Consider the following 144,179-nt stretch of genomic DNA (forward strand, 5'->3'; position numbering starts at 1 on the left):
GTGCAGCAAGTACTTGTAATCTGTTTAGAAATAAACGTCTCTTAGATGTTTCACCCGATCTACTTCAATTACAAGTAGAGTACATGTTTGTTTCGTTTCAATTTGATATCAATACCAAGTACACATAACACGTACATAATTATATGCATATACCGTACTCAATGTATTTCTCTATGGAGTGGAGCTGTACAGATGCATAAAACAGTGTTCTGTCTTTAGCTGATTTGCTTAGTGCGCTACCTTTAGCCGAACCAAGAAACTAGTTATACCGATAATGCAGTTCTTAAAGTTATAATCTCAGGAGAGAAAAGGATTATTGTCTTTACAGATTTCTTTAAAAGTAACATTAAATTATTACAATTTTAAAACATAATCCACTAAACATAATATCTCCTTGAATATTTCCATCACTTTTGCGTGAGAACCAATGCAAATCACACCTTCCCAGTGTGATGAAAGCTTGTGTTAGTTAGAATATATACACAGGCCGTAGGTAGTATGAATGGGTGGACCGATGCTTCTAGGTGTCGAACGTGGCAACACAAACAAATCTGGTAAATATGTGCATATTAATAGTGTGCATATTTACCCCCTTCCGATCATTAATCTCCCGATCAATAAGAAATCATTGTTAAAGATCGCGATCGGCAAGATCGCACCCTTACACCTCAGGAGCGGACTTTGTTCACCTTTTTGCTTCTTTGTGTATTATTATAATTATCAGGTATGTGTTTTATAAGGTTATGTTTTCTGTCACAGACTAAGAGACGTTTAAATTATTATTCTATTGTATATTGAACTGGTTTTTATTTATTGTGTTACTCAGTCAACCATTATATTATTTCTTGTTGCTATAAGGTGATTACAACTTTTTATTGGAATGGTTATTGTGCACAAAACTCCAAAATTTCTCCTCAATAATTTAAGCATAAATACTAAATTAGTTGTTTATATAAATGTAGGTAATGATTTTAGATCAATAAACATAAAGAACTAACACCTTGAAACATGAGTTGATCATTTTTGTATGATCATCAACTTTAGTCATCCACCCAATCAATGCAGCAAGGAAACTGATTTGCTGATATAGCCTACAGCAGTGTGTAACTAGGAGGACTTGGCTTAGGGAGGATGACTCTGATTAAAGAGCAAATCACGTCAGGAGTTTAATACAATCAATCTAAAGGATTAACATCATTTGGGAGTTTAACATCTAAATATAAATTAATTAAGTAGGCCTAATTCAAAGTAAAACATTAAATTATGTATTTTAAACAATTTGGATTGTTATACTTAGTAGAATTCTTACACTATTTATGGTTGAAAATCTGTCCACAGGATATATCATTTCTTTGGTCACTTGCATATATCACTATGCCAACGCTTCATTTGAATGTGTATTTTTGTCCACTAACCTTTTTATTATTTGCTTTTTTATACCTTGCTAAGTTGGCATGCAATATTTCAAATGTACGCCTATGTATGCGATTCTCTAGATGTCCTACGGATAGATAGTTATACAATGAAATAGAAAAATGTTTACATACCCCCGACAGAAAAAAGAGAAATTGTGTCAGTCTATTGAGTGAGCTTCAATGATGCTCAGCCAAGTTCCATGCTTGGCCATACACCATTATATAACTCATTCTTGGCTATGTAGTAATGAAGTTTCATGCAACATTCAAAGTGTACCGTACATATGAAATACTGCAACACCAATACTCCAAGTCTTACAGACAAAAAATATAGGTTTTTTTTATACAATATATATACAGGGTGTAAATTAAGTCCTAAAACGGCTGGATGTATTCCAAATGAATTAAGATATCAATGTCTATGTTATGTTTATAACCCCTTACATTGTAATGCCACCTACAAAAAGACACCTCTTACCAAAACTGTGCAAACCATAAACATTAGATAGGTACTGCGTAAAGGGGTAAGTTGGGCCCCTAGAAGTCTTACTGAAAGCTATCACGCATGCATTGTATTGATATGCACAAGACATTGGCATTGTCCCTACAGATTATTATTTTTTTGGTTATTTGCCCATAACTGTTGCTAGAAACGGCATCACTGTGTTTCTTTTGAATTTACCTTTCAAATGATATGTCAAAAAATAGGGGTTGCAATTTGAAAATTGTAAGTGACCCCCTCTACTCCCATTTGAAAAAGGGAGAGGAATTAATTTACCCTCCAAAAAGTCCAAAAAAGTATTATAATAAGTATGGTGAAGTTTGTACATTGATATATCAATCCGTTTGGAATATATTCAGGCGTATCAGAACTTAATATATACCCTTATATGTTAAGGGGTTGTTTGCCCATAACTTTTGCTAGGATCATCGTAGAGATGTTTTGTTGATGCCATTGTGTTTCTTTTGAATTTACCTTTCAAATGATATGTAACAAGATAGGGATTGCAATTTGAAAATGTGAAGTGACCCCTTCTACCCCCACATTACATTGTACTCACACATATATAATACAGTTTTAAAAGTGTGAATGGTGTATCATTTTTATTAAACTTATTATTATACCTTTGTAGCCTGCATTACTATTTAAGCAGCATTACGTTACAATGAAAAACAATTTAGAAAAGAATTAGGCCATCAATATTTATTCCTTAAATATACAATTATTTTTTGTGCCACTTCTGTTTTGCTACTGTACAGATGCTTCTTTCGCCAGTCATCTTCCTCAAGATTATCATAAAGTTGTCTCATCTGGATATTTACTAAGAGTAAACGAATGGTGTACAGTTTATTACAAACAAACCTATTAAGTTTTTTGTTAGATTGATCAATTATTCTAATCTCTGTTCCTATTTTGTAACATTCAGTTTTTTCCTATATTATACAAGTATGTTGAATAATTGAAACAATACATTATTAAAGTAATAAGTTTTATCAATGTAATTATAAGTATTATGTTTTTAGCATCTATTTACATTTACAGTACTTTGTTTTACTAATCATTACTTGGTATCCTGGTAAAAATATATTTAATTTAGAATAATTAACTAAGTTTAAAATTGAATATCTTATAAACAAATAAATAATAATGTTATGTTTAAAACTATCCATAGTTTATTTGAGAACTTCATTCATTAATATTTTAAATAAACAATATCTGTAACAAGTTTATAGAACAAGAGCCTGCGACACCCAGACCTTCGTTAAATCATAAAAGCTGAAAACTTCTCCAGGCACGTGTACCATACAGATATAAACGAACCCCAACTAAGAAGCTTGGGTCATGGTGGCTTTAGTAGGTAACAGGAAATAAAGGTGAGTAAAATTGTGTTTTGATTCATAACAGTATAAGGCTCAGATTTTATATATTTTAATTGGTAACACACTTAGTATGGTAGCAACCCCTTGCCAGGTACCCCTAAAGTATGATTATTAATTATATACTTTCGTCTTAGTGTAAAATCTGAAATTTACATATTATTTGGGACACTATACAAATAATATATTTGAGAAGATGTTTTCTCAGTTCCCAGACAGTTTCTATGTTTCTTTTATCCTGCCAGGCATATAACAAATCTATTCCAGGCGCGAGCACGAGGGTTATTTATGCAAACGGGTGCAAATGAAATAGTGTTAAAGGTTATGTGAAGAAATGGTCTATTCCATGACATGAGGATTTGGAGAGACTTCGGAATCCAAAAAACTGTTTAGGATAAAATTTTTGCCACGAGTTTCTAAAAGGTCTGTAAACTAAGATTTTTATTGCATAATCATAATATAGTTTGCATAATACTTGCATAAACCAGTCAAATTTCAGGAGACAAGTGGAACTTATTGTTGCTTACTTAAGGTAAAATCAAAGTATTCCCGATTCAATGCGTAACATTTTTTAAAAGCTTTGGCTACCGAGTGACACAGAGTCTAATGTTGGGACGTCCCACATACTGAACTCACATAACAACTAGTAGTGAACGTGTTAAACAGGTTCCACTATAGTTGGGTATACTTAGGGCTGCCCAATAGGGGTGAATTGCTGATGATGTTCATAGAGCTTGGCACACAGGAGGGTCCCGGAACTAGATCTATAAAAATATTTATAGCTAAAACCTCTCTATGGTATATGTGCTATAAGAAAACCAATGGAGTAAGAACATTATTTTTTTAGTTTAAAATATTTGGAGAAGGAATTAAAAATTTAGTTGTCAGCATGACAAGGTTCCATTTTAATTCATCTTCAAAATGCGTTTACCTATATTAATTTATCTTGCTCCATTAACAAATTAAAAAAATGCCAAGGTTCCATCTGAGAGCTTAAAAATGCAAAATTAGTGTGACAAGGTTCCATGTCCGTTAGTAGGAACCTTGTCACGCTAAACTCTGACAAATAGAACTTTGTCACTCTAAAAGTATCTCTATGGAATATAGTTTCATGTGACAAGGTTCCATCTGACTAATTTCTAATCAGCTGTTTCTTCTGGTGCCAAACACCTGATGGCATATTCTTCATTCCATTCTCATTGTTTTGCAAACCTTTAGCATTCTAGGTGAATTCTCCATGTTAATTCGGTGAAATGAGTAGTTTAGAAGATTTAAGATCTATGGTAAACGATTTCTTAGACGAGGATGATCAATTAGAAGATTCTGAGGACTCATATATACCTGAAAGTAGTTCAGAAGATTCATATAATTATACATGTTTCAATGTACAAATTTAATGTTTCAAAAATGTACAATATGTATAAGTAAAAATGTGAAGAAGAGAACAAAAAGCCAGTAGAGCCTAGTATGTATCGACACATTTTTGTATCAGAGTATAATTTAGATTTTCATTCTAGAAAATCGGATAGGTGTGACTCTTGTGAAGCATATAGTGTCCACATCACAAAATATAGTCACCGCTGATCAAAAGGAACTCTACGAAAAACATATCGCTGAAAAAACAGCAATGCGAGAAAATCGCAAGATGGACAGAGAAAACAAGGATGTGCCTGTACTTTGTTTTGACCTTGAGAATGTTACTTTTTGTCCAAGAGCTGAAATAAGTTCATTTTTTTATAAGCGTAAACTAAATACATACAATCTTACAGCACATTTTTCTCAAAGTAAAACAATATACTGTGCTTTATGGACTGAAGCTATTTCAGGAAGAAGCGGAAATCACTTGGCGAGTGCTTTATTTAAGATCTTAACGCAAGTAGCTATTGAGCACGAATTTACAGAGCTTTTATTGTGGGGTGATTCTTGTGCTGTGCAAAATTTCCTTCATGCTCATCCACATATTACAAAACTTACCATGAAGTATTCAGTACCTAGTCACTCTTGTATTCAAGAGGTTGATAACGCTCACAGCCTTATTGAAAAGGGAATGAAGAACACAGAGTTTTACTCTCCTTTAGGCCTTATAAGAATACTGAAAGGTCTAAACCGCAGCCACCCTATCAGAGTCCTGCAAATGACTGAAAATGATTTCTTTGACTTTGGATCATCATCAAAAAACATGAACTTTAAAATGATCCCATTTTTCCAAGTCTCTATGTTGAGTTGTAGCCAGTCATTACACGAAGCCTCATGTACTACTTCTTTCTTGGACAGCAAGATAGTTGGTGTCAATTTGCGGTTCATCGAAACGCCAAGAAGAAAATCTACAAAGAAAACAAAGCCTGATGCCAGTGTACCGATATGGAGACTGATAAAACCGAACACACTCAAGTGCAAACCAACACTTCTGGAAGATAAATTGAAAGACATAAGAGATATGTTTAAGTTTATGCCCTTGCAAGATAGAGAATTTTATACTGTAGTCATTAAGTTGTAAGCATATCTGTCTTGAAGTTTTGTGTCATTTTAGCTGTGTAATGTAAAATATAATAATGTTTCTATGAACAAAAAATGTGTCTTTTTCATTTTAACATTTAAAAACTCCTTTTGAAGAAAATTCAATTTTTTAAACAGGAATATATATATATATTTTTCACTGAATTTACTAAAAAAATAATTAAAAAATTGTATGACAAACAAGTTAATACTGTCTATTATGAAACATTTAGGTAAGCATGAAAACATCCTAGGGTAAAGTGAGCGTGATTTTAATATGACATGGTTCCATGTGAGAGATGGAACCTTGTCACTCAAAGATTTTCCAAAATTTACAGTGACAAGGTTCCAACTAATATTTTTAATATTTCATATTTTGGGTATTGAGTAGCCAAAATTGTCTAGAGAAGTGTAAACATTTTGGTTTTGATGTTAGAAAGATACTACCAAAAGTTTGCGGGTATTTGATTTACAATGGTTACGCAGTAATAAACCAAATCTTTAACAGCTGTTTTCTCATAACTAGGTGTATGCCAGATGGAACCTTGTCATTCTAGGCTAAGTAATAGACATTAAGGATTACCATAGTCAGAGATTAGATAACTGTCCATACATGCCTGGTGAATTTAGAAGTGCACAGTTAAAAATCCAAGCACTTAGTCCAGTTGCATTATATTCACCATGTGCTGGAACTCTTACATTTGGTTCTCGAACCTGATCACTGTTCAAGCGGATGTCAAATCATGCATGTAAGTTTTTACTTTTTTCAATCATTTCAACAAATTATACATGTTTTAGGTACAGTCCAGAGAGATGAAGGATACTTTAAAATAAAATAACAATATCATTACACGGAACTTCTGACTGTATATGGAGTTCGAAGGTAGAAGCAGAAGCTTGCAATACACAAAACCAAATTATTTTAAGTTGTATAAACGGTTAAAGAAATTGTAAATTAAGAAAGGAGGCAAAACCCTCCTCAAAAAAAAAAACACAGTGTGTGGTTTGTATTGGGTTTTGGGAGGAGGGGGGGTTTCCTTATTTTATTTTTTTATCTATAATCAGTCGTAGAAAAAGTTTATATTCATTAATACAAAAAAAATAGCAAATAGAAAAATTTCCTAAATGTCCTTGTGAGAAATGTATAAAGAATGTCAGTAAATGTAAATCTGTGAAATGCAAGATCTGTATGTAATAAACGTTATCATTTGAAATGCTATGAAATTGTCGAAGAAGAATTTACTAAAATGAAAAATCTTTCTCTCAAATGGGTTTATCTGTGGATACCAGGTATGGATACATGGGAAAAGATATGACAGTAATAAATGAAACATTAATTTAAGAAATAGAAAACTTAATGAATCTATAAGAAATCCCAATAATGAACTGATTTCTGCTAATGAAGAATCAAACAATTAAAAAGTCACACCTCTGTATTTGAAAATATAGTGCTATAAAGGAAGAGGATATTGAACTATAGGAAAGAAGGCTAAAAGGAAAAGCTATATCTGGTACTCCTGTCAAAACCTGGTGGTCGTGCTGGATAAGTCCTAAATAAAAAACAACAGAATAAAAGCTTAGAAAAGAAAACCAAGTTGTAGTTAACTGCGGGACCAATGATGTGCTATAAATCAAGCTCAGGAGGGAATAAACAGCATACGTTAGGCATACGCAAAAAACCCTAGAAAAAACTCAATATTACATTAGATTGGTTAATGTCCCAAACAGATTTGACTTGTCAGATTGGACGTGGGTACATCAAGGAATAAGAAGAACTGTTGCTCAACTCAAGGAACCAAGTTGAAACCATTCTAATGTAACCTTAGAGGAAGCAGACTAACTGACACATGTGGGGAAATGTGGCTTGCAGATCTGATATTCAAAGCAGCAAACTACTTCAGCGTTGAAGAAGAAAGCAATAAAAATGCTGAGATGCAACCACCGCCCCAAGGACTGAAGAGTTTTTGGAAAACTGTGTCTCCACTAATAAGCAAACAAAAGTAACCACTGCTGAGGGGAATTGCTCAGAAACCCTGACTGTCTTTCAACTTAATATACAATGTGTTAGTAATACATTAGATTTGTTAAATTTATTTTGCGAGAACTTGAATGTGATATTTTAACATAAAATAAAATTGGTTACAGCCTAAATACTTTTTGTATAATGAAACCTATAGGCTGCAGTATTGTAGAAATCTACCGCTTACCAGTGGTGGTAGTTTAATTCTTATTAACTCACTGTGATGTAGAAAGTTTCTGTATAGAATGTAAATTTGAAATATCAGCTACTCTTCTAGATGAAATAAAAAGTTTATTTGTGTCTTTCTAAAAATGTATGTTTTTAGATAAATTTCTTTCTTTGAAAATCAGTTACAAAAGACCATTTGAGATTACTTTGAAACTTTCAAGAAGTTAGCTAGTGAAACTCCTGTGCCTTCTCATCAGATTTCGTAGTTCATACCATTGTGTATGAGGGAGGAATTTCCAACTCGCTTTTCTAACTTTGATAATGTATCAACAGCAGAAGAGATAAAGCTTTTTCAAAATACAAAAATTTATCTCAAAAGTTCAAATTGATAATGCACCTCCAGAACTTCAACTTGAACTGATAAAACTTGCAGCAAATGAGAACTTTAAAAAGTACTGCAAGAAATGTTTTGTAAATACTGATTTTCTTTTATTATATAGGAAGGTTTTCAAATCTATTTCTATCTATTTCAAAGTCTATGTTTACTAACTAAATTGCATTGATTGAAAATGTAAAAATAATTTATCAGCAAATTTTCAGTCCTTGTATAGAACTTTAATTTTTTGTACTTAGTATACATATCTAAACCATATTGTCTTTCAATAAAATACATGTCAATGTACTTTGCACACCTGCTTCCTAAATTTTTCAGTTTGGCCCCTGAACGAAAAAGTTTGGCGACCCCTGATCTAGATCATATAATACTTGAAAAAACAGAAGTAGAAATTTATTTTAAAGTAAAAAACTGTTTAATAAGTAACCTGAAATTATCTGGAATGTTATATTAAATAACTTTAAAACAAGTATAAAAAATTACTTACAGATAGCGTCTTATTCCGTTAGTGAATACTTATCCTGTGATTAGTTAATTAATCATTTCTGTATTTATGTTTTAGAAATATTTTATTGACTGTTATTAATATATTCATTTATAATTTTGTTTGTTACATTCTTTGTTTTGTAAATACTTGATTGTGATTTAAAATTAGTATTCAATACCCTCAATAGTGTAAATATATTCTAGATATAGTCTGAATCAGTAAAAGAAAATTATATTATGACTTTGTATATTGCATGGGTAATTGTGTGCTTAACACAACAACATTAAAATATTCTTGATTCTGATCATGACTGAGGAGAATAGATGATTACTATGTACTTGTTACTCACCTGTAACTTGAATCTTGAAATCCAAAAAACTTAAATAATTCCTGAAAAACTTACTTGAAAAGGATTTTTCTTGACAACCAGAATACATGTAAAACTGGATGTCGGGAAACAATAAAGAAATAGTTGTACTATTAGTAGCTTTAGGATGCCTTTTTTTAAGTGATAGCAGTCTGAAATATCCAGCTCAACGTATCTCAGGCATTTTACACATTATTTAGAGGGATCAGTGATTCAGATTCTGAGTTATAATGAATGTGATAACCGAGAATAGATAAAACATTAACTGAGTCTCTTTAAAAAGTACGACATCAATTTATAAAGAAAACTAAATTTTTGTGCAGTTTGTGGGAATTGTATTACCAAATAGAGGCATAAGTTTGATATTTAATGTAACCTCTGTTCACCATTCATACACTCCAAACAGAGACTGAAAGGAATAGCTTGTAAGCATTAGTATCGGTGTAAACTTCTACTATCATGTATGACTTTGTTTGAAAATGTAACTGTCCTTTTATTTGTGTTGCATTATTCAAAACTCAAACATTCTAAATAAATAATCCAGAGGTAAAAAGTCGCTAACTGTAAAAACAAATTTGGATGCACTTTGTTGATGTGCAATGTTTTGCTTTTGTAAATAGTCATAACAAAATATTTTTGTTGTTTCCGGACTAACTTCATATTAAGTTTTTTCTTATGTTTAAAAAAACTTTAAATGGTTGCAAATTTCAAAAGAATTATTCTATCGGATAAAGTTTGTGGAGCTGTGTTTTAGCATTAACACTGTGGATTTTATTAGTGTAATTAAAGTTTTCACTTAAAAAGATTATATGAACATGTTGACTTAAGATTTAAATTTTATCTAGTTCAAATTTAAGGTGGACACTTCTTGTTTTTAAAATTTTATCTTGTTTTATCTTATGTTTAAAAAACTTTAAATGGCTGCAAATTTCAAAAGAATTATTCTATCGGATAAAGTTTGTGGAGCTGTGTTTTAGCATTAAGAGTCAAGGTGATACCTGCATCTTCTCCTGGACAAGATCACAAAATCTTATACGAGTGACATTGTTAGCCATTAGAGTGTTATAGATTTTTTAAATCAGTGATAATTGCAATGCATTTGTATTAACCCTAGATTACAAATCCTTCGTAAACTTTACGACACAGCCTATCGAAAACAGTAGAATTTGGGTAGTGTGGCTTCGAAGCGCAACCCCCTCCCCCTACCTTCCTAAAGATGCCAGTCAAGGTCAGTGACTGTCTGTCAGTCGCCTGCGGCACGTTGTTCTATGCGTTTCTAGCATTGCGTCGTCATTTTTACGAATTTTTTGTGAATGAGTGACTTTTTTTGCTGAGGCAACTTTTCGTTTTTATTTGAATATTTTACTATAGGAGCTCATATACCAGTGATTTATTACTGGAAGTGTATATAATAGTTATCAAGTATAAATTTTAACAAGTATTATTTTGTGAAAATGAATGACTACGAGGGAGCCAGGATTAGACAATTACTGGACGAGACTTTGTCAGAGGATGATATAGTTCACGAAAATAGTGAGGATGAAGAGGACCAGTTAGAAATAGATGTATTTGAGGATACAGACGATACAGATGCTAACCCAAATTTTGAAGTAAACGAGCAGAGTGATGTTTCGGATGATGATGATGATGACTTTTCTTATAGGAGGCAACGACTTGATTACAATATACTACCATGTACATCAACACCACGAACTGTCACACAACTAGCCTCCACACCACGACCTGCCTCAGCACCAGCCGCCACGCCACCAGCCGCCACACCACGAGCTGTTACACCACAAGGCACCACACCACGAGGACACTACATCACAAGCTGTCACGCCACCAGCCGCCACACCACCGGCTAGAGGTACAGATGAACCTGACACTTACCTTTACAGACTTAAAACTAATGTAGTTCGAGCAAAAAATGGCCATGTTTGGAGTACTAAACCAAAACAGGGGAGTATTCGAAACCCAGCAAGAAATATTGTTCTTTCCAGGAGAGGAGTAAGTGGTACAGCACGGGATGCTATCACTGCTCGTGAATGTTTCGAACTTATTATACATGAAGCTATTCTAAATAAGATTATTCTTCACACAAATAACCAAATAACTCGTGTAAGAGTAAATTATGCAAATCTGACCGCTACACATTCCCTCTTGATAATTGATGAATTGTGGGCGTTTTTAGGAATTTTAGTAAACTCTGCAGTATGCAAAGATAACCATTTAACAACAAGAGAACTCTTTGATAATGAATGGGGTGGTTGTCGATACAAGTGTGTGATGAACAGTGAACGTTTTGAGTTCATTTTGAACTGTCTTCGTTTCGACAATAGAGAAACGCGTTTGGAGCGTCAATGAGGTGATCCGTTTGCGCCTATACGAGAGTTATGGGATGATTTTGTTTTAAACTGTAAGACGAAGTACAGACCAGGCTCGTACGTAACTATTGACAAACAGTTATTGGGATTCAGGGGAAAATGTCCCTTTAGGATTTACATCCCAAACAAACCTTCCAAATATGGAATAAAAATAGTTATGGCCTGTGATACAACCACTAAATACATGATCAATGGAATTCCCTATGTTGGTAAAAAAACTCAAACCGGAGGGCAACCACTTGCAGAATTCTTTGTAAAAGAAATTACAAGAGCAATTCACGGTACAAACAGAAGTGTCACTATGGACAATTGGTTCACTAGTGTCAGCCTGGCCGAAGATTTGCTAAAAGAGACCCATACAACTTGACCTTAGTTGGTATCATACGTTCAAACAGAAAAGGTGTCTCTTCCGAACTGATAAACAAAAAGGAAAGACCTGTGAACACTTCACTATTTTTGTTTGATAGGGAAAAAACACTTGTGTCGTACAAACTAAAAAAGAACAAAGTCGTTCTCCTCCTCTCAACCATACATGAAGGTAACCATATCAACAACGAAACACATAAGCCAGATACAATTCATACTTACAATGAAACGAAAGGAGGAGTCGATGCCATGGACCAATTGTGTAACAACATGTCATGCAGTAGGAAGACTCAACGCTGGCCATTAGCTGTGTTCTTTGGCATATTGAACATTAGCTTTGTAAATTCATATGTGATATATTGCACAAACAATCTTGAAAAAGGAAATCAACCTGCCAATAGAAGAACCTTCATGAAAGAACTATTAATGGACCTTAGTAGACCTCACATGCAGAACCGCCTCCAGATAACGAGCCTTAGACGAGGACTGCGCACGATGATTTGTGGCGTTCTAGGAATCCCTGACAATCCCGGCGCTGCCCCACCTCCAGGTACGAGGAAAGTGTGTTTCTATTATCCCTCTACCTAAGGCGAATGACAACAACATATTGTAAGCATTGCCGCCACCCTATCTGTGCCCAACACAAAGCTACAACTTGTATTTCATGTGATGAAGGACAATGAACAATTGTACGGCCTCGTAAAGTACAGTAACTTTGTGGTTCTACCTAATGATGATTTTTTTACCCAATATTGATTGTATTATATTTTTTTATAAGTATTTATAGTAAACTCTTGTATTTACGTAATTTTTGAACAAATAAAATAATTATCTCACATTTTTATTTTTTTTTTCAAAACCCTCATTTTTCTTGTACAAATTTAACACATATTCAAAATATGTGTATAGGAATACTATATAAGATTTATTAAGCACAAATATTAATCAATTCGTCTCATATAATACACAGAGAATGTAATACGTACTTTTAAAAGTACTTAATTAGTGTAACAGTATGAGAAAAATAATAACAAAGCTAGTCGTAAATTTTACGAAGGTTTTGTGAACATGTGACTCCAAAACAGGTTATGTAATCTAGGGTTAATGGAGAACAATATTTGAATACTGAAATGAATGAACATCATATGAAATAACTAAATGACACACATAAATACAAATGATGGCACACATAAGTACTTAGATAGAATGTTTATAGCATACATTACAATCTTGTATTTTCAAAGACAATTGTAATTTAATAACATTTTAGATCTATAAATAGATAAATTTATCTGGAGATTGACAGTTTCTTGTGTAGTGTTAGGCATCAGCCCAATATTTGGGTTTTAAGTTTTTCAGTATAAAATAAATAAAATTGTCTTTCCAACATTTTAGTTTGAATTCTAATTCTAAAATTCAAGGTCAACAATAGACTGTATAATGTACAATAAATTTGTATCAAAGACTCATAAGTGACAAGTGTTTGACAAGGCTGAACTTGCAAGTAAAAAATAAAGTAATAAATACTATAATAAGCAATAGAACAGCAAGTCAATAACCTTGAAATATGTTGTGCTATGAAATTAAATTAATACAGTTTTAAGTAGTCTGCTGTTGTTGAAAACATAATTATTTAAATTTTTTACTGTGTAATGAATTTAATTACATTATTTTGTACTAGACTTTTTACTCTTCAAGTTATAATTTGCAATGGGAAGAATATTTTATCAGTTTGGAAATTTAATACAAGGGTTTTAAATGGGAGAAAAAGAAAACAAATAACTAGTCGAAACTATTTTTTTTTATTTATTTTTACTGTAATGTAAATTAATTAATACACATTAACTAACCCTGTATTAAGATATATCACGTTAGTTTTTTATCAAACAAATACATGTATTTTTCTGATTCCCAAAGATAATTATTATATTCCCAAGTCATATTCTTCATAGCTTGTGCAGCTTGCCGGGTAGTCAGGGTTATATACATGACCAGTCCTCATATAGATACTGCAACAAAAGATAACAAATTTAAAGTTTTCATTACAAATAGTACAGCAATTGGGACACCATATATTCAGATTAACCGTTGACACCAGAATGTTTATGACAACTATGTAAATGAACAAGGAAGATTTTACCAGGAAGGGGCTAATTAGACATATTCCATTGTTCTGTTTTTGTCTGAGTTTCTCTACTTAGAAATTTGGTACAGTTTCAAACTCCTCCTCTACACTAGCGAGAGCTACCTGTTTTGACTAAACAGGTGACATACATTAATGCAAAGATCTAAGTCACAGCAGGATCATCTACAGGTATGCATACGTTCACAAAACACAAACAAGTAAATTTCCACAATCATTGTTGAGAAGTCGATATTTCACAATCTACATAATTTATGGATATTTTTACAAACTTTTTAAAAAATTTTAGCCCCTTACTACAACTGTTTATATCCTATAGTATAAACACACTTGTTTGTAGAAGAGATAATTTTATTAGCATTGTGCAAATTCTATATTCTGCTAAATTAAAGTTTAAACTAATTTGTACAGTAAAACTTCAATGAAAGATTTATTAAAATTCGCTTTACGACAACTGTGAGGAAAGTTTACTATACCAAAATAAAACTTATTTTGTTGCATATCTCTTGATGGTTACTTCCATAGACAAGTTCTTCACTTTCTATCTTTATTATTCTTTTCTTTATCATTACCCGAAAGATTTTTATAGTCTTCAACCGTAACTTACTAATAAAAGGATTTACCTGCTCTTGCAGACCTATGTACTATTGTGACTATATCATTACATTGTTTTTTTTTTTTTTTTTTTTTTTTTTTTTCAGAAATAAAGTACTCTCTTTTACTTTTGGAATACAAAAACTGCTTAACTCTAACAATTTTTACTGTATTGGTTTCAAAAATGTATGGTATTACACTTTATAATTTAGCACTAAATTGAATTTTAACTATATAACATTGATATTTTTTAATTCTTTAAGCAATTTTTTAAGACATTTTATGATACACGAAAAATACAAGCCAAATATACATGTATATATTTTAACATAAAATAAAATGGCACACAATGAAAAATTCTGACACAACTTGTAATACATTTTGCTTAGGTATTAAGAGCTATATATTCTAAGAATACTCAGTATTCATAGGCATATCCAGGAGGAGGGGGGAGGGGTTTGGAGACTGTAAACCCCTCACTGATAAAAAATATTCAAGGTATATTTTAACTTGCGTTAAACAAAGTATATACTCGTAGTCGAACAATGTATCATAGTTCAGTTTTCTTTTAATTTGTTTTGATATTTTAACTATAACAGCTGACATATAGTAAAACAAGACTCACGCTTCGTTATTTTTCAGAATGACGAGTCTGTCTGCAACTCATGGGGGTTGACTAATATAATACAGACCTCACTTCCCGTGATTCGGACGAGAGAGACAATGGTTATGAATCTATTTGAACAACTAAAATTGGAAAAGTTTTAATGTCATTTTCATAGCTTTTATTGTTGGCGCTAGTCGTGTATTAAAGACTGGTGTTATTAATGAATACCAATAGTGTTGGTACTAACAACAACAACAAAAAAGTACAAAAGTACAGTATTTTAATAGTGATTAAATTTTACTCACTATTACTGATACACCTCTCCGGTATTGTTTCATCCAAAATTTTGTTCGACGTATACAAAATTAGATGCTTATCAAAACATGTTTTATAGTTAATCTACATATAAAAATTAAATAATGAATTTTCAACTCTTTGGTGTTGAACTGTTTATTTTAACAAAATATTCACAAAAACTGTAAGTCCACAATCAAAATAAAGAAATATTGTAGTCATTTAAATAATATCCGAGTTGAAGTTGGTATTTTGGTAGTGTTTTATTTTACACACTAGAACATGTTTTGTTTACATACATGTTAGGAATAAAATATAAATAAATGATAATAACAAAATAGAATTGGTGATAATTTTCAAGGTTACATTCAGAGAGTTGCCGATAGTAACAATCAAGCCAACACCCAGCAGGGATCACTTCTGGCTGGTTTATACCTACCAGTTGAACCCACCACTGGGCACAGCAAAAACCGATGTGCCACTTCAATCTGGGCAACCTTATGGATGTCCAGTAGCGGCACATCACTAACCGCAAATGTTGATATTCTGGGGTTCATGGGCAATTCGATAGGTTTAGTCTACTGTGGAAGATGACTGTTGGAGTTGGTGTGGTTTGTTCCCTTACCTCAGAGGTTCTTGTTAACCCCAACAAGGGTGTGCCACCCCCTGCCTACTTTGACTGGAGAGGCTGGTTCAGAGCTGGCCTCCCCTTCTTCCGGGATAACTTTGAGATGTAGTGCCCTAATTCTTCCTCATGGATCTCGATAGGAGGCGGCCCCTACTCCCTAACCTTACCCATCCTGAATATCCTATCATTCCGGAAGCAGCACCAAGGTTCTTACAGGACTAAATGCAATTTATAAGCTTCTTGTCCTAAGAGAAAAAAAAAAAAATCAAGCCTCTGGCATGGTAAAATTTTACTATAGCAATAAGTTTTATATTCAAACTTCTTTAATTTATAATAGTTATTAATTTTGTTGGACCATTGATATATATATATATATATATATATATATATATATATATATATATATATAAAAGGATCTTAAATTTCCCGTCCGTTAATTTTTTTAATTTTGTTATTAAACCATTTTGGCTATAAAATAATAATTGATTTGTCCGTCAACATATCTTCCATTGAACGCTTTATTCCAATTTTCATGTTGCAATGTTTTACGATACTTTTCTCACTAAAAATTATCAATTCAACATATATTTTAAGTAATATACATATCATTTAAGTAATACAAATACACGCTCATATTTTCCATTAAAATATATGCAGTATACATGTAAAAAGTGTATATTCTGGAAGCTCATATTAGAATGTATGAATTTTACGTGGATGATGTGTCTTATAGTTCTCAAAATATAGCCAGTTTCCCGCGCCTCTGTTATTTTTATTAATACAGCGTCATTTTCATGAAGTTCTTTTGTGTTATCGATGGTCTGCAAAAGGGTAAATTTTCACTTATGTTATAGCCGTTTTTGTAGAGTGTAAAGTAAGAATAACAATAATGCTCTGAGACGGTTTTCAAACTTAAAATTTTTAATATTATTAGCATTTAACATATACAGGGTGGGGAGGGGGGGTGTGTTCCCATAACCAAGCTTGACTGGGAGGTACGGAAAATTGTTTGTGTTAACCCCTCCCACCATTAGGTAGATCATCGTAGATACGCCTATGCTCGTCTTCATACACTATCCACATTTTACATTCAGCTCCTGTAGCAGACCACTGGAAGACTTTGAGGTAGAAGCTTTCATAACCTACAGCAGTTTATCACAAATGTAGGACTCAAGCCTCCCTTTAGGTTTGTACTACTTTCCGCAGCACCCCCTTGGCTCACATCAATAGAGTCGATGAATTATAAACAATAGATTTTTACCTGTATGCATATTATTGTCAATAAGCCATTATAAAAGCCTCAAGTAAAATACATATTTTTAATAAATTAAATATAACTATACAATTCACAATTACAGTTTTTAAAGAAGAATACTATTATTATATTATTGTTACACCTGGAGTAGTAACAAGTAAATAAAGTACAAAATGTTTTACATTTTAATATTTTAATAATTAAATATTGATTGCTTCATACAAATTACAGTTTTATATAGTCAGATCAAATCTACTCAAATTCATCACAGTTCATAATATTCATTTAGTTTCACACAGGCCAATGGGCCATATTTGCTAAAAATCTAGTTCAAAGGATGAGATTGTTTTTCTTTAATTAGTATGTCAACATCTGAACAGGTATTCAAAATTTCAACAAACACAATTTAGAAAATTCTTAAGTTTGGGCTGTAATTTGATTTGATGATTGGCATAGCTAAGAAGCCCGACTAACTAAGGTAGGAAGTAGCAAAAGGCATCAAAACAGGCAACGCTTTCTTGGCAATTCGCGGATATTGTTTTTCAACGTTACACTAAAACTGTAGCAAACAGTTTATTTTGAATCCAGTCTTTAACGAACTATCTGTTTGGATACAAACCAGATTTTAGCTCTCTTCAAGTTTGGATGCATTTCTTCGATTTGGTACCCACATTAAGTTGGCATCGTTAATTGGGAGATAGATATTTTTTTTTTAATACACTCAGTTTGGAAAGATACTGCACAAAATTCATTAAGCTTGTCTTCCACATTCAAACAATTTTCTACAATAAACTGTTTAGAGGCAGGAATCTAGTTGACCTGGACTTAATGTTATACATTTTATTGTGTATTTTATAAAACGTAATTTTGTACATATGAAACTATTACATTTCTTGAAGAAATTGTTGATAAAGAATGTTCTGATTCTGAAGGACCATCTTTTTGAAAGATTACTTTAAATGTTTGATTGATTGATTGATAGTTTTAAGCAATAAATGTTTTATCTGTGCAACAATATTTTGTTACAGCAAGAAATTAAAAAGAATTAAATGGAAAAAAGGGATAAACATTATATTAATAATACTATGTATTATATATTAAAAAGAACTTTTTATTTTCTTTATACACTGTATTTTCGGTTTATTCTAGTATATACATATAAGTATTCCTATATAAATGTTATGCATAAGTTTATATTTGTACACTCTATGGATCTTTCAGAAAATAAAACATATTCTTTTCTCTCAGTAGAATCATCTTCAGAATTCAATTCACAAAATTGACTTTCAAAAAGAAACTCATTCTCGTCTATAATACGTTGGATTGTATTTTCACTAATAGGTGAACGACTCATGTTTTCAAAGTAAAACACCCACTAACTGCATAAATGTAAACACGAAGATAGACCGACAGAAAGAGGTGATCACATTAACATAAGACGAACTGCTGTACGCTGAGAACAGCTGGCAACGGGCCGACTGGCGAGATCAGCTGTTTCGTCTTGCGAAGAGGAATACATTTTAGCAGACGTTGAATATTTATCCCTTTAAACCCATATATTGTGAAGGATATTAGCAGATTTCAGCTCTATTAAATAATATATGGTGTTAGAAAAAAATAAATTCCAAACGGGCATTGACATTCTTTGGCAGTACTGCAGATCAATCGGATGTTGGTACTAAGAGGGTTACAACGCAGCCACATATTGTGCCCTTGAGGCCAGCTGTCGACTATAGGTTGATAGTGGTATTTCCACAAAATGCTTGCACATCGTCTATGGCCAACCAGATATTGTTGCTGGTTATTTTTTTTACATTTTCGTAACTATTGTTGTTCAGCATTTGAGTTATTCAACACTTTGGACTTCTATTTGTGTTAAATGAATACTATTTTGATCTTTACTTATGATACAAGAGGTACAGAAAATTTAAATTAGAACACCATCTCAGGTGTCGTCTGTAGTTGCCTTGTGTTTGTAAACATGACTGATCCTACTAGAACTTTCATCGATGATGATGAAATATTAAATGAACTAAAATAAACTATCTTGATAATGTTTACAATTATATTAGTATTAAAAATAAACAACATGTTATTAAGGAAGACGAAGATAGTGATATTGAATCAAATTAGAGTGGAATTTCTTCTGAATACTTTGTGGTAAACGGGGATAACCAGGATGATAGTGAGTAGAAATAGGATAAGGAGATGTACGAAACAGAGGTAAGCCTACGCTAAGAACTAGTTGACTAAAAGGAAGATCTACACATGTTACTCAAATTAGGCAAAGGGAGTAAAAACATGTCCCTAATGGGTATTCTAGTGCTATTTAACCTTTATCCATGCAATTTTGGTCTATTTTTGTGTTTGAAATAAAAATTACTTTTTATCTATTTGATATTTTATGTTTATATTTTATAAATTATTACCTAAATTATAACATAAACAAAATATTTTTTAATGTATAGGCTCTTTTAGAAATATTAACTTTTCTTTGTAAAACAAAAAATGAAATATATTACAGAAAAAGTACTTAAAACATTTGGTTTGTATATTAATGTGTTAAATAAATACAACCAGGGGACAGTTGGTACAAATTTGTATGAGACCTCAAGGGGTTAATTTTTACGGACCAAAAAGTAAATATCTTATATAAAGTAAATATCTTATATTTCCAAATAAATAGAACTAGCTGTTACTCGTCCTTAACACTCAATTACCTGCTCATTAAGAGCAAGGTCATAGACATATCCATTTTTAATGGTTACCAAACACACATAACTGATTGTAACTGAAATATATTACAATACTCTGATCCAATTTATAATAATTTATTTATTGGTCCAAAAATGGACCCTATGATCATAAATGAGTCCAAAATTCCATACGCGATACTAATAATGTTTACGTTAAAGGGTTTATTGTAATATTCTTCACTTCCATGTTTTAAAATTCAATTTTGCTGCCATGTTGTAGAAGATTTGTTAAATGAACAAAACTCTTGACTAAGGGAGGGTGATCACTTACTTCTTGAAAATATGTGGACGGGATTTCCAATCTACTGAATTGAAGTTTCTGAGGATTGTCAATAACTTCATATGGATTTGCCACACCCCACGTCTTCTGTCTTAGTAACAACATTTCCACTTGTGGGGCACTTTGCCTCTTCTTTTCATCTGTACTAGCAAATCTGCAAAATAAATCCAGTGAATGAATATTGATTTACTATGTACTAGTTTTTAATTCAAAGCTGTTAAATATAGTAGTTATAAACCTCTTTGATTCATAAGAAATACTTTTAAATATTCAATATAGATAAAAGATTCTAATTACTAGGAGTACGCTCATTCTTCCCATAATATGATGACTGAACACATTACGCACAGTAAATATACGCTATACACTTGGCCTATAAAAGAAGGTTATCAGCTAAGAAATCATAAAATTCTAAGCCACCCTTCCTATTCTTGAGATAAGTAACGAACAATAAAAGAAACGCTATAAAAAAATTCACAAGGTGTAAATTCCTCAAACTAAAAAGATGTTATTTTTTCCAAACAAATTATTTATACGTGTGTGAAAACACAACAAATTAGTGTTTTTGGTCATAACCCTTTGGCAGCCAATAACAATACTATTGAAGTTCAGCACTCCAGAGCAGCTCAGCTGATACTACCTACAAAAATCAAGAGAGTACCCTTTGCAGTTTTATTATTATTTAGTAGATTATTTTTTGTATGGAAACAAGATTATTAAATATGAAAACAAATGCCTTATAACATCCAAGCTACATCACGATTTTTTAAATATTTAAAAAAAAATTTAAGAAACAAAATAAATAAATAAAAACTTTTAATTAGTTTATTAGAAGAATTGTGAACAAGCTTAAAATATTTAATTTGATATCTCAAAGGGTACGGTCTAAAATAGTTAATTTAAAAGAAGAGAGTATGTAACTTATAGGGAATTTGAGAGTAAACTTCAACCTATTCAGGTGTCTTACACCTATACAAAGGCATTGGATGTTTACAGGTTCTATTTGAATGAAACTGGGAACCAAACAGGCTTACGGAAAATAAGATCATGGGACCATTAGAAGAGGGTAGTATAGAAATTCAGAAATGCAAGCTGCCGCTCCTCCTAGGTGGTGTTTTTGAGTGCAATAGATGTATTTCTTCTGTTGAGTTTTAGTCTTCCAACCTATCTTTAAAAGAAATTGCATAGTTAGGCAAATCTAAGAGGCTTTTTGTATAATATAAAAATAGGATCAGTAGATAAATTCAGCAGTTTGTTTTATTTTTAAGGATAAACGAAGAAAAACTATAAATTTAGAAAAACTTAAGATTAACTATTTTTGTCATGAACTAAATAAATAACTTATCCATCAGGTTGAAGAAATTTTCATAAAAATATATGTTTCAATGGATATTTAATTCAAGGACTAATGAATTTCTATAAAAGGAAAACCTTTCATGATATTTGATTGAATATTAAATCTACTACTATATTTCAGTACAAGTGGAAAAGTATTTGTCTATTTGTATGAGAATATATAAAACTTAAAACTTGGAATATTCAAACTCTAGCATACTTGAACAGGCATGGAAAGAACCTGTGCTGTAGACAATTATTGATTTAATTGAAATGAATTATTGTTTTGATTCAACACATTACTCAGTAATGTAGCTATGATGGGAAGGGTTGATTCAATGTGAATGTCGAGTTTAGCTTCAGTTCACTTTCCTCTAGTGCAGCGCCTGAAATCTGACACTGTCACAAACTTGACTCTTGAGTAATGTATCAAAGAATTTTGAAAAATCAATTGTTACGGATTAAGACATTTTTAAGAAAAAAAACTCTATTTAATCTGCAGTGAACAATTTGATTTCAGGCAAAAGTAAAAGTACACAATTGGTTCTGAATTTATTTGTTGATATGATCATGACGGCCAGGAGAGATCGCAGTTGACAGCTGGAGTCTTTAGTGATCTGTCCAAGGCTTTTGATTGTATTGACCACAAACTCCTGTTACAGAAGCTGAGTATTGTTAAGTATGGTTGGGGTGGGGTATATCTTCCAAGTCAGTATAGCAAATAATGGGCAACCTTAAGTGCTTGAGTGTTCTATACTTTTATTAATCAAAGTAACAATACCATTTATGTATGGCAGTTAAACATTGAACAAAAGTTATTCTCACAGGTTTCAAATATAAATGGAGACTACTAGATATACATTAGAGCTGAGTGATAGCGTGACTTATCACTTAGCACCATCGTCAAGAGGCCTAACAGAGACATGACTGAACGACAAGCGACACCAGTCAGGACTCGTGTCTCGAATCTGAACTCGACTATGGACTCTAATAGTTTTTACTAAGTTTTTGGTTTATATACTAAGCATATCGCTATACCGAGCAAGACATCAGCCAGTTCCCCACAACCCCCGTCTAACCTGCTTAGGGCGCCAAATTTATTGGGACCAAAAGTAGAGCCAAATTATATACCTGGATATCAAATTAAAATTATATCTAAACTCACAGATACCCGTCCAGTCTCCGGCGTCGGTCAGCGTCCACATCTCTTCACTCCCTCACGACAAGTACGTTCTGGCCCAAACCCGTCCACCGACCAAACGGCCTGATTGTGCCCCATCTCGATCCCAAAGGTTGACCGACTACATCCTACACACTTTCTTTGCATTCCAACACATGGCGCCCCCATCTGCACACTGCTCCTCTGGCAAACCCTGCAAGGTAGAAATAGTCTCTATTAACACAACGTCATGTAAGGCTCAACCCTACACCATACGAATGTTAATTCCAATGTTAGTTTACTAACTACACTTTAAAATTTGCTGCTCAATGCAAAACATGAAAAACAGAAATATTTGGTTGTCATCACAGTCTCATATATTTTTTGATAAGCTATTATACTTTAGTACTTAAACTTATTACCCTTCTTAGTTAATTAAATAAAGCAGCAATAATACTGTACATACGCAACAACCCATCATTACACTTTTAACTAAACCTTTATTATTTCTATTTATTCTTCTGAACTATTACTCCTTAATAATGCACTTTATATTCCAATAAACAGAATTATACTTCTACAGCCAAGGAGATATTTTAATTTCTACACTCTCCCACTAAGGAACTACTGAATACACAAGGAATAGTCATTACAAATTTATTTACCTTAATCTGATTAACTTTTACCTTTTAAACTGGTATTATAATCATGTCTTTCTGTTTGTTCTACATTCAATTGATCATTTTCAGCCATATATACTTCTGGAATAACTGGTAATCTAACAGGAACATCTGGTCTCCATCTAAGTCTCGGGGATCATCAATCATAATCAAATTACCTGAACTAGCACTTGAAGGACTAGGTATTGACTCTGAGCACACGCTCAGTTTAACCCATCTAATCTATCTTTTGAAAATATATGCCTAGATCTCCACAGTAATGCATTTGCGGCTGCTCGCTCAGTTTGCGGTTCACCACACCACAGATTCAACAACCAAGTCTCCTATCTCCTCGTTCTCTTTGAGTAACTAACTGTTCCTCTACCCACTTTGCACTTCATCGTAATGCTTTATAATTTCATCCCTTAAGTTATCCCTAGCTGGCTTTAACTTGTTTACATTAATAATAACCTTCCTTATAACTAACTAAACCTTGTACACTACATCAGAGATTTTACGTAATATTTCATGTGAACCCGATCAGAATCTACTGAATTTCAACCCTAGCGCGTGTTTTAAAGCTTATTGATAAACATAAACTTTATCACCTGGTTCAAATTCAACTGTTTTAGTCCCTTTATCATAATATTGTTTACTCCGCTCACGACTCTTCTGAGCCAAATCCGTGGCTAATTTAAATGCACCTGAAAGTTGTTATTTTTATTCCATTATATTGCATATTTGAGGACTGTCCCCAAAATTTTGTTTAAATCGCGGGAAAATGTGTGAAATGTGAAACCGTAATACTAAAAAAGTTGATTTAGTGAAGTGTGCGGACTGCAGTGCAACTTTTCATGCTTTGTATGACCTCAAAGAAAGTTGGAACTGAAAGAGACTGGAAGTGCAAATCGTGTGCATCTGAAAACTCATCTAATACTAGTAACAAGATGGGTGAGGAAATACAAGCGGATCCGGCACTGGATGTTATAGCTTCCTTCTGTCTGGAGAGTGGCGAGAACTGGAAGGGGACATCTAAACTGGAACTGGTTCCAGAAAGAAATTAAAGTTGTGATGGAAGAGATGATGGAGCTGAAAATGCAATTTGAGGCAGTAAAAGTAAAAACTGATAAAACGTGTGAGGATGTGGTAGAACTGAAAGCAGAGAATAAGAGGCTAAATAAAGAACATCTTGAAATGAAATCTCAAATTGAAGAGCTACATCAGCATTCAAGGAAGAACAATATCTTCTTTACTGGTGTACCTGTAACTCAGAGAGAGAATATTTTTATGAAATTTTGTAAGACATCGCTAAAGTGCTTGGGTGACATTCTACCATACAGATATTTCAGTGGCTCATCGTTTGCTGCGGAGAAACGGTGGCAATAATATACCAATCATGGTTAATTTTGTGTATCGTTCGGTACAGGTGGATTGGCTCAATGCCAAGAGATATAAGAAGAATCTTTCAGAAAAGAAGATTAATAATGTGTTCCCTGATATCAGTTTATATAAATGAACAACTGACAGCCATGTCGAGCACCCTTTTTTAGCAGAGCGAGGCAGCTAGTGAGGGAGCAAGTGTTGTCTTTCACATGGATAAGAGAAGGCCGCGTACTGGTGAGGTCAACGCCGGATGGAGACACTACTAGAGTTTGTCAACTGGAGGAGCGCTTCCTGTCAGCAGCACGGTTACACACCCCGCAGGCAACACAGACACCGGACATCACTGCTGAGCCACCGCAAACAGTGAGGGAATAAACAGTAATTAGTTACAATACTTGTGCTAATAAAGAAATATTGACATATTAACATACTTAACAGGTTTGAATAGTTTTACTATTAAAATATTAATAATTTAACATATTTGGCAACAGTATCTTTGTTAATTGTATATACTGAGCTGGATGAACTTTTAGATGACGAAAGTATCTTTTTCATAAGTGTGAATCGGTGGTCAATGTGAGGGAGCTCAAAACTAAATTTCATGAGGGACAAAATTAAGTGGTGAGTATAAATTTAGACTGGTACACCAGAACATCAGAAGTTATTATAAAAACGTTGATTCATTTTAATTACAATTTATGAAACTTAAGATACATTGTGTGGTCCTCACTGAGGCATGGTTGAATGATGACTCCGATCTGATGAACATAGACGAGTTCAGTTGCTACAGATCAAACAATGGTCTGAACCAGAACGATGGAGTTGTTATTTATATTGACAGTACAATATCAGTCAATTTATTTAATTTATTACCTAATGGAGCCCCTAATGCATATAATAAATGTCAGTGTTTGTACTGGAAAATTTCCTGATACAGGTATTTTGCAAATCGCACAAGTAATTTCAATATTCTAATCTGGAGCGAAAACAGTAATGAGTAACTTTAGACCAAGTATTGACGTCATTCATATACCATTGGAAAGGTTAAGAGTTGACGAATACAACACTGATTTTTGAATTGTTCTGCGACAGCAGAGTAATTTTAGAATGACATTGCTGTTTTTGTCTTTGCAGAAAAAAATAGTTCCACCCACTTTTGTAAGTACTTGGTTTTGTAAGCGTTTTATAATAAAATATTACAATATATATATATATATATATATATATATATACAGGTGTATATTATGTCTGGAAACACCCAAATATATCCTTTAATAATTTAAATATAAAATTTGAAACCTCTTACAATCGTGATAGAGATTGGGCATCTACTTTTTGGAACAATGTTTTGTTATGTCACACCAACGGGGGACGTCCTGCCGAGGGTATCGTGAATATTCTTAATGGAAGCCTATACCTTGTGAATACATAATTTTTTAAAGGTAATAGCTTACTGAATTGAATGCCACACAACCGCATCTCAAAGGAAGTATTCTATCAGAAAATAGAGCATTTTTAGTATTGAAAATTTACTGATGTTCAACAATGTAATTTTAACATGGTTCTTGCCACAAAATGTGTTACAACTAATTTTTTAGCATTTTTTTAAATGTTCAATTAAAATAAAATAAACAATTTATTTTTAAGCTGGTTTCATTAGTACAAAATTTACCAGTTTTTTATTACAATGAATAAAACTTATGAGTCACTTTCTCTGATTACTTATGAATCTGTACTTGGTGTTTTCCAGTCAGCAGGAAGGTTTAAAGAGACAAAGGTCACTAGCCTATGAGAAACATTATTGTGTTATTAATCATCTGGTCTACAGGTTTCAGTTTGTTGAGCATGGAGCTTTCACTAGACAGGTCTAAGCTTGGGAATTACAAATGGACAAAGGTCATATCATTCCTGTCGAGTTAATCCAGTGTCTCTGAAGCATTGCTGTCAACAAGTTATCTAATTACAGTAGTTTCAGTTTTTTATTTGGCATTTTAATGGAATTGTCTGAAAGAGAACGAATTACTCTGTTGATGATGCGAGGATATGGCGATCGTCAAAGATCTTATCGGGAAGTTTGTAATTTGTTTAATGACACTTTCCCAGAAAGGAATCCCATAAGTGTTTCAACAATATCAAAAACTATTGAGCGTTTTTGAAATGACAGGGAGTGTACGTAATCGGCCAAAGTCGGGTAGGATACAATCTGCAACAGATGAAGAACATGCACTAGATGTTTTGCAAACATTTATTGAAGACCCACATACATCGCTCAGAAAAGCTGCACAGCAACATGATATGCACCCTATGTCTGTGAGTAAGATTTTTGAAAATTAATAAATACAAACCATTTAAAGTTCATTTAGTCCAAAAGTTAAGTGAGGATGATTACGACAGAAGAGTTGAGTTTTTGTGAACTTGTGATGCGCAAATGTGATGACAATAGAGATTTTCTGACCAACATACTATTTTCTGATGAGGCAACTTTTTTCCTAAATGGCAATGTTAACAGGCACAATTGCCGTTACTGGGCTAGTGAAAACCCACATTGGATTACTGAGTCCCATTCACAGCAACCACAAAAACTGAACGTATGGTGTGGAATTTTTAGGTAACAAAATTGTTGTTGGACCCTTTTTTCATCAATGGAAATTTAAATGCCGAACTTTACTACAATATGCTCCAAAATGAAATAATCCCAGCTATTCAAATTGCATCAGGAGAATACTTTGATAATGTATGGTTTCAGCAGGATGGTGCTCCACCCCATTATGGGAGACAGGTAAGAGAGTATTTGGATTTAAGGTTTCCTCATAAATGGATTGGCCGAAGAGGAGAAATCGAATGGCCTCCAAGATCTCCGATTTGTCACCAATCGATTATTTCCTATGGGGTCATTTAAAATCCAATGTTTATAGAAGAAAGCCTCATAATTTGGAAGACCTAAGAAACAGGATTATAGAGGAGATTGCTTTGATAACTGAAGAAATGTTAGGCAACTCTGTCGAATCATTTTACACAAGATTGGCTCATTGTCAAACCGTAGAAGGAACACAGTTCGAACAATTGCTTTGACACCAAATTCAGGTAAAACGTTTGTTGTAAGACTTCTAACAGCATACATTATTTTTTATTTGTAATAAGAAATCAATAACATAAGTATTTCCATAATTGTACTGTAATAAAAACTGGCAAATTTGTGCTAATTAGAACCAGCTTAAAATGAAATTTTTGTTTTATTTAATTGAACATTTAAAAAAATGCTAAAAAATTAGTGTAACACATTTTGTGGCAAGAACCATGTTAAAATTACATTGTTGAACATCAGTAAATTTTCAATACTAAAAATGCTCTATTTTCTGATAGAATAATTCCCCTTTTTTGAGATGCGGTTTGTGGCATTCAATTCAGTAAGCTATTACCTTTAAAATTATGTATCACAAGGTAAAGGCTTCCATTAAGAATATTCACGATACCCTCCGGCAGGACGTCCCCCGTTGGTGTGACATAACAAAACATTGTTCCAAAAAGTAGATGCCCAATCTCTATCACGATGTAAGAGGTTTCAAATTTATATTTAAATTATTAAAGGATATATTTGGGTGTTTCCAGACATAATATACACCCTGTATATATATATATATATATATATATATATATATATATAAGTATGCTAAATTTCTGACCTTTAGGTTGTTATAAAAATTTTAAAAAACATAAAAACATTATTAGAACAACTGTTTTATCTGGAAATTATTATTAATTTTTTTAGAAACGTATTATCAAAATTTTGATTTATACTAACCATAAAAAATTAAAACTCTCACAATATTTATTAATATAGTGTTATCAAGTTTACAGACAATAAATTGATAACAACTATAGTTAAATTAACAGTTAATGCAATTTATAAACATTTTTACAAATTTATATATTTTTGATCAGGAAAAGTATGCTTTTTGTACTACTTTCAGTTTTTGCACTAAAACTAATTTATTTACTCATAAAAAACTATACATTTTCTGAAATTAAACTAAATTTTTGACCTTCAGGCTATCTTGGAATTTGAAATTTATATACTATATTATCCAGCCTGACCCCTCCCCCTTTCTTTACATGCAAATAAAAAGAATTTTCCCACTCACCGTAAAAAATTAAAATAAAAATATTTACCATAGTTTTTATTCTCATTGTATTATTGTGAACAAAATTATACCAAATACAGTTATGTTTGCAATACAAAACATTTTTTTACAGATTTTTGAATAGCTTGCAAAATTGGGGAAACCGCTTGGAGTTTAAGAAAGGGCAGTTGGAGTGTTAAAACCAGAAACCTTCCAATAATTCGACAACAAAAATATGGAGCTGCAGTATGATAAGGGGCCAACACTTAAATAGTCATGATTATCGAATCAACTATTGATTAAAACAATATAAAAGCAGTCAGGCATGTTTACCCTGTACAGTAATAGTAGATACTATGCTTCTAAAACTTAGTATAGATAAAGTTATATTATTTTCTATAATCTAAAATCATATTCTCATGACTTCAGATCACATCCCAGATTGTCCAACGTGATCTGACGTCAGAGTAGTTTGACATCTAGGACATGATCTGAGGTTGGAAAAGTACCAATGCCCCTAAACGGAAATGCCCCTGGCCATCAGTGCGGGCTCGGTGGCGCCTTGGAGCCACCGTACACGAAAAAAAGAAAATCATCTTTTGAGATAGCACCCAAATTCAAGCTCAGATCACATGAGCACTTACAAAGGTCTATCATTAAGTTTGGTACTAATATTAAAATATTTATGATAACCTAATCTAAACCCAATTATACCACATAATATTACTCACCCTCACCCACATTACTTGCACAAAATCACCTCGGCTGTTACTGGTTACCGAGTAACGTAATAACAGACGGTCATTGTGAGAACCCCAAATCATTCAACCATGAAGCTGTTACTGTAATAACAATATTGCTGGTAACAAATTCTGCTGGTTATAAGTTACCACTGAATAATCTGCTTCTAACAATAATACTGCCATATGTAATTGCCGCTAGTACAATAGTGAATAGTTTATTTCTGTCACAAGGTGTCAGACACATTTATCCTTCAAAATAGTAAAAAGTAAGTAATGTTACACTGTTTCATTTGTCACGTTTTATAAATATACATAGCCTGGATAGATTTTTATTCATCATAAAATTATTACTTTATAAGATTTTAAAACAGCCAAACTATGCCGTAATTTGAAATATCTAGCCTATAAAGTAATTTGGTTTAAGTAGTTAGACCTACAACGAAGATCCGTTACTCATGAATATCAATGATTCAATTATCATGAATATTCAAGTGTTGGCTGCTTATTATACTGCAGCCAAAATGGGCATAAAACTGTTTTGAGATTTTACAGCAACGTACAAGATATATCATTGCAAATCTGGGTTGAGGGTAAACATTTGTTTAATAAACAGGAGATATTTCGTTTAAAATTCTCTTAAATATAGATTAATTTCTTGTGATAATACTAGCACTAAAATTTTAACTGAGATCTTCTTACAATGTCAATAAACAATAAGGCTAACCAATCACACGTCTGTAATATGTCTCATGCTATAGTTTTCAGGCACTAAAATAATATAAAGACTGGCATTATACAGGGTGAGTCAGAAATATGGTAAAATATTTTAAGACGTGACTGTAGAGCTAAAAATAAGAAAAAAATGTTATATAGGAGTAGGTATTAATTACCATCTTAACTTTTATTCTTAATCAGGTGGTCCACAAAATTCAATATTAATCTTATTAAAGAGCTCTTAGTCGTTATCTTGAGCGGGTAAATTTGTAAAGCACTATTTAAAATGTTTAATTTTCAACACGGATTAAATATTGAATGACAAAAGTTTAGCCTACATTAATCCTACTGGTCCCTCATATAGGACACCTTATTACATGTATTAACTGTCTTGTGACAGGTTTTGTTACTTTACCATAACCAGCAGCAGCTCTTTTTAACACGCATATCGCTAAACTGCCCAGGGCGGCGTTGTCTCTTGTTGACAACAAACTACTATAATATAGAACTGCTCAGAACTCAGCAATTGATCATATCAGGAATACTGCAAAAAATACTTTTGTACCGGGTACTTGTCTGTCCTGAGAGTATAAGTTACCGCAAACCTAAGTGTCCGGTACGGGTTACTCTTATAGGTACTTTTACGATACAGATATTTTACATGTTTACCGCCATTCCTTATACAGAGTACTCTGTCTCATTTAGCAGTAACAGTAACTTTAACATGTACCTGTACCACTTTAAGTTAATAAAAAACTTATTAGAATTACTGTTGAATATGCCATAAAATGTTGACTACAAAAGACAACACATTTCAAAAATTGATGCAAACTGCAGTGGGTTTCTTCTTTTGTTTGTTAAAAAATTAGAATGTTATAAATTAAAGGGTTAATTACAGAGTTATCAATAAATCCGCAAAAAAATATTATTTAATCTTCTTATGTAAAGTAACACCCTGATTGGTTAACCAAAATGTGGGGTAGGGGGCAACCATTTTGATTAACCAATTTTTTGTATTAATCCAACTACATGTTAAAATAACATATTAGAATAAGATTTTTTTTTAATTTCCTGATTTATTTATATGTTTTCAAACTTTGATAATGTTTTACATTTAAGAGTTAAACTTAACTGCCAATTAAAATTTTAACAATCTTTTTTTTTCCAGGAAACGTTCTCCTTATTGCCACGCCAAAGACGTTTGGATGAACCAGCTAAAGAGATAACAAAGCAAATGTTAAAAATGAAAGCAAATAAAAAATTAGTACAAACAGAGCTGTTAAAAAATTCAAAAGTCACATTAAAAGATTTACATAATCTGGCTTCTCATGGGAGGAGTGCAGATTCTTTGGAAGAAGCCATAACTTATTTAAAGAACAAAGATAATGGAGTGGTTGAATTAATCACAACAGAGGATAATGTTTTTCAAGGTCTCTTCTACCAAGACGAAGAAATGAGGCACACTTATAAGTCTTTTCCGGAAATGATTTTTGTTGACTCTATATATAAAGTAACGACAAGAGGAATGGCGCTATATATATTTGCAGTGGAAAATAGTAACGGTGAAACTGAAATTGTTGCCTTCTGTCTTTGTGCAAGTGAGGAAAAGCCTGTAATAAAGGCAATGGTACAAATTTTTAAGAAATACAACCAATCCTGGTTCTCTACAAAAACTATCATGACTGACAAAGATTTGGTTGAAAGAAATGTTTTTAAAGAAGAATTTCCTTCCAGCAATTTGTTGATTTGCTTATTCCATGTATTAAGAACATTTAGACGTGAAATAACAACTGAAAAATTGGGAATAACGAGTGGCAAAAAAAGTGAATTATTAGAGTTGGTTCAGAGTTTACCTTATGCCAGAAATGAAGAAGAATATTGGTCTACATATGAAAAGATTAAAAATTTGGATTGTAGCTCATTAGAACAATATTTAGAAAATAACTGGCATAATATAAGGTCAGAGTGGGTTGTAGGACTGCAGAATGCTGTGTCTTTTCAAAATAGAACAAACAACCGACTTGAATCAATCAATTCAAAAGTTGTTCAAGTTGTTGAAAGACATTCCAAGTTGCCTGATTTATTCAAAAATTTGGACAATCTTCTGTTATCACTAAAAACAGAGCGAGATTCAAGAATAATAAAAAATCATCTGAAGATAAAGTTAAATGTTGCAACTCCTTTTGAAGGTCAATCACAATATCTTAAAATTTTGACACCATATGCCTACGGAATTCTTGCTGAAAAATTCAAACTTATAGATAAAGTAAAAATAGTGGGTGAGGAAGGCAGTGGTATGAAAATCAATTCCAGCAGTGGTGTATTGATTGCAACATCTTTAAGTTGCACATGTCCTTTCTTTGTTAGTATGCAGTTACCTTGCCATCACATATTTAAAGTTCGTCAGCTTAAAAATGAGAGCTTGTTTTCGAGTACTCTAATTGCATTACGGTGGACAAAAGCATACTACATGAAAAACAGCAAAGTATTAACTCAAATGGAAGTTATGAACCAAAATGTATCGTTGGACGTTTCAACCATTTCTAGGAATAGAATATTTTCACAAAATGAAAAATTTAGAATGATGGCAGCAAGGGTGCAGAAATTAGCAAGTGTAGGGTCAGAATGCTCCTCCAGAGTATTTCTGCAGAGACTAAACACTATTGAGCAAATAGTGAGCTATTGGGAGAGGAACATTGAAGTTGGTGTTCAAGGAATCACAAATATTCAACAGTGTTCAGAAGATATTAAACAATCTGAAACATGTCGACAATCTGTTGAAGATGTTGCAACTCCACAAATTTCTCATTCTTCTTATGAAGCTGTTCAACAGTCTTCATCTACTCTTTTCCAGATAAACCAGGATGGACTTGTAGACCAGGTGGATCACTGTGAAATTGTAGAGCAGCTTGACAACAGTGATGTTGCAGTAGAACAGCCAAACATCAAAGAATCTGCAGGTAATACTTCATTTCTGGAAATACCTATATTACCAATTGTGAAGAAGAGAGGAAGACCAAAAGGTAACACAAAAACTGTAATTGGACTGCCTATCAAGAAGATGAAGGTTGGAGGTATTCCTTTTGAAAAAAAACATCCTAAACATAAGGATAAACAAATGCTTCTGTGGTTTGTGTCGACAGAAGATGTGAAAAAAGCTGTGGCGGGAACAATACTTTCTGAGTCTTCTGTTGAACAGAATCCTAGTAAAGTGTCCTCAGCTTGCCTTGATAAATGTGCCGATATAAATAGACTAAGAAGATATTTCACAGCTGATGGGTGGGGTTCGGTTCAGCATGTAATGAGCGTGAAAAGAAAAAGCCCTATTTGGCTGTGTCCAAATTGTGAAGTAGACATTAAGGACTCTGGTAGTGTTTGTTGTAGTGGGTGCTTAGAATGGTATCATCTTGAGTGTATCAATCCTAAAACAATCCTGCAACAAAATTTCTGGTTTTGTCAAAAATGTTGAGTATTTTTTTTTATTTTACGTTCAGTTTTTTTATAGTGGTGTACAAGTATACTTGTCATAATATACCACATCAAAACAAATATATATATAAATTTTAAAATTTAATCAATGCTTGATTTCATAATCATTTGAACTATTCCATTTCTAATTACCGTTTCTTAACTTTTACTGTTTAATTTTTCTTTTTGCTACCATGCTGTTGTACTTAATTGTTTAATATCATTACTTTGTAAATTTAGTTTTTCAAATTTCAATTTGATTTAGTTGTGATTTTTCTTTGGTTATAATTTTGTATTCATTTTTTAATTTTGCCTTTTATTGTTATTATTGTTACATTTCTGTCTCAGAATATACTCAATTGTAGTATTTTTATTGTAGAGTGTATAAAAAGAATTATATAAAATGTAAAACATGTATATATATATATCTGTTTTGCATTTTGATATACTTAGATGTAACTTTGTTATTGTTTCTTAATTTTGTATTGGATTATTATTAGATTTTCATTTCACATTGGTATGCTTTAATTCTAGATTTACTGTTATCTTAGACATTATGATGTAACTTAAGTATCTAACATAACACATGCATTTTATATTTAAATTAACATTATTGTTGTTATGTTACGATAAGAATTCACTGTGTTACTGCATATTTTTGTATTTAATTAAAATATTTTCATTTCAGATTTTATATAATAATGCTACTGTCTTAATTATATATTTTTTCTAATATTTTCATTAAACATTTTGAGGTTTATTTTTTAAATTGCTGATAACTGTAATATGATGTTTTGATTGAAATGTTTTTACATTACATTTTCATTTTACAATGTATGATAGATAGCTTTCTATATTTTGTTATACTTATATTTAACCATGTTCATTTATCTTAGTTGTAAAAGTATATTGGATTATAATTATTATTTTCTTTTACGATATGAGTCAGGATTATTTAAAACATTTACTGTGGCTCTATACTGAGTTGAGTTATTACTCCACTCTGCCTATGCCTGTAAGGCGTCTGCCACTGTCTAGGTATTAATATTGCTGTCAACTTAAATATTGTGTTGGATATATTTTTATTTTATATTAATTATATGGAATGACTTAACATTTGTTAACAAAAACTTAATTGCAAAAATTTGTTATACTTTACATATTGGACTTCCTTAAACCCGATACAGTGTAACGTAGGTAATGAAAACGTTTACCCTGATTATCTCTGACTTTGTTGCTTTTTTCCCATGTTCATGTATGCATTGTATTTATGTATAGATTTAAATAAGGTGCTGATAAATGTGAGGTTGTACTGTGTTTTATTTTACTGTGTAACATACGTTATTTAACGCTTTCTATGATTATCTCTGACTTAGTTATTACTTTATATTATTTGTTGCTTTTTGTATATGTTTACTTATGCAATGTATATGTGTATGTATATTTAACATATACATTTTTATATGTTTATCCTCGGCCATTCTGCTACTATTTAACAGTCGCATTGTAATTAATATGATAACTGTATTTTTATTACATGTAATAACTAAACTGTGACAAATTTATGCCTTTTTACTAGCTTTGTTGCTGAAATAAAAAGAATTTGCAAACAAATTTGTTTTATTTTATACATTACTAGCTGTTTCCCGCAGCTTTGCACGCTTTTCGTAAGCTTTGCCCTTGTATGTGAACTTCTGGTTTAATTGAATTATATTTACAACGCTGATGTAGACTTTGCCTTGTTGCTACGATCAAGAAAATGTGTTTATGTTTATAGCCATTGTGCACGTACATGTACTTTAATATAAATTGGTCTAACACTCAAACTTTAAGTTCAATCAGAAATGTATCTTAAAGACAAATATACATAATAACTTGGCACCTTCAAATAGTGTTTGGCTTTGTAATATACGTAACTGTCTCGTAATTGCAATTTATAGTGTACAGGCGCTTTGAAACCTTTTGTCTTTTGCAGCGCCGCTTGGTGGTGAGTTACATCAATGGGCATAGCTTATAAACCTTCTCTGTGGAAAAATACGTATACATACAAATTTTCATAATGGTCTGTTTTAATACTTTGCGATTCCATAAAGGACAAACATTCATTTTTATATATATAGATTTGAAAATTGTGTTCTATGTTTCTGTACAAGGTCATAAAACATCCTTAATTATATATTAGTTATCACTATTGTTGCTATTATACCATTGCCATTTTAAATAATATGATAAAAAGTTAACAATCCTTATTTATTTTACCCCATACCAATATTGATGTCAAACTTAGTCATATTGTAGACAAACATAAATGATTTATCTCATTAACGGCTTTATATAAAATGTGAAAATCAAAAGAATTTTTATGTTGGAAAAGAATGTATATTCATGAATTATCACATACCTGCTTTATTTATGTGTGAAAAGCCAACATTTATTTTAATATACCATAAATGGCTCATGATGAGATTTTGGTGTATAATAAATATTCATTTGGTAATTAATGATGAGATTTGACATTGTAAATTATTCATTACATCAAACATGAAGATGAGGTTCCACGTCGACACAAACTTGTTGAACATTCCATTGAGTTGAGAAAGAACAGAAAAGTAAAATTAAATTACTGGTTGGTTGTTGGAACTATTAATTTTATTTTAGTCTAGAACCCATAATACTCTAGGATAGACACTTGCTGCATATAAAAGTAAACCATCATTACTTAGAGAGTTATTGAAAGGTAATGAATGTCAAAGTTGTGAATTGATGCTAAATGTATTAATGTTAGGTTAAAATTCTTATACAGATACATTTAAAACATGAATTTGTTTTTAAAGTTTTCTTTTCACTCCCTCTTCTGAACCAACACTGGTTTAGTTTTTTATAATACAATTAATTACAGTACACATGTTATCTGTTATTTAAAGAGATAACTGCAAACAGTTTGGGTATATATAAAATTTGGCAGCCAACAACTTATATGTAAACGTTACTGTCTACGTACTTTTCATTTAATTTTGTATACAATACAGCATAAAGATATATATAGTCAAACAAGCAAGTTACCGCCTTTATCTATGTACAAATTCCTTATGAGCTTTCAAATGTTCTTTTATCTATTGATCATAATTAAAACCACTTATACATAAACATGGTTATTACTTTGAGAGTTTTGGGATCAATATAAACGGTATACAGTAGATTACACACCAAACATCATTTATACATGATCTTGAATTCGATTTCAATTACATACTTTTATTAGGCTTCAAACATAAAATTTAAAAGTGAAGAACTATATTTCATGAAATAGGTCTATACCCTAAATATACTCAATATTGTGCACCAAACTTCACAGTTGTGATTAAACTCCGTAAGTGTGAATACAAACAAAAATTAAATTACAAGTACGTATAAAATTTTAAGTCTTTAGAAATTTACAGTGATCTTATCTTTTGATCATAATGTGCACAATATTGATCCGTGTAAACATTATCATGCAAACTTTATAACTAATCTATTTAATTTGGATGCTTACAAATAGCTATTTATACCGCATTGGTAACTTACGTCCAATCCCTCTTACAACTCTATTAAGTGAATTACTTATTTTTATTCATTTTTTTGAAAGTTATTAAATATTGTAAGTTCTCAGTTAATTTCATTTTAATAATTTTCTTATAATGCATTCTACGGCTTTATTTTAGTTGCCTCGATCCTAATTATAATTAATAATTCAAGTTTCATATTTAGAGTCAATTTTAGGAATTTTCATCTCGTTTTTTTGTTAAATAAGAATTTTGAGCTTGAGGAAACATCAGTCCCCAAGATTTATTGTACAGTAATGAGAAACCGGAGGGGTTTGTGGTAATGAAAAGAACTGTCTGTATCATCCAAGTTAAATGTATTATATCTACGACAGTTGTGCTGGGCGTGAGATGCCATCAGTTGTTTCGTTGGGATGTTGTATACAACTTTTATAACTTTCTCTATACTGTTATTCCTTTAACGCAATTTTCCGTTTTTTGGCCAGTCACATCTTAATGAACATATTCAGGCTTCTTTTTATTGTAAGTTAAAAGCTCAAAATTCTTTCGTGTAAGATGCCAAACTTTTTTTAGATAATCCTATCTGTTATCGTAATGACACATCCCTGTGAATGAGAACATTGAATGAGAATTATACATTGATGTATAACATTTCAAGTTCCAGTTTAAGTGTTGCTTTACATCTGTCTGACTCATCCAGACGTTTGTATAACTGACAGTATTTTGCCGAAAACAATAGAAAAGTTAGGTAGTGATGTAGACTGTATGCTATATACTTTAAACTGTACCAAGATCCCTTCTATAAGAACTTACAGTCTTGCTAAAGTCGATAATACATAAGTGATTAATAATAAAACTATTTTTAATCGGTAAATTTTCAAATATCTCAAGACGAGAGACTAATTTCCCTCTTACCACTTACATACAATATGCAATGAAATCATAACCATTTGAGAGTTATTAGTATAAGTAAAACAAATGTTCCAGTTATTTTATGCTATTAAATGACATACATTTTTAATATGACAAAAATTATTTATAATTAATTATCATTTCTCTTCATGACTATTAATTGAAACATTCCAGTAAAATTGCGTTAAATTCTTTTTAATTTATTTAAGCGTACACTTTTATTACATTACCGTTCAATACATTACCAATGCATAATATGCAATTAATAAAATAGTCTACAAATTGAGTTTTTTATATTTCTAAGGCAGTGGTGTAAAGGTGACGGTACCAGTAAGATTAAACGCCGGGGCGGCAAATCACGAATTTGACGTTACCAACGTATTCTGCTCACCCTCCTGAACAAAAAATATATATATAGTACTAGGGGGTGCAAATGACAAATAACATGATTTTAGGGGGTATATTGATAAGTGGTAAAGTTTCTAATGTTTTAATGTTCAGTTTGTGTGCAGTGTCTGGATAATCTGTTTACTTGAATATTATCTGCGGCCGGGACTGATAGCAGCCTGATAGCATACCTGTTATCTGAGTTGTCCGGGGCATAGGTCAGTTCTACACAAGATATCGTGTTCAGTAGGTCGGATTGAGTGAGTGAGTTTACAATGATGAATCAACCATCCACTAGTTCAACCAACCCTAGTGAATTGTGTGTGTCGGAGTGTTTCGTAGGGCACGTAAAGAGCTTACGTTTTAACCGAAACGAAATTATCTCTTTTTTAATAGAACAGGGCATTTTTAAAAATGAGTGTATTTGTTCGTCGTGCGGTCGAGTGGTGTTTTTAAACCGGGAGACTGTGTCGTTTCGTTGTGATAGACCACTTTTTTGTTGCTGCTGTTTAGCTATATCCGCCAACACACTAATGGTAAGTGTTCTCTGTTAATATCCATCTATATATTTGAGTTTTTCATGATTTATTTAGTTTTTAAACTTTACATAATTGCCTTTGCATTACATTTCAATTTATATATTTTTTGATCAGCCCCTCTAGAATTTTATATTTTACTGATAGGTACTATCTCGAGGGATGTTTTTCTTTTATTGACATCAACTGCCGGAGGCACTCGTAATTAATTTTTTTTCTCGAAATTAAGAAAAACATTATTAATTTTGATCAAAATTCTGCTCATTTCTGTAATTTCTCATTTACGTTTGCAAAGATGGCGGCGCAACCGATGACGTCATCACGAGGTTCAATCATTGGCCACAAAAGGTCACGTGACGCTAGACGTGGATGTAGAACATGGAGATATTACTGGAAAGTTATTTAATTTTTTATTTTCTAGAACTTCGTTATTTCTCATTTCCACCCATCAAACCTTATACTTTTTTTTATATAGGACGATTCCAATAAGTTAAGAACGCAAAACTCGTATTTTTCCGCCCCGGCGGTTAATATGATAATTACCAAGGTGACAGTTATGGCTGCCCTTTCGTTACGTCACGGTGACGTCACCACTCATCGCCCGTCTGTCTAATCTACAGACGGTAGCCGGCCATATAGCCACAGCGTAAATTAATTACTAACTAACCTATAAAACCAGTTTAACCAATTAAATTTCTTATGTCTATGGGGCAAAGTTAAAGTTCTTAGGTATTATAATATTATTATTTAAATGATGCCATATAAGATATAATAAAAACTGTTGTTAATACCATTGTAATGTGAACTGAATCTTTGAAAACTAGTCTATGATTAACAACCTAGGCTAACCTTATAAACTGGGACTTAGTTGCAAACCTTTATTGGTAGGCCTAAAATACAGTTGTATGATTAATCTCATAAGTAATCTATTAAACTAATAAATTATTATATTTTTCTTACCTTCATTCATGGTTCGTTGGAATAGGTACTTGTGAAACAACCGTATCAATACAATTTGTAAGTTTCAAGTGGAATGCTTTTAACCAAAACAAACATGAAAGTAAACAAACAAATGGCTCAAGCCACAACAATGGAACAGAATGTGGATTAGGCCACACGGCTGTGGCTTGGGCCACTATTCAGTTTGCAGCTGACTCAAAGACCAATAATAAACAAACAAACTAGTGCTGCTATCTATCAGAAAAATGGAAAAGGTGGCTTGGGTCGATATGCAGTATTTAGAATAGAGTGTTAGAGATATTCTAAGGCTCATATCTCAATATTGCTATTTTGTGGGTTAGGCCACTGGTCCGTTTAGCGCCTCATATAATATATGTTGAACTGTAATAGGCTCATATGCTGTTCTGGCCTTCTCCCTAAATATATAATTATTTTAGTTTTCGGCTGTTCGTTATAAACATTCAAAATATCAATACATATATTTCAAATTAAAAGCAAGAATACTTACTTAAGTAGAATAAATAAAACAAGTTCACACCAACTCACTTCTACACGACAAAAAAACATTCCATATGAAGGAATTAATAAAAATTGTTCATGTTTCTCATCTTTTTCAATCTCCAGGTTGGCGATTGCAGTGTTCCCAACTAAAGTACATAATGTTTCTGTCGTCGTCAGATTAATATATAGTATGTATTAAGAATAAAGCTGTTTTAAAATTTGTCTACATGTTTGAGTGTTATTTTATTAACTTTTAGTTGGTTCACGACTTGAGTTAAGATAGTCTATTACACTTCTTATAATATGTCAATGCAATTACAAACAAACAATGCAAATCAAGGGACTATCTCCTATAAATTATGTATATTATTTGGAATTACTCGGTAATGGTTGTGGAGAAAAACAGTTTGATCGTTAATATATTGTATTAATTATTATCATTATATATATATATATATATATATATATATAATATGTATAGATCATTTATCTTCTGTTCGAAATTAAAATTCTATATCCAGAATCGTCAATGTATTGTCGTAAATATTTCCATAAACCCTTGTCCTTCCTCTTGTTCCCCTTGTCGCTTTGCATGCATTGTCCACATAAGGCCGCAGTAGATGCGCAGGCCAAGCTGTGATATTTGTGACGTCATACTAGTTGACGGGCCACTGCAGCCGCTACCCGTTACACTGTACACAGAACATCGATTTTGCGGTAGTTGTTTTGCGATATCTACCGAGAAACGTAAAAACACGAGTGTTCTGTCTTTGGCGATATGTGCTTAGGGCATACGAGTATTCTTCTGCCAAATTAGGAAACCTAGTAATGAAAATTTCAAGACTAACAACTCCAAAAGTGAAAAAGACAAACCTTTTCAGATTTAATGTGGCATAAGATAAAATTGGGGTTTTGACATGTAATCTGTTAACACAACATCACGTAAAGTCATTGAATCGTTTATACCTGCCAACCAATGCAAAATATCACATTTTCTCGATTGAGTTAAAGTTTTGATACGCTCAGATATATACACTGGAGCCAGTTCTATCTAAAGGTGGACCGATGCTTCTAAATGTAAAACGGGGCAACCCAAACTAGTAAATAGTTCTGTACTCGATTACTGTGTAATCAACGGTCAATAAGATCGTAACCTTACACCTCAGAAGCGGCATTTGTTCGTATTTTGCTTCTTTTTTCTTGTAATATTTTCTATTTATTCTATCAATTATCATGTTATCAATCTATGTTTAATTTTTACAGATATAGACAAATATGTTATTATTTCAAGGTGTATTCTCTATATATTGTATTATTATTGAGCCAGTTTTATTACATCGTATTATTATAAGAAAGTTAAAGTTGAGACAGATTTTAGGACATGTAGATTAAAGTGCAAATTTAACCTGATGAAATACAAGTTCATATTATAATAAATTGCATGATCGGATTTAGTTTATGATCTTTGGGGTATAATCGTAATATAGGGTCGTAACGACGAAGATTGTACTAATCCCGTCCTTACAAACGTTGTTACTAGATGTTAACTTTGGCATAATACAAAATCTCAGGAGAATAAAGTCCTTAGCTTTATGAATATTTTTGCAGACGTCCTCATCATAACGCCCAAGCTCAGTAGGATGAAGTTCGCACTGGTCTTAGGATCTTTCTTTTTATAGGGGGAAGACAATTTCCAAGCAGTGAAGCTTCAAGAAGCGCTTTCTAAAAGTGTATAATTAAGCATAACAGTTTACAATTTTAGCACTGCCACAAAATTCGGAAAACAACTAATAGCTGCTCTTCTTGGAAAAATACACAATCTTCCAAAAGTCCAAAGAGACAAATCATTCCCTTGCTAATAAAGAACAGTCAAAAGCAAGTAAGGATAGAAGACGGTATGATACTCTACAAGATGGTATGGTGACTGTAGAACAAGCCTACTCATCTTTAAATCCAGCGGTATCCCCTTACCTATCAAATAGGGTAGGGGATAAATATGTTCAGTGTTCATCCACCTTGAGGTAAGTCTTCAGAAGACGCGTCTAGGAATTCTACCATTTAAAGTCTTATCCTCTTTGGTGTCAAGTGGATGTTACCACTTAAAATTTTCCCCAGGAACACTCCCCCGAATATATTAAATGCTAATAGTATTAACATTTTTAAAAGTCGTCTGAGAGCATATATATTCTTATGCTATGCTTACAGAAAGAGCTATAACTTAAGCGACAAAATAACCGACAGACAGCATCTTAACACTCCCCTCTATATCAATTTATCATCACATTGATTTTTTAACAACAGCAACTTATTTGTAATGATTTAACATATCTCCAGCAATATAAAATATAATTAGTTAAAGATAGAGAAATTGAAGTTAGAAATATGGTAATCAATTCTTTGCTTTGGTCCTAAATTATTTAACTCTTGAAAATTAGGATGTTTTCTGATTGGAAAGGCATTTTACAGTTTTTATAAAATTTTTAAGTTTATTTTTATATGAGCTAAACATTTACTTTTTATTAATGTAATTTTATGATTATTTATTTAAAAGTTATTCATGGAATTGAAACGCTAGTACGTCCTGTTATACAGATATATTTTCTTTCCAAATAAAAACATACTTAATATGAGTTGCCAAACATCAAGTGATCATTTACAAAAAATACAAAATTAGGTACAAGTGTAACAGTACTGCCAGCGTATCGTAACAGAACAGGAGTTGAATAAATAGTGAGTGTACAGATAAATACGGCCGGAGTTAACGGGTGATACACCTGATAACAGCCATCCACCGGACTTTGATTAGTCGTGGCTGACACAAGTCAGGACATTCTGTTATGGTTATGACATCATTCAAAAACTCGTCTTGGGCGTATGCGCAGGACTTATGTGGGATACTATTATTGTTGTAAACAAACAACGCTTACAGATTCCATGTGTCAAAAGATATAAATGGACATTTAAATTATATGGATTTAATAGGGTCATAAGTTTTAAGAATGTGCAGTTTATACGTATGACAAGAAAACCCATAAGATTTGATTAATAACTCCTACTCTTACTATAACGTACATACTAAGGATTATTTGGCTTGTTACTGCAATAAATTCGCAACAATTAAAACGGTGAAATGTTCCCGACTGTAGTATAAATACAACCGTATCATATCATATATATGTACTTCCTTATTGACCTGAACAAATCTTATTAAATCTGTTTATCAACCATTAAATGGTCCACAGATACATATCTCCATTCGTTTGACAAAGTTCTCATTGACGTTTTGTGCGAAAATGGGATTATGGCTTTTCTGAAAAGCTCTAACCGTAAGCTTTACAGTAAAATGACTGGATATCTGATGGTAAATTATGAAACAAGTAAGAATGGCATGGTTACAACTAACAATATTCAGCACATTGTTTTTGGATGTTGTAACAGCTGAAAATCAGCTGCTCAGAAACTGGTGCAGCTGTTTCCCTGTTTGCAACTGCAACCAATGGTTGTTGTTTTGTGACTTATTGGAGGTAATTACAAATGAGCTTAGTTTTAGAAGCATGGAGCATTTAATTGTGGTTCATACCTAATCTGTTGTGTTTAACTTTATCGGATGGAGGTTGACAGTTCGAATGATGGGAGTTTATCTGATCTATTCGGTTCTGGACAGCCCTGATGAGCATGTATACCCAACTTCATCATCTGAAGCCGAGAGCATTTCTTTTATCATGCCTCCTTACAAAAAAGGTAAGTAAAACTATTCTAACCTGTAATATATGTTGGTTTGAAAATGTTAAATGTATACTTTCTGAACCCCATCATATCATTCTTTCTCCTACTAACATAATCACTAGTTAAAACTTATCTATGAGGTTAAAGGCCAACCCGGAAAATCACGAATTTGACATTATTAACATATTCTGCTCGTCCTCCTGAACAAACATATATATATATGGTTTTAGGAGGTGCAAATAAAAAATACTGTAACATAGTTTTAGGGGCTAATATTCACAAACAGATTTTTTTAAATATTGCAATGTTCTGTTTGTCTGCTGTGTGTCTTAATATCTGTGTACTTCAATGTTATTTGCGGCCTGGACTGATAACTTATCTGTTATCTGAGCATTATGGGGCTGTGGTCTAGTGATACACAAAATAATGTACTGTAGTTCGGATCGAGTGAGTGCTTGTCAATCGTGGATCAACCATTTACTAGTTCGATGAATCAGTGAATTGTGTGTGTCAGAATGTTTTGTCAGGCATGTTAGAAGTTTACGTTTTGACCAAAGCGAGATTATTTCATTGTAATGGTAAGTGTTTTCTATTGCTATCTATTTATATATTATTATTGGATTTTTACATGATTTATTTTGTTTTTTTACACTTTACATAAATTTCTTTGCATTACTTTCCAATTTATATTTCTGATCAGCCCATCTCATATTTTACTGATAGGTAGTAACTCAAGGGATGTTTTTCTTTCATTGACATCAGTGCAGGGCAGCACTCGTCAACCCGATAAAAACTAATTAATTTATAGCCCAAAATGTAAAAAAAATACATTGTTTAGTGGGGTAAAAATTCTGCTCATTTCAGTATTATTTTTCATTTACGTTTCCAAAGATGGCGGCGCATCTGATGACATTATCACAAGGTTGAATCACGGTCACAAAAGTTCAGGTGACGCCTGATGCGGATGTGCGACATGGAAATATTGCTCCGCATGTGAAAAGCAGTTCCATTTTTTATGTTATACGACTTTGTTATTTCTTATTTCTACCCCGTGAAACTTAAATTGTTTTGTTCAGTAGGACGATTCCAATAAGTTAATTATGCAAAACTCGTATTTTGCTGCTTCTGTCGTTACTTTCATAATTACCAAAACTTTAAATTGGATATTAGTAGACATAACTCCAGTTAATAAACATTATTTAATAGGCCTAGCTCATAATTACACTCTAGGCGTAGGTAATACTAGAATTTAATTAAAATATAAAGACTACCAGTAATTAAGGCTATCAAAGGCAAATGGAATTGTGAAGTACAAAATTAACTCATTGCACCAAAAGTATTCAATTAGTTTAACTCCCATTCAAATAGTTTTGTTTGGCACCTTGGCTTAAGGAGATTTGTTAGTAAGCTATCATTTCTTCTGTATCTGGAGAACATAATAACATTTTGTACACTGCCCTCCTACTCATAGGTGTATCTAGCATGTTCTAAAGGGGGTTACCACTGTAAATGTTTTGTACCTTGAAGTCAAGCTGGGGCACCACAGGTTCGAGCACCTCTGCCGCCTACCAGGTATATGTTAAATGGTAATAATATTACAAGTTGTAAGTTTGACAGCATTATTATTATTCTTATTTTATGCTCTACAAAATCAGCTGTAACATAACGAAAATGTACCCTTTTGGAGACCACCGATAACACAAAAGAATTTCATAAAAATGATGCTTTATTAATGAGAATAACAGAGACTGGGGAAAATGGCTATCTTAAGAACTATAAGACACATCCTCCACCAAAAATTTATACATTTTAATATGAGATTCAAAGATACATACCTTTTACATGTATTTTACTTAGAAAATATTTGCATGTATAGAACGACATTAAGTTGAAATAAAGGATTGTACAAAGTCTTTTTCTTTTATTGTTATAAGAAGTCTCTGTGCATTTATTTTTTCCATTATATATATATAGTTAAATCTCTAAAACTAAGAGGATATTACTTATATACAATGGAACCATTTGTATATATGTCACATATAAACTGCTGGAATAAACGTATTCATTAATAAAAATAAAGAAAATTGATGGAACTGAAAGTATGTTAAATATACATTACATGTTTACTGTTGTACAGGAAGAAGATCAAGCTGTATTAACAAAATTTGGTATGTGCTGGTCCATCTACACCCCATGAAAACAGCTTGGATGGAATTGAATGGCTTGAACAACTCGATGAACCAGCAGATGAACTACCAAATAAAATACTAGATGATCAACTGTGACGGCCCATTAGGAAAGCCCCTAACCAATTGATACTGCGAGGTCAATATTATTATTGTCCAGTGAAGTACAACAGTATTAATATTGTGTAAAATGTAAGTACTATTACTTACAAAATATCTACCGTCACCTAAGTTATTAAAAGGAAATAAGGAACAGTGATTATTATATATTTTATTTAGTAAGATATAAGTCCAAGTAATAGTTGCTCGGAATTTTCTAGTTGATCTCAACTGAGTTGTTAAGCGGAAGTCGCCCGATACCCGTGGCAGCTTTAGCTGCAGCTGGCTGAGGAATTTGCTGATTCTGCTGACTTTAGCCTGTGTCTGGCCAAGCTGTATTGTTTCTAGACTCTGTTACGCCCAAGTAAATCGTTTGGGAGCAGCATCGTACGGAGTCTCGTCCGCCATTTTAACAAAATTTGTAGCGAAAAGGTATGTGCGTGGAGTGAGTTGATCGCCGGTACTCGAACATAATGCGTCGCTCCGTGTTTGCCCTTCCCTCTAAAATCTTAAATTCTTAATCTACTGTTTCGCTGATGAGTGTTTAATATATTTTAAAATTACAGTTTAGGGAATGTAAATAGTATTTTAATAATGGTGAAAGATTAAATTAAATCAGATTTTTGTGGCCAACTAGTCTTCTGATTCTTATTTCCAAAGTCCCGTCTCGTCCGTTACACAACTAAATCTACCATGTGAAGATGCCCAAGATAATTATTTGTAAGTTTATTCCATAAATTATTTGACACAAACACAGGTTTCTCATTGATTGGGGAATACAATTTCAAAATATTTGTCTTTAATGTACAGTTAGAATATAATATGTTAATTATCATTTATCGGTACAGACTAACTTAGTTTGTTATTATTTTAAGGTTGTAGAAAACATACCAAAGAAGAATGTTCTAAAGAGGATCAGAAATCCACAGTAGGAGCCCTGATATGTGGAGACCACATTCCTCCTGCGCTCCACTCGTTATCTCCACAAACAATTAAATATTGAGGTGTAGTAGAGGATTAAAAAAATATATAATATAAAATTGCATGGCATGTTGTAGATCCTTACGTTTGTTTGTATTTAATTAAATAAAAGAGTTCAAAACCAACTTATTTTTTGGCCACATGTATTTTAGACCTTTTTTCAATCACTATATTTTCCAAAATTATGGTTTCATTTGTATTCAGCAAGAAAGTACTTTGTTATGGTATTCACCCATTTGTGTGTTGCACATTATTATTTACATTCTTCAAAGCAGTACAAAACGTTTAGCAGAAATTTATAGCCAAAAAATCAGAAATGCAAGAAAGTTCAACGTCATAAACTGGTGCTGCAGGAACTCTCTTACACAAGAGCAAAATTATGCAATCTTCTCCCAAGGCATTTTACGGAAGACAAGAGGCTGACACCACTTAGCAAACACCTTGTAGCCTTCCTAACTAAGAATATGTTTTACATACTTGATGAATTTATCAACTGGAAAATCTGGTATCTTAACTTGTACGAGGGGGTACCCAAAAGTAACCGGAATTGTATTGCTGGCAGCCGGCAGCGTGTAGTACACATTCCTGCCGCTAGGCGTGTGTCGCGCAACCCATTGCGAGCTCAGTGACCCCAGTTCCGTTGTCCTAGTGCATTCTGTTTGTTCGTAGTGACTGTTTTCGCTAACCCTGTTTTGTTCTTGTTTCGTTTTTTGTCATGGCAAGTTTAAGTGAACAACGTGCAGCTGTGAAATTTTGTTTTTTACTTGGTAAAAATGCTGCAGAAACTATTTTAATGTTGAATACAGCTTACAAAGATGATGCTATGGGGAAAACTCAGGTCTACAAGTGGTTCGCTCGATTTAAAAATGGCGACATGTCGATTGAAGACAAACCTCGTTCTGGACGTTCATCAACCTCTCGAACGGACGAAAATGTTGAGAATATTCGTGAACTTGTGCTCACCGACCGTCGACAGACAATTGAGGAACTATCAGAGAGTAGTGGGTTAACTTGGAGCTCGGTTCAGCGAATTTTAACAGGAGATTTAGGACTGAAAAGGGTTGCTGCCAAATTTGTTCCTCGACTTCTGACTGACCATCAAAAGGCACATCGAGTTGAAACTTGCCGCCTTCTGAAAGAACATCTCGAAAATGATCCCGATTTTTTGGAAAAGGTAATTACTGGTGATGAGTCATGGTGCTATGGTTATGACCCAGAAACGAAGCAACAGTCAAGCTAATGGAAGTCGCCATCTTCACCTCGTCCAAAAAAATGTCGGCAAGTCAAATCAAACATCAAAATCATGTTGATTTGCTTTTTTGATGCTAAAGGCATTGTTCATTCTGAGTTTGTTCCTCCAGGTCAGACTTTCAACCAAACATTTTATTTGGAGATTTTAAGAAGATTGCGCAACAGTGTTCGCCAGAAAAGACCCGATTTATGGCAGACTGGAGACTGGTTCTTCCACCACGACAACGCACCGGCACACACAGCCATCTCAGTTAGGCAGTTTTTAGCCAAAAACGGCATGGTTCCGCTGCCCCACGCACCTTACTCGCCTGACCTCGCTCCATGCGACTTTTTTTTATTTCCACACATGAAAAGAGGCTTGAAAGGTCAACGATTTGACAGCGTTGAAGAGATTACGAAAAAAACGAAGCTCGAGCTTGCAGCCATTTCTAAAGATGACTACAAAAAATGTTTTGATCAATGGAAATACCGTTGGGACAAGTGTATTAGTTGTAATGGAGATTATTTTGAAGGAGATAAGGTCGTATTGTAAAAAATTTGATAATATATAATTTTTATAAAATAATTCCGGTTTTTTTTTGGGTACCCCCTCGTATTTACTTCATGCACTAACACATATTCTGTACTCAAGCAGCATAATTAAAGTCTGCTTTGGTTTGATGTTGTTTTCCAAAAGATTTTTTTTGACATAGTTTCTCATTTTTGGGCTTCAGTCACAGATGTTTAACATTGCCTTCAGTCACCCCCACTAAGTTACTTAGTCCATTGATTGTCCAGCAGTTGTGACTGCACATTTACACTCAGCTATCAATAATGTAATCACTATCACAGTTTTAGTCTATGTCTTGGACACAGAAACTGTGATAATTATATAAATATATAAATGAAAATGAAATGAAAAATTCTTTATTTTTACAGGCAAAGTTAGAGCCGCATGGCCCTTACACTTAACTTATGACAACATAAAATTTAAAACATTAAATAAATATTATCTTAAGAATAAAACAAAAAATAATAATGATAATAAAATAATGAAATAATTACATTTACACAATGTGGTGAAATTAATGTAATATTTTAACGTGTTATAATTAAAATTTAACACATTAATAAATTAACTATCTCTATTATTTTTAAAACATATAAAATAAAATTATATTTTTAATATACAAATAAATTAAAGTATTTATTGCTAATGAATCCTAATTTTTATCACACACAATCTCACATTCATCCCTCTGCCAGTGTCACGCCCACAGCATTTCAGACCGGAACTGCCTCGGCTAACCGCTCAAGATACATATCTTTCAGTTTCGCCACAAACCGGAAACAGCTAGCGATGGAAGTAATTGTGTAGGGAAGGGCATTCCACAACCTACAAGCCATTAAGACAAGACAAGACAAGACAATTCTTTATTTTCACATTCATCAAGAAGGAAAATGGCGGTCAAATACATATTATCTTAAAAAAATTTTCCCAGGTTTATTGTCATTAGCTGCCTAGGTCTTCACATTCTCTGCGAGTCGGCTCTCCAATTCAAGAATTCTTTTACTGAGTAAAAGGGTCTCTCTTGGAACCAGGAGTGCAGGCTTTTCTTCAACTTCCTTCCTTCCATTTTCTTCAGCTCATCAGGGAGATTATTGAAGAATTTTGCCCCAGCATAGGTTGGTTTTGTTTCAGAGAGAGTTAACTTGTGGATCGGCAAAGTAAAGTTATTGGCATGCCTAGTATTGTAAGAGTGAATGTCTTGGTGCTGTTGGACATTATGAGTTGTAGCTATCACAATACATTCTACAATTATAAAGGCTGACTACTGTTGATAACCTCCACTCTTTGAATACCCCTCTACAGCTCTCTCTACATCCCAAGCCGGCCATGATTCTTAGAGCCTTTTTTTGAAGAATGAGGATTCGTTGGAGATTTCTTTCAGTTGAACCACCCCAAACCGCTAAACCATATCTCATATGGCTTTCAAACAGAGCATGATAGGCTGTTATTGTGGCTTTTGTCGTGCTTATTAGCTTTCGTCCTTTTTATGGCATAGATTGCTGAGCTAAGTTTTAAGGCATAAGTTATTAATATGATTTAGCCATGAGAGTTTGTCATCAACAATGATTCCAAGATAATTAGTTGAGCTGACAGATTGAAGATTTGGTAGATCTGAAATGTCATCCTTCTTGTTCCCAAATGAAATTTGTTTCGTCTTTGATTCATTGAAAACCAGGTCATTGTTTCTACAATAGTCCATAGCAATGTTAACAGCAATGTATGAATTTATTTTCTAGATTTTCCACTGAGCTATTGGCAGTTAATAGCATAGAATCGTCAGCATACATGACTAAATTACTGTATGAATGTAAAACGTTAGGAAAATCATTAGTAAATAATATAAAAAGTACAGGCCCCAACACAGATCCTTGCGGTACACCACGGTCCATTGACAGGACCTCAGATCTAGAAATTGTAGTAATTCTTTTTATGGTTCTGAGTCACTTCTACAACCTGGCGTCTTCCTTCAAGGTATGCTGAGAACCATGAAAGTGCTGTTCCTTGGATTCCTAGATGAAAAAGTTTTCTTATAATCAAGTCATGGCTTAGACAATCAAATGCCTTACTCAAGTCAAGTTGCACTCCCACTACATTATTTCCAGCCTCGATATTGTCCACAATGTGCTCCAACAGATCTACTATTGCAGTCATGGTGGATCGTCCCTTAATAAAACCATGCTGTTCCTCTGTCAAAAGGTTGTTCAGTTGAAGATGCTTGAAAAGTCTAGAGAGTACAATTTTCTCAATAATTTTGGATTCAGTTGGAATTAAAGATATTGGCCTAAAATTTTCTATGTGGTGTTTACTGGATTTTTTGTGAAGAGGGATAACTTTGGAAATTTTCATACTTGAGGGGAAAGTACCATGCAGAAGAGACAGTTGTGTGATATGAAAAATCGGTACCGCTACTTCATTTTTACAAAATTTTAGAATTTTTGACGATATTTCATTTAAGCCAAAAGAGGATTTTGTTTTTAGTGAGTCTATTACTTTACTTATTTCTTCAATTGATGTGGGTTCCATAGAGGTCAGTGGCATTCCAACAGGTGGGTTCTGAACAAATTGCATTGTTGGGTTGATGCACAGGTTCTGTTTGAGAGTTTCATCAGCAATAGTTGAGAAATTAGTTGTTAAAATGGTTGGCTATATCTATAGGGTCGTCAATTTTGTCTCCGTTTTTTAACTATGAAGTCAAATCCAGAAAATTGTGTCCTTGTGCTGATGATTTCTCTCGCTGTTTATGATCTCCCAAACAGCCTTATTTTTGTTAGCAGCGTTTGTCAATATGAGCAGCACTAGCCTCTTGTCTTAAGGTCCTTAGTTTTAAGTCGTAAGCCTTCTTTAGCTGCGTAGAAGTTTGTTTGTCCTCTTGGCTGCCAGAAAGACAATATCTCTCATTTGCTTTAAGAAAATCTTTCTTTAAGCGGAGAGCTTCTTCGTCATAGCATGGTCGAGCTTTTGGTTTTGCCACAACTCTGAATTTCTTGATTGGACAAGTGAGATCTAAAAAGTATGTTATTGTCTTTCAAATATTGTCTGTAAGCCTCTTCCACACTATCTTGTTGAAGTACATTAGTCCAAGATTCCTCAGCCAAATATCGTTTTGAGATTTGTTAAGTTCTCTGGACTTACATGTCGATGAGAGGAGAGGTAGTAGTTTTTTTTGATTCAACAGACAGAGGCAGATAACAAAGTTGTCCGAAATGGTCACTTATACCAGTATGGAGAATTTTCACTTGAGATTCATCAATTTCAGCATTTGTGCAGATAGCATCTATGGAGGACTGATGACCTTGAAATACTCTGGTCGCCGAAAGTTGGAGTCGTGTCATGTTATGGGACAAAAGAAATTCATCAAACATAATAGTTTCCCTAGTAGGTCTTAAAATGTCAATATTTATATCCCCAATCAAAATAATTCTGCTGTGAGTCGGAATGTTATCCAGAACTTTATGAAGGACCTCGATAGCTTCTGCTGTGATGTCAATCAGATTATTAGGAGGGCCGATATACACCTATCATATAAAGTTGTTCTTTTCCCGAAAGTTTGATAGAGGCAACTGTTACTTCACAGACTAGGGGTATACTGAGATGTTCCATTTCCAAACTTGTAGTTTCATCTCTATTTTGTTACTTTTGTAAATTGCTACCCCTCCTTTAATGTTATGCACTCTTCCAAATGCGGAGACCAGAGTATAACCATTTAATTGCGTATTTATGATGTTATTTGCATGTTGTCCGTGTTCTGTGACAACTACCAAATCTGGCTTGAGAGAGGATAATAAATGGTTTAATCTCTCCACCTTGTTACTGATGCGGTCGACATTTTGATGGAAAATCGACAATATGTTTTCTCCATCCAAACCAGGCCTTTGAGTGTTAATTGTTATTCTTTGGCCTTTTTCAGGTGGCTGTCCTCTAAAAAAGGACCTGTTGAGGAGGTTGCCATCTGTGTGCAAGGTTCATCTGAAGGGTTAGGTTCAGAGTGCTCTGGCAGCAATTCTAATTCAATAGCACTACTTTTATAGCTCTCATTGATTTTTTTTGTAGAATTCTATGTGCTTTACGAAGAATTCTTCTAGAGCTTCGTTTGTGACTGCGGACTTTTGCAGTTATTGGCGGTTTCTTTGCCAGCACTTTTATTTTTGGATTCACACCCCCTTGCCTGTCCTTATTAGCTGTAAATCTTGCTACCTGTAAGGAAACACTGAAAACGTTGTTTCTTTTATTGTTAGTAGAAGGTTTTTTCAACTCGCTTCAGTTTTTGACGGCAGGTTTGTCTGGCTCCTGGGGTTGATGTTGGGTAGTCTCTTGGTCATCGTGCTTCTGTTCAGTTTTTGACGGCAGGTTTGTCCTGGCTCCTGGGGTTGATGTTGGATAGGCGTTAGTCAATGTACTTTCGTTCAGTCTTTGTCTGCAGGTTTGTCTGGCTCCTGGGGTCGAAGTCAGTGATTCATTTGTCCCGGGGTTAGTCAGGTCATAATTTAAATTTTGAGTGCAGATAGGTTTACTCTCCACAGGTAAATGATCCAAATTGCTGAGCTGTTTTGTTTGATTAGTAGACAACTGTTGAAGCTGTGAAGACAATGCTATCATCATATTTTTCCATATTTTTCTTGTTTTTTATTTATGTTTAGGATTTGGAGCAGCAGATATGGAGAGGCTATTGCAGATGAGGGATCATTCTCGATGCCTTGGGTCTGAGAAGCGGGTACTGATGGTTGATTTGGACATATTGATGTTGATTTGATTTTCAAATTTAACTTGCAGGGTTTTATTATTTTGTCTTTCTCATTCATCTTACAAATGTAATCATCAATTATTTGCCCCATTTTACACTCATGCTCATCAAAGGTATCTTGGTTTTTCCGTCGCAGTTGGTTTTCTCTATCAAGTGAAGTTTGCATATCGTCTAGACAGCGTTGTAGTGCTTCTAGTCTCTCTGTGTATCTTTCTTTTTCATTATTAAGTTCTTCAATCTGTTCTTCTCAGCTAGCAAGTTCAGCTTTGAGTCTGATGTTTTGTTCTTTCAAGGTATTATTCTTGTTGAGTAGTACAGAGCCTATTTTTGCAGCCATTTCAAGCTTTCCCTCTTCACTAGCTGTGTTTTCAAAAAAGTTGTTCTCAATTAGGCTATGTTCAAGTTCTTTATAGAAAATGTTTGGAGAATCAGAACCATTGTTCATGTTTGTGTTACATGGGAAGCTTATATTTGAATCAGCTGTCACTTGAGAAAGTAGGTTTGAAGAGTCTGTATTACATTTGTTGCATTTCCAGTCATTTATTTTATTGAAGGACATTTTTTTAAGAGAGTTTTTTCACTGATATTCTGACAGCCTACACCACAATTTACATTTACCAGTGCACTTTAATCCTGAGTATTTTTACTTTTCCTATTGAGCATATACCACAGGGATATTTTGATGGCATTCTTAATAGAGTATCAGTAATTACAAAAAGGTCAGGTATAAGGAATTGCACTGTAAAATTTAGATTGATTTAAGGTAGTTAATAACCATGTCAAAAATGTAAGATACTGTAGACCAGAGTGTATTACTAGACACAGTACTCAGTGGCAACTACTCAATTCATCACCACTGAGACACCTTGTCAAGTAATTGGCAGACTTCTAGTGGTCAGAATTAGTCAGAAGTTGAAAATAAATGTGTTTGATTTATGGGTAATCAATTCCTTGTCAGCCAGATAGAAGCAGTTACAGTGTTAGTTGTACTGCAGTCAGCTAAAAGGTGTTGTCGTAGCATAAGCACTGCTGACGCGGTATCTGGTGTCAGCGGCCTTGTCACATATGGTGTAGCACTGCTGATGCGGTATCTGGGTCAGCGGCCTTGTCACATATGGTGTAGCGCCTGTGAGGTTGTCTTTGATAGTGGTAAAATAATCGTGTTTATTCGCTTAATGTGTTTGACATCACTTAATTAAACTACACTATTTGTAATTTAATGCAGAGATTTGTGCTTTTGCTACTCTCAGAGTGGTATATTCTTGAAGTTGGATATGAGTTTCATGTGAAATTGCTGCCTCTTAATGTAGGTCAGCTCTGTGGTATTAGTTTTTCAATGTATTCTTGCTTTATCTTTTATATTTGTATTATATTATAGTTGTAACACTTACAGTTGCTGTTGAAGTTGTGGTGGTGAGTATTTAGTAAGCAATTTGTTGGGTTTACCTACTAATAACTGCACTAATATGAGGAGCACTTTCACATTGAATGTTAAGTGTCAGCAATTTTTTTTTTTTTTTCATGGTCATTACAGTCATTACATGGAATGACTTATCAAACACTGCAGTCCTGTGCTGAGGCATTCTCAAAATGCATGAGCCAGAGCGAGTGCTTCTACACCTACATGAGACACAGATTTAAAATATTCAGAAAAATATCTTGGGAAACCACATTTCAATATTGAATGAACTAGTTTTAGAATTTTTATGGATCTTTGATCTTTTAATTTTAGAATATTTGACTGAATATAGTACGGTGTGATGTGCTGCTCCCGTCTCACATCGTAAACGTAACGTGTACAATAATTTTGAGTTCTTTGCAGCTTCTCACTAAGTACTATGGTCATATCATTGATCACGGAGTTACAGTAGTTGAATTGTGGAAGTACGAGTGATTTAGTCAAGAGCAGCTTGATATGTTCAGGTAAAAATCGTTGTAAACGTTTGAGTGAGTGAATAGATGCGAAAACCCATTTACAAATAAATCTCCGCAACAGCGTCAGTCCAAGTCAAAGTCGAGTTTATAGTCAAACCAAGATCCTTCACCTTGTTGTAGTATTGCAGAGTGTTACCATTTACAGTTAACGTTTCAATAGTATTGAAGTTTATTGAGTTTCGTAAACGAGAGTGACAAATAATGATTGGTTTCGTTTCTGCATGGTTTAGTCTCAGGCCATGATTTTTGGACCACATAACGATATTTTTATGTCACTATTGATTTTGTTGGTACATTCATTAATGGAGTCAATTTTAAAGTGTGAATAGATTTTTTTGCAGGTCATCGGCATACATGTGATATGAGCTATGTTTAAGTACAGAATGAATGTCGTTCACGTACAGTACAAATAATAAAGGACCAAGAATCGATGCCTGTGGCACCCCACAAGTAACAATTTCCCAGTCCGAAGTCATGTTATCCACTTTTACACACTGCCGTCTCCCTGACAGATAAGATCTCAGCCAAGTTAATACATGACTAGAAAACCCTATTAGCCTTAGTTTAGCTAGCAATACTTTATGGTTTACGCTGTCAAAGCTTTTGAAAAATCGAAAAGAGTGAGAATTGTGCCCTGTCTGTGATCCATAGCAAGCCTAATGTCATCCGTCACTTTTAAAAGTGCAGTTTCTGTACTGTGGTTAGTCCGAAAACCAGATTGATAGTCACTAAATATGTTGTTGTGAGATAGATATTCAGTGAATTGGCAGTGCACAATACTCTCTAGGCCTTTAGATAATGCAGGAAGAATATTTATCGGCCTATAATCTGAACATGATGCTGGTGCTGGTCTTATTAAGAGGACGGACAAAAGCAGACTTCCATTGTGATGGGAAAATTCCACTCCTAAGAGAAGTGTTGAAAATAAATGTGACTATTGGAAGGACAACAAATAGAATATTCTTTATGAGGCGTATTGGGATGCCATCTTACCCGACAGCATTACTACGAATACGGCGTATAGCTTTCAACACGTCACCTTGTATCACAGGTTTAAAAGTAAACTCAGGATAACCACAACTACGGTGAGGTAGGTTTTGAAGATGTTTTAAGTAGTCCTCCACTTTTTCCTGACTGAAAATTTGACTAAAAGACGTAAAAAATTGGTTCAACTCATTCAGAGGTATACGAACTGGTTGTGAAATACGTTGTTTTCCTATTTCAAGGCTTTTAACCTTATGCCATAAGTCGCTTGACGACTGTTTCCTATTCTCAAAAAGACCTTGAGTATATCTCAACCTGGAATTACGCAGAAGTTGTTTAACCCTGTTTCGAATTAAACGGTATTGATCCATAAGTATATGGTCATTAGAGCGCCTCACTCTTCGATATAAGCTATCACGATGGGCCATCAGGCTAAGAATATCCTTTCTCATCCATGGCACTGGGTGCCTCTTATTTATTCGTTTTGTCACATAAGGAGCATGTTTATCATAAACAGATAAAATTTGTTTATTAAAACCATTAACCATGTCATCAACAGAGTCAAGATTCTCTAGGTTATGCCCTGGGATCAATAAAATATCGGACATAAGTTCTGCCTTATTCATGTTTTTAAAGTGTATACTTGATAAACCTAGCTTAGGTAGTATCTTAGGTATATTTACTGAATAAACACAATAGATTAGGTCATGCTTTGATATGGCAGGGACTGGAAGCTGCCCATGAAGGACGATATCTTGTGGTTCCGAAACCACCATGAGGTCAAGAAGTGTGTCATACTCGGCAGTGTGATGAGTTGGCTCCAGTGGCAGCAGGCCTATTGTAAGATTACACGAGTCAAACATGGAAGTCAGCTGTCTGTAGTTATAGTGTTGATTATTTTTCATAAAATCAGTGTTGAAATCGCCTATGATCAATATATGACTATATCTGTGCATGTGGTGCAAGAGAGCATTTTCAAAATCTGTCATATGTCCAACTCTGGGTGGGCGATAACACACTCCCAGTAATAGTACATCTGAACCAGACAAGCCAATTTTAATAAACATAAATTCTGGCCCAGCCGAGTACTCAGAAGGCGACAAAAGAACCGGTTTAAAATTTAAGCCCTCCCTAATATACACTGCAACACCTCCGCCATTTTTTCCTAATCTATCGTTCCATTGTAAAACATAACCAGGAAGAAAAACTTTGCTTGACTGAATACTCTGCTTAAACCAGGATTCTGAAATTCCAATTAAATCAAACTGTTGAAGGCCAAATTTTCTCTAAGCTCATAAACATGCCCCCTCAGCGATTGCGCATTGATATGAGTGGCTTTCAAATGTCTAGGATAGGGAGATAAGGAAAGAGAGAGGACATCTGCTGTGGATGGAGGGGAGGACGAGTTGGTGAAGGCGAAGAGGCGACCAGCGTGGCGAGGACTGTGTGGACCCACTATCCTGGGTCCACAATCAACGGCGCCGTGACATGCTCGCTCCGGACCATGGCCGCGACACTGACTGACTCATACACACGCACACACACATACAATACTCTAATTCTACGCAATAGGCCTAATACATTAAACTAAACACATGCCATGACAATTTTGGCTCCTTAAAGTTAATAAATACAATGTTAATAGTATCAATTTAAGATGTCTTTCAATGATAAAATTAAAAGCAAATGTTCTGAGAAGGAAATAAATAGCCAATATGAACTATAATAGTATTAAATAAAAAATAAAATTTGATGAAATATTCAGTTCTACAACATATAACCAGAAACAACAAAATAAACAATATTTAATTTAAAACAAAAAAAACTGATTAAATAAGGAGTTAATACTTTATTATATAAATTAATAATACCCTTAATTATTAAATGAAAAAATAAATATATATACACGTAATAAATAAACTAAACATATCGATTTATATATATATATATATATATATATATATATACAGGCTACATTATGTACTGTATATGTTGAAACTTACTAGCTATTGGAAGTGCGCAGATTTGTTGCTGATAGATCCGACAGCCAAGTCGCCGAACCCCTTCCCCCAGTTCCGTCGACTCACAACACTGCCATTTCTAGTCCAAGTGTTTCTAACCATACACCATACAGCGCCATAGCCCTCCAGTACAGCTCCAGATGACGAGATGTTAAGTCCTCGCAAATGGTGACTCCTGTGCTCTTCAACTTCTTTTTTGCGTCATATACCAACCGCCGGTATCTGTAGCTGATGAAACGGACAATGATGGGGCGATGTTGTATTCGTCCATCCGCTGCTGGTCCTAGCTGCTTGCAGACACAATGGGAGCGACATATAGCTTCTGCTGGCAGCTCGATGCCCAGGTTTTCTCGGCAGAGCTTCACCACCTCGCTGTCGGTGCTCTCACCCTCCGCCTCCTTGATGCCAAAAATTCTGATGTTGTTTCTTTGCTGGTATTGCTCCAGCTCGTCCGTTCTATCAGCTATCGGTATATACTGAAACTTCACAAAGCAAACAATGTACTAAATACATCATTTTAAATGTTCTAATCTAAACTTAGAAGAATACAACAAAGTGGAAACAATAACATTTTTTTTGAAAAATTGGAAAATCTATTGGATTATTTGATTAAATTTAAGATTGACATAGTGCTGTGTGGTGACCTGAATATAGAAGCAAATGGGAACAATACTACAACTGTAAAGCTTCATAATCTCTTGAGAACTGCCGGCCTTTATTATTCCAATTTTAGGCCAACAAGAGGCTTAGCCTGCATTGACTACACAATAACAAACATTAGACCATCAGACTACAATATTAATGTCCTTGATCTTTTAATATCTGACCACAGTTTTTTATCCTTTAACATTTATGACCGGCTAATTGCAGCTTCAAAAGAAGTTACACAGGTTCAACGACTTGAAAGACCTTTCAGACCATTACCTGGGCCTGCAGTTGAAGATTTTAAACTTTGTCTACAGAATATTGACTGGGGTGTAACTCTTAAAGGATTAAGTGCTGAAGAAATGTATAATAAGTTTCACAATGTGTTTGTAGGCTGGATGAATATTTATTTGCCAATGAGGAACTCAAGAACAAATAACTTCAAGAATTACCATAAACCTAAAGGTCTGCGCAACTGGTTCACTCCTCAGTTGGCAAAAAAATGGTTATGGTTATTTCACTTTTTAATATTTCACAAGCGACTGAAGATCCCAGGGATGCTAAAAATTATAAATTGGCCAAGATCAATTACAAGAGTGCTCTAAAACAAGCTAAATTTCATGCTAACCAAGAATTTATTCAGTCCTCAAGCAACACTTGCAAAGCTGCGTGGCAAATTATAAAACATGAGACTCAACCGAAACAACAACAACATACTACTCCGGATGCTGATTCTTTCAACGAATACTTCATTTCGGTAGTGGATGAAATCCGAGAGAAAATCCCCGCAGCAAATACAAAGCCAGATGAGCTCCTAGAGGTGCAACACTTACCTTCACATCAGTCTTTCGCCTGGCAGCCTATAGAGTATAGTGATATTGTGAAAGTAATTTTAAAGTTAAAAAGTTCCAAAAGCTGTGATATTTATAATGTTTCAAATAATTTAGTGAAATTGGTGTGCAGTGGAGTGAATGTCCCTCTCACCATGTGTCTAAATGCAATGCTTAAAGAGGGAATCTTTCCTAGTAAATTAAAAGTGTCAAAGGTTGTGCCAATCTTTAAGAAGGGTGATCATAGAAGTGTTAAATCATACAGGCCTATCTCTCTGGTACCAGTTTTTTCTAAAGTCTTTGAAGCCATCATTAAAACCCAGGTTAACTTATATTTTGAAACAAATAATCTCTTTAGTTGTAGTCAGTTTGGTTTTAGAGCCGGGATGTCGACAACCGATGCAGTTGGGGGACTTGTTTCGGGTGTCTTGGCTGGTTTCGATGCAGGCTTTGACACCTGCGCAGTTTTATGCGACCTCTCCAAGGCCTTCGACTGTGTCGATCACGACATCCTGTTGAGAAAACTTAAATTCTATGGTGTAACAGGCATTCAAAATTCTTTGTTTAAATCCTACCTCAGTTATCGGCAACAAAACATTTTTACTAATGGCAATCTTTCCAAATCTTCTGAGGTAAAGTTTGGCGTGCCACAGGGATCAGTTCTAGGCCCTACTTTATTTCTAATTATGGTTAACGATCTTGGGTACAATGTGAGTTATAAATCAGTAATGTTTGCTGATGATGTCACTTTTTTTACAACAGTAAATAATCAAAATGAAAGAGAGCTTAAACTAACATGTATGATAGATGAAGCAGATGAATGGTATAAATCAAATGTTCTGTTGTTGAATTTAGAAAAAGCTCAAAATATGGTTTTCTCCTTAAGACTTCAAGCTGATTGTAATGATAATGTGGTTAAATTATTAGGTATCACTCTGGATTCAAAGTTGACCTGGCATTCTCATATAAATAATGTATGTAAAAGATTGAGCAGGGACATATATCTCTTGTACCATTTGAGGCACTGTGTAGACAAACACTATCTTAGAATGGTTTACTTTGCCCTTTTTCAAGGTGTAATTACATATGGACTATTATTATGGGTTAACTGTAGCAGTATAAATGAAGTATTGATTATTCAAAAGAAAGCAGTCAGAATTCTCAACAACGCCCATTGTCTTGAGCACTGTAGACCCTTCTTTATTTGCAGTAAAATACTAACTGTTGTAAATCTATACATTTTATCTTGTCTACTTTTTGCAAAAAATAATGTTAATAATTATGTCCTCAATGAGCATGTTCACTCTTATGCTACTAGAAATTCTCACCAAATTCATGTACCTTTTGCTAGGTTAAGTAAAACTAAATTCTCTTATGAAATTGTTAGCATAAGGCTATTTAATAGACTGCACATTTCTGCTCATTATAATAGCTTCAATAGTTTTAGAAATATTTTATACAATTGGCTGTTGAACAATCCTTTTTATAAAATTGACGAGTTCTTTAAAAGTGATATATCTAGTCTAGTCTTCCAAAGTTAGTCTGTAGGTAGTTTTAACTGTATATGTTAATTGCTTTTATTTGTATGTATCTGTATGACGTAGCCTATTGTACAAATATGTATTTAATGGCCAAATATATGACTTAATAACACAGCCAGTGACATCTTGGACTCTTAACTAAGCAAAACTCTGTACGGTCTTTATTTTTTGTATAGTTTCAGTATAGCAAGGCATCGCACCACATTGTTTGGTATGTGGAGTTGTAGGCTAGTATTTATTTTTACTGTGGAAATGACTGTGAATATGATAATTTATAAGTTTTATAATATACCAAACCAAAATTTGGTACATAGACAGTATTTCCACATAGCTTGAATGAGTTAATTAACCAGACATTGTCAATAAAAAGTTTCAAGATAGTGTTTATTCAAATTTCTCCAAATATCATACATAACTTGACTATTTTTTTGTATAGATCCAAAATAACAAGTGGTTAAAAATTTTAAACAACTGTTATCTTTCTTTCACATTTTCCAATACCTTCCAATATTTTGAGACATTAGCCATTCAAACTTTGAAACAGGAATAGTTATAGCTGAGTTGTCATGTATTGTAGAGGAAAAACAAAATATTATTTCGAATTCTCAGGCCAATTGCAAAAATGTTTGTTTTATATTTGTTAATGGAAGGTGACAGGCTGGCCCCAAACCTCTGTGCTCATGTGTGGGGGTTCGAGTCGACTACCAGGTCCCTCAGCCACACTTTCTATTTGCTAATATTACACATAGCAAATGTTATTATTAAAATATCTTATAATTTATACATTTTACTTTTCAAGTAGTGTTTTATAACATTACTCTAGGTTTGAGATCAGAAAAATACTTTATTCTTTTTGTAAATTTAATGTAGTAATGGGATGAAAATAATAAACAACGTAAAAGAACGTTTTTGGTACATGCATCAAATAAATATACAAGTGAAACTTGTCACTAAATTATTGGAGTTATTGAAGAATGGAAATTTCATTTATGACATTTAATGATAACTAGCAAAATCTGTAGCCATCAAATTTATAACACTATTTATTCAGAGTAGATTAATATTAATTTATGCATGATTTATTTCACCCTCTATATTACATTAAGTCATTTCAAGTTCTTTTTTTTGGACAAATTTATAGAGGTTTGATTCCTGAACGACCACAAAGAGAGGTAGATATAGTATTATTCAACCATTGTGACTTTTAGACTAAGTTTGTATTCTGGGTATATCCCAAAGTGTTGGAGAAGATCCTTAATCGTATGGATTAGGGAAATGGCCATCTTTCAGGGAGGACCTCCCTATCCAAATCCTATGGACGGAGATCTGTTATCTCTTCATTAAAAATATAGAATAGTCTGAATGCTACGAGATGGATGAGATGCTCAATGCATGCCGATTATTAAACATATCCAGAAGGAAAGTCCAAAAGAATTGCAATGCATAATTTTATTGGAAGTTGGCAAGAAAAAATTAAGTTCAAATTCTATTGAATTATAAAAAAGGTAGAAATAGATTTCATACAAGAAAGCTGGAATGAAATGTATGTCCATAATCAAATAGAATAAGAATCCATATATAAGAAGGCATCAAAGGAAACAACGAGAAGGCCTTACTGACAAGAAAAGAGCAGGTCTCTCTTGTCAACTTGTAGAATGTTTAGTTAGCCTGTGTGGTAGATAAAGGCTCAAGTGGAAAAGCACATGTCAAATAATCATCAAAGCTTTAAGATACTTTAAACTAACATTAAATGACAATGTTATTTACTCAGCTACTCTTAGGCAGATGACAATGGATACAAAGTATTGTCCTGGCGTCTGCATTCCTTGCAGTTGCCCTGAGCCAATTAGGACAACTTATTTTAATGCACAAAGCATTTAGTAGAAACTTAGATGAAAACAATGTTTCTATTTAATTTAATTCTTACTTTATTTTGATTTGTGACACGTGGCAAAACTTTCATAAAATGCATTGTGCTTGTTTTAATGTGTATGTCCAATTGCCATGCTTTATTAGAACTAACTACATTCACGGAGGCATGAAAATTTATTCTAAAATTATTTATGAAACAAGATTGTTAAATTATGTTACAGACTTGAATTTGGAGTTTCTAATAAAATGTACTGTTGAATTTATATCAAATGTTAACATAAATGTAATTTTAATTTACAGATGTTCAAGTAGGAGCTTCATTATTTTTAAAAACCTGTAAACCAGATATTTAGTGCTTTAAAGAGTAATCGTCATAGGACTTGCAGAGGTGTTGGCAGGGTGTAGGGCTGGCCGATTGATAATTTATTTCTAGGGTTGATTTATGATAAAACAGTAATATAGTATTTTCTAATATTGGCGAATCATGAACCCATTAAAGCCCAAAACTTTTTTTCTCAAAATACTTTATTCACTATAAAAAATCAATTATTCCTTATCCTTTTTAACATGGGTCATTAATGTTGGGAGTAAGGCCTTAGTAAAACACAATAAAGTGTATATAGTGGAAACTTTATTTACAAACACATTTGAAAGACATGTTTATTACACAAATGATTACTCTTTGCGGAAATCTGCAAAACAGGTATCATGCAGTGGGACCTCACATCGTTTTGCACGCTTTTACAGTTTTATTTTTACATACAACCCATTTTCGAACGGGGTTCATCTTTTTATTGGGTGCAGGCTTTTCCCAGCTTACTCCCCCTTTTTAAATTTAGGCCCTTCATGTGTGGCATTCCAAACGGGTTTTCTCTTTCCAATAGCTTTAGAATGTGTAGCTATTTGTAAATTATTACCTCTGTCTTCAACGCGTACGTCACTAAGATCACCACGTTGATCACCTGGTGTATCTTCATCGTTTTCAATTCCTTTGAATCGAATCTCTGCCTCGGCTTGGAGCTGACGATGGCACACTCGGTTTGGGTCATTAAAATCTTCCTCTCCAGATTCTTCATCTGTGATATTGTGAGGGTCATCATTGTCGGGAGAACATATATAGATATCAGCTGCAGTGTATTCTGACGCAGTGTCTTCCAAGGCTTCTAAGATCTCAGGTAGCGTAAGCGGACTGTCGATCCTGAAATAACCCAAAAGTTAAAAATAAAATCTGTTGAAAAAGCAGATAACATAAATGTTAATAATGTTTTATGTATAATGTGTATACATATTGATTTCAATTTACCAGCGTGCGCTTTTTACTTACAAACTTGAAAAAAGATTCAATGCTAGGTTTGAGGTTAGGCCTATGCTATGGGCTTGGTCCCAACGGGTTGTTTTCGACCCACTAATAGTTTATCATCTAATAGTAAAAAGTCAGTAAGTTTCGTGAATCTCACTAATAAACATTTTGTTTACTACATAAATATTGATAGTAATATTCACTTATTAGATATGTTTTAAAAGTACATGGTATGTATAAAACTAACCTGTGAAGTGGAGCAGACATGATGTATTGTGCAACTCTCAATGTAGCAGACTGCGATTAGTAGTAAGGGTGGGGGAAGAGGCCCCAAACCTTTTCTCAAGGTCAGTAGACTAGTACACTCTCAGACAAAAACATCACAGACGGAATAGTACGCTTTACTACAAAATGGTTTACACGTATTTAGATGGGTCGAAAACGACCGGTTGGGCTTTAATGGGTTAAAGCTAGCTGTGTTAGGGCAAGGCCACTCAGATGTTTAGACAGTTTTCACCATAATAACCGCGGTTCCAATACTTATTTTACGGACCTCAGGGGTTAAAACCTCAGGGTCGGACTGAAACAGACTTGAAATGTGGTGATTTCGATATTGAACTTATTTTAAATCAACTTAGGACACAACTACGCTTCTTGATCTATTGTCATCTAACAAATTCATAGATTTAATTAGTAAACCAACCAGAATAGCAAAAACACAAACAGTTAAAATGATAACGTTGTAAAAAATATGTTCTCTAAAAATATAAGGTAATGTCAACTAATATGGAAATATGTACCTTTTATTGAAACCTATGCTGAGGTCATTGATATTGAAGATCCATGTAATACATTTACACCTGAATAAATGTATTTTTCTGAGGGCAGTAAATATATACAGTCCTGTTAAATTACCCCAGCCAGGGAAGTAGGATGAAATATATTTTGAAGGTTCAGTTGATGAAGAAATTTGAAATGTTTGTAAAGACTTTTAAATTTTATTATTACATGGTATTTTTTTAGGACCAGGCAGACATGTGCGGACATCTCAGATATGGAGAAATGCTGATGGAACTGGAGGCTCTTTACTGATGACACGTGAACGATCTGCTAAGCTAGTAGAATTTTGTATCAAATATGTTTTACGAAACCTATAATCATTTCTGTAATACATACTCACATAATATAACAAATAGTATTAAATTTGTCTAAGAAATTTACAATGTTTACATTTGGATTATTTTGCTCTCTAAAACAAATGTCCTAAACAAATGTGTATACTTATAATGTGTTTTGTTAATGCGTTTACAATTTAAGAAAGTAACTAGAGCATGGTGCCAGTTGCTAAAAATTTATTTTAGACACATTTAAAATCTCATCCGGTGAATAAATGACATATCTAGAACCCCGTTATAAAATATGGTTTTAAAATTATGTTTAGGGTATAAAAATATCTATGTATAATAAAAATTTTACACATGAAATTTTGTCTAAATATTGTACTTTAGTTACAAACAAAATGCTTTAATTTTGAAATAAATCTCTTTAAGAAATAGTTTCTTTTTCATGTTCCATAGAGTTTACAATGTTATTGTAAAATTAAAAACACAAGAAATACCAATGTAGTATTTCTTTCACTGTTTTTCTCTTCTGTAACATTGTTGTAGTAGAATAAGCAGAATTACATTTTAAAAACTATTTGAGATTATAATTTATGACAATAAATAAATAAAAGAATTGATTTTATATTTATTTTTAACCAGTGTCTATATCTCGAGCATTATAGTCCAGTGGTTAAGCTATAATTCAGTCATTAATCAGATGATGGCCGCATTTATTTTGATCGTTATGATCTCAACTGTTTTCCTCACTAAGTCCATACAAATAGAATAATAATGATTTATCTCTCATTTACATAGCATTGTAATTTATCATAGGTTTTGTTTTTTTTAGGCAAATACATAATTAATATTTTAAGTATACTTATTTTACTCATAGGTGTTTCTGATGAGAAGATAAATCTTTCCTTGAGAATATAAAAGATGCAACGTAACAAAGTTTAAACTAATTATTCTATAAATAGTTTCTTGTAATAAGCCTACAAAATTCTACAGTCAAATACTCTTGTAATGTTTGATACACTTAATTTTAAAAAAATGATAAAATGTTGTAATCGGATGAGGTTTGGTTGTCTTTGTGGCTCTTTGAAGGGTTTTTGTATGAAGTGACACAGTGTGTGTGTGTGTGTGTGTGTGTGTGTGTGTGTGTGTGTGTGTGTTTGTGTTGTTATCATAAAATTTGATTTTGAGATCAATATCCAATCAAACAAGTCCTTAGAGTTGCTTATTCTCCTTAGCATTTAACATTTAAGTATAATGCTAACAAAAAAACCTTAATTTTATGTGAACTGATAGAATATGTCATGTTTGATGTGTTATCAGCTGGTTACAGCACAGTAATGAAGAGTCATGTACAATTTTATGAACATCATTAAGTGATAACTTACCTTTCAATATTTCTTTTAGTTCATATCAGTTTCCATAATTAAGTTTTCCAGTTAAAACCATGACAAGACTGTGTTAACACAATTATTGTCTTGAGATATTTTGTCTTTGCTGTGAAATACAATCTTGATTAAAAAAGTATTGCATTTAAAATTTTTGAGTGTTATAGTTAATTGTATTTTTACTACTAAAGTGTTATATAAAGCAATACACAATGATAAGAAGTTATTATAGCAATATAATAGTAAAGTATTAAAGAAGCAATAACATCTGTAGTCACATGAAGAGAATTGTGTAATGGCCTGACATGAAGTATAGTTTTAGAGCAGAGTGAATTATTCACAAACACCATTTGAGGAAATGATGGAATATCCTAGACTAATATTAGCATTGTATAACGACTTGGATTGTTGATATTATTATTCCAGAGTATTAATATTTAAATCATCAATAATACATCCAAGATGATATAAAATATTTTTTGATTAGTAAGATCCTAGTGAATATTAAGTACAATGTATTACTAAATTTGTTAACTATTAAATATTATCTGGTTTGTCTAAAATAAAAATCACAGTTCTAAATAAAAACAATGGATTTATTTTTAACTGGCAAATTAATAAGTTCAACGTTTCAGAATTTTTATCACTATTTTCCACAAAGAATTGACAAACCGTTTAGTAAATTTAAAAATTCCTTTGGCAAGAAATAAAAATATTAATCAAATATATCAAAATAAAAATCAGATCTCTCTTCTAAAATAAAATAATAAAGTTTTAAAATAAAAATGAAATACCACTTGGAAATAACTAAAATAAAAATGTTCACTTCTAAGTTCACTCAAAATTCAAAATAAAAATTTTAACTTCTCTTTACACTATTTGAACGATAACTTTCAAGTCTGTGCAATTCAGATTACAACTCTCTCTCTAACAATTATTAAAGTTCAATTAATTTTCAATTAATAATTCACAATAAAACAGTTCCAGTTAAATATTAATAAATTACTACTTTTCCAAATCTCAATTAAAGTTATTAACAAAGTTCAATTTTAATTCACTTCTCTTGCAAGCATGAACCAAATGTAACTTGTATGATTCTATTATGCTCTATTGTTCTTCGAGAATAAGTTATTCAGAATGCTCTGTAGTTTCTTTGAATTTAATTTTTTCCTATAAAAAAGACAACAGAATTAATTTAAAATCAGATCAGGATGACTATTTCAATAAAACATACAAGGTGCTTACCTCAAAATCACTCGTGGAAAAATTTAAGAAATACGGCGCACTGCAATTAACTTTACTCACGAAAAAACCAAAAGAAGGGCGAAAATTATGAGCGGGCGCTTAAATACTTCCCTTTCCAATCAACTTTGCAGGACATCCGTGGTGCTCTCTCATTGGTCCAGCTGTATCAAACCAGGAGAACAATACTCGCAACAAGACAAGTTCTAATCAATTCAAGGCAGTCAACCTGCCTTCCTAACAATTTAAAACTACCAGTACTAACTTGCCAAAGGATTACATGTTCGTTTTTACCCTGACATTTCACAATCTAATCTAAAATTAAGTCCCAATATTTCGATCCCAAAATTTTTATTTAATTTAAGTTTTAATAAAAAAAATAAATCAATGTAGCTTTAAAAACGCTACACATTGCCACTAAAACATACACAAATACATATGGTATTACCTAAAGTTTGAATTTTGCCCAATATTATTTGTCATTTACATAAATGACATTTCTAGAAATATGGCTCAGGACGACATTATGCATTTTGACAGCTGTCGATTACAAATACCAAATAAATTCTTCTTTGACATTTGTAGCTGAATGTTTTGGATTTTGAACATTAGCTTTTCAAATGATTAATTATGGATCTATATAATCTATTCCTTTTAATCATTCTGACACAATGAATGCTACATTGGATAATCCATTGCATGTTGATAGTCAATGTATTCTTCAAAGTATCTTGGGTCTTCTCTAGATACATACTCATGCTATATGGGACTTAACATGATAAAGGAGTTTATAAAAGTATATGATCTATGCACTATACACTTTGTCAACTCCACAAGTATGCAGTGAGCCTATTCTAGCAGTGAACTTTTCCAATTTGGGGAAAATAATTTAGACAATATGTGTAATTGTTTCGGGATTTTGAAGCAAAAACTCTTTTAAGAAATTTTAAGGTGTAAAGGTGGAGTTTGAGATCAGTATATAGAAAGTTTTTTAGAATATAACATAATGCATATTTGCAAGGATTAATATTTTCACTGCCAGTAGTGTTTATCCCGTGTATCCTATGAGAGGAAGGAAGCAGTGGGCGGTGACTAAACACTATACTTCAAAATTGAAGTAGGTATTTGAAAATGTTTAGTTGCCCCCCTTTACTCAATTGTAAATTTGTCATAAAATCTGTTAAAATAAACGTAGAGACCTCTAGTTTGCATTATTGGATTTCTTTTTTTATTCCCTTTAAAATGAGGGGTCACATGATAGGGGTTTGTATTTGAAAATTTTTAGTTGCCCCCCTTTACCCCCCTTTAGAAAAGGGGGGCAAAATTTTCAACAACTTGAAAGATTAAAAAAATTTGTTATAATAGGTAGGGTCAAGGTTTCACATAGATATCTCGGGCCGTTTAAATTATATCCAGGTGTGCCAGGACATAAAACTTACTCTGTATACTGAGCCAATTAACTCCCTAGAAAAGACAACAAGTCCAGGAACACAAACCCGCACTTTGCTTCTGTTGATCTGTAACACCAGAAGGTCCAGCTGCAACAGCATGCAATACTACAGGAAAACAACATACTGTTTTTTTGGTGGTGTCACAACTAATTTATGTTACTTTTTAAGTTAGTTTGTGCTTAAATAAATCTGAAACAAGAATAAGTCACCCTTTCAAATCAGTTTTACTTTCCTATCATGCAATTAATAGTTATTATAAATACTGCAGTCAATGTAAACTTATTAACATGTTTAATGTTAAATACAAAATACTTATACATAAAGTACATAGTACTGGATAACTTTCAATATCAAATTTGCTTTATTTCTATAGCTATTTTATAATATGCAGTTCCTCATAGAAATAAGATAACCCACAAATATATACACATTTACAATACAAAAAAAACATGAATTAAAATTTATAATATTTTAAAATAATCATCCATTTTTAATATCCCTAAGACAATACGCTTTGCAAAATTAAGGATGTATAACACAGATCTGATAACTTCCTCCTGAAAAAGCAAATTATACTTTGCATTTTATACAAGAATGAATTTCAGAACTCATCTATTTTTGTACTTCTTGGGTAGGATATAGCTTGTAGGCCATCTACTGTGGCCTGGGTTTAGTGCTTTTTTAATGCAGGTGTCCATTTAGTTATAAATTATCATAAACACATAGTTTAGTTTTCTGAGGTATGCTTCCTCTCATGTCTGAGAGCTCAGGATAAGCTTTTCAAATCTGCTACTATCCACTCTTGTTCTAAGACAAACCTCCGAGTGTCCCTGGGCATGTTTTCAGAGAGATCCCCGACCTGAAAGCATTTCCATCTTAATTTTTCATTTGGTGGGATGGAGGATGTTGCAATTTTTTCTCCAAAAGTTCTATGAATAGTTTTGACCTTATTAATTAGAGGATGTGTTTTAATAGAGAGATTGAAGATTATATCTCTCACTTCTCCACAACTCACTGTTATAAACTAAAAATCACCAACTAAAGGTTCCGTCCTTTTGAGGAAGATCAGATTCATTTCATGTCAATAATTCCATCTCCTTGTTACTCTTGATGTGTTCATAGCCTGTCATAATAACTCTTCTTTATTGATTATTATCATGTTTTGTAAGTTCCTTTAGCATTTGGTAACAGTGTGTTTCTAGACATTTGGTAAACAATTCTAGACTCATGACCTTATATCTTTGTTCATTTTAACCTTATATATAGTCCCTTGTTCCCTTTGAAAATTGGTGGTCCCAGTAGAGAGCATGCTATACTATCTCAAGATTAATGCCCAGATTGCTGTCGTTTCCCCCAAGTATTGACTACCCAGTTCAACACACTGGTATCATGGCTAGCTATGATTTTTAGACAGATGATGGTCCCAGTAAAGAGAATGCTATACTATCTCAAGATTAATGTCCAAATTGCTGTGGTTTCCCCCCAAGTATCGACTACCCAGCTCAACACCCTGGTATCACAGCTAGATTTGATTTTTAGACAGATGATGGTCACAGTAGAGAGCATGCTATACTATCTCAAGATTAATGTCCAAATTGCTGTGGTTTCCCCCCAAGTATCGACTACCCAGCTCAACACCCTGGTATCACAGGTAGATTTGATTTTTAGACAGATGATGGTCACAGAAGAGAGCATGCTATACTATCTCAAGATTAATGTCCAAATTGCTGTGGTTTCCCCCCAAGTATCGACTACCCAGCTCAACACCCTGGTATCACAGCTAGATTTGATTTTTAGACAGATGATGGTCCCAGTAGAGAGAATGCTATACTATCTCAAGAGTAATGCCCAGATTGCTGTCGTTTCTCCCCAAGTATCGACTACCCAGCTCAACACCCTGGTATCACAGCTAGATTTGATTTTTAGACAGATGATGGTCACAGTAGAGAGCATGCTATACTATCTCAAGATTAATGTCCAAATTGCTGTGGTTTCCCCCCAAGTATCGACTACCCAGCTCAACACCCTGGTATCACAGGTAGATTTGATTTTTAGACAGATGATGGTCACAGAAGAGAGCATGCTATACTATCTCAAGATTAATGTCCAAATTGCTGTGATTTCCCCCCAAGTATCGACTACCCAGCTCAACACCCTGGTATCACAGGTAGATTTGATTTTTAGACAGACGATGGTCACAGAAGAGAGCATGCTATACTATCTCAAGATTAATGTCCAAATTGCTGTGGTTTCCCCCCAAGTATCGACTACCCAGCTCAACACCCTGGTATCACAGCTAGATTTGATTTTTAGACAGATGATGGTCACAGTAGAGAGCATGCTATACTATCTCAAGAGTAATGTCCAAATTTCTGTGGTTTCCCCCCAAGTATCGACTACCCAGATCAACACTCTGGTACCTCCGCTAGCTTTGATTTTGATTACTATAATATTATGTTACGTTCTCCCAATCACAAATAAACTGTTTAATTAGGGTACCTGAACTCAAATTCAATAACTGCTCTAATTGTAAAATTAATGTTAAGTTCCTCGGTTAGTATTAAATCTAATAATTACATAGTGCTTAAAATATTGGAAAACTATATTGCTAACCAAAACAATCAGCCCTTAAACATCTCTACATAATATTAATTAATTATGCATTAAAACAATTTTAAAGCAATAAGATAAAGTACTCTATATATATCATGTGCTCATCATGACAGGATGTTTAATAAGATATTTAAGCTTTGATCACCATGTACAGTTCTGCCTCATCCAGACAAGCACACCAGCCATCTAGCGGTACGCATCAAGACCTCTTTGTCTCCTGAAGGGACAAACTGATACCTCGAAATGCCTTGGCTTGGCAGACGAGATTAGCGTGTCTGATACCATTAATTGTTTTTACTTGACAATCCCTGTAGCGATTTCTATAACAATACATTTCTTACTCCATGTTTCTTGTAAAGAAAAATATTTAATGTTGTCATTAGCATTTAAGCTAACTTTTTTCTTGCCAACTTATAGTTAAAACATATTGCAGCAAAAATTTGGCAAAATTGTATTGCAAATATAATTTTCTAATATTGATTAAAAATATATAAACTAACCCATATTATTGTGTGAAAATAACGATATATTTGTATTTTGCATGTTTTTCAGATATCAAAAAAGGAGACATAAAATAATGATAAAATGCTAATGATAAATTTTCATTCCAGTGACACATTGTAAACTCATAAACACAGCAAAATGCCTTTGACTCAAAATGACTTAATGGAGATTTGAATTTTTTGGGTTCGTTGATTCGTTTAAGATCTCTAGCAAGTTTATTGATTATCTTGACTCAACTTGAGACGGCAGGTGCTCAAACATAGTCGCTCTATGCTGTTCAGTTCAGAAGTTGTTCCTGTCTCTGGTTCTATATTGGTGGAAGTTTCTGACTTGAACCAGTTCGCATTTATATTGACAGTACATGTTGACATCGAGAATACAGAGGGTGCATAAGGTCAATATTCCTGAAGGCAATTTTACATTACTCTTTGGGTTTTAAATTCGAAATGGCAGCTTTCTTTTTCTAATTATTCTATCAATTTTGTATTAAACACAGCTGTCCCATAGTCTCAAACTGTAGGTAAAATGTGGATGTAGGCCAAAGTAGGCTGTGTCCAGTACTAATTTTGTACTTAACTCAGTAAATTATTTTTATTTGAAAAATGTTAATTTTGGATCTAGTTTGCATGGTAGTACTTATACTCGAAGTTGTCATTTTCTGCAACTAAATTAGTCTATTTTTATTAAAAAAAAGCAGTTAATTCTCAGTTTGTAACAGCCAATTTTTTGTTTTAGTAAAATGTCAGGAATAAGTAGATCATTGCATTTGAAAACAATTGTATTCAAGTGTTACCAATGTGTATTCCCATTCTAATTCAACATTGATTCATTTAATAGTAAAACATTTAAAAATTGTGATTTTTTATAAAATTTAAATATCAGACCTGAAATCACACATGCAATACCTGAGCATTATGAGGCATTACTTAAATAAGTTTATTGTGTTGATAAGTAACAGCCATAAATTATTTGCCATTATTACATTTCATAAAAACATAACCAAAAACAAACATCCCAAAAAATCCTAAAATCTAAATAATTAAAGATATTTGTGATACCAATATATACAATTACCAGATCATACATTCCAAAATCGGAAGAAACAAACAGGTCTTTCAAACAAACAGGTTTCTCATACAAAACTTTTGAACTCTTAATATTTTTATCTTAAAGGTTGTAACAATACGAAATTCTTTTGCAACAAGGCTATCAGAGTACAACCATCTAAAAAATCATTAATTTTGAGTTCATATAACAGCCAATACATAGTATAGTTGTTCTGCAAATACATGTATTGGGATTATGCTTCTGAAGTGAAGGGACATCAATTTGCAGTGAAATCATATTTTGAAGTTTTTATAGTTGTATATTTACAGAATTTTATAAATTGTTTAAGAGTGTTGACAGTAAACAGCATTAAAGATTTTATTATAGCTGTTCCTTATAGCAGAAGGAAATAGAACTGTGCATTAGATTCTTTTATGCCACTCTATTTATTACTTCTGTCTACAGAATTAGTTTATTTCACTTATAAAATGCCACTAATCCACAGGATCTCAGTATTTTAGCTGTACATGATCAAAAAGGATTACATGTTCTGTCTCAAACTGGTTTTGGTGACTGCAATGAGTTTCTCCTTGCATATTGAACCTGCTCTAAAACTGTGATATTATTTATGTTCAGTGGCAATAAAACATTAGGTAAATATAACTCAATAATTCATAATGAACTTACACTATTTTGGAAGCAGGTATAAAACATTGGAGGGAGTGCCTTCAGGTGAATTCTTCCATATAAATTCACATAATTATGTAAATTTGGTTAAATTCCATATTCTGCCCCAAGAACTTTAATTTGTTTATAAAATTTTAACTATTGTAGTAGAATTAGAAACAAGTATATCTTTACAATTGTTTGGAGAAGATTTCAAAGTATCTCTATTTTCCAAAGTGGCTGACAATAATGCCTCGAGTCCAAAGATGCTTTGTAGCCTGAACTGTTGGTGACACACAACTAACATCACTTGAGATGGTACCTACCACATAACAACTAGCTATAACAAATCAGAGAACTACAGTAAAGGTAAACAAAGTAATTAACCACACAAGCTTTAAAAAAGGTCATCAGCAAACTAAACACAGTTTGCACCCCTCAAAATGAGCTTTTAAACTTTTATATTTTTAAAATAAAGGTAATTAATGGTCGTTATTATTTTCTCCTAATGTAGCCAATAACACTCTGGGGGCGTATGCAATGGAATAATAAGTTAGCTTCTACCACTTTGTTGCTATTTGAAAAATCAGTATTTTTATACAAGGACAAAAACGAGTAACTTTTGTAAAACAAGCAGTGAAAATTAAATACGTTACCTCCATACAGTCTGACCTGTCAACATTTTTCATTTAAAAGAAAATAGATAATAACAAAAAATGTAAATAGTAAAAGGAGAACAAAGATCGCAGCTGAGGTGTAAGTGTCCCCATGGACAGACTTAATCCTATGAACTTAATACTAATACGACGCATATAACATGGGGATTAGGAACGTTAAAGATAGAGTAGTGAATCTCTTTCGACACCTAGCTGCATCGGTCCTCCCGGCGGCAAAATGTACTGGCGTTCCAGTTATGTGGGATTCTTACCCACTAAACCACTCTGCTGCCACGTCCTGTCGTGGCCGTACAGCACCTGGACCCTAGGTCCACTGACTGTAGAGGAAGCTCTGAAACATATTTGTTAACTTAGCCTATTTAGGAGTCGTTGTTTTCTGGAACAATTTTGTTAGAGGATTTTACTGTTACGTCCCAGGTTTGGGATCGCGGCTTCTTCCTTGGGTTGATTTTTCTTTTATGGAGGGTCGTCCAGTATTGTGGCTGGGCGCCGTCTGTAGTCATCCGGTCCGGCGTACGGCTCTGCAATAGCTGCGATGTGGGGATGCTCCGACGCTGCAATTGCCACGAAGAACTTCTCTGCAGTTGTCCTCGCGAACACGTCTAAAGTTGGTATCTGTACAGAATTCCTTGTTGTCTCGTTGCGGACGAACCATGGTTGACGGGTGATGGAGCGGAGAGCCTTGTGTTGGATGGTTTCGCGGTCTTTTCGGTTTGAACGGCTGCAGTTTGACCACCAAGCTGTGCAAACATTCATCATTACTGATCTGACAACAGCAAGAAAGATGGTGACTTTTGCACCCATTGGTAGGGATAATCGTCGGTTTATTAGAGGACAAGAGGACCTATTGATCCAGCGGTCCGCTTGGCCTCTTCTGCTTTCTTTTTTGCGTGAGGACCGAAGTTCAATCTGGAATCAAGCGTAACACCGAGATATTTAGCTTGTTGCTTCCAAGCGATCGGCTCATCATCCAGTGTCACGAGCGGCGGGATGAGGAGCGCGTGGCTTTATAAAATGACATTACACGGAAGGGCTCCAGCGAGAACTGAATATTTAAACCTTGACAAAATGTTTTGTCAAGAAAATGTTTTCCAGTTTCGTACAAAGAAATTAAAGTTAACTTCTTGATTAAAAATTGAAATCAAGCTACAATTTAGTTATTTCCTACGGAATTCGAATAGAATAAAAATATCGAATTAAAATCAAATACTTTACTTTACACTGTTAAAAACAAAGGTAAAAAAACTAACTAAAACACAAAACAATTCTTCGTACCACATGTGTCACTAACTTTTACTGCTAGTACATATTCAAAGTTAAAACCGTAATTTAAATGTATTTCACCCAAAAGTATTTAATAAGAACTTGATATCTTGATGTATTAATTTTATTCTGAATGTCACATATTACATTTCCTAGTGCAAGTAAACTTTAACTAATAGTAAAATTAAAAACTTTACTTGAAAAATTCTTGCAACACATTTACTCTCTTGTAAAGTTGCGTTAATTATTTAGTGATCTCAAAATGTTATTAACCCCTTTTGTATCATAATAATGCAATAATTCCTGTAAAAGAGAGCTAACATTAGTTGACAACATATTCTCCTTATAAAAATCGTAATTCGACTATATAATTGTTACTTACGCAAAATCCTGGGCAGATTTGTAGATGGAAATATAAACCACAAACAACACCGCTATACACTCAAAAAGATGTCGAGATACGCGTGTCGGAGGTTTTCATACTGGACCCTTCAGTAACCAAGACTACCTCAATATCGACACCGTTCCAAACAAACCGCCGTCTTACTGTACCCAGTCCTACATCGCGGACCCTTTCTTCAGTAATTATATTTTTAATTTTATCTATATTTTTACAAAAATGTACTTAAATTCTAAAATGTGTTTGTATATATTTTTTCCCATAAAAATGTATGAATTAAATTTGAATTTGCCTATGTACCAAATACTACAATAACAATATATTTGTGTTGAAACTTCGGAAACGTGAAGTCAGACGATATGAAAGCATGGCCCGTGGGCAGTAAGTTAATTTTTTTTTGCTATCATCTCAGGTAAAAAGTGGCAGTGTGAACAGTATGGGTTTAACTAAAAATAATAATAACTGTTCATGTTTTAATATCAAAAGGGAAAGTTAAATATATTTTGTATATTTAAACTACCTATCAATTGTTGGGTATTTAATTGAAACTGTTTGTAATATTCCATAAATTATCACGTCACAGATGTCGTATATGGAGAGTAAAAGTTTAGATAACACCTTAATTTTTGCTGTAACAACTATCACACGATTTAATAATCTCTCTAATAACATGAATGACAAATGCTCAGACCATGAGTGTGTATAAATACACATAGACACAAAGACGGAGAGTTTGAGTACTTGCATATAATTACGATCAGAGTACTATTTTTGTGTACTTTTGTCTACGGTCTCCATAGCTGTTATCACTTTTCATTTAATGAAGAGTGTCATTTATGGGGATGAATTAAATCCTATGACGAAACAGTCAAATTTAATACATTGCAGTCATTATTATTGTACAATAAATGGAAAAGTTGTACACGGTTTTAGGCTGAATATTTGCTAGCCTAAGGGAGAAAGGATAGTAGAATTTTGAATATTTACAATCTTCACATGTTAAAAAAGAAGAACACTACATTCTGAAGATTGATCTCTATCCTCTTCACCAGGTGTAATAAAACTTAAAGGTATGAGGTCCAAAATAATGTATGTGTTGGGATAGTTAGGATACATGTATTAACATGTCACATGTTAAATCTCTTATGAGCGTATTGAGTTTGTTCACAGATTTATTTATTCTGCTATTGTCTCGTTGCCATCATACCCATTAGACCAATATAAAAATAGTCAGTAACACTCAGGCTAATCCCATGGAGTGACAAGCAGCATCATCGAACTCGGTCTTTCTCACTTAGAAATGAAGTCTCAAGCACAAGTCTCTAGGTCAGTTTGTTTTAATCAGGGTACAAAGAGTGCATGTGCAACGACTCAGAAAGTGAATTGAGACAGAAGGGCGGGACTTCGAACATTTGATTTGAACTTGTAAAGTTACTAAGCTATTAGAACTGGTCCTTTGTTTTGGTATTGCTATTACAATAATAATTTGTTATATAAGTTTTAAATGTGTTCAATAAAATATGTATTCTTTACATGTGTTTGTTTAACTGCGATCTATCTAAGTCGCTGCTTCTGAAATGTGTTTTTATCTCAAATCTTTTTTTTACTAAACATTTAGTCGAAAAGTTCAATGAATATCAAAGCAAAATGATTAATGCTCAGAGTAAAATATTTCTAATATCAAAACACATACAAACTACACACATAACAAAACACTAACAACACATAAAACTAACATTGATTAAACGTTCATGCCACTGATGATGAAAACTTCCAGTCCACGTAGCTCCTGAACCATTAGAGATATTGAAAAACTCTCAATAGCAAAAATGTCTTATTTTTTAGAGTAGAATCTAAAAACAACATAAAATATAGGGTGTTCCATAAAAGATTTTAAAGTTGGCCACCATATTGGAAAATAGCGGCCACTTCAAAAAATTTGAAAGTGTATTCCTGGGTGAAACTTAAAATTGAGCAAGTTCCAAATTTAAAGTGTGGTGCTAAGTCGTGTAATTAAAAAGTTAGCTATAGGATCACTTTAAAAAAACTCACCCGGTATATACATATATAGCAAGATTGGATATTGACTGAAAATTAATGACATCGAGCTCTCTGCTCAGTAATTTTATAGAGAAACATTAAGTAGAACATTTTTAGTCCTCTTAAGATAGAATTAAAATTGCAAGTTTACGATTGTTTTGGGTAATAATTATAACAGAGCTATCTTTAAAAAAGTTCAATTAAACATAGCATATATTACGTCTCAACGTTTAAATATACATTTATTAATTAGTAAGAACAATTTGAATATTAATTCCAAAGAATATTTTTAATTTAGTTTACATAGGTAGGTTTTACACAAGTCATACCAATTATCGTGTGAAACCGTTTCACGTACTTAAATATAATGAACATATTGAAAGTATAGCTTGGTAAAACATTTAATATTATTGAGTTTTTAGATTTACTGGCTTGGAGTTAACTTTATACCATATCGCGCTATAACCGATGTTATAATTACCGAAGTTATTCACTAAATATATGTAATGATTGTTGTTGAGTTTAAGTGTTTATAGGTCAGAAGAGGGCAATATAAAATATAGGATCATTACGGAATTTGGATCTTTTTCAAGAGAGACCGATCCCCTGTTTATCCTTGTTCTGGCCGTTCATATGGGCCACTGCCCTATGCGGGGATCTTATGAAACAGAACAAACAAGAGAGAGTCGATACAGTACAAGGTCGGTAGTACTGACAACAAGTGTAAGTACAACTGTCGTGTGTGGGGATCCCATCAAACAGAATAAACAAGAGAGAGTCGATACAGTACAAGGTCGGTAGTACTGACAACAAGTGTAAGTACAACTGTCGTGTGTGGGGATCCCATCAAACAGAATAAACAAGAGAGAGTCGATACAGTACAAGGTATGTAGTACTGATAACAAGTGTAAGTACAACTGTCGTGTGTGGGGATCCCATCAAACAGAACAAACAAGAGAGAGTCGATACAGTACAAGGTATGTATTACTGATAACAAGTGTAAGTACAACTGTCGTGTGTGGGGATCCCATCAAACAGAACAAACAAGAGAGAGTCGATACAGTACAAGGTCGGTAGTACTGATAACAAGTGTAAGTGCAACTGTCGTGTGTGGGGATCTCATCAAACAGAACTAGGGAGAGATTCGATACAGTACAAGGTCGGTAGTACTGATAACAAGATCAAAGGTCTCATAAAGTACTGGAACCTGCGCTGACTCTAACTCTGATCTGTCACACGCCTTAAACCGAGAGTTAATTAGTTTTCCTGAATATGGAACGTTATATTAAATGTGAAACAAAATGGTGATACTGGTGCTTTCCGGAAATTCACTCTTGTGTAAGTTTGTAATCAGAATATTCAAACTCGATTACGCACACTTCCGTTTATCGCATATCAGTGTAAAACGCCAAATTGTGTATACTCCTTAAATATAGTTTTACTTACCATGCTCTTTACATTTAAATTCCTGTGCTCTTAGTCTATTGTACCCGTATTTCTGATAAAACTCGAAGTTTAATCAAATACCTGTGCAGCCACAAAAACACATCTAACTACTGTTTCTATTTACCATGTATGTAGCTTTGACCACGGCCATTATTTCTGAAGTCAGTTCATCATATATTGAGATCAATTTTAATGGCCTTTTCTAGAGATATGTTCTAACAACCTGAGGAAGGTTGTAAATATCAGTAGTTTCATTGGTGCAAAAGAAAATGTAGCATAATGAAATTATGTCAATAATGTTTAAAGTAAGCTTTCAAGCAAAAAATATACTTGCCTTATGAGTTACATACAATAAATAAACTAATGGAAATAACAAAATATATAAATTATAGAACTGAATTCATATTGCATATCTTTTTTAATTTAAGATACAATTTTGTTCCTTTTTTATTTTTGTACAAAGTCTATGTGTACACAATAAGTTTGACGCCATTTGTATTGGGAATGCAAGTTATTGAACAAAACATTCATACTTTATGTTTTATATTTATTTAAGTACAGTCTATTGGTAGGATCAATAAAAAGAAAGTCTTTGTAATTTTATTAATTCTTTAATGCTTCATTCGTGAAAGTATCATTGAGTAGTGCTAAATAACTAAGTAGATATGGAGATCCCTATTCAATGAGATCTCCAACTGAAATCTATTTATGTGCAAGGGGGAAGGTAACACGTTGGAGGTGGCATTCATTGAATAGTTCACTGTTGTAGACGAGCTGTTGGGAGGTAGTATGGCTGTGGTTGCATATACGAAGGGTATGGATATATGGGATACTGTGGGTACTGTGGATATTTTGGATATTGGCCTCCCGCAGGTTTGCCAACAAACCCTTGGCCCATATCACCATAGCCTCCACGGCCATGGCCTATACCTGCGCCTGCATGCACTCCTAGCAGATTTGCACCGATCCCGAGTCCGAAAAGCGAGTCCGAGGAACGAAGAGAAACTCCTTTATTCTTTGTGTTTGCTCCATGTTTTTTTAGTTCTTCTAAAGCTGGGATCACACTGATAGATGTTGTGGGAGATGTTTCTATAGGGCTGGGGTCTTCTTCCTGAAAATTATAAATATATACTGTGTGTGTATGTACTATATGCATATCCAATAGGTACTACAATAACGTAGTCAACATGTAATATTATATGCTTGAGTGCTATTATCACCTAGTTTTACATAAATATAAATATTGATATAATGATCATAATTTTATAAATGTATTGTATACATGCACTGTGTGACTACATCAGCTTCTCTATTAATAATCAAAATCCTAATTTTTTAATTTATAAAAGAGAATAGAGGCGAAATCAGGACCACATGGATCTTTCTTGCATTTAACGTGAAAAACAACTTTATTGTATACTTATAAAAAATATAAATCGAATGAAAGGAATGTGATATCTACTTCTATTACATAAAGATTGTCCACCTTTATGAACTGTTGTACTATTAGTTATCGTAAGTACTCAGATATTTTGTAATAAATACCTACATAATTATATTTATTTAAAAAAAACTGTAAAATATTTGGTTACAAGATATTTTACATCTTTGTTACTCATTATCATTACACCATGAAATATAGTTTAATATGAAATAACTCAATTTTTAATTCTATATCACTGACAGACTGTTTCTTTGAATTGTTGAACAAAATCAAACATTGCTAATTGTATAGTTTGTGAACACATATTAGTTTTTAGGGAAACTGTAAAATATACGAATACGGCCGTTTGAAATTATATTACCCGACTTTCCTAGTGCATAAGTACAATTTCAAGAGGCTAATAACACTGCTAAATATTAAAGTGTACACAAAATTCTACGTACACATTGCTACGCTTAAGTACATTATACCTGTATTACTCGTACGGTACGTAAAAAATTAAAATTTTAATTAGTCCTCTTGCTGTATCTGATAATACTAGATGTGCAGTAGTTTTAAAATTATATTAGTCATCGTGTGAATTTTCGTTCATCATTTTAGTTACAAAAAGACCTTTAATTTACAAAATTCTGTTTTAAACAAAAGGATTAATATAAAAGATGCAATTTAAAGTTTATATGTGTAATTAAAGTTTCATATTATTGATTTTATTAGGCGACAGGATTTTAGACATTTGGCATCCTTGTACTTAAAAATGTTTGTACAATTGTGTTTTAGTTTTGTAACATGCAACGACATAAAATATTGTTAAATTTAAGGTATATTTAAACAGTCTAAAAGTAATTTAAGTAGTATCAAACTCTGCTTAGCCAATAAATGGTACTTCATTTTGAACTCTTGTAAATTTTCGACTTATTTTCATTCCAGTTTGGGTATTGACCATATTGAACAACATATAAAAAATATTATTGACAATTTTTTAATAATCTCTAAGCAATATACATTTCCATATATCGTACATTGACCTCTTAAACACGAAAATACTGTAGATTACGTAGTATAATCTAAATCTGTTATATTATTAATTTCTATACAATATCTAAGTTTATATTTATGTGCAGAAGATTGCAGTGGATAAGAACACTTATTTATCAAAATGTCGTCTCACTTCTCATCAACTAGAGGATTTTTTAATATTGCACGGTATTTGATTTGTTATTGGATATTCATGGTAAATTATCAAATTGGCCAATTTATGGAATTCTAGAGCACTTTTTCTGTTAGTAAAAACACCTAAATCTTGTACTATTTTATATCTGCTATAAAATAACTTTAACCAACTTAAAATATTCAATTTCTGTCACATTGATTACTCGTATGTACGTTAAAGACCAATATCAAAAGCCTCAAAATGTAAAACATTTTAAACATTAACTATTTTAATAATTACAGTTCAGAAGTGGTACAACGTTTTAGATATACGTTTAGATATGAAATTAAATTATGATCAATACTGATAAATGTAATGTAAATCAATGTGTTAAAGTGTAGCAAATATAGTCCCAAATTTTGATATTCGCAAATTTGCTGACCACAAAAAAGGACGAGTGGTATCATATGTACAGTATGTACAGTATACACAGCTCGTGACCATTATACATCTTCTAAACAGTTTCATTTACAGACACTTTATATAACAGAAATTAATGTAACTGCATTTACCACGTTATGAATTATTGTACCTTCATAATTAATTAACGTTGGTGTTTTTTACGTTTGTTTAAGGCACCATACTTTTTATGGCAAATAATAAATTATCATTACATACATGTTTGTTGTTAAATTCTATTTAGAAGACTGCCAGTTACTTATTGAAAATTTTAAATTTAAGAATATTTTTCCTACGTCGATGTGATTAATCTTATTTATCTGACATACTCAAATAAAATATAATATAAATTTCTTGGTCATAAGGCATCAAAACAAACATATTAACATAGAATATATATTCTCAACAGTTTGTATTTTCTCGGTTGTCATCCTACCATAGTTAATAAATTACAACATTTACATATATATTTATTACCCTTATATTTTCAACATAAATATGTATTTTCATTGCAAGTAACGGAAAATAAGGCATATATAACGAAATATATGATCACTTAAATATTTTTACCGTTGTATCGCTGCGAACAATTGCTACTACCAGGCAGAAACAGATCAGTTTCTTAAACATCATTTCCTGTAACAATAACATAAAATATAGTTCGTTATATAATTCTATCTTTAATATTTTTGTCTTTTTACTCAATACAGCAATGATAAAATAGTCACTAAAGCTCAGTCAGATCCCATGGAGTGGCATGCTTCATCACCAAACCCAGTGTTGCTTGGGTAGTATGAAGCTGCATGCAAAATTTCAAGTCTAGAGGTAAGTTCTCTTACGAGATATTGTGCATACAGACAGAAATAAATTTATTTTTTTTTTTTTCAATTATATTTGAGTAATTAAGTTTGTATAAAACATTATCAAATTAAATCGTTAATTTATATTTATTAATTTGTAATAGGTATGATTCAATACCCACAAATACAAAAGTCAATATAATTACTTAAACCATATTTCAGTTAATATTCGTTTTACTGGATTATTTAAATAAATAAAAAAAAATACAATAGCATATTTTCCTTAGTTTTTCTTTTTCGTTATTCTTGGAATTTTTATTTGGAGTTTACTATTTACGTAATTCATTAAGAAATGTTTTGTTTTTTAGATCAATAAAGTATAATAACGCTAATACATAATTTATTTCCATTTACAGGGAATAATTTACGAAAATATGTAATATAATTCACAAAAAGTGTTGTAAACTTCATATTAGGAATTTTAATACTTGATTATAGTGTCACAATGCTTTGACCTTGGAATTAGTTGTTGGTTATCCAAGAAAGTTTATCCAATTATTTAGGTACAGATCAAATATAAAATAAATATTATAAAGAATTGTCATTTAAATTTCCATTTGACAGAAATATATATAACTACTAACCTTATGTGGTGTACTCGTATACCTTGAACCAGTGAATCGAGACTGAATGTAGTCAGAAGTGTATCGTCCTCTTACAGAATGATATAAAATAAAACCATGAATATCCCTTGACAGCTGTGATATGAAGAGACATTCCATTGTATTAGTTTAATTAGCGTGACCAATAATTTATGTTTCTTGTTCCGCCATTGAAATAATACAGATGCTTAAATTAATAACGTTCGATATCAGTATGGTTGAATAGAGTTTGATGGTTTTAGTGTTATCAGACCCGTATGAAAGTAATAAAATATAATCGGACGATATTTTTACTGGTTTAGCACAAACATTTGAATTTACTGGTTAACAAAATTTAAACATAATAGACATAAAAGAGCAAAATACAATTAAATAAAATATATTTACTCGCCAGATATACACAGCGTTTTTCTTGAGTAGTAGACAAGAAAAATAAGCAACAAGGTTCGCGTGATGTATATCCCTTGAAATTTGGCATTTATGTTAAGTTAATTAAAAGAACATTAACACATTTTAAAATAAATATACTTTAGGTTTCTAATTGGCGCCATTTTAATGGTTTCGAAATAATATATCTCTACAACTTGTCTAAATCACAATTACAATAGTAATAATTTATTTTTAATCTACTGTTAAAAATAGCACATTATATTTGTTGTAAACAAGTTAAAAAATAAGTTAATGTCACCTATTCTAAGTTTTTAGTATTTAAGCTTTCTTGTCGAAAGTATATTCGTAGGTCCAAGTGCAGACTTTTTTTACTATTGGCCTTTGCAGCTGTTTGCTAATTAAGAATCTAAAATTATGAATCGTTCCCAAAACAGGTTTCAAAATAAGACTACGAAATATTTTTTAACCTTCTATTTGAATTTGTCTTCTCTTGTCGATAACTGATACTATTTATACCCATAAATTAGTAATTATTTATAATATGACTATGGGCAACAATGAAGAGTTCGCTTGTATGCATTTGACATGTGGCGCTGTTTGGGGAAACAGAACTGAGGCCAAAAGGACTTACATGGATCGCAAAACTTGTTCGATGATGATAATCGCCGTTTATCATTTAGCTAATTACAAAATTTAAATCGGTTTTGATCCGTTATAGAAACCACTATATCTTAAAGACCAAAGAACAAAAATTATAATTATGACATTTATAATTATCTTATAAATATGATCAAGGTATAATGTTTAATGTAATAAGATACTATTGTACAATTAAGTACTTCCAAATAGTATTTGCTTTAAGTTTCTTCATCGATCACAAATAATAGCAGTAACTGAAATTTCCGTGACACTATATTTAGGCCTATAACTTTTTAAGTAGTAAAACTACTGTTGAAGTACGTATTTAAAGCTTTACATTGCACTCTTTAAGTTTGATTCTGTTTTACGAATACTATGTAGGTTAAGACATTTAATGAAATAAAGTCAGATAGTACCTATCTACAGTGCACATGTTCTTAGGATATTACGATAGGAAGTCTAATATTCTCAATAGGGAGTTGTGCTTTCAGGTATTATCATAACCTCCAGAACACAAAACCAAGATAATCCGAAAATATATACGTGCACACAAACATACGCGCACAAACATGTTAATGAACACCTGCCTGTGAAGGCAGACGTTCATAAACCACCGTTCTGTGTTTACCAGTTCGGTAGCTATCTCTGCCTCTGGTCTCATACGAATGTATGTCTCAAAGTCAAAGTCAAAAGTCAAAGTCAAAGTCAAAAATTCTTTATTAACATATACATTGAGTACAGTTTTGGCGTCAAAATATCATACACTTAATTAATTAAACATTATACAATCAAAAGGTTACAAAAAGATACAGAGTCAATGAGATAAAATAGTTAAGTTACATTGGATATTTGATGTAGTCAGAAAGGTCAAGCATTGAAAAATTCCTCTAGAGTATAAAATGATTTCTGTAGCAGCCACTGACACTGTCTTTTTCGGACAAACTCTGATTGTTTTTGTAGGACAGCAAATATTTCGATTTCGAAATATTAGGATTTTGTTAAACGTTTTAACCTCCTGTTCTACAGTTCGTGATGAATTTAGAAAATTCCAATTTTATTTGGAAAGGAAAGTGTTGAGAAGAGCAATGTTTTCAGGCCTTGTCTCTTCCCGTGTTGTTAATTTTGGGCTCCCTTTCAATTCTCTTTCCACTAATTATAGCCTCTTGGCCGTAGTGGTCCGAGATTGCTGCGTTAACCACGGACACTGCGATGTTTTGAATAATTGAAATAATGTTGTCTATGGCTGTCTGAGTTGTTGCAGTTACTCGCGTCGAAGTCATGATCAACAACTTGAGGCCAAATGACTTCAGCAGATACACAAATCTTTTGGTGGTTGGATGTTGTTGTCCATCGCTTTAATGTTGAAGTCGCCCGTCAGGACGAATTCTGTTCGTTGGTAAGTCAGGTCTGTATGTAAAGATTCGAATTGTGAAAAAAAATCTTCACTTCAGCTTCTTTACACACACACACACACCTGCGGCAGAAGAGACACTGCTACCAGGCGCGTCTCCATGGGAATTGGAGAACGCCCGCTGTCCTTGGATGACACTCTGAGACTGAGTTTCTTAGTTGACAAGGTACAGAGGGTAGGGGTCAAATAAAATACGCCCCCGTGAAACAAACTCCCCTTTAAAGGGTTGGTCATACCATCTGATCTCAAGAAGGCAGGTCATTTCATCTGACGCTGCACAAAGAAGGTCGTTCTCTGCTATGACCCAACCGGTATCGCAATTTCCGACGATGCAGGCTAAGGCTGATGTAAGCTTGCTGTGTCGAGGTGTAAGTTGCAGTAGATGAACAGGAGCCAGTCACTTTGGGCCTTGATCAGGAAGTACGCCGTGACTGCAGAAACGGAGTCTGCAGTGCCCCGAGCGAGTCCAGTCCGTCCGTGTATTCCAGGACTGGCCAAGTTTCGACTAGGCCTCAGGGAACTGGGGTAGGAGTATTATCTCCGAGGGTACAACCCGTTCCTAGTTCATGGCAACCCGCTCCTCCGCGTACGAGGCACTGGCGAAATTAAAAAGCATCTACGTCACTTAGGCTGAGGATGAACAATCATCGTGCCGATGTTCGATATCAAAATTTACTTAGACCCGTATCTGCATGCGCTGTCCAACACAATAAAACCTTTGGAAATTGTTTCTCTCTAATTGGCATCAAGAAGTTTCAAAATTATGGCAATAAAGAATACACAAAATCATTACTATGAAGATATGAACAAGCACACATAATGGCTCTTCAATCAAAATCACCAGTTGGATTAAATTTGAGTCACAGTTAATTTAAATTTAATATTCAAACATTTGATCTATCTCTGTGTTTAGGAAAGTTACATGTTTAATTTACTTGGTTTGATACCATATGTTTTTGTTGTCTGTAATGTTTTTTTAACCTTCATTCTTATATTTGTTTATATTTCATTTTATACATACTTTTGATAATAATACTAAAAAATACCTGTGTGTGTGTGTGTGTGTGTGTGTGTAAAAAAGGATACAAATAACAGAATTACAGTAAATATATACTTCTAAAATGTTTTAAAGACGTAACGACACGTTATATCAATTGTCATATAAAGACATAGTAAAAAAGCTCAAACAAAACTTCAAATAGCTATTACAGTCTGAACGAAATATCGAGAAGTATGTGAAAGGTTCTCGGTGGAGCGTTGGCGTACGAGGTTAGAATATATACACCAGCCGCGCCGCTACCGAACAGGTGGACCGATGCTTCTAGGTGTCAAACGAGGCAACTCAAATTAAAACAAAATCCAAAAAAATCTGGCCAATGTGCATATCCCTACACCTCAGAAGCGGACTTTGTTCACCCTTTTGGTTTCTTCATAAACATTTATTTTTATATGCACACACGTAAGTACAAAACTTTGATATCAAAATTATTATATTTGTTTATGCCTTGAGTATTTTTACTCTGACTTTAGTTTTAAATGCTCCCCTAACATTTACAGCTTACAATTTACATTTTTTATTCATTTAATAGCTTTCATTTACTTATTTTGACGATTTGTATAGAAAGTTAAGAAAACTTTTCTTCCATGACGGTATGAAATTGCATAGATAATGTATAACTAGTTGAAAACATCTCGCCCTCCCACCTGGAGAAAAACACTTCAAAACAGCGCAAGAAAACTTAAAACGAAGTCTACAATAAAAAAATTAACTTTAACACAGAATCAATTATAATTCTTACACAAGCCTTGAATGTTATGTAGGACTGTTGTGTTATGCTACTAAGAGATGCTATTTTAACTATTTATATGAGTAACAAATACTAAATTTGAGTTTATTATTTTATTTTTATTCTTTATATTTGTATAAGGAAGAATTATATATATATATATATATATATATATATATATATATATATAAAGAGAATTACAGTCAATATATATATATATATTTTTTTAAGACGTAACGGCACCTTATATCTATTCCCAAATAGATATCAAATTAGCTTAATCAAAACTTGAAATAGCTATATAATATATTATCATACCCCTGCTTATAACATTCATAAACAATTTCCTTTATTAAGGGCGAATTAGTAGATCCCTTTTACTTACAAGAGATGTTATCATAACCAAAGAACTGTTGGATTATTAATATTTGGTTTTGCGAGGTGTTCTATTGACTTTCACCAAAAGATTCACAGAGATAAGAAAACCCGACTTTAACGATGAGATATTATTTGTAGGGTAGCTAGGCAGATTTCTGTTTATTCAGGTAGGTATAAAGGGTAATAAATATATCGAAAGATTGGAGTATAACGATTTCGTTGCCTCTAGGTCAGAGCATAAATTTAAGGTTCACTGAAATTGTCATAAACGTTGTCATGTAATTTGTGGCTTTCCTCTTTCTGAATTTGCCACTAGCAACAATTCAATACTCGAGTACTTTTAGTATCTCTCTCGCTCCATTCTCCCCCTTTGAGGTAAGGGAAGTAATTGCAGACGTAAAAGCTATCTCCTTATTTATCAGATGGTTACCGAATTGTATTTGGTACAAGACGGAACTTCACGGTGTACCTCTTAAATTGCTTCGTTCTCATCAAGGACCAATTAATATCTTTATCCAAGATACATCAACAAACATCCTCGCACCTAAGCTATCTGTCACTTTTATAGTGTAGCTAATTGTTTAATTTAGTAAATTATTTATTTTTAATCACAGAAATACTCACAATAGTCCGTGTCACACGCTCACGCAACAGTGATAGCAACAGTGATAGCAACAGTGATAGCAACAGTGATATCAACAGTAATATGAGCGAATAGACTACCGTGCTTGATAATATTCCTGCCAAGGAATGAACATCAGCGTGTATCAGGATTTTACATTTTCTTACATTAGTAGAAACATGTTAATTGCGTATTTCAAAAACTAACTTCTTTCTTATATTCATTGAATATACGTTTATATACGCCCAAACGTTTATATGGAAAAATTCTTAGAATGATTTATTTTTTTGATATTTTGTTCCTATATAGATTCTGACACTATGATACAGCCTTAGCTAACTCATTTGGTAGAGTTTTAAACTGCAACAAGCCGTTAGAGTGATGTTTCGCCTAGAACGTCATGACAGTTGTCAGGAAGTGCTCACTATTACACAATTAATTTTGATTTTATCTTCATTGTATATACTTTCACTCTCCATGTTTACCTTCACAGCCTGCAGTATTGCCCTACCTATGGTCAACCAGAAACCGAGATAAGCGTACCAGACAATGTCACCAAACATAAGTTATAAAATCATAGTTTGATAATAATTTCATTGCAACCATTTTGTGACTTTTTACTATATGTATAAGTACATGAACAATACAAATTTGTATTTTATTATATTGCGGTCACATGTACTGTGTCAGTCATTAATAATATTGTTGTTGACGCAGGATTAGAACTTCAGTTCAAAAACATTTCTAAAACTATACAACATTTCTTGTCAAATACTTTCGATATAAATTGTATATCTTGTAAGCAAAGTGAATAATACAACATATAAGATGTAATATGTATAGAATTTTCAAATTCTTATGATCATACACAAACGCATTATTCATAATGTGTTAAGGAGAAGCCTAGTGAACAAATAGTAATTAATATGAAATATTCTTGTTTTTTTCTGATAGCATGAAACAAAGGTGAATATATTTTTTAGCATAATATAGGGTGTATCAAGAATACACCCTGTATCTTACATTTCTTGAAATTTTGTAGATTCTTCAGTAGGTTTTCATTAAACCAGTATTTGTCATTAATAGGCCACTTTAAAATCAATATAATCTCAATACCTTGTTTGCCTTATTTGTTTTATTATCACGGAAATAAATTAACTATGTATATAAGTTAACTTCATTGACTGACTCATTACGAAATCCCCAAAACGAAACTGTGTACGGGTCCCATGAAACTGTGTACACATATTTGTCTTACATCTTACATGCTCGCTGAGAAATGGTTTTGGAAGTTCCGCAGCCTAATTACGGAAATCCGCAAAACTCACAATACAATTAATGGCAATTGTTTCAAAATTAGAACTTTTAAATATTAAATTACCGTCAGAATGCCTCACGAGTCCCGTAGATTTGCTCAAGTTTATTGCATGATTTCATGTACACTCTCCGAAACACCGAGAACACAATGGCAATAACAATTATAGGTTTTTAATAACAATGTTTATGACAATTATAATATTTAATACATTAAAAGTGCAATTATTATACTTCCACTAGGGTCCTTTACATATGGTAAATGTGAAGTTTATACATATATATATATATATATATATATATATATATATATATATATATATATTATCATGATTATTTTTATTACATTTTATCACGCAAGTTTATCATATCATTAACATTAAAAGTATCAGTCTTTAGCAAAGTTTCTCGGTTATGCTGAAAAATGTATAGGGACGTTTCGTCTAGAATACTTGCGTTTGGTATCGTTAATATGGATATATATATATATATATATATATATATATATATATATATATATATATAAATATATAATTCTCATAATAAACCAAAACATTTCATTTTAATTGCTTTGATATTTCAAAGCTTGTCCATTGTGAGTATAATACAGCTTATTGTATATGTGTTATCAAACATGAATTTGTAAATAATTTACAGATCATAATCTTAAAGAGTAATTTAAACGTTGTAACCCATTGATACAATTTTGAATATTCTAATATTAATCACATAAATGGCCTTGAGTATTTTCATCATTCTCACTGGATTGTAAAGGTTTCTATATTTGTGTCTCGTCTGTAGATCTTTGATATCTGGCTATATTGAAGTCGTCATTGACTCCTTGTATACAATATACCTGATTATTCTCCCCGACTGTAGGATGACCGATTGAAAGGATTACAAACCTTTTGCAAAAGTAGACGCAGATTTTAGCACCTAGCAATGTAGTGATGGGTGCTGTAGGTTATGCCAATCACATTACCTTGCTTAACACTGACCAATGCACAGAATTCCCTTGTTTCCACCTGTACAAGATTTTACCTTCTAACACCTAATAGGCTGGTACCTCAATACATACCTTACAAAGGCATCAACCTTTGTACAGTTGAAAAAATCCAAGCAGTGCTATATTTGTGAATTATTTACTATTAACGTTATCTTCTTTGAAACAATCTGTTTGCTGGATTCAATGTGTAAGAAAGTTGCATTACAGGCGGAAACCTCTCATGAATATGGAAACACAGTATACGCGCCAGGCTACCTCGGAGCTACTGTTATTATGTCCTGCCAACTACTTCGCTATATCGTATAAATCTTCAAAGGTGAGTGCTTCCTGGTCTAACCCTTTGTTTAAGTACTTGCAGTATATTATGGATTTCACAGAATTTTAACATCAACAATAATATGATCAACGGACAGTTTCTAAGAAAGATGAATCTGTGTTAGGGTCAGGAATTTCGGCGACTATCAATTTGTGAACAGACTCTGGTCTTATACTATGGCCATAATAATATGGAATTGTGGAGGTCCATGTTTCTGCCATTCCACAGTGTAACTCTCAGTTCGAGGGATCAAAAAATCAAGCTATAGTAAGCAACCTATATTATGTGCTTAGCTGTAATGTGGATACCGCTCACTACAATGTCATGAATGTCATGAGCACATTTACCTTGTTATAAGAGTTGTGTTATTTCTGACCTTTTCTGATTTTAAGTCAATAAAATTACATACACTATAAATATATAATACTTATTTCATAGTCGATTTTGATTGTACAGTTAAATTTAGATTTGTATTGAAATATTCAAATTATAAAACTACAGAAGCCCAGTTCTAATGTTCTTTATTCAAGCAAAGAGTATTTTACTGTTAGCTATTTTAATCAGATTATTGTTAATTTTTTACTTTATAACCATTGTTATTGTTGTTGGACCTAGCCTATTTAGAGTAATAACATAATTTATTAATTTCAGCAAAGTATTTTGTCAGTGTATATTATATATAAACAGGTATACTCTTCACCTAAGTGGATCATGACCCGTTAAGGATAGTTCTAAAGGTAAGACACACACTGTTTGTACCGCGAGATATCTTACGTGTGTACGTGTCTTACGTGTTACGTGTCTTACGTGTGTACGTGTCTTACGTGTTACGTGTCTTACGTGTGTACGTGTCTTACGTGTGTACGTGTCTTACGTGTGTACGTGTCTTACGTGTGTACGTGTCTTACGTGTTACGTGTCTTACGTGTGTACGTGTTACGTGTCTTAAGTGTCACGTGTCTTACGTGTCACGTGTCTTACGTGTCACGTGTCTTACGTGTCTTACGTGTCACGTGTCTTACGTGTCACGTGTCTTACGTGTGTACGTGTCTTACGTGTTACGTGTCTTACGTGTTACGTGTCTTACGTGTTACGTGTCTTACGTGTCACGTGTCTTACGTGTCACGTGTCTTACGTGTCACGTGTCTTACGCGTCACGTGTCTTACGTGTTACGTGTCTTACGTGTGTACGTGTCTTACGTGTTACGTGTCTTACGTGTTACGTGTCTTACGTGTTACGGGTTTCGTTTGGAGCAATGTTCCGTTTACCCCTGTTTCTATAGAAAGCACAACTGACATAGACTTAGAAGTTACAGGGGTTTTTACAGGGGTAAAATTCCACAGAAACGACAGTACAAGCCAAGTAATTGGTGTGTACAGGTACCCAAACGAAGATAAAAAACAATTATTTTCCAAATTTGAACAAATTCTGACTTAAATGACGAGGAGGAATCGAAAATATATCGTTATGGGAGACTTTAACATCGATGTCCTAGAAATATATCGATTGTTCCATGACGAAACATTACGATAACTCGTTGGGATCATTTGGTCTTGTGCTCTTAATGGCATCAGCGAATGTTTAGAAAGGCGACATCCTTGGCTGTTTTGGTATCTCTTGAAGATCGGCGTTCGTTCCTCCTTCGGTTCTCGACTTAGCAGTGGGAAGTGGGTGGCTAGGTGCAGCGACAACCGGGGGATATTGGCGCCAAGTGTCTGATGCCATGGTGGCTAGGTGCGCAGTCATGAGGCTCGTCAGTAGTCGCTGCCCACTCTCGCGAAGATGTTGGCCGTGAGAGGTGAAGAACTGTTGACCGATGCGGCTAATGCCGAGCATCTCCTCTCCCTCACTCCGAACACAGAGCTCGCAGATGTAGGCGTTTGCGACTCTGATGGTCTCCTGTATGTGGCTGTCGGGGAGCAGATCGTGCCTTAGAAATAAGGGCGTTATCAGGATTTTGGACGTTATCCTGCAGTTTAAATTATTTCTTCGAGATTGTTGAAAATTATGTTCTGCCTTCGGCATCCACATCGTTGTTCCCGGAGACGAAGACGAAACACGTTGTCCGGAGGAGGGGCGGCGTCTGGGATGGTGTTGAGGAGGCCGGCTCCGGGTTTGCAGGTTCTGCTGGGAATGAAACTATGCCAGCTGAGCACTCCTCTCAATCCCTGGAAAATTTATTAAAAGTGAAAAGGGATAAAAATGAAGAATTGAAAAAACAAATCTTGTCATTAAGGGTTGAGTTACCATGTAGCAAATGTAAAATATATGAAGAAGAAACCAAGAAAATAATAAGTATCTTAAGACTGTTTGAAGCAGAAAATAAGGAACTGAAAACAAAAATTAACACATCAAACTTTAAAATATCAAGTTATCAGCTCTATCTGCAAAAGGTGTCGGAGTCCACAGCCGCACCGGCTGAAGAGGGAGTCGCCTTTACACGTCACCAAAAAACAAGTAAGAAAAAGAAAAGAAAGCCCAAAAAACACGATAAAATAACTTAAAATTCAGCAAAATCTCAGACCGGGACAGAAAAACAAATAAAAAGCTGCAACCTTGAAACAGCACCAAAAATTAAATTGCCGTTTAAGAATGTGACTGTGATAGGAGATAGTCACTCACGCCATCTCGCCTCTCTAATGTGCAGAAGTTCAAGAGGAACTAACATCGGCGGATTCTGCAAGCCTGGCGCGGGTCTGTTGAGTGTAGCCCCGGTCCCCGCCCATCCACCAGACCACTGCTGTGTACTACTGTCCGGGAGAAATGACGTGGCTGCTGGGAAGCAGGACATCATCTTCAGCAAACTGGAGAAAATTGTGGAAGACTGCCTACGAGGCACGACCTGCCCTCTGACAGCCCAGTTCACCAGACCACGGCTCTCGTTAATATTGCCGAGCTGTGTTTTCCTTACGATGGCGCGGAAATGCTGGATATCAGCAACATGGATCGAAGCCACTTCACCCCACACGGCCTCCACCTACGTGCAAGTGGCAAAAAACTGCTGGCCGACCTCATACTTCAGAGGATCGCCGGTATGATGCCTCGGCCCCGTCGTCGCGTCACTGCAGTAACTGCGCCAATCCGTTCGACACCCTTGCAAGGGTTGGACCACGCAGTCACCCCGGCACAGCCCGCTGCCCCCTGCGGACCGCCGCCGCCGGCACAGCCGAGATCGCCCGCCGCCCATACGTCGCCAGCTCCTCCTGAACCACCAGTCCGGACCATGGCCTACGACACCTTCGCCGAGGCGGTGAAGAGCCAACGCCCAGCCAACCTTCACTACAGTGATATTTTCTGGACAAAAAACTGTCGGTTTTTAACCAATGTAAAAGAAGGATAGACACATCAGAAACAGAGCGTCAAAATTTGCGTCATAAATTCCACAAAAAACATAAAACCAAAAAAATTCAAAATTGAACCAAAATTTTCTCAGTTGTGCATCAAAATGCACAGACTGCCACCAACAAAGCAGACGAGCTATCCCTCATGGCACGCGAACTGCATGCTGACGTTTTTGTTATTTCTGAACAGTCAGACTGTTCAGGATTGACAACTATAAATTGGCAACATCTTACAATCGAACTTATTTTAAAGGGGGAGATGTGGCAATTTTCGTTAAATCTGATATTGAATTCCTTCCATACAAGTTGACTAACAGTTGTGATTTAGATTTTGAAGTGGATGGAATAAAAATCGACCTGAATTCTGATGACAAAATTACAATTATTGGCTTATATCGTTCTCCAAACGAATGCAGCAATATTGTTTTTGAACATTTTAAAAAACCTTCTAAATTCCATCTGTTTGAAGTCGTCCAAGTTTATCACTGGCGACTTTAACATTGTTTTAAGTTTTAGACCACACCGACCCCCTGACCCAGCGACTACGCGACATCCTGATTGATCTGGCCAGTAAACACGCCAACACGAGTGACCGCCACATCGAGTAAAGCCATCGACAACGTCATCACAAACATTCCAAACGCCTCAGTCACTGTTTTCAATGCGGCCATCTCTGACCACTTCGCTTAGGAGACCACTATCAGTAACTTTCAGCCAGAAATTTACACCCGTCATCCAAAATCAAAAGAGACACTAGCTCGGAAAACATTGCCCTTTTGAATACGTTTAAAAAAAATGAGTCCTGGTCGTTTTAAGACAATCTTGAAAGCGTAGATGAAGCTTACACCGCGTTTCATAATCTTTTTGTTTATCACTTAAATGTAGCTTGTCCTTTCAAAAATTTTAATGAACGCAAACAAGCAAAACAAAATTTGGTGACAAAGGAAATTTTAGAATTACGAGAATGGCTAAAATGTTACCATTCGATTTACATTAGCACCGAAAATGAACAATTTAAAACTTTTTTTAGAAATTTCAAGAGCAAATATCGGATGACAATAAAATCTGCAAAAGCATGTGAAATTAAAACAAAATTGAAAAATTGCGAAAACTTTTCCAAAACTGCTTGGGGCATTATTAAAAATGTAACAACACAGCCAAATTGCTCAAAAAATTCCCAAATTCCTAAGCTCAAAATCCAGGACGAAATTATTTCAGATCCCTCTAAAGTGGCAAATAATTCAACTCATTTTTTCATCTGTTGCATCACTTGACCCATCATTCAAAGGCCTCAATTGCAGCGAAGTGTCATCGATGGGACCGGTCTCATCCATGGCACTGTCTCCTGTGAGTGAGGAAGAGGTGGCCCGCGTGATACAGGGATTGAAACCAAAAAATCATGTGACATCAACGGCATGTCTGTGTGGCTGCTCAAACGTTGCTCTAAGCATATTTTGGCTCCACTCACAAATTTGATCAACTTGTCTTTCGCACAAGGCATTTTTCCCTCCCTTTTTAAATCTGCGAAAGTCACACCCATTTTCAAAAAAGACGATCTTTGCCTTGCAAGCAACTATCGTCCAATTTGAATCCTCCCAGTCATGAGCAAAGTTCTTGATTTTTCTTGTCAGATTTGAAAATTTTCTTGATCGTTTTGAAATCCTCTATTCCGAACAATTTGGTTTCAGAAAAAACAAATCCACAATCGATGCGGTCACAGACCTAATCGATACAGTTGTTGATGGCCTGGAGAGAAGAGAACATGTGCTAAGCATATTTCTAGACCTCTCAAAAGCATTCGACTGTGTACATCACGAAACATTGTTGTACCAGTTGACGACATAATGGTGTTCGAGGTCTGACGCACGAATGGATCTCGTCTTACCTCTGGGATGGAAGCCAGTGTGTGCAGATTGCGAATACCCTGTCAGGAAAGGTTCAAATGACTTACGGTGTCCCACAGGGATCTATCCTTGGACCTTTCCTATTCCTTGTGTACGTCAACAGATTGAACTCATCGATCCTTACAGGGAAGATAAGTACGCTGACGATACAACTCTCTGCATCAGAGCAAAAACAAAACATGAATTAGAGATCAACTCATTTTTAGAACTGAATTCATGTATTCAGTATTTTTCAACACTAAATCTGAGGGCCAACAGTTCCAAATCAAGCGTCGTCAATTTTTTTTCTTTGGCAGCAAGAACCTGACAACTTCGCTACCGTGATGGCGGATGATGTTCTAATAGAAGAAACTGATTCCACCAAGTTCCTCGGAATGCACCTAGATCGAGGGCTGACTTGGGCATGATTGACGGCATTTGTTCAAAGGTTTCCTCAGGCATTTATGTCTTACGGAACCTTGCAAAATTATGCTCTTTGGATATACTAAGAACGGCCTACTTTGGCTCGGTATATCCACATCTGACATACGGTTTGAGACTGTGGGGCAGCTGTTCTAAATACAAATTCGAACGTGTATTTAGAAGTCAAAAGAAAGCTGTCCGAATCATTTCAAAATTGAACTTCAGAGATTCATGCAAAAACACCTTCAGTTAGCTTGGATTGCTGACTTTGCCCTATCTCTATATCCTGTACTGCCGTTCTAAGTGTAACTTGGTTCAAGGCAGGGACGTTCACCAGTATGGGACTAGAGACAAGGACAACTTCCGCGTTCAACAACACAGAACTGCAGCATTCGAACGTTTACCGTCTGAGGTTGGTGTCAAGTTAATCAATAAGCTCCCTGAAGAGATCAAACAATTGAATGACCAAAAAGATTTTTAACTCGACTAAGACACCTTTTGGTGTCGAGGGTGTTTTACTCAGTTGACGAGTTTATGGAGAGCCTCTGGGAAGAAATTCAAAACTAACACGATCAATCCTCTGGTTCTGGTGTGGCAGTAGCAGGATTGTCTGGTGAGAATGAAGATGAGAGTGAATGAGAGAAACATGTGACGGTGTGCGTGAGTGAATGAAGTGTAGGCCTACCTTTTTATTATTTAGATATTCATGACGTTTTTATGCAATTTTATAATTGTTACCGCAATAAAGTGGTATTATTATTATTACTTATAACACTATCACCGTCCACTCACGCCCTCATCATACTGGCAAGATGCCGGGCATGACTGTCGCTTATAATAGAGGCAGCCTTGAAAGGCAGTTTTTCTTTCTTATTTTCATCAAATACATGTTCACGTAGAGTTGCAATTTTTGGTGTGTTAAGTAATGGTTAGTGCATACAACATGGATAAAGTAGCCTAAGTAGACCTAATAGTGACATGCATATCTCAATAGAACTTAGACCAAGTATGTAAAATATGATGACATGAGGCGTAGCCCACCCCTGACGGAGAGATTCTTGAGCGCCGTGCGCAAACGTTAACGCTGCATCTTGTACCCCAGGATGCAGCAAGGATCATAAGCATCCCACAAAGTGCACCGACTGCCTAAGAGTATTCTGCAAGCAGTACAACAACCAGATTATCGTCTAAACTACTGCAATATCCAATAGAATAACTTTAATATCTAAATTAAATTTTTTTAACAAATGAACGTAAATTGGGACGCAACATTTCAGAAAATACGTCACTGCAATAAGGTTTATTTTATTTACAAGTGATCAAATCCCAAATCCCAATTTAATAATGCTACCCTATAAAAATGGCGTAACATGCATAACTAAATATTTTAGATTTAAAAATATAAATTTTTAAAATACACCCTAATTTATTTTAAATGCCTATATATTTTTAGCATTAAAAAGTACTGTTATAACGGAATTAACTATTTTTTGTGTATTACGAGTACCTTCATGGATAGATATAATAAATTTACCCCACTAAAGCACTAAAGTAATTACGTGACCTAGATTCAACAATGCAGTCCTATTATGGTTTAGGTTGTTTGTTTAAGAAAAGTCTCCCATTATTATAATGATAAAGCAGGATCAATGTTTGTTGCAAGATGCTGCTACCTACTTGAGATACAATGCGGAATGATACAGCAGAATGAATGTTCGCACGAGCTCCTCACGCAGTGGAAAAATGGGGGCGATCAAGCCAGGCGGAGAGAAAAAGTGGGGGCAGAGCCGAGCAGTACCGATAAATCCCGAAAATTCCTGACAAACCCTGTACATGTGGCTGATAGCGACCTCAGTTCGGAACGGTTCTGATTTATATTATCTTACGAATTAATGAGTCGTTTTATATCCGAACATATCTGCAAAACATAGAAATTATATCGAATTAATTATATTATATAACTCCAAAGATACTTTACAAAATGTGAGATGGTGCACAACAAATAAAATGTCATAATCTCGTCATATTTTGCATATAGGCTTAAAACGACGGTAAATATATTTTTTTTGTGCGATTGGAGTAGGCTACATTTAAATTAATAGGGCAAAAGCAACATATTATAATGTGGAGTCTTTAATTGGTAGTAAATAAATTAATAATTACGCTACAAAATCTGTAATAAAGGGAATTAAAAAAGAAACTTGCGAGTAAATATTCAACCAAAAACATAATTATAGAAATATGACAAAATCAATGACAACTACCTGACTTAAATACCTAACATAGCACGTGAAATCATTAATAAATACAATATTTTAATAACCTCAAATTATTACGATCAAGTTTTAACTTATAGCAACAAACTCTGTCTGTTTGTTGGATATATCGAGAATGAAAAATAAGCTATAGACTTGAAATTGTGCATGCAACTTCGACCAAGCCTGATATGTGTCATGTGTCGTCTGGCGTACGCAATTCTAATGCTGACCTGATCTATAGTACATGGCAATTATCGAATAATTTCTAACTAATAGTAATGTAACCTACAAATTATATTTATTTGAATAAGGCAGTTGGAAAATGCAATGAACCAAATATAATGTTACAAAACAATTTTATTGGTTTACATTTTAATACAAAAGATGCAATTAAAAAACTCAACTTAATTGTTAATTTTGTATTTTGGAGAACCTAAATCATTATTTAACTACTATGCTAAGAACACAAGTCTCGAATCTTTTGAAAAGTTTAAATGTTTTTCAAGCATGAATGCTTACACTCACATTTGAGTGACTAAGAAAATTAAAAAAAAGTACAATTAAATTGAGAATTCACTTGTAAGCAAACAAATTTCTAAATTTTGCGAGTAGGGCTCTTTTTAATCCTCCTGGATGTTTAATCCAGCCTCGAATGTTTTCTAGCTACGCCACTGAATGTAACGAGGTTACTTTGTTACATTAGACTTCCTTACGTCTTTTTGGGTCTTTCGATACTCCGTTATATTGGTTTATTTGTATGTAGACAAGATTAATTGCCTGTCATTAATTACGTTGTAAAATCAAGGTTTATTGAATTAAATTTAATTGCGATGCATCCTGCAGCATCCAGCTTTGAAAATGTAATATATATGTATGTTGTACCAAGTTACTGAAGGTGTTTAACTCATAGTAGAAGCTAAAAACACAGTGGTACATATTAAGAGGTTTGTAAGATTAATTGCATGCAATTTAATTGTGCTGCATCCAGCAACATCCAGCTTTGAAAATGTAATTTAAATATATGTATGCTGTACTAAACTACGGAAAGGGGTTTGAAAATACAGTGATACATTTTAATAGGTTTGCCAGGTACTGAACTAAATTAAATTCAGAGGAGTACGGAGCGAGAAAGCGCGGACTGTTCATTCCTCTATTCTAATACACGGGCTATCTGTAGTTGGCAGGAGGGGCCCCTCCATCCCCACTCTTTCTCTCCGCCTGGCTTCATCGCCCCACTCTTCCACTGCATGAGGAGCTAGTCTCGGCTGATCGCCATTTTGAATTATTATATCAAAATCAACAGTTATTTTTCATAGTGCAGCTTTTGAACATCTTAAAGGTCAGAAGATTTTTATATACTTTAGCACTAGATATAAACCCACGATTTTGTTTTCAACTAGTTCTATTCCAAATGTTTTCTATTAACTCATTAAGTATAAAACGATGTGCCTTTATAAGTTTGAGGTGACGCAATCGCAAGTATGATAAGGCCCTAGGCTATTATTAGAGTATGTAAAATTTAATAAAGTACTGGATTATTTTGGTATTGCTTAATATTTAGAAAACTGTAAGCCAGAGTTTACATGTAACATTTTGACATAATAGCCTATATCTTTCAAGCTTTCCTTACTCCCTAAATCGACTGTAGATAACTATTTTGTTAATACGAGATATTTACAGATAGCCTATATGCTTACTGTGGTTTAAGTGACAACTGTGTTACTGTGGCTATATATATATATATATATATATATATATATATATATATATATATATATATATATAACAAAATATTTAACACACTGATATTCAGGGTCATCTTCAAACTAGCATTATATATTTGCTATTGACTATAGGCTAATATGTATATTATCACAAATGTTACTTTTTTTGCACGGTTTACTTTTCTTTAATTCATAGTAGGCTTGATTACGCTCTTTCCTGCTGGGGCGGAACGTATGTCACAAATTTAGGAACATTAATAACAATGCAAAAGATTTTTATAAGACTAATGACCAAAGCTAATTTTAGGGAACATTCTTATCCCTTATTTGTAAGCATGAACATATTACCCCTTCGTTATATGTACATTTATAAAGTATTAAAATTGTTTTATATGAGAAGTGGCAATGCTCTGAAAAATGTAAATAAAGCAGAAATGAGATTAAGAAATGCAAATAATTTTTGTGTACCAAAGCCTCAAAAAACACATTTTACCAATTTTTTTCTTTTATAGCTCTGAGGACATATAATTTATTGCCAGAATTAGTCAAAAATAGTAGGAACATAAATATATTTTCTAAAAAAATTAGAGTATGGTTGATAGGTCAAAATGATATTGAATATATGTTTAAGATAATAAATTAGTGTATGGTTATTGTTGTCTGCTAAGTTATAAAACTATTTAAATAGACACGGTAGAGCATTATAAAATAATTATTTATAATATAATATTTAATGTTACATGTATAAAGCCTAACATTTTAATTGTAAGTCATGCATAAATTCTTTTTATTTAATACAGCACAATAGTTATACTAAATTTAAACTTTGAAACATACCTAATAGTACATTATTTACTACATAAGCTACAATAAACTCATTTCCATAATTTCATTCTTGCTCGTTTCCGCTATTTTTATTTTTTACCCTTTTTGTATAGGCTATAGTATCCCCAACACAGGCACAGCCTTATGGGGTACCTAAATTTCCCTTATTGTTTAAATTTATTGGCCTAATTATTAGTTTTAAAAAATAAAGAAAAACCTAAAAGGATGTAATCTGCTTTTTGTATTTTATTACTCTAAGTACATAAATTAGAAATAAAATAAGTAGAAAACATTTTTTTGTATTTGTTATTTACTGCTATTGTAAATAAGTTATGTAATAGAATTATTATTATTAAGCACTGGCAATAATATTTGTTTGTAATATCCAGTTTGTTATTTTGGGGAAATAAATGATTTAATTAATTTAATAAAGTTTCAGTAATTTCCAACAAATTGTTTATTCTCTAAGTTCTCCAATCATAAGTAATTGAATTATATCCTTTTATAACTGTAATATTAAAAATATAATTTAGCTCCTGATAGACATGCTAGGGTGTTATGAAATATATGTATATTACTGTAGATCGATTAATTAAATTTTAGATTTATAGGTCATGCTAATGTTTGAGATAGTAAAACATTTAAGCCTTGTACATTAACCATTACAGTAATTTGTTACAACAACACGGGTATTTCCAATTCTTGAGAGTCGTTCTTGTAAAACAATAAAGTATTCATTAGAGTGGAAGTTTAACGCTACTGGTATATACGGGTGTGGCAAAATAACCTCCCTATTTTTAAATGCTAATAAAAACCACAGTTTTTTCCAAAAAACAAATTTATTCATTTTAACTTATTCTATGACATGGGAAGTTTTTTCTACTTTCTTTTAAAAAGAATATCAGATAAATGGTGGCCGTGGTTATCAATACATTGTTGCAAGCGAATTCTGAAACTGTCGTAGACTCTCTCGAGCATGAGGTATGCGCAGAACTTCCTCCCGTATAGCTTGCTTCAGATCTTGCAGGTTTCTGGGGCGATGTTTGAACACCTCGGCCTTTAAGTAACCCCACAGAAAAAAGTCACATGGGGTTAAATCGGGTGATCGCGCTGGCCACACAATGTCCCCTCCCCGAGAAACATGATTTGCCTCAACATGTTCATTGCTATTCGGGCAGTATGTGCTGTGGCACCGTCCTGTTGGAACCACACATTCTCGAAAGCCCTCGGTTGTAGGGCAGGTTCAAAAAATTCTGCTAGCATGTTGGCATAGCTTGTTTGAGTTCACAGTAACAACATTGCCATCCTCTTCAAAAAAAATGAGGGCCAATGATTCCACATAATAACGCGCACCAAACAGTCACACGTTCACTATGAAGAGGCCTCTCATGGATTTCCTTCGGGGTTTTTTTTTCACTCAAATAGCGAAAATTCTGTTTATTCACACTTCCAGACAGATGGAAATGCGCTTCGTCACTGAAAAAAACAACAGCGTCTGGTGGGAGACTTTCCAAGATTATTTGACACGCTTCCATACGACTCTGCCAATCACGTTGAGACAGCTCTTGGACAACAACCGTCTTGTAAAAATGGAAATAAAGATCCATGTGTAGAATTCGACGAACACTACGGTCGGACATTCGAAGGGCGGCTGCATATTTGCGAGCTGATCGTTGAGGAGACTGCAAAACTGATTGCCTAACCGCATTAATGTTTTCTGGTTTACGAGCACTACGAGGTCTTCCACCTCGTTTTTTCACAACAGAACCAGTTTCTCTGAAGTTTTTCACCCACAGCACAATAGACTTGCGGTCCGGTACTGAATCACGAGGAGGAATTTGAAACCGCGTTCGGAATTCGCGTTGAGCCATGATAACTGATTCATTGTTACGAATGAACGCTTCGACCGCAAAAGCTTTCTGTGCACTCGTCCACACCATGATGGCGACTGACTACTGGTGCCTACGGGCGGAGCGTCACTTAAACTTCCCCCTCTCCTGCGTCGATTGCGGCTATCCCCACCATTCTGAGTGCCTCCCTCTACTCACAATAAAGCAATGAAAATAGGGAGGTTATTTTGCCGCACCCTGTATTATACCAATGAAAAAATAATACAGAAGCTCTGATTTTTACGTTTCACAATAACAACTGACAAATAGAACAAACGGGTAGTTGAACTACATATAAACTATCCAACATTATAGTGCAGAATATAGTATATGTTTACAATTATTCATTAGCGTAATACTATATTACTCACATTATATGTACTGTTTTTAACTTTGTTTTTAAAAGTAATCATAATTAATTAGTACTCCATTTTATATTTGATACATAAAATTTTGGTTGGAGTACATTTTTGTAAATATTTACAATGAGCAATACGCTATACGGATGCTGTGGAAGCAGGCTAGAGTGAAGGTGTCAAGGGGGAGAGAAACACTCATGGATAGCCAGGTCAGGCTACATTCATATTAGCCTACTCTCCCATTTCAACTTGACTTTGAACATCGGCAACGATTATTTAAAAGTTAATTATAATAATTGCCACGATTCAAAATCATTTTATTTGACACCCCTCGGGGTGTCTGAACGCAAACAAGTTATAAATTCTATTTCAGTGAATTTTTAGTTTTTCAGTGAGCATTTAGTTTCTGAGCAATTATCGTCCTCAAGAACTATATTGTTACTTTTTAAACAGCCGTAAAAACAACATTAGATTAAGTCTCATAAATAGTTTTTGTATTTCCAGCCACAATAGCCAACCTATAACATGAAACTAAATACATTGTAACTCAACCACTCAATACAGTTTTTACTACAGGAAGCTTTCTTATTAACATTGATCAGAGAACAAATCGATAAAATAATGCTTTTTCGATTGCCAGTATTTCCATGAATTGGTAGCATAAGGTGGTTAGGTCATGGAAGAATCGTGTGACATCTGGAGAATCTTGGATGCAAGGCTGACTACCGCTGGTACGGGTATCTACCTGATAAGACACTGTATCACTTGCTGTTTACTGTTATTATAAATGTTTGGTTGATAACTCTCATAAAACTATGGGGGTATAAGGAATGTTAAATAACATATTATCAATATCCTATTTATTAGGCTACTCATGAGTTGTATTCATCGGGACTTGGTAGAGTTTATACAACTACATTTAATATAGAAATAGGATTATATAGCTCCTACAATGGTGTTATGGTACAATTTCTGCCCGGGGCATTGTTTACACTACTCATACACACATTTAACCAAAATTAATTAAAGCTAATGAACAAAAGTACTTGTCACGCAGAGACTCGAACCTGAGTTTCTCAATTGTTGGGTTAACAATATCGTAGAAAGTTAGTGTGTGGTCTGCAATAATTGGAGTTTATATTGTTGGCCTTCTATAAAAATGGAAATTAATTGGGAATTCCTGCAGTACAAATTAATGTTGAGAAATACCGTTGTATCTGATTTGGTTATTTGTATCTGCTTTGGTTGTTTAGTAGGCCAAATTATTACAGAGTATAGATTTAACAGGAAGGGCAAAGATAAACTGAGAAATGCCGTTTTATTTTTGCAGGACTATTAACAACAGTGTTTAGTATAGCTGAAAATTTAAATACACAATGCCGGATATCCATTTGTAACCATTGTTGCCAATTACACTACCCCCCTCCTTATGGTTAATATTATCTGAATTTGTGTTATCTGGATCGGTAGTGATGAAGTGAATTGTATAATATTCAGGGATACAATGCATTTCACTGCTGTAATGATACTCACAGATCTGGAGGAATAATTTTTAATCATATTATTCAATTCATAACAACTGAATGCGTATATAGACCACTCAGTTATACAGCAAGTGATTTTATTCTGGAACTTTCTGGAAAGATTTAAATTTTGGCTCATTTATTTATTCTAATTGTTGACATAAATATAGTTATTCTAGATGATTCCCGATCTACCCAAAATCACGTGACAATATTGAGGATTTTCTCAATTCATGGACTGTCCAACAATAATTACTGCACAATCAAAAAAATGTTTAAATCATATTTTTATTCGGCACCGATGTTTAACGCTATTTGGCACGAATGTATTTGGCATTGGCTTAACATATTAGAGACGTCTTGGCTTAAAATGAATTGACAGGGATAAAGTGGGGAATCAAATCGAAATTTGTTCAGGATTTTTTTTTCTTTATATTTAGTTTGTTTTTGTTTATCCACTGCTAATGATAGGAATTTTGCTTAGAACTTAACGTATATTTTACAAAATAATAGATACCCCAGATTTATATCGTTCTTGAAAACGTGAAACCTAAGTATCATATGTAGTATCGGCAAAGGAAATAGGTCAAGTTAAAGAAATGTAAAACGGTTTGTTTATAAATCATTTAAAAAAATATTATTATCACATATCTTTTAAAGTAGTAGTTTTTCAAATTCATACGCTTAAAGTTCAAAACAACATAAGTAATATGTAACTAAATAGTTTCTATATGAACATAAAATAGATCAGACAGCACTTTTTTAGACATTCGGTATAAGCTCAGTTTTGTTATACGGTATATACTCCAGTTGCATTCCTGAACCCAAGTTTAATTTTCTGATCAATAGTTCTGCTGAGTGTGATATGGTGTTGTTGTGACTGTTCCAGTAAAACACCATGGGTTCTTGTTGTTGCTCAATAAGGAGTAGTGGAAGGAGTGATTCCACAGAAAGTCACCAAGAGCACGACGAATATGAAGCAGGGTTACGGAGATGTGAGATAAGGTAAAGAATTTTTTAAACTATTGAAAACATAATTTTATCACTTATAACTTCTTGTGAGGCATAACACTAGGAATCCACTTATTTAGGTTTATAAATAAATTATATATATATATATATATATATATATATATATATATATATATATATACAGAGAGAAGAAGAAATTTTAGAAAATTAATTGTGTCCTACATGAGGGATGGTCCAAACAATATAATTGATATGTACCCTTATTTTAAGGGTGCATAAACCTTAAGTTAAATTCAAATTTGAAGTTTTATACAGTCTTAAGGATACTAATATATCTGTACACTTATATGTGTTGGTATATAGGGACATATATGTATACTTATACCTGTATGTTTGCTATCATATCTTCATGCATCACAGTTCATTTGTACAATCAATCCATGGGTTTGTTAATTTTGATTTTAGAAATCTTAATTACTTTTCAAACATTTCTCCTCTCCAATTTCTGATGATTAACTAAAATCATGACGGTGTAATTATGTTTCAATGTCCCTAATTACCTTATAGAGTTCAAAAATGTTATTCTGAAAGACTTTATATCATGATATTTCATGAAATATTACTTAAATTTGTTATGCAGTCCAGCAGAATTCTATTAGTAAAATTAAGAAGCGTATAAATTATTATACCGTTTTAAAGTTTACAAAATGTGGTAAAACCTTCACTTTAATCGTTTTGCTGTACCTCCATTACAGTTAAACATAAATATTTCTAACTCACCATTAATAACATTGTTGACATTCATTTTAATTAGAAGATAAATTTTGAATAAGTTCAAAATTAGTAGGGATATAATTTGAAGATAATATTGAGAGGAAGATAAGAAAATAATTATGATATTTTAAAGATCACTACTTCTAATCAATGTACGAGAATTCACGGCTGAGTACTGGTGTGAATTCTTGTAGGAGGTAACAAAGAGGGGTGGCTGTGACACTTGAAGATAATTCCAAATAACCACCAATTTACAGTGTTTTATAGAAAGAAGTTAAATTTAAGTATGGAAAACGAGGTATTTAATTGTTTTAATAAAAATAACAGTTATTTCAAAATTTTGATAACATATTAAACTTACGTTTAAAATAGAATATAAAGTGTACGTGTGTTTCTGTGTGTGTGTACGTGTGTTTCTATGTGTGTGTACGTGTGTTTCTGTGTGTGTGTGTGCGTGCGTGCGTGTGTGCGTGAGTGTGTGTATGCGTGCATGCGCGTGTGCATGTATGTTTAAGTACAGTATAGTCTACTTAAATAATATACATCTCTGTTTTCAGCAAAAGGAAGCCCGCTAACAAAATGGAACCGACGAGTGTAAGTATATGTATGTTATTTATATTTTTAGAACTTTATGCATCAGGATAATTTTCCTGAAGTAAAAATATATGCCTATATATACCAGTTTCACTATTATTTCCATTTTGATCATTCCAAATTAATGCTATTATACTTTAATCTAACTGGAAACATTTCATGATGAATATTTTAGAAAGAATGCTATGCATAAAGATTTGTATAACAATCCGTAATATGCTTGTAAATTGGTTATTGGTGTCAAAATTTAAAAATTTTATCGCTTTTATAAAATAGCGTAAAGTTTTTTATTTTCTCCTTAAAGTATAATGGAAATTTACAGAACGATATAAAATAAACGTCATTATTGTCAAACTGTGTAAGGTAGTTTGAGAAATTCAAATAACTAAACATATTTCAGTACAACTGTACAGTGACATCGTTTAACGTTCTTAGATGTTTATTCATTTCATAAATATCAGTAAGTAATGTCTAAGGTCTCAGACCAGAACTAAAATAGATCATATCTATCCTTATTATGAATAATAAAAGTTACATGGTCTTGAATCTTCTTAGACTTATAGTTCGACCAGTATAGCAGACGTAGCAAAGGTACGAGTTGAGATTTTGGCACCAGATTATTGATCAGTAGTCTATATTTAATATAAAAAAAAAACATTTTAAAAATCACAAATTAGTGTGAAGTCAATTTTAGGGATGATATGTTAATAAATAGTAATAATATAGAATCAAAATTGTTTAAAAAAGCACATATGTTTTACCTGCCAAACCAACATTACCATATAGAACTGGCGCTGTTACAATATTAATGTAAATTTTCTATTCATCCCTAAAATATGAGTTCCAGAATAATATAAAAATTAATAAACTACATGAACAAATTAACTCTCGCTAAAATTATGGAAGTGTGATGTTACATTGGCCTAGATTTCATTTTCAAAAAATTATTAAACAAGACCAATAATACTTCCAAAACAATGTAACCAATTAACCACCTAGGAGCCAACCAATTTGAACACCTCAAGAGTTATATTATAGATTTAAAGATCCATTTAAAATGTGTATGTATATATTCCAAATTCACACAAAATCTTTGAAACCACAGAATGGTTGTACATAGAACTTAGTAAACCGCGGAAATATGTGAAAAGCAGTCACATCTTCCTAATCTATCGAGGAAATTCATGGAAACCTGCGATACTGTTAGACACTAACACAAAAAGAATTACATTAATGAACCTAAAACTCAACTTATACAACATAACACAAGCAGTGAACAAACCTAAACATGGTATTTACGTTATTTTGTTAACCGTATTTGTAACACAAATAGGACTATTTCAAGTTTTTGTTAATTTGCACAATATTAACTAAACATTATTCGCAGTTCCTATATGATGTATTGGGAAGAGTTTTTTAGTATTATTAATGATTATTAAATAAAAAAACTCTATAGTTTTATTAGTTAATTCACAATTAAAACTACTTACAGTGATTTAGGGTCCGTGTGAGATTTGATACATTACTCTAAAGCCTGTTGCACTGAAAGCATCTTCATTGTTGGCTATAAGGCAAATGTTAAACCTTATATCATAAGTCTAATTAATACCACATTTGATGTCTTATAATATTGCTAGAGATACAAAATGTATCCAACTTATTTTGGAATTTTATTTTGGAATTACTTGATAAAGCAATAGTATTAGAAAACTCAACCAATTGCAGTTTTGACAATTGCTGACAAAACTGAATTATCAAATGAGGGAGTAAAACATTTTCAGTACTATCAGCCCTTTATGCTATTTTTAGCCAGTAAAAAAGACAAACATTTTGCAGAATATAACCAAATTGTCTTTACCTTATCTTCTGATTGATAAGAATGTATCAACTGCATGTAACATTGTCCATAAATTGTTTACAGGAAACCAGCTCATCTTCAAACTCCTTCAGGCAATCCTCTTCATCTTAGAATTCATTAAAATGGCGTGTATAATCTGAACCCATATTCAAAATTTTCAAATTAATTTAAATCACTACTTTTATAACCCGAACCTACAAAATTTTCAAAATATATAAATAACTTGTATAATCTGAAACTTGTAGTGAAGTGTTTCATTAAACTACAGATGTTATAAATAAAATTGTGTTCTTTTATTTTCCTCCTGCAATGTATTTCCTATACCCTATAAAATATATTTTAACTGTAAAGACACTATTCATAAAATATTATTAGTGTCCATAATTTTCACACATTTGTAGAGGAATTACGTTAGTTTATTGTTCTATTTATACTGTCTATTCTGAAAGTAATTTTTTAAAGGTTTTAGACATTTACTTTGTATAATTGAAGTATCATAATATTATTTAACCATATTCTGAATTATAAATATGCTGAGTTGGTTACTGGCAGTCAAAAAGTACTTATCTGGAACTCTGTGCTTATATGTATTCATACCCCAACATGGTTGCGATGACACTTTTGAGGTTGTCTGAGGTTTGAGAATTTGCATTGTGTTCACATTGTAAATCTTCACTACATTTCGAATGTTGAAATATACTGGAATCGAGTGAAACAGACACGCAGTGAGTATGGAAGTGTAACTTTTGTACAGGTAGGATCAATGGTCATAAAGAACAAATTAGTAAGGTTATTATTGGTAAATTGCATGAGAACTTTTATCAGAGATGTAAGAAACTATTGAGCAGCAATTAAAAGAAAGAAAGAAAGTATATTTCTCACAAATAAAAATTACAGATACGATTTTTATAAAATTGTACAGACTAACCAACCTAACATTACATTTACTTACACATAAACAATACATACATATGCAACTACAACTACTATTACACTATATATCACTATGAGAAATAAAGAGAAAAAACTCCAAGGCAAAGCCTGTTTGGAGTAATAAATATCATAAAATTAACAGAAAACTAGCAGCTTTACAAACAGTACAGTAATATTTTTAGCAAAACTTATTTATTTTTACTCTGAATGAAGTTCGGGAAAAACACTACTAAATTAATACAAAAATCTTAACTACACATAAAATAATCAACTAAGCCTAAATGTAAAAAATTAAACAAATAAACATGGAGAACATAATGAACATAACTAGAACATAAATTAGATGATGCATTATTATCATTATTGGAGACAGACTACAAGGAAAGGAAACAATCTCATTTTGAACATTAATTTTGAAAAGTACTTCTTCAATATCCTTCATAGACAATAGCCACTTTCTAAGCTGTTTTAGAAAAATATTAATTGAATATTGACTCTTTATATGCTGCGGTAACAGATTAAAAAGTTTTGGTGCTAAAAAAATAAAAATTTTTGTAAAGAAAGTATTTGAAGGTTTTGGTACTAATAAGTCTTCTGCATTTCTTAATTTAAGTTTAAATTTATTTGTTGACTTATGATTCTTGCTTCTCAAGAAAAATATTTTTAAAACGTTAAAAACAAACATATATCTTAAAGGAAGAATATTCAATCTCAAAAACAAAGGGTAGGATGATTCAGTTTTCTTTCTTTTCATGATTATTCTTATAAAATGTTTTTGAACTGTTATTATAGGCTTTAAATTCGTTATGTACGTTCCTCCCCAGCACGATATAGCATATCCCATCCTACTGTTCACCAGGGAGAAGTATATCATTCTTAACAATTTAGTATCACACATATTTTTCAAATAATAGAAGATTCTTATTACATTATTTAGTTTTTGTTTAAGTTTTGAAATATGAGTTTTCCAGTTTAAATTTAAATCTTTATCAAGCCATAACCCCAAATATTTCAGTGAATCCTCCCCTGCTACTAGACTGCAATTTATATCAAATTGAGAATTAGTGCTTATACAGATAAGTCATTTATACATAATTTTATTTTTAAAGCGTGGATAAGGCACTTTTAACGAAAAATTTATGTATTTGGTTTTTTGAGGACAATATCATATTATTAACTGAAAACCACCACCTTAATGCATTCAGATCCTTGTTAATCTTTTCTTCAATTTCTCCCCATGAATTCTCAACATAACAAAGTGCTATATGGCACTGGACAGCTAGGTCAACTACGACATCATTTATCATTATCATTGACCAGCTCATGTTCAACTCCTTTTGTTGATTTGTTCCGAGTCATCATTTGATGTGCCTACAATTTTTATTATGAAACAAATATGAATAAATTAATTATTTCACAATATATATATATATATATATATATATATATATATATATATATATATATATATAAATTCAATAAATGTAAAAAAAAAGGTAATTCTACATGTATTTGGTCTTCCGATCATATGTTATTTTTTTGGTTTATGTAAACGCATATGTGACAGATAACCGCCAAATACAAATAATTGAATCGTAAAAGTAAGGGCTCTGGTGTAATGTAGCACATTCAACCGCAAGTTGAGAAGATATCCCTGTCGAGTCCCGCGGAGCAATACTTTTGTAGTTAATGTTTATTGAAATTAAATTATGCTATTGCCACTTATACAAATTATAAATAAATTTTAAACAAAAGTCATATTGACAGGTATTTTGGTCTTTCGATCAAATGTTAGTTTGGTTATTTAAACGCATATGTGACAGATACCGCCAAATACAATAATAAATTAATCGTGAATCGTAAAAAGTAAAGAGCTTTGTGGTGTAAAATGGTAGCACATTCAACTGGCAATAGAGATCCGGTACGAGTCCCGGCAAAGGCAAGTACTTTGTGTGATTCAATTCATTGACCATTTTATATATATAAATATATATATATAATATATAATATATATATATATAGTATATAATAGTATATACTTAGTTTTTCAGTCGATGATCCGATGATTTATCAATATAAAACGTACACTAGTCTCTCACTACACGTATCGAGTCATCTAAAAATGCTTGTAGGGCTGTAGGTCCACGCCTATTTTGAGACAGGTGGCTGACGTCACAACGTTTCTCTGCAGGGAAGGACAGTTTAGTCCAAGGTGTCGGCGTGGACTAACTGTCCTACTTTTCAAAACTGACCTGGACGTGTCAATAATTTTATTTACCTGCGCTCTTCTCATTCTGTGGAAGAATATCAGTGATCAATTCCACTAAACACCACAGCGTATTGCTTAGGCATAAATATTAAACAACAGTTTACTCAAACAAAACTCAAGCTGTGGGATTGCTAATTGGGATATATTTGACAAATTCCACACATCACTGTCTGTGTATTCGGCAATGTCCTAATGAATGATAAACATCCTCAATAAGTTTGTATGAATTATTCCTTTATTTTGGGTCCAGCGTTTAGTATAATACTGTAATATGCAGTAGACACTCCACTCATATTCACGTTAATTGAAATGAAGAGTTGATTGTTTTTATTAATTACTGTTATTAATTAAAACATCACTTTAGATCATATTTAAGGTGTCCCATTTATAATTGTAGTTAAATACTTTATGAATAGTGACATATACAAAATATTGTATTAACCTTAAATATTGGCTCCGGCCTATAAACAAAAAATTCAATGAAACTAGTCTACAAGAGACATATTAGCTTACACAATAGAGTACGGAGTATATACAGTACTAACATGGTATAATCAGGTGGTAAGATATAAAAAAATTAAACTTTTAAAAAAGAGGTATAACACAATTAGGAAAATTTGTTGATTATTTTTATTAAAACAACGAACTTTATGTTTATTAAAAACATGTTTTGCAATATGACAATTTTACGAAAGATTATGAAAACGAATTATGATCTCATAATTAACAATTCTTATTTTTGAATTTACCAATACACTATTAATTACCAATTTTACAAATAAAATGCTGAATTGAATAGTAAAAACACTAGATTATCCTAACATTTAGGTTAACATCGACTTACAAATTTAATATAATCCTGGAAGAAAATTACTTTACCGACAGATTACTGTTATTGAAGAATGTAATAACTTAAGCAAATTAATAAGTGGGACCATTACCCTAAGTCCAGGTAGGTGATAAATTAAAACACGGTGTATTACTCATATACCTAGTATTTTATATCAATAGTAAAATTTTAAAAAGTAGACGATTACAATAAAATAATATTGTTCAACAGAAATTTTATTAAAAATGAAGTTTAATTTTATTGCAATCCTTGTGTATTTTATTATGTTTTAAGAGCGCTAGAGATTTATATGATAGCCCTACAGTAGATATTACCGTCATCTAATTTAAGTAAAGTTAATTATGCAAAGTTAGAAAACCTAGTAAATACTTCTTGATATGAGCTTTACGGTCTCACCAAACACTGCATACTTCAATATTTGCTACAGTGTACAATTAATAAGTAGATTTTTACCGAACACTTTTACAATTTTTCTTATCTGAAAAAGATTTTTCTTACTCTGTGTTCAACATGGTTTGCAGAAAAATCGTTAAATAAGTAGTGGTTACTATCAAGCTAATTCTTTTGCTTCAACACCAAATATAAATAAATAGAAAATTGTGGTAATATTTTACACATATGATTGTTCTATCACAAAATAATGTTTCAAAACAGAATCGTTTACAAAACTGTTAACATAAAGTTAACACACTAGTATTATATAACATTCTTGGTTCTAATTTACCTGCTTTTTCCGTGACATTTTGCGATACTTTAATAATTGGTTTTTGAATAGCGGGGTGAAAACGAATCCCACAAAGCTAAGAAACCATATAACGTCCACAAGCAATTCTTATAAAATAAACCCGACTTTCATTTAATGCATTGAGCTGTTTATTTTAAATCTTTCTGGTACATGTCTTCTTCTGTACGAGTAAGAAAGAACTTGTAAAAAGACAGTTAGTCTACTGAATAATATTTTAGCAGATATAGAGTATAGATCTCTATACATCCTTTTCAACGCAGTAGAGTGAGTACGGCGATTCCTGTCAACTACCCTCGCCAAAGAAAGAAACCCGTGAGTGGAACAGTGGGTCCACGGTCCCCGGCCTGGGACCTAACTGTCCCCCCATCAAAGCAGGTAAGAAATGTACCCCGACAGTTTTACGACGTGGACCTACAGCCTTTACCTAATAAGTAACTGTTTTACGCTGTCGGCTTTTTGTGTAGAAATAAACGGTAGAAATCAAAACAAACAAACATTCAATGCCACAAGTAATTGATCAAATGAATCATCAGCTCAGCTCGATTCACTAAGGCAGTGTTTAGATCGGCAATATTTTATTGATACAAAACGACCGGTCCGTAACAGCTACTACTTATAAATAAGTAGTGGTTACTATCAATGCTAATTTCTTTGCATTCAACACCAAATATAAAATAAATAGAAATATGTAATTATTTACACATAGGATTGTGCTATCACAAAATAATGTTTTAAACAGAATCGTTTAACCAAAACTGTTAACTAAAGTTTACACACTCGTATTATATAACATTCTTGGTTCTAATTACCTGCTTTTCCGTGCATTTTGCGATACTTTAATCATTGTTTTGATAGCGGGTGAATACGAATCCACAAAGCTAAGACCAATATAATCGTCACAGCATCTTTTTCTTATAAAATAACCCTGACTTTCATTTAGCATTTAGCTGTTTTGTTTAAATCTTTCTGACATGTCTTTCCTTTCATACGAGTAAGAAAGAACTTGTAAAAAGACAGTAGTCTACTGAATAATATTTAGCAGATATAGAGTATAGATCTCGATACATCCTTTCAAGGGCAGTAGAGTGAGTACGGCGATTCCCTGTCAACCCCTCGTCAAAAGAAACCCGTGAGTGGAACAGTGGGTCCACGGTCCCGGCCTGGGACCTACTGTCCTCCCCTTCAGAAGCAGGTAAGAAATTACCCCGACAGTTTTACGACGTGGACCTACAGTCCGTTTACCTAAATAAGTAACTGTTTTACGCTGTCGGCTTTTTTGTGTAGAAATAGAACGGTAGAAATCAAACAAACAAACATTCTATGCCACAAGTAATTGATCAAATGAATCAAGCTCAGCTCGATTCAACTAAGGCTGTGTTTAGATCGGCATATTTTATTGATCAAAACGACCGTCCGTACAGCGACCATTTCGGATTGCTTGAGGTATAAAAACTAAATGGAGTAGATATCAGCGTAGGCCTTCATTCAAGGTATAGCGCGGTCGAAATTATAGATCATATTTCAAAGGAAATGAAAATGCGCATTTTGAATCAAGTAAAGGAAGTTTCTGGAAAACTGTCAATAATCATTGATGAATCCACAAGCATTAGTTTTAAATCCGTCCTCATTGTATATTTAAAATGTGAATTTAGCAAGGATAAACCACCAACAAGTACTCTATTTTTGGACTTAGTCGAGCTTTCTGATCAAAAAGCTGAGACAGTTTTTAACAGTGTTCACCAGTGCCTTGAAGGATATGGTTTTAATGGCGAGTACGTAAAACAAAATTTGGTTTCCTTTACAATCGACGGGACGAACACCATGTTGGGAAAGCACTCAGGTGTAGCAAGGAGATTTTATCTGTTTACCCTAATATTATCATATGGCACTGTATGAATCACAGACTGGAACTGGCTATTGGGGATGCCATAAGTGAAGTAGCCGGGGTTAACCATTTCGTCATTCATGGATAAACTTTATTCATTGCACAGCACACCTCCAAAGAATAAGCGAGCGTTAAAAGAATGTGCACAGGAGCTCGATATTCAAATGAATAAAATCGGCAGAATTTTAAGCACGAGGTGGGTAGCAAGCAGTTTTCGTACTGTTTCAGCCGTGTAGTTTTGTTATGAAGCCTTAGCCAGTCACTTCTCTAAAGCAATGGACGATCCTGAGAGAACATCCACTGATAGATGCAAATATAATGGTTTATTGAAGAAGCTGACTTCCCATAAGTTTTTGTTAAACTTAACATTTATGTATGACATTCTTGCTGAATTGGCTTTGTTGTCTGAAAGTCTGGAAAACAGAAGCACGTCCCTTTTATTTGCAGACAAACTGATTCTTAGATCAATCAGATATCTGCAATCTTTGAAAGAATAGCCTGGGACAAGAGTTCTGGAGACACAAGTCGCCATGAGGGAAGGCTGTTTTGCTTCTGTAAAGTTAAATGAAAACCCCAAAATCGTATCATTTAATGGTGATTTCTAGTGTAATCAGCAACTTAAAGAAGAGAATGTTTACAGCTAGCTTAGGCGAAGAAATTGTCAAGAACGAGGAGTTTTTAGAGCAACTAAAAGTTTTTGCTTTTAGTAGGCCGAATACTGGCCTACTGATATTCAACCTGGGTTTGGCCAAACTCAAATGGAGCAGCTATGCAAACTCTTCAAGTTGAACATCAACAGAGCTGTGACTGCTTACAGGGATTACTTGAACAACAGCAGGCGGGTACCTGATGGACGGCAAGAGCTTATAAAATCCACTAAAATAATACCCTGTAGTTCCGCTGACTGTGAAAGAGGGGTTCAGCAGTATGCTTGAGGTATAAAAACTAAATGGAGTAGATATCAGCGTAGGCCTTCATTCAAGGTATAGCGCGGTCGAAATTATAGATCATATTTCAAAGGAAATGAAAATGCGCATTTTGAATCAAGTAAAGGAAGTTTCTGGGAAAACTGTCAATAATCATTGATGAATCCACAAGCATTAGTTTTAAATCCGTCCTCATTGTATATTTAAAATGTGAATTTAGCAAGGATAAACCACCAACAAGTACTCTATTTTTTGGACTTAGTCGAGCTTTTCTGATCAAAAAGCTGAGACAGTTTTTAACAGTGTTCACCAGTGCCTTGAAGGATTTGGTTTTAATGGCGAGTACGTAAAACAAAATTTGGTTTCCTTTACAATCGAACGGGACGAACACCATGTTGGGAAAGCACTCAGGTGTAGCAAGGAGATTTTATCTGTTTTACCCTAATATTATCATATGGCACTGTATGAATCACAGACTGGAACTGGCTATTGGTGATGCCATAAGTGAAGTAGCCGGGGTTAACCATTTCGTCATTCATGGATAAACTTTATTCATTGCACAGCACACCTCCAAAGAATAAGCGAGCGTTAAAAGAATGTGCACAGGAGCTCGATATTCAAATGAATAAAATCGGCAGAATTTTAAGCACGAGGTGGGTAGCAAGCAGTTTTCGTACTGTTTTTCAGCCGTGTAGTTTTGTTATGAAGCCTTAGCCAGTCACTTCTCTAAAGCAATGGACGATCCTGAGAGAACATCCACTGATAGATGCAAATATAATGGTTTATTGAAGAAGCTGACTTCCCATAAGTTTTTGTTAAACCTTAACATTTATGTATGACATTCTCTGCTGCTGAATTGGCTTTGTTGTCTGAAAGTCTGGAAAACAGAAGCACGTCCCTTTTATTTGCAGACAAACTGATTCTTAGATCAATCAGATATCTGCAATCTTTGAAAGAATAGCCTGGGACAAGAGTTTCTGGAGACACAAGTCGCCATGAGGGAAGGCTGTTTTGCTTCTGTAAAGTTAAATGAAAACCCCAAAATCGTATCATTTAATGGTGATTTCTAGTGTAATCAGCAACTTAAAGAAGAGAATGTTTACAGCTAGCTTAGGCGAAGAAATTGTCAAGAACGAGGAGTTTTTTAGAGCAACTAAAAGTTTTGCTTTTAGTAGGCCGAATACTGGCCTACTGATATTCAACCTGGGTTTGGCCAAACTCAAAATGGAGCAGCTAATGCAAACGCTTCAAGTTGAACATCAACAGAGCTGTGACTGCTTACAGGGATTACTTGAACAACAGCAGGCGGGTACCTGATGGACGGCAAGAGCTTATAAAATCCACTAAAATAATACCCTGTAGTTCCGCTGACTGTGAAAGAGGGTTCAGCAGTATGCTTGAGGTATAAAAACCTAAATGGAGTAGATATCAGCGTAGGCCTTCATTCAAGGTATAGCGCGGTCGAAATTATAGATCATATTTCAAAGGAAATGAAAATGCGCATTTTGAATCAAGTAAAGGAAGTTTCTGGAAAACTGTCAATAATCATTGATGAATCCACAAGCATTAGTTTTAAATCCGTCCTCATTGTATATTTAAAATGTGAATTTAGCAAGGATAAACCACCAACAAGTACTCTATTTTTGGACTTAGTCGAGCTTTCTGATCAAAAAGCCTGAGACAGTTTTTTAACAGTGTTTCACCAGTGCCTTGAAGGATATGGTTTTAATGGCGAGTACGTAAAACAAAATTTGGTTTCCTTTACAATCGACGGGACGAACACCATGTTGGGAAAGCACTCAGGTGTAGCAAGGAGATTTTATCTGTTTACCCTAATATTATCATATGGCACTGTATGAATCACAGACTGGAACTGGCTATTGGGGATGCCATAAGTGAAGTAGCCGGGGTTTAACCATTTCGTCATTCATGGATAAACTTTATTCATTGCACAGCACACCTCCAAAGAATAAGCGAGCGTTAAAAGAATGTGCACAGGAGCTCGATATTCAAATGAATAAAATCGGCAGAATTTTAAGCACGAGGTGGGTAGCAAGCAGTTTTCGTACTGTTTCAGCCGTGTAGTTTTGTTATGAAGCCTTAGCCAGTCACTTCTCTAAAGCAATGGACGATCCTGAGAGAACATCCACTGATAAATGCAAATATAATGGTTTATTGAAGAAGCTGACTTCCCATAAGTTTTTGTTAAACTTAACATTTATGTATGACATTCTTGCTGAATTGGCTTTGTTGTCTGAAAGTCTGGAAAACAGAAGCACGTCCCTTTTATTTGCAGACAAACTTATTCTTAGATCAATCAGATATCTGCAATCTTTGAAAGAATAGCCTGGGACAAGAGTTCTGGAGACACAAGTCGCCATGAGGGAAGGCTGTTTTGCTTCTGTAAAGTTAAATGAAAACCCCAAAATCGTATCATTTAATGGTGATTTCTAGTGTAATCAGCAACTTAAAGAAGAGAATGTTTACAGCTAGCTTAGGCGAAGAAATTGTCAAGAACGAGGAGTTTTTAGAGCAACTAAAAGTTTTGCTTTTAGTAGGCCGAATACTGGCCTACTGATATTCAACCTGGGTTTGGCCAAACTCAAATGGAGCAGCTATGCAAACGCTTCAAGTTGAACATCAACAGAGCTGTGACTGCTTACAGGGATTACTTGAACAACAGCAGGCGGGTACCTGATGGACGGCAAGAGCTTATAAAATCCACTAAAATAATACCCTGTAGTTCCGCTGACTGTGAAAGAGGGTTCAGCAGTATGAATAATATACTCACACCATTAAGGAACTCATTGACAGTAAGTCATGTCTCAGCCCTACTGTTTTTAAAACTCCAAGGTCCCCCTCTCCGCAGATGGAAGCCTGACCCCTATGTCATGACATGGCTAAGAATACATCGTTCAGCAGCCGACACACAAACAAGAATAGCAGAACCTCAAAAGAAAGGAAATGGGAATGGAAAAGGAGAGGAATTTTGGGACATACTTTAGAGGTTATCGCACAATATTCATGTTCGTGTTACCGTTGAAAGTATGCAAACATATTGCTTTTACAATATTTAATAGTTTTTACAATGCATTTTTACGGTATTCTTTTTGGTGCGCCTGAATTAGCACCCCCTGGATATAGCACCCCCTCGCTACTGACGTCATTTTGACGTCACGAAAGGGGGTGCTAAATCAGCACAGTGGCCGTGTCCAGGCCCTGAATAAGCACCCCCTTCGAATACGGGGGTCCTAATTCAGCGCCTTGACCGTGTTCATGTGCTGATTTAGCACCCCCTTCGAATAGGGGGGTCCTAATTCAATGCGTTGACCATGCTCATGTGTTGATTTAACACCCCCTTGAATCTGGGGGCTGCTAAATCAGCGCCGTATTGATGAGATGAATAATTACCCCAACAGAATAGAATAATAAACGTTTAATTATATTGTGATTTATTTCTCAATAAAATAAAATAATATATATATAATAATTTAAATATATTGTAATAAGTATATTTACTGCATTGCTGTGGTTTTACTTAATATTTCAAAAACAAACAGTTCATTACCAATTGTAAAAATAGTATGCATCAAATATACTTAAGTAAAAAACTAGATTCTAGGCATTCAAATACAGGTTTATTTTAAAGTAAATTTAATTTGAAATCTTGGTACGAACAATGCAGAGGAACTGATACTGCGTAAATCCGGCATGTGTAATAAATATACATAGATTATATCAACTTATTAACCACTTTAAAAACAATTATTTATTTATTTTATTTTTTTGAATACCAATCAAAAGCGGAAAAATTTAGAACCGTGAAATTGTAATTTTGCGACGGCTAAGAGCCAATTATTTTTAAAGACGCATCATAAACTGAATTATACTATTTAAACTGAATAGTATAATTCAAACACACTTGACAGACAATTTAAATATTAGTTTATATCTACAAGAATCAATATCATTCAGTTATATCCATATCAGTTAGTTCAACTATAATTTAAAAAAAGTTGAAAACAATGTTAATACTACCGTTTTTTTTCAAAAGCGTTATTGCTTAGGTCAAAACATACATTTATATACTGAGTATTATGGATCTACATTGCTTAATTTCCCCTCTGTCGGTTAGTGTGCGTTTTTGTTAAAAATGGAATATCTTGGAAAATCTGAAAGGAAAACCTAATAAATTTAATCCTACCAAGTCTTGGTCAAAATGTTATGGCGGCTAAAAATATATTATGATGTTATCTTTAATACTTTCAAAATAGTGGCTATTAAAATATTTTACCTTTTAACTTCTTAAAATATGCAATTATTCTAAAATATTGCAAGAAAATGAATTTGAGAGGGTTCTATCACAAATCTAATGACCAAATATATAAAATATAATATGCACAGATGTCCTGTAAAAAAACACTGTCGACATTGAGGTTCTCAGCGAGTAGGTCACAATACAAAAATCGAGTAAACGGCAGCTCCAGAATATCTTATGCCAATTGTGCTCACATCTTAGTCCCTTCATTTAAAGTACAGGAAATACAATAATATCTGTTGCCAAGCAACTTTTTTGTCTAATAAATTAAAAACTACTAGAGATATTGCAAATTTATCAACAATGAACGCCTTTATGAACAATGAAGGACAAAAACAAACGTCTTAATTAACAATAATAAACTGTTGTATTTGTCATAAAGCTTAAATGTATTCACAATATATGTTAAAAAAAACTAAATAAAGTGACTAGGTTATCTGTTATATATTAAGAATAATAAACAACAAGAAAAATCGTACAGTAATATTCAGACAATAATGCTTTTATAGATGACAAAATCAAAGATAAGCGGTTTTATTGGAAATACATCTGATTGTCGCTTGACTAAATTTTCGTAAATAAATATATCCTAAAACAACAGATATTTAAATAAATTGATTACACATCTAATATATGATTCTATTCTATCCTTAGATAGGCCTGAAACATGTATTTCAAATGTTTTGCATAATAAATGACAAAAATAAAAAAATAGGGATAAGATACTCTATGTAAAGCTGATGTTAATTTATTTTCACGAACCATGTTTTTTACAGTAAAGATGCTCTCAATGAGTTATTTATTATTAGTTTGAAATATTATTTGAGTAATTAGATTTGTGATACAATCCACGATCAGATTTATTCTTGTATACCTGCTGGATTTTAAGACATTCAAAGTTAATTAGATTTAATGGCCGCCATTTCGAAAGTATTAATGAATATTTTTTATAACTGGCCTTATTACCAAAATATTTTATCCAAATTAGGTAGGATTTGTTTATTCGTTTTAAGATATTAAAGCGAATTTGTCTATAAAAAACACACAGACTGATGGATAGGAATAGGAATAGGATATTTCCATTTTCTGAAATGCGTTTGCCATGACCTGAGCAGTTGCGGTATATAGACTTGTCCTAAGAATTACAGGACACTCTGTATATAAAATTATTATTAATTACAGAGTGTTCCACAACCTCTACCAATATTTTCAGACATTATTCATGGACCAAAGGCAAAAACAATCATATTCACCTCTCTAAAACTCAATAATTACTCAAATAGCCACAATTTTGTTTTGTTTTTGTCTTTTTTACTTTACTATTTATATTTGATGGATTGTTTAGGTTAAAATTTTGTATATACCTTTATAACCGGAATAATTACATCAAAAATTTAAATTTCTTACAAGATTTATTTTCAAAATAGTGATTTCTAAAAATCTTTAAGCGTAAATATCTTAAAAGCGATATATGTTAAAAAAAGGTATCAATTATTACACGATTTAATTAAAAATCCAACGATACCAAGTTTTAAAAATTGGTTGCTGAACGTTGGTCATAATAACCTTAATTATTTCGGAATATAAGTTTCTTTTGATTAAGACGTCATAAAAAACACTCTAATACATGTTGATTACCTAGACCAAAAATTAAAAATGTCTTTATAGTTATTATATTTCTATTTAATATTTTGTTTTTTAAATGGAAGACCTCAGACCTACTTCTGGTTTGTAAATTTATACGGAGTTTGTAGATATGCTATTGATGGCATGCGGTGGTAAACGTAGATGCTTAAATGTACCAGTAAAGATTGCTATTTGTTGCGTTGTTAAGTTTGTTCTAACCGAGGTTTGAAGATTTTGTTCTACCCGGAAAATAAAACATTAAAAAACATAAAAGTTTACTGTATACAAAATGAAATATTATGTATATTTGTATAGTATTTTTTTATTATTAATGAAGTAATATTTATGCTTCTATACATCTGTTGACTACCTAGTTTACAAATCAGTTATAAAAATTACAACGAATTGAAAGTTAGAGTGTAACAACATTCATTACACTTTCCGATACAAATAGCCTTAAAATAAAAGTACAGCTAAGCTGAAGTGCAATTTTAAATTGTACCTTTTTATAGACGCTTTATTAAAGACTTCACTGAGATTTCATTCTTCTTTTTACAATATTGTAAGAATGTCATCCTTAAGTTTGACACTTCCAGATACATGGGGTTAGAAGTGCACGTGTGACTAATGTAACACACAATAGTTAATGATTCTTTAACTGCATACAAAAAGGCGATGATTTTCAGTTTTTGTCCATACAACATTACCGTGTTCTAGTTTATCTTTACTCTTTCCTAGTGTAAAAGTATCCGTTACCTAGAGAGTATAATATGCCACACCTTGGGCCAGTACACTCAAACATTGTTTGATTTCTTCTTATATATTTTTCGAAAGTTCATCAAACAAATTCACTATACATAATAAGTTATGTATTAATATAGGAATAACAACTGGGAATAACATCGATATTATTACTCGACCACTCGATACGGCCACATCAGTTCTGAACAGTAGGGCCGGTAGTGCACGGACGGGTTTCGTCAGCTTCGTCAAAATTATGTGTGTACCTGCAGTCCTACAATCGATATTTGCAGGTTGATTTCACTCTGTATATTTCATATTTGGTAGACGGCCGATATATAACGAGCAACGATGTTAAGGCAAAAATAAGGAGTTTCAAGTTTGTATATGTTTACTAGCTGATACCCGCCCCTTCGTACGGAATTTTTGTAGAATAACTGGTACGTCATAGACATCTCCTTGATGTCTTTAAAAAAAATGGCATACTACTGATGAAAAAATTATGGTCATTGGAAAATATTCTAAATTTAATTTAAATGCGACATTCCATGATTTTTTTGAACTGATGTTCTAAAGTAATTACAAATCACGATCCCTCCTTTCCTATAGTACTGTAGGTAATTAAAGACTCATGATCCACATTTGAAAATAGGTTTACTCATAAAGGGAGCAACAAAACGTATATGTGAGAATATTTTACATGTAATAGTTGATATCACTTAATATGAAAGTCCCAATATGAATTCTATTATTCATTCTCGTAATATGACACTAATTATCATCGATACCGTTAGAAAAAGTAATATAATCGAGGGTATAATCCTTTACCAGAGGGATATATCTACTAGAGGTAAGATGGACAGAAGTCGACCAAACATTTTTTTACATTAACTAGTTAGGAAGAAACCTTGCGGATTAATATACTTCATCCTTAGCTACCAATGCCTCATCCATAAGTTTTTTATCACAGTGTTAAGTTCATAAACTAATAATGTATCTTCAAGTTGTAGCCTCATGTGAAATATACCTTTCTTCCGACTCAGCCGGAAGGGATATTGTGTATTTGATGTTTCTATATATTCCTTTAATTATGAAAAATAGTTAGGCATGATTCTATAGAGGATATTTTACACGTAAGCAATAGTAATAATACTTATGGGCGTAACCTTGAGATATTTTTGTAAATACCATTCTACGGATTTTTGTGTAGTGTTAAGTCTATGGAGCTGTTCCATTGTGCAAATGATTCACGGCACGTCTAATAGTGCATAAGATAAAAAATTATAATCTAGTTTCTTACTACAGATGGTTACGAGTAATTATTTAAGGGCAGGTACTGAAAAATTATTTCTGTACTAAATGACAAGTCAAAAACTGTAATTTTCATGCTTTATCTGTTTCATTCCATAAAACCTAATTTTGAAATGTAATTAAATTTAAATATGAAACAAAAATGCCGCAAAGAAAAATTCTATACTGTGTGACAGTGAACTATTTTGCCTAAAATACGAGCCTAAATTGTTTACAAAATTATATTAGTTTTTTAAATTTGAGTAAATTAAACTAAAAAAAGAACACTCCATTTCCGTGAAGCTATTAAATGAAATCAATAGTTTAATTATGGATTCATATACATTAGCCTTATTAGTCGGAGCATTATTATGTAATATTAAGTCTATGGTAATTTTGAAGAGAAAGTAGCCATATTTGATTATTATATTATTCAATTGTTTATCGGAAATTGCAAAACAATCGTAGATTGTAGCTTATAAGTGGCAGCGTCACAAAAATCCAGATAAAAACTATTATATTTATGATTAAATTGAATATGTAAAAGATAAATATCCTTTTTCCTGGTTGAATGCTAGGGGACGCTGCTTTAGCACCCCCTGGAATAAGCACCCCCTCGGGCTCTGACGTCACGGCAGGGGGGTGCTAATTCAGCGCACGGACATGGACCAGGCACTGAATTAGCACCCCCCGACTACAAGGGGGTGCTAAATCAGCGCATGAACATGGTCGATGCCCTGAATTAACACCCCCCTGTTCCAAGGGGGTGCTTATTCAGCGCATGGACATGGCTCAGTCACTGAATTAGCACCCCCTTGCATTCAACCAGCAAAAAGGATATTTATATTTTACATATTCAATTTAATCATAAATATAACAGTTGTTATCTGGATTTTTGTGACGCTGCCACTTATAAGCTACTATCTACGATTGTTTTGCAATTTCCGATACACGATTAAATACTATAATAATTATATATGGCTACTTTCTCTTCAAAATTACCATAGACTTAATATTACATAATAATGCTCCGACTAACAAGGCTAATAGACCTTAGCACTCCTCCCTCTCACACGCATTGTCATATTTGTGTAATAATTTTCACCCATGACTTTGCTTTCTTATTTTTTTCTAAATATCACCTATTAAAATAATTAATTAAATCATATCCTTCATTTATTCTATTTCAGTTTATTCTTTCAGTTAATACGTTTGTAAATTCAATTAACGCACTGCTAAATATATATAAAAAAAACATAAAATTCTCTACGCACAGATCATTAAAGCCCATGTAGGCTCTTTTCCCTTTACGTTTTTTAATTACGAGTATACAGTAATTAGAGACAAACTAATGATAAATGCTGCTCTTGTTTTAATTTTAATTAGCTGTCTTAATTTAGATGTATTGATTCATTCTTTTGAGATATAAGATTTGTATTATTGTATATTAAGTTCTTTCATATCAACTATAAGAATACTATAAAAATACCATCATTTGTTTTCCTCTCGAATATAAGATATTTACTGCTGTGTCTACAGTTATACATTTTTGTGAAAGTAAAAGCTATTTTTGAGTAGATTTTTGGAATATTACGAAAGGTAAAATGTAATTATGGTTTTTATACACAATTAGTCTAGTATCTATGCTGTGTCATTTTTATTGTACAGGTATTGAGTACTGGGCGTCCATACCAATGGAAGATCTACTCATAGTCTAGATAAGGGTATTCACTGAGCATTAACAGTTAATCCAATCCTTAATCCAATAGTGAAAACTCAATGAAACATGTTTCTAGATATAATTAAAACTATTTTATTTGTATACGAATCCATAATTAAACTATTTATTTCATTTAATAGGTTCACGGAAATGGAGTGTTCTTTTTTTAGTTTAATTAACTCAAATAAAAAAAAACAAATATAATTTTGTAAACAATTTAGGCTCGTATTTTAGGCAAAATAGTTGACTGTTACACAGTATAGAATTTTTCTTTGTGGCATTTTTTTTCATATTTAATTTTAATTACATTTCAAAATTAGGTTTTATGGAATGAAACAGATGAAGCATGAAAAGCATGGAAGCATGAAAATTCATGGACAAAAATCATGGAATGTTGCATCTAAATTAAAATTGGAATATTTTCCAATGACCATAAATTATTTCATCAGTAGTATGCCATTTTTTTTTAAGACATAAAGGAGATATGTCTATGACGTACCAGTTATTCTACAAAAGTTCCATACGAAGGGGCGAGTATCAGCTAGTAAACATATTATACAAACTTGAAACTCCTTATTTTTGCCTTCACATCGTTGCTCGTTATAAATCGGCCGTCTACCAAATATGAAATATACAGAGTGAAATCAACCAGCAAATATCGATTGTAGGACTGTAGGTGCACACATAATTTTGACGAAGCTGACGAAACCCGTCCGTGCACTACCGACCCTACTGTCCAAAACTGATCTGGCCGGATCAAGTGGTCGAGTAATAATATCGATGTTATTCTTAGTTGTTATTCCTATGTTAATACAGAACTTATTATGTATAGTGAATTTGTTTGATGAAATTTCGTAAAAAATATAAGAAGAAATCAAACAATGTTCGAGTGTACAGGCCCAAGGTGTGGCATATTATACTCTCTAGGTAACAGATACTTTTACACGAGTAAAGAGAAAAGATAAACTAGAACACGGTAATGATGTATGGACAAAAACTGAAAATCATCGCCTGTTTGTATGCAGTTAAAGAATCTTTAATTATTGTGTGTTACATTAGTCACACGTGCACTTCTAACCCCATGTATCTGGGAGTGTCAAACTTAATGATGAACATTCTTACAATATTGTATAAAGAAGAGTGAAATCTCAGTGAAGTCTTTAATAAAGCGTCTATAAAAAGGTAAAATTTAAAATTACACTTCAGCTTAGCTGTACTTTTATTTTAAGGCTATTTATATCGGAAAGTGTAATGAACGTCGTTACACTCTAATTTTCAATTCGATGCAATATTTATAGCTGATTTGTAAACTAGGTAGTCAACAGATGTATAGAAGCATAAATATTACTTCAGTAGTAATAAAAAAATAATATACAAATATACATAATATTTCATTTTGTATACAGTAAACTTTTATGTTTTTTAATGTTTTATTTTCCGGGTAGAACAAAATCTTCAAACCTCGGTTAGAACAAACTTAACAACTGCAACAAATAGCAATCTTTACTGGTACATTTAAGCATCTACGTTTACCACCGTAATCAATAGCATATCTACAAACTCCGTATAAATTTACAAGCCAGAAGTAGGTCTGAGGTCTTCTATTTAAAAAACAAAATATTAAATAGTAATATAATAACTATAAAGACATTTTAAATTTTAGGTCTAGGTAATCAACATGACGTATTAGATTGTTTTTTCTGACGTCTTAATCAAAATAAACTTATATTCACAAATAATTAAGGACATTATGACCACAGTTCAGCAATGTAATGTTAAAATCACCTGATTAGAGCAGCTAAAATCAAAACAGCTGATTGTTGCAGCCCACATTCAGTGCTGTCATATAATAAAGGCGGATATTGTTTGGTAATTGGTTTTATAAAACAAACTATCTCCCTTATTTCACAACCAATTTTTAAAACTTATCGTTGGATTTTTAATTAAATTGTGTAATAATTGAGATCTTGTTTACCATATATCGCTTTTAAGATATTTACACTTAAAGATTTTTTAGAAATCACTATTTTAAAAATAAAGCTTGTAACATTTAAATTTTTGATTTAATTATTCCTTAAGGTTATAAAGGTATATACAAATTTTTGACCTAAAAAATCCATCAAATATAAATAGTAAAGTAAAAAAGACAAAAACAAAGCAAAATTGTGGCTATTTGAGTAATTATTGAGTTTTAGAGAGGTGAATATGAATGTTTTTGCCTTTGGTCCATGAATAATGTCTGAAAATATTGGTAGAGGTTGTGGAACACTCTGTATATTAATTTTATATTCAGAGTGTCCTGTAATTCTTAGGACTATATACCACAACTGCTCAGGTCATGGAAAACGCATTTCAATATATGGAAATAGATCTTTGGTGCTTTGTTTCCTATCCGTCAGTCTCTATGTGTTTTTTATAGACAAATTCGCTTTAATATCTTAAAACGAATAAACAAATCCTACCTAATTTGGATCAAATATTTGTGGTAATAAGGCCAGTTATAAAAAATATTCATTAATACTTTCGAAATGGCGGCCATTAAATCTGATTAACTTTGAATGCCTTAAAATCCAGCAGGTATACAAGAATAAATCTGATCGTTGATTTTATCACAAATCTAATTACTTAAATACTATTTCAAACTAATAATAAATAACTCATTAAGAGCATATTTACTGTAAAAAACATGGTTCGTGAAAATAAATTAACATCAGCTTTAGAGTATCTTGTCCCTATTTTTTTATTTTTGTCATTTATTATGCAAAACATTTGAAATACATGTTTCAGGTCTATCTAAGGATAGAATAGAATCATATATTTGATGTTTAATGAATTTATTTAAATATCTGTTGTTTTAGGACATATTTATTTACGAAAATTTAGTCAAGCGACAATCAGATGTATTTCCAATAAAACCGCTTATCTTTGATTTTGTCATCTATAACAGCATTACTGTCTGAATATTACTGGACGATTTTTCTTGTTTATTATTCTTAATATATAACAAATAACCTAGTCACTTTATTTAGTCTTTTTAACATATATTGTGAATAAATTTAAGCTTTATGATAAATACAACAGTTTATTATTGTTAATTAAGACGTTTGTTTTTGTCCTTCATTGTTCATAAAGGCGTTCATTGTTGATAAATTTGCAATATCTCTAGTAGTTTTTAATTTATTCGAAAAAAAGTTGCTTGGCAACAGATATTAATGTATTTCCTGTACTTTAAATGAAGGGACTAAGATGTGAGCACAATTGGCATAAGATATTCTGGAGCTGCCGTTTACTCGATTTTTGTATCGTGACCTACTCGCTGAGAACCTCAATGTCGACAGTGGTTTGTTACAGTAAATCTGTGCATATGATATTTTATATATTTGGTCATTAGATTTGTGATAGAACTCTCTCAAATTCATTTTCTTGCAATATTTAGAATAATTGCAGATTTTAAGAAGTTAAAAGGTAAAATATTTTAATAGCAACTATTGTGAAAGTATTAAAGATAACATCATAATATATTTTTAGCCGCCATAAAATTTTGACCAAGACTTGGTAGGATTAAATTTATTAGGTTTTCTTTTTAGATTTTAAAATATATTCCATTTTTAACAACAACAAAAAAACGCACACTAACCGACAGAGGGGAAATTAAGCAATGTAGATCCATAATACTCAGTATATAAATGTATGTTTTGACCTAAGCAATAATGCTTTTGAAAATATGGTAGTATATTTATTGCTACGTGTTTTAACATTGTTTTCAACGTTTTTTTTTAAATTATAGTTGAACTCACTGATATGGATATAACTGAATGATATTGATTCTTGTAGATATAAAATAATATTTAAATTGTTTGTCAAGTGTGTTTGAATTATACTATTCAGTTTAAATAGTATAATTCAGTTTATGATGGGTCCTTAAATATAATTGGCTCTTAGCCGTCGCAAAATTACAATTTCACGGTTCAAAATTTTCCCGCTTTTGATTGGTATTCGAAAAATTAAAATAAATAAATAATTGTTTTTAAAGTGGTTAATAGGTTGATATAATCTCTGACTATGTATATTTATTACGCATGCCGGATTTACGCAATATCAGTTCCTCTGCGTTGTTCGTACCATGATTTCAAATTAATTTTACTTTAAAATTAACCTGTATTTGAATGCCTAGAATCTAGTTTTTTACTTAAGTATACTTCATGCATAGTTTTTACAATTGGTAATGAACTGTTTGTTTTTGAAATATTAAGTAAACCACAGCAATGCAGTAAATATACTCATTGAAATATATTTAAATTATTAAATATATACAATTATATATAATATATATGACTATATATTATATATATATATATATATATATATATATATATTATTTTATTGAAAAATAAATCGCAATATGGTTAAACGTTTATTATTCTATTCCGTTGGGGTAATTATTCATCTCATCAATACGGCGCTGATTTAGCAGCCCCCAGATTCAAAGGGGGTGCTAAATCAGCACATGTGCACGGTCAAGGCGCTGAATTAGGACCCCCCTATTCGAAGGGGGTGCTAAATCAGCACATGAACACGGTCAAGGCGCTGAATTAGGACCCCCGTATTCGAAGGGGGTGCTTATTCAGGGCCTGGACACGGCCACTGTGCTGATTTAGCACCCCCTTTCGTGACGTCAAAATGACGTCAGTAGCGAGGGGGTGCTATGTCCAGGGGGTGCTAATTCAGGCGCACCGAATGCTAGGGGGTGCTAATTCAGTGACTGAGCCATGTCCATGCGCTGAATAAGCACCCCCTTGGAACAGGGGGGTGTTAATTCAGGGCCTCGACCATGTTCATGCGCTGATTTAGCACCCCCTTGTAGTCGGGGGGTGCTAATTCAGTGCCTGGTCCGTGTCCGTGCGCTGAATTAGCACCCCCCTGCCGTGACGTCAGAGCCCGAGGGGATGCTTATTCCAGGGGGTGCTAAAGCAGCGTCCCCTTCTTTTTCAGGCTACAATTATGTATTAGCACGACAGCACAATAACTTTTCAAAGTACAGGGTGATTCAAAAAGAATACCACAACTTTAAAAAATTGTATTTATTGGAAGAAACATAATAGAACCTTCTGTTATACATCATTACAAAGAGTATTAAAAATATTATTTTTTTTTTACTCAAAAACAAGTTCAGAGTTGTTCAATATGACCCCCTCCAGACACTTGAGCAAAAACACCCGATACTCATTCCACTAACTCAGTAGCATATCAGGCGTAACAGTTTGGATAGCTGTTGTTATTTCTTGTTTCAAATCATCAATGGTGGCTGGGAGACTTGGCCAAAACACCATATCCACAACATACCCCAGTGGTTCTGAGTGTTGAGCATATTTTGGTCGAATGCCGTGATTATGCAATGCTAAGACGATCTTGTCAGCTCCCAGCAAGTCTATTCGATCTGTTGGGGGATGATGAGTCAGTCATTGCAAAGCTTTTTGAATTCTTAAGAAGAACGAGTCTTATCTCAAAGATTTGATCTGAGCAAGTACCTGTTAAGTTATATAAACTTTGTCCTTCTATTTATTGTTACTTGTTATTGTTATTTGTTATTAGTGAGGGTGGGTCCCTTTACAACCTTACCTTCACTAACTTACCTGGTTTTAGCATTAGATTGTTGTTATATTTATTATCGTTATTATTTATCTGACATATTTTAACTATTGGGCCCCTTTACAGCCACTCGGCTATTTTTGTTATTTAGTTTTAGTTTTCTGTTCACTGCTGTTGTTTTTCTTATTGTCTTAATGTGATAATCTTCTTTGACACAGCGATCCGCTGTCTATTCTCTATACTGATAACGTGACACCATATTTTAAAGTGTAGGTGTCCGTTAACCCTACGGGCATTGATAACCTCCGTGTTTTATGCCCTTATAAAAAAAACATACCCCTATAAGAAAAAATCACAGGGGGTAAGGTCAGTGCTTCTTGGAGACCAGTGATGAAGGCTCTGTTGCGGTCTGCCTGGCGGCCGACCCATTGCCTCGGTTATTTGACGTTCAGGTAGTCACGGACAAATAAGTGCCAATGTGTTGGCGCTCCATCCTGCTGAAATATGAATTGCTGTGCTTCTTGTTCGAGCTGAGGGAACAGCCAATTCTCCAAGATCTCCAGGTACTTTAGTCTAGTTGCAGTAGCACCTTCTAAGAAAAAGGGACCTAAAACTTTATTGGCTGAAATTACACAGTGTACCTTACGCGAATCACGTTCATGCTCAATTTTTTCCCGCGGATTATCAGTGCCCCATATACGGATATTATGCCGGTTGTCTTTCACGTTAATGTGGAAAGTAGCTTTATCACTAAACACAGTCTTCGAAACGAAAGATTCAAATCGAAAGGACTCCTAAAATGATTACTTATAGAGACTTTTCAAAGTTTAATGAAGAACGTGCTGTAGCTGATATTGCTGGTATTGGGACAATGCAATGAATATAGTGGGAGTAGACAATATTGAGCAATTTATCACAATGAATATTCGAAAGGTGTTTGATGAGCAAGCCCCTCTAGTTTGCAAGAGAGTGACAAAGGAAAAGGCACCCTGGAGAAGTGATAATTAAAAAGACTAACAGTAAAAATAAATTGCATAGAAATTATTGGAAAACCACGGAATACAAAGATTGGGAATTGTATAAGACAGCACGTAATGAACTTAATCGAATGGTGTGGAAAGCAAAGAAAACATTTTTTACAGAAAAGCTGTCATCCTCAAGTAACTCCAAAGATTTCTGGACTTGCCTTAAGAAGTGTAATGTTGTTGGAAAGTCTACTAATAAGAATATACCGCACAACTTGGATTTGAACGCGTTAAATAGATATTTTAATGAAATGGGCAGTGCAAGTGATGCTAGCATTAGAATAATTGATTACTTTCATGTGAATAAGATGAATGATGCGATAGCTGTATTTTAACTTTCATGCAGTCACTCTTGATTATGTAAAATCAGCAATGAACGAAATAAATTCAAGAGCAGCAGGGATTGGTGAAATATCTATACAAATGATTAAGGCAGTGAGCCCTTATGCTTTAGGTGCCATTACGCATCTGATAAATGAGTCTCTGACTGAAGGGTTGTTTCCTCAGAGATGGAAAGAAAGTATAGTTTACCCCCTACCTAAGGTACCCACCCCTCATAGTGTTAATAAATTTATACCAATTTCAATTTTGCCTGCAATGTAAAGAATTTTAGAGAAAATAGCAACTCGACAACTGATGAAACATATGTATGATGAGAATATTTTACCAAAAACTCAATCTGGTTTCAGACACAACCACGGTACTTGTACTGCCTTGACAAATCTGTTTTGTGATTTGATTGATGCTAAAGACAGCGGAAAGTATAGTTCAGTTGTCATGTTGGATTATTCGTAGGCTTTCGACTCAATAAGTCATAGGATGTTGCTGGCTAAAATGCACTTTTATGGTATTGGTGTAAATGCTACTGAGTGGGTGAAGTCTTATATTGGAGGAAGAAGCCAGGTTACAAAGATTGAGAATGAGACATCTGCCTCTCTAGTCAGAAGGCTAGGTGTACCTCAGGGAAGTTGTCTTGGTCCTGTACTGTTTAATCTGTACACTTCTGACTTTCCTACGTGTATCAAACATTGTACGGCACATTTGTACGCCGATGACTGCCAGTTGCACTTGGCCTATGATCCTGGTTCGGTGCCTGAGGCCTTTACCCATATAAACCCAGACCATGAGAACATCAGTAAATGGTCTGTTGACAATGGGTTAAGGCTCAATGTAGGCAAGTGCACTGTCCTTCATGTCATCCCACAAAATCTGGTACGGGCCTTGACGGATAGAAGTGTGGGGATCGCTCTTGATGGTGAGTTTTTGGCAGTGTGTGACCAGGTCAAAACTTGCTTGATAGCGACCTAACTTTTCTGATCACATCACTCATGCTATCCAGCGTGCTCTTGGCAGATTAAGAGGCCTGTACAGATTCAGAAGTCTGCTGCCTGAATTCGCCAAGCTTCATCTTATGCAGTTTTCTGTCATTTACTACTGCTATCCTGCTTACGGTAACAGCATCTCGCGGAATGACGTCAATCGCATTCAGAGACTTCAAAACTCTGCTATACGTTTCATTTTCAATTTGAGACGATTTGATCACGTATCCCCCTTTCGGGATGCTGCTAAGTTGCTGCCAATGGAATCCGTCTGCAGGATACTGACGTGCTGCATGGTCCACAAAATCCTATCACACAAGGAACCACGGTACCTGAGTGAGCGGTTTTTTTTCCGGGAGGTCTCGCAACGTAGTACCCGCCATGGCTATCTCCTAAACTTTCGTAGAGTCAGATATGAAGTCGGAAGAAGGAGTTTCTCATACTTCCGCCCTAATTTGTACAATGACCCCCCCCCTTAGCCTAAAAGAATTCAGTTGTTCCTCATTTAAAAGGAAACTTAAAGACTTTTTGATTGTTGACATTTAACTTAGTTAAGCTATTAGTATGTATGAATAACAAACTACAGGTTTTACCACTGCATTATTTTAAATTAGCCACTAGATTTTATTGTACTTGTTTAAATTAAGTTTAGTTTAGTTTTTGTTATCTAGTTTTAAGGCATTCAGTGACTTGAGTTGTTCTGAAAAACAGTAACTGTACTGAGAAACGCTTGTAAATAAAGGCATTTGTATTTATTTATTTAGGTAAGAAATTCTCTCGACAGGTTTACGACGTGGACCTACTGCCTGTTTACCGCCCAGCTAGGACAAGCTCAAGCCTGACAGTGTGTCTATTAGTGGAGAAAAAAATCATACATTCATAAATAAATGAAAATCGCATTGATGATGTTTTATTACAAAACCTTTGATGGATAGGAATCGAAAAAATGCATATCCAAACTAAAGCCTCCATTATATTGAATAATATGTCCTTAGACTGACAAAACATTTAAAATATGTGAAGAAATACAATACGGTATAGATGTACCGGATGCTACAACACGAATGGCTTCCACGTAACTCTATGATTAAAGAGGAAGATTAGGGGGCTCGAACACTATTGCGAGACAATTAATACGTATTTGCATAACATCTAGCTACCAATCTGTCATCACTCTTGACCAGGGAGTCTGTTTAATACGCCAAGTAATGAAACATTCCTGTCAAAGCTTAGGGATCTACCAAGGAGTAGCACCAACAGCCATTCTCTCAATACATCCATGGAGTTTTAGTAAGAGGGGTATAACAACCGGTGAAATACGGATACAATATCTACCAAACTGTCTTCAGCTACATCTGCGCTATTAAATAAAAACACTAACTATTCATCACACCACCTAACCTTTGAGATGGAACCGTCCACACAACCAGAAGCCATATATCTCCACCCAGAAGCTGACAGAAATGCCGTTGAAATAGGTAAAACCGTTGACAAAAGCAGAGAAAGATATTATCGAGATATATCGAAGATATAAAGTTGTACTGTCTCAGAAAAATAATAGCATACCTCAAGATAAGTAAACAATGATTAAATATGATTACCACGAATTTCCACCCTCTCAAAATGTTAAACGGGGATGTTCACCCAAGCTTTGAAAGACTTCTTCACAGTGATCACAAAACTAAGTAGGGTTCTTACATCATACGAATATACTAATATTGCAAAATTTTTCAAGAACCAGTGCTAGCTTCACGTTTAAAGATATTCCACAATGTTCAAACTAACTAAGTTAATAAATATTTCATATAATATTCAGGATGAACCACTTTCACACAGCCTGTAAGCCAATAATTGGCATGACTTGCTCACAAAATTCTCGTATTTAAAGTAAAAAGCCATTGTAAACTATATAAATATTCTCCACGTTCCTTACTCTCATTGCATATCGCCAGAATATAAAGAAATAGACAAGTCAAGCACAGGCATATATCATGCATGGAATGTATTTATTAGGCATATATCGAATAAGCAGTATACTCAGTTCCCCGATACCAGTCCTATCAGTCATAAATCAATATAATTCGTGTCAAGTTTTATACACAGGGTTCCGTCATGTATTTCGTAGCCATGCCATTCTAGTAACTTGCGGAAATGTATCTGCACTTTATGAGTTTTGTCAGTCTATGCAAAAACTAGACAGTTTACTTGAATTTAGCTTGCAGTGATTACTAACTTTAGAATATTTTGTCTTGTATTTAAATAGGAAACGTTATATCATGGAATAGAGAACGTACACCATTGAAACCTCTGCAGGACATGACTGTATTAGCTCTCAGCACAAACCCATTATATACTTCATTTCGTTTTAAGAGCAAACGCTGCCGGCTGAGTATCTCAAGCTACGCCTGGGATTAAAGTAAACAGCGTTATAAGACTTTAGTGTCTCAATGCTAACGAATGGATAAAAATACACTAATGGTCTATAATTGATATTAAAAATAGTTTCATATAAGAAAATCTATACTGGATATAAATGTTAATCAATTTGTATTAACACATAAACTTATTACAATTCAATAAATCTATAAACAATTCATTAGCACTGAAACACTAAAATCTGTTTCTACAGTGAAATAATTATTGATTTGAGACCAGCTCCTACTTATAACGTAGTTACAGCCTAGGATGTGCGGCCAGCATCGGAAAATTGACAGAATAAGGGGAGAGAGAGAATATACTCCTCTTCAAATAGCTCACGAAATAAAAACAAGTTAAAAATTTTATAATACAAGTTTTTGACGCAGTTAATAAAACTTTTCCAAACCTTTGAATGTATACATGTGTGAATAATTAGTCTAGTCTCTCAAAAAGTAAGACACTAGTTATCTCTACTGTTGTACCTCCGTCACTTTTATTGTATTGAAGTATGTATGATGTTGAGTTTCAACTTAAAATCCACTTAGGTCTGGGTTCAAGATCTAATTTTATCATCAAAATATACAAATTTACTGGAATGTAAGGCATCATACATATTTATTTAACCAGCTTCACAAGGAATCATACTGCCAGAGTTAAATTTAAGAAACATTCCACTTTCTAAGGAAAAACTTCAGATACAAATTAATCATATAAGTTTCCGCGTACTAAGCGTAAGTTCAAACACTTTATAAGACTGCATTGAGTAGATTGTACAGCCTATTTTAGGCTCTCGTTTGTTGTCTTGTCGTTGGTTTGGTTTCACACCAGCATACGATGCTGAGTTATTACAACATTTCCTGCGGTCGTAATGAGTCTTAATTGTTATTGAAAACATTAATAAGTTTTCTTTTACCTGACTCTGTGACAGAAAAAACATAAATTTTATTTAAACTTCTAAAATAAACTCCCACGTTAACATAGCGAAATGAAAGTTTAAAAAACGTGTTTGTTCAGTCGAAATCTCAGTGATTTTGCACTTAAAACCAAGTGAATGAGTCTTTCTGCACAGGGCTTCGAAATGCAGCTTCCACGGAGGAATCCGATTGTACTAAATATGATGTTTTAACTCCTTTAACACCCTAACCACCATTTCTTTTAATAAATTACAAATTGACAAATAGAATAAGAAGAGTTGTGATGTTTTGTGATGTAATTCCTCAATTGCAAAAGTAAAACATTTTGATAGAAAACTAACTTTACTCATTACTCAGTTTAACTCATAATTCAAGTCTCATTTTACAGTTTAATTTAACTTTACTGTAACTAGGATAATCAAAGATATAACCAAATAGTACAAAAAAGTGACGAAGATTGAGAAAGAAGAATAACGACCAATGTAGAGCGGTAAGTTGGAGGTACAAGTCATACGGCACCACATTGAAAAGTCGTAGGTTCAATAGTCAGTTTCAATGTTGCATTTTATTTACAGTAAGAGCTAAACCAAATTACAATATGACATGAAGAGAAAGGTTGAGACAGCCACTCTTTCGCCCCCACGGTAGACAATTATATTCAAATTCTGTATAACTTATATAGTTTGAATGTCATTGTCCATTTTGAGCCAATGGTTACACCTATTGTAGCACTCGTGTTGGTGTGCTCACAGACCAAACATCATTACTAAGCAAAGCTGTGTCAAGAATTTCATGAGGTCTAAGGCATCGATGATCAAATCAGCAGAAATTATAAACTTCTATGAATTTAAACCATCAAACACAACTAATAATAATTTTTCTGTGTTAGTGATAAAATTTATAGTCAACTAGCTGAATGCCAGTTTATAGCACATAACCTAGTTTTTCATTAAATTGATAGAGGAATTTTCCATCAGAAAGAAATTGATCTTCAGCCGCCCTCTTCTTTTATTGGTAAAAATGGGAGAGTATAGAAAGGGTTAAAATATAAAACCACAGTTTTTTCTCGGATCGTATTGTTTTTAGCTTGATTACTAAAACCTTCAGACAAGTAAATAAAACACGTAAGAGAAAGTTAATTCAGCGTCCACCAAGTTGTGAAGACCAACTATTTGGCTGATAATTATTGAGACTTTCAGTTTCTTGTGTCAAACTAACAAACTACCCGGTAGAATGATCGTTTTATAGTTTTTACCCATTGTTGCTCTCTCATTTTGACTCGCTGGAAAGCTAGTGTGGATAACATTTTCATCCATTTCAAACAATTTATTTACTCACATTATTTCTTCTTATATTCAGATTTGATACAAACTAAGATTTTTTGCTTATAAAGTACAATGAAAAGCGGCTCTCAACTCGTAGATTGTTAGTTACATATTCGTGCAAAATTTGAAACTTGTATATCGAACATTTTAAGTGATCACTTTACTTACATTTAGCTAAAAATGAAAAATAAACTTTCATTATTAACCACTTACAAAGGTTTCACTAATACTCAGCTAGTAATGATGTTCATATAACGTGAATAACAGTCTATTACTGTGATTTGTGTTTTGGATATCATGTTTCTTCAATGACCATTACTTTCTCTAGCATCTAATAGTTCTCAATATAAATGGTGTGTAACATGCAAGATATAATTACATTTTTTATTGGGGTGTATTTTAAAATTTGATTTTTTTATCCCATTAATATACCGTAAGGTATTTTCTAAGAATCCCAGTACTACATTGCCTGTTTCACAGGCCTTTGCAAAACAGTATTTATTGATGTATTTTTAAATAAATTATCAAGATTTTATGTTATTTGTATCTACCAAAAACTATTAAACTATAATAATTGTTGAAAACGTTCATCTCCATAATAAATTACTCAAATAATAAAAATGACTTACATTTAATATTTTCAACGGAGTTTGTTGTTGTCTTCATGAGAGATATAGGAAAAAATAACAAGGCCTTATGAAATAACTTTTTTTAAAGATAGAGTAAAAAGTAAAGTCTATTAATTTATCTCACTAAATAAATAAAACATTTCAGTATTTCAGAAATTGCATGTTACAGGTCTAGTAAATGCCAAACTTAATTTTTTTAACTAATGCCAAAAGACGTTGATGTGATATAAATGTAAACATGTAGAATAATATAAAACATAACTAAAAACTACAGGAAATAAAGTTGAACAGCAATGCTATACCCACTCAACATTACACTGTGTAGTTAGCAGCATTCTTAGATAAATCTGAAACAAAAATAAAAAATAATGTGGGATATATTTTAGATCCTAGAGAACACTCTGTTTTGCTGATTATCTAATAAGAAAAAGGCAAATGCCAAGATTCTTCAATTTTGACTATTTGGAACCGTTTATTCATATATGATTTCAAAATATTCAATGCAATTCCAAAAATACCACACACATCCAGTTTTTGTAACAGAATTTTTCAGTTCATGCAATCAAAAGCTTAAAACAAATTGCATGAAATTCCTGCAGAAGAAAGTTTTTGTCAAAATTGTGATGTATATTAAATCAACCAGAAGTCATTTTGTTCTTTATTAATTCTATTATTGTCAATAGTTCTCCTGTATTCATGGCCGGTCTATGTGACATATGCAGCTGCATGGGGCACCAACAGGGAGGGGGGTGCCAATGAAGCTAGCTTTTCGTCAACTGAACAAACAAACATGAGAGCGCAGCGCAGAAGTCACCAGTACTCCTAATCATGCCAGGTCACCAGCGAACTTTGAAGAAGTGGTGCAGAGGAAGTTGGTCTACCTTTCTGCCAGATTTAAATTGTTAAAATAACAACTGAAATTTAAACAATATTGGGTGTAAGTTTTGAAACATTTTATATACTTAAAATATTTTAACTAATGCAATTTAAATTGTGAACACTACCTTAACAACAGATATTGGGCAATGACCTATTAAGATTACTGTGAAGCCATCAAATACTTGTTGAAAGCGCCCTATTTTGAACTATAAAAATCACAAATATAGCATTTACTTTTCCTGTTAAAAATGAGACAGGAAGTTTACTCCTTCAAATTTAAAAATAAAGTTATGGAATGTTGCAGTAAATAAGGGAATGGTTCAGAAACAAAGAATTCAATATTTTGGTTTTGCTGCAGGAATTTTTCTCATGAAACCATACTTTTAACTGGAATGTGCAAAATTGTAAAAATAGGCTAAGGTTATTATCTCAACATGAAACTTTCTCAAAGATTGTATTTAGGTCAAACAATAGATGAAAAAAAATCAGAATTTAATTCAAG

The 144,179-nt window shown here is 33.3% G+C and overlaps 1 protein-coding gene and 2 long non-coding RNA genes across 3 annotated transcripts; 1 reads left to right on the forward strand and 2 right to left on the reverse strand.

Moving 5' to 3' along the window:
• Positions 1 to 13,761: 13,761 nt before the first annotated feature.
• Positions 13,762 to 30,032, reverse strand: LOC124369244. The gene is made up of 4 exons (XR_006923056.1): positions 29,924 to 30,032; positions 23,036 to 23,243; positions 20,527 to 20,689; positions 13,762 to 13,987 (listed from the first exon to the last, which is right to left on the reverse strand). It is a non-coding gene; the product is annotated as an uncharacterized LOC124369244 (long non-coding RNA).
• A 14,434-nt stretch (positions 30,033 to 44,466) lies between these two features.
• LOC124369245 lies at positions 44,467 to 67,293 on the forward strand. Its single transcript, XR_006923057.1, has 4 exons — positions 44,467 to 44,699; positions 46,822 to 47,062; positions 47,845 to 47,973; positions 66,644 to 67,293. It is a non-coding gene; the product is annotated as an uncharacterized LOC124369245 (long non-coding RNA).
• A 14,789-nt stretch (positions 67,294 to 82,082) lies between these two features.
• On the reverse strand, positions 82,083 to 86,067 carry LOC124368531. Its single transcript, XM_046825772.1, has 3 exons — positions 85,973 to 86,067; positions 85,099 to 85,164; positions 82,083 to 82,586 (listed from the first exon to the last, which is right to left on the reverse strand). The coding sequence occupies exons 2-3, from the start codon at positions 85,159 to 85,161 to the stop codon at positions 82,233 to 82,235; spliced, it is 417 nt and encodes a 138-aa protein (XP_046681728.1). The 5' UTR covers positions 85,162 to 85,164; positions 85,973 to 86,067; the 3' UTR covers positions 82,083 to 82,232.
• Positions 86,068 to 144,179: the final 58,112 nt, after the last annotated feature.

This window comes from Homalodisca vitripennis, chromosome X (assembly GCF_021130785.1).
Source record: "Homalodisca vitripennis isolate AUS2020 chromosome X, UT_GWSS_2.1, whole genome shotgun sequence".
NCBI classification, from domain to species: Eukaryota; Metazoa; Arthropoda; class Insecta; order Hemiptera; family Cicadellidae; genus Homalodisca; species Homalodisca vitripennis.

Bases quoted from the DNA above. Each gene is read 5' to 3' on its own strand.
- LOC124368531 (XM_046825772.1), bottom strand. From the start codon at position 85,161: ATGATGTTTAAGAAACTGATCTGTTTCTGCCTGGTAGTAGCAATTGTT. The intron at 82,587-85,098 runs GTAAAAATATTT...TATAATTTTCAG, and splicing joins TTGTTCGCAGCGATACAACG to GAAGAAGACCCCAGCCCTAT.